The sequence below is a fragment of the Chroicocephalus ridibundus genome, chromosome 1, assembly GCF_963924245.1.
Source record: "Chroicocephalus ridibundus chromosome 1, bChrRid1.1, whole genome shotgun sequence".
Taxonomy (NCBI): domain Eukaryota; kingdom Metazoa; phylum Chordata; class Aves; order Charadriiformes; family Laridae; genus Chroicocephalus; species Chroicocephalus ridibundus.
In genome coordinates, this window is record NC_086284.1 from 32,290,050 (window position 1) to 32,434,228 (window position 144,179).

At 44.0% G+C, this 144,179-nt stretch overlaps 3 protein-coding genes across 6 annotated transcripts in view; 1 reads left to right on the top strand and 2 right to left on the bottom strand.

Moving 5' to 3' along the window:
- Positions 1-39, bottom strand: part of SERPINE3 (serpin family E member 3) — a 21,057-nt gene extending 21,018 nt beyond the window's left edge. The window contains exon 1 of the mRNA XM_063341812.1: positions 1-39. This exon is cut by the window's left edge and continues 223 nt beyond it. Coding sequence (XP_063197882.1) covers positions 1-39 — 39 coding nt within the window.
- A 24,800-nt stretch (positions 40-24,839) lies between these two features.
- On the bottom strand, positions 24,840-73,403 carry FAM124A (family with sequence similarity 124 member A). Of its 3 annotated transcripts, XM_063333773.1 has the most exons (5): positions 73,217-73,295; positions 60,795-60,826; positions 52,938-53,033; positions 41,926-42,665; positions 24,840-28,859 (listed from the first exon to the last, which is right to left on the bottom strand). In XM_063333773.1, the coding sequence occupies exons 3-5, from the start codon at positions 52,978-52,980 to the stop codon at positions 28,056-28,058; spliced, it is 1,587 nt and encodes a 528-aa protein (XP_063189843.1). In that variant the 5' UTR covers positions 52,981-53,033; positions 60,795-60,826; positions 73,217-73,295; the 3' UTR covers positions 24,840-28,055. The 3 variants fall into 3 exon arrangements, with proteins under 3 accessions (XP_063189843.1, XP_063189826.1, XP_063189833.1); XM_063333756.1 differs by lacking the exon at positions 52,938-53,033 and having other exon boundaries at positions 73,217-73,403; XM_063333763.1 differs by lacking the exons at positions 52,938-53,033; positions 60,795-60,826 and having other exon boundaries at positions 73,217-73,403.
- Positions 73,404-75,135: 1,732 nt separating this feature from the next.
- On the top strand, positions 75,136-108,509 carry C1H13orf42 (chromosome 1 C13orf42 homolog). Of its 2 annotated transcripts, XM_063341937.1 has the most exons (3): positions 101,104-101,517; positions 104,820-104,967; positions 105,792-108,509. In XM_063341937.1, the coding sequence occupies exons 1-3, from the start codon at positions 101,104-101,106 to the stop codon at positions 106,031-106,033; spliced, it is 804 nt and encodes a 267-aa protein (XP_063198007.1). In that variant the 3' UTR covers positions 106,034-108,509. The 2 variants fall into 2 exon arrangements, 1 of the variants encoding a protein (XP_063198007.1); XR_010072065.1 differs by lacking the exons at positions 101,104-101,517; positions 105,792-108,509 and adding an exon at positions 75,136-75,217 and having other exon boundaries at positions 104,820-104,943.
- Positions 108,510-144,179: the final 35,670 nt, after the last annotated feature.

Sequence of the window (144,179 nt, forward strand, 5' to 3'; positions counted from 1 at the left end):
AGCAGACAGGATAAATGTAGAGAAGAAAATGGGCAACATGAAGGTGAACCAAGAACACTCTCCACCAACTAATCATACCTGCAATTAATAATACAGATATATTTAGAAAAGCAATAGGCTGAGCTGACAGAGGCATTTTTTCTTTCCATCAGTGTTAAGATATGACTTACAATAGTAATGATCACCGTTAAAATACTTGTCCGGGTCTACCCAGTAGGTATTGTCATAAAGAAAAAAAATAAAAAATAAATAAATGTAGGGACTCGCTGGTGACTCTATTGACTAACAAGAACTGAGTTTTCCAGAATGCTGTACCCATATAGGATGGTTGGCCATTACAGTGCGTGGAGACACAGAGTTGGTTAAAAAGTTAGCTACCTGCACGCGTGATGGGACACCTTAGTGCAGTCTCTATCCTGCTGAGCACCCACAGCTCCTTTCTGTCCCCAGGAGAAAGGGGGTCACATCCAGCACTCCCAGAAGGAAGGCCACCCCTCGTGAGGTGCGGGTAGCTAACTGGAGGCTCCCGGCTGGGCTTTAGATCCAAGTTTGCAAAAGGCTGGCTTCAAATTTCCCCTCCAAGATATTCCTTCTATGAAGTTTATCCCAGTGAAAAAAGGTTGTATTTGCAAAAATCTCCAGTGCTTGCAGCATAAAATCACTGCATCAGATTTTTATGGGAAATCAAGCATTGGTCAATGTTATATTAAGAAATACTTAGATTCATATTTAAAGGAATAATGCTCAAATGACAGAATATCTTTCTTTATAAAATTTCGCCTTTTGAACGTTGTATACAAGTATACTTTAAAAAATACTGCACCTTCTTTCACTTCAGGATTTCCTACAAATCTTTCTCCATGCCCTTTGCTCTAGAGAGCACCTCTAATGCCTCGTATTTACTCACAGTTAGCTCTGTTAAATTGTCTTGCCTTTCTGTGTCCTTCTGGCTGTCTGAATGGAAGCTGTCTATGGAGGTCTTGTCTCCTTCTTTAATAGGTGGTGGAGTAAAGACTAAGTCATGAGACTGCATTTAAAGGGATAGTCAGTGATCAGAGTCTCTGTCGGCGATGTCTGTACCACTCTGTCCAAATTCCTGTAGGCTACAAGCTCTATGGAGAGCCAGGCAAAGCGGCATGCCACTGACCAGCAAATCCAAGGCAAGGAACAAAAAGGTACACATGGAGATACAGTCAGCAACTTCCTTGCAAGCCCTGCTCGAGCCTCATGAGACTTGTGACCTGCTGGTACCGAGCAAGGCATCTCCTATCTCTCTTCCCACCCCCCTCCTCCTTTTATATGAATTCCATTGATTCCTCTGCCACAAAGGGGAAGAGAAAGGGCTCTCTGTGTACCAGGCACACAGCTAATTTTTTTCCCCCCACTTTGAAACATTATTCAGAAATCCCATGCAATTATAATGCCTTTATTTGCCATATTTTTTTTTTTTTAATGCCATCCCAAATAGCAAGATTTTCATTCACTCTTTAGTTTCCAGAAGGAAAGAAAAAACAATGTGGTGCACTTGAAGGAGATTGAATGAGGAAAGGGTCACTTTGAATGAACCAGAAGCAGAAGACCTGTGGTTGTGATCGCTTTAAAAGCAGTTTCAGCTGTTCATGGCTTTCTTCATGTGACAGGATCAAATCCTGCCCGTCATATTCACAGGTTCAGCCTCACAGATTCACAACGGCACCTAAGGCAAGCAAGGTTTTGGCTTAAAAATGAGTGTAAAGCTGCAGATTTTTGATCTTCATAGAGTTTGACATTATGTGTACAACTAGTTACCTCACAGCATACATTCCTGTTGCAAGTGGGAAAGAAAGCATGGGGAAAAAGGTCATTACAATCAAGCAGTAGTGTTTAGGTGCTACCGTTTCTTCCTTAGCAGGGAAGGAGTGGCCACGCAATTGAATTAGGTCCCAAACGAGAATGAAGCAATCGGCCTCCCTTCATCTGCCCGTGTGCTGTTCCTCTCTTTCTGCTGTTTTGTGAAGATGGCAGGATAGACACTGATACTGGGGTCTGCCTCAGGGTTTAGACCGTATTCCTGCTAGGACAAATGAAGGGCAAGACCTTGGCCAGTCCTAGTCTAGTACAACAGGCAGGGATTTCAATGGCAGTATCCTCACGCTGAAAATTACATGTGGGCTTAAGAGTTTTGCTGAATGAGGACCTCTCTGCTGAAGTTATCATTCATAGTGCCCCCTGGACTGGGCATGCATTCAGAGAGAATGAAATGGATGCCACCAAGTGATTTATTGAAGGGCTCAGAGCTGTCGATAGGTAAATTAACTCTGGTCACTGGTGAGGACTGTACAGCTGGATTTGATGTCATGTTCCCAGAGGCTCCAGACCTGATAAGACATTTCCTCAGTGCCCTGCTTGATACTCTCCTGTGGATTTATTAAGATTTGGAAAAAAGATAGGGAGCCCCTGAAGGTTTTAGGTATTACTGTCAAAAACTGACATTCAATTCTCACCTGGAAAAAATGTTGCTATTCAGATTTGGGGTAAGTGTTTATGGAAGATGTAATTGAAAATTAGACCTGGTATAAATGTGACATAGGAAAGCATAGTTTCTGTGGGAAAGGGGAAAAAGACATTCTGTGTCATCTCTCATCACAGACAGGACTTAGAAATCGGAGTGTTAATTTCAAACCCTCCCTCCCTGCGTCTGATTTAGGAAAGTAAAGCTGTGGAGGAATCTTTTAGCTGCAAAAACAGTGTTTGCAGACAAGGAGAGAGGGCTTAAGAAAACTAAAAATGAATCAATGTTGTTCCAGGCGGCCATGGGGAATAAGAAATGTGCTTTGCATATAATAAATAAGAAGGAAAATCCATTAGTGAACGATTAGAAAGTTAAAAGGCAGTAGAGTAAGAAAGAAGGAAGAGTCAGTGAAACTGCTGTCGTTAAAAACAGGTGATAAAATACTAAGAGAATGGTATGAACATTTATCATAACCAAGGCCAAACCAAAAATTCTTGTACCCCTTCAGTTTAGCAGCCTAAGTTGTAAGTTTCTCTTCCCCAAACCGGGATCCAAAGCCAAGAACAGGGTGTCTGAGAGAAGCTGGTGTCATATGGGGGTGCGTCTGAAAACTGAGCTTGTTCCGGGGAGCCAGGAGCTGACGTGTCCAAGTGAGGGTAGTTTGGGACATAACCCAGCAGCTGCAAATCAAATAGCCCAATTACAGAAACTGCAGGTCAAAAAGAGAGGGGTGGGTCCTGGATATGCAGAAGTGTTAGGATTGGGCTGCTGTGGAGAAAGGGAGTTTCCGGCTCTTTTTTAGGATTTTTTTTTGGAGTCTTTAAAGTTGCCTGTGTCCTATTTTAGGCATCACATCCTTCTTTGAGTCTTAATCTGGATATACATCACAAGGTCCTGAGAAAAGTACTGATAAATTTGCTGGCAACCACTTTATTTTTAAGACGCTGGAAACACATTTTAAAAGGAATGCAACTGATTCATTGGTCCCCAAGATAACTCTTCAAAGACAGAAAGGGGCAGAGGCAGAAGCCGTATTTTGAGAAATGCTTCTTGACATCTAGGTAACTTAGGCTGCCTGTGAGGGAAGTGAGAAAAGGCACAGACCAGGAGAAAATACAATCTGGAGAAAATACAGCACAGCAGTGTGTGGGTAGGAGGCTGGAGCATGTGGTGTGTGCCTCTGTGGAGCTCCTCTGGGCTCCTACAGGAACAGCTCTGAGGACTTCAGAGGGAGCCCAACCTCTGTCCCCTCACTGAGCAGAGAAAACCAGCACTCTTTGAGAAGGAAAACATTAAAGGGCTTCCTAATGGGCAAGCAAACCATCAAACAGGGAGCAAAACTGGTGGAAAGCTCTGGAGAGACGCGGTAGGCTGTGGTTCGTTTCACCAATGGATTAGATCCTGCCTGCATTGGTGGTGTTACTCTATGGGCTCTCAATGTCCTCCTGCGTGACTATCATGGTGGGCAAAGGGGCAGACTGCTGAAACATGTCCCGCCGCTCAGCACTGACAGACACCATCATAGGTGGCTTTGCAATGTCTCATGTGAAAAATACGCAGGAATAGAAAGGAGAAATGAAGGAAGGAGAAATGAAGGAAAGAGAAATGTCCAGAGACGGCTGTTCTCCAGAACTTCATCTTCAAGGTCTTCATGGACCAGATTCTGCTTTCAAGTACAGCAGTGTGAATGTAAACCACCGACATTAACTTGAGTCCTGGAGCAAATGGGGAGCTGCTGGGGGAGTATGGGCTGGGAGGTTCCTCCAGGGAGACAGGGTGCTCCCGGACTGTGGAAAACAGTCTCAGGGTCGAGCCTCCATGGCGGTGGCATTGGGAAGGAAGATGAGGAACTTGTTCAGCCCTGGAAGCAGCTAGAGGTCACAGGACTGAAATGAGAAACTGGAGGGAAAAGCGCAGCCTGCAAAGGCACTGTGGGGCAGAGGGAGATTTCTTTGGAAGCCTTTTTTTCCCCAAAATGTTTCTACCAGGGAACTGGAGATTTATTCTCTGATTTATTAATCTGTGTTCTGATAAAACGGAGCCCTGGTTTGGTGTGGCTGCTGAGAGGAAGAGGGGAGCAGTTCTGCTTCTGGGCTGTGGCTAGTTTGGCCTCCTGCTGCACAGACTTCAAAGAGCAATCTGGGGCAGAATTTGGCCCAGGGAAAGGCTGGAGGAGAAAAAGGTGAGAGGACTGGGCGAGAAGCAGGTTTTCCTCTTCAGAACCCTCTTGTTTGCTTTCCTGTGTAAGGTCAGTCTCCAGCAATCTTCCTTTCGCTCTAGTGCAACCCTATTATCAGCAGGGTTGCTGTACATTTACCTCTTCATAAATGAGAACAGAATTTAACCTTCTATCTGCATCTGGTCTTTTTGTGTGCTTGCTCTCTTTAACATATATAACCCTGGGGAAATTAAATTGAATCCAAACCAGCTTCCTTCCTGCTTACATCTCTCCTCCAGGAGAGAGCCCACACTGCAAGATACCAACAGATTTGCTAAGTCAGGAAGGTGGTTCTGCTGAAAAATATGCATCATCATTTTGTACAGAGCTGATTCTGCGGGGAGGCGGTTGGCTGCGGAGCTGCGAAACACCCAGCTGGGCAAGTTCAAGTTAATTTGCTTACTGCTACCCACATGCCACATAAAACCCACCACTGCCTCTGCCTCCTGCTGGGGCGTGAGGACAAAATCTGGCTCTTCAAAGGATGACCACTGCAGAGGATCGCCTTCAAAGAAGAAGTCCAGTGATGAAGTGAATCATTTCTCTAGGGCTTTATTAAAAGAAAAACCAGCCAGCTGACCCTGTGATAGCGTCTCAGACCAAACTCCATGTGCTGGTGTGGCAACAAACTCCTCCACAGGGCTTGGCCTCACTGAACAGATGGCTTGGTGCCAGTGCCTGGACAGCCGGGACCTGCTGGGGAGGACACACAGCGCAGAGTCCTGCAAAAGAGCCCCATCTGACAGGAACCCCCAGACTGCTTCCCTCACACCTCCCTGCCCAGCTCCAGCTGGAAAGAAGCACTGATAGCAGTGATAAAGGCTTTTTGGCAGCTCTCACAGCTGTAGGTAGCCTCCCTGCCCATGGCTGCAGGCTAAGTAGCAGAGGGACAGTGGCACAGGCTGGCTGTGATCAAACTGTGCAGCACTTGGCTCTCAGTCTCCTTCAGCCCCCGTGGCTCTAAAACACGAATATAACATTTTTGTGAGTTCATTTTCCTGTATCTCTAATACTGCAAGTGGAATAACGGAGCAGTGATTTTACAGCATCGCATTGGGAACCAGTGTTTCCTGCCCTGGGAGGTGCCCAAGGGCACATGAGCACCTTTGGGGATGCAAGGGCTGATGGGCTGGTGTTGGAGGACTGTGTGGGATTCAGGCTTCTGCCAGGGGTGGGGTTGGGATGAGTCCTGGAACAAATGAACCCTGAACTGTACCCAGGGGCAGTTTTGGAGACAGGTAGTGGGAACAACCCAACACTTATCCGGGCAGTAAATTAACAAGCCGTGTGAACTATCAGTGCTGGAGTCAACTCCTTTTTCAAGCTGCAGGGTGGGTATCGCTAATGTGTTGTGCGACGTCTTCTGCAGTGGGCAGAATGGTGCCACTCTCTGGTGGAACGCAAAGCAAAGCAAACAGAGTTCCTCTTTCACTGAAGGAGGTTAACGTCATAACACTGATGAAGCGACACGTGTTTCCACACGCAGACGTGTAGATTGAGTAAGAGCCCAAATCAGGCCAGTTTTCTAACTGACAGTGACCGTTCTCATTACATGGTTTTCAATAGACAGACTTCAAAAGGGCTGAGAAACCACAAGGACGAGATCACTTCTTTTTTCAGGTTGATGAAACATTTGAATTTTTAAGAGAAGGAAAAAAACTGGTTGAGGAGAGAGTAAAGATTTTGTACTTCCTTATTGTAATCCAGGTAGTTCTCCTATGCATGTCTCATAGGAAAAGGTGGCTTAAGAAACTCCGGGAGAAACGATGCATGAGCTCCAAAGACATAATCTCAGCTGTGTATATATTTCCTGCAGCGTTATATGAAGATCTTAGCAGTAAAGCCTCTTCCCTGTGGGCTCTGAATGTATGATAAGACCCTTCCTGAGTGCATAGATGACCTGTGACGGCTGCTGTCACAGATCAGCTACTTTGCTGCCTGCGGTAGCTCTGGGGTGCTGCATCAGCACGTCCAGAGTTGACTTGCTGGTCTGTGAAATGCCACCTCTGCCCCCAAAAGTCACCCTTTTGGTATCTGCAGATTTAAAATGCTTCTGGGAGAGAGTCAGTACCCTGCATGGGGCCTGGTGGAAACTCACCAGTGAGCCAAAAGCAGGAGTGAGGAGCAGCACTGTGGCAGCACATTTTCCTCCCAGATGACTACATGAACTGACAATTTAAATACATTTACTGTTGGCAGGGAATATAAAGTATGCTAAAAGCTGATTTTAATTCAGATACCCCCCAAATGCTTATCTAACTGACTATCACAGTCTCCTACAGTGCCAAATAAATGATGCCAAGTAAATGACATGGGAAGAGCTCCTCATACGAGAACGTTCCAACTGCAATTTCTGCTACTGATCTGGCTGAAATGACAGGGAACCAAACAGAAGATGAAAGCATGAAGATGTTTATGAAGTTGCAGAGCTGACTTCCCATAAGAAGTCTGGTTTTCAGAAAGAGGGATTTTGTTGAGTAGGCGAGAGAGGTGAAATCAAATGGGAACTTACAGAGTGAATAATGTGGAAGAATATTATTTACAGGGCAGCTCTGCATAGACCAATTCATCAGCTGAAGCTTTACCTCTCCTGCGGCCTGAACCGACCAGGTGGATCCCCGTTGAAAGACACATTGCCAAACTGGCTTAGTACTGAGCCACAGCTTTTATATCCTGCCTGTCATCCCACAGACACCCTCCCTTCAGCCTGGGCATCAGGTCAGAAAACCAACTGAACCCAAATGAGCAACATTTGACCGACCCCTGGAGCTGCTGGACCCACGCAGCAGGTACAGCACATCTGCAACGTGTCCCATTGCAGCTTTCGTGTGTGCCTCCCTGCGCTTGCTGCAGTTTCTCAGCGAGCTGTTTTCCTACCCGCTCCCCCCAGCTCGTGATGTACCCCTGAGCCGGGCAGAGAAGCCAGGTTGTACATATTTGTACGTGTTGCACATATTTTCTCATGCATCCACTGTGGTGCAGCAAAGTTCACTCAAGTTAGCCAAACCCTCCCACCCAGCCAGCCCCAAGCTTCCTCCCTGGAGGAGTTTCCTCCCTGGCATTCAATGCTTCTTCACCAGGGTGCCCCACACGTTGATAGTTGTGGGACAGTTCAGATGTGGTTCACAGATGTCCCTGAATGTCAGGAATTTCTCTGGACAATCTTGGCGGCCTCTTTCCTAAGCAGATTTCTGTGTTTGTGCCATCCCAACACTGGCACAGCAGCACCAAAGAGCAGAAGTGCAGGTGGGCGTCCCAGCTCTGGAGGGTCTGATCCAGGTCCCTCACCAGCCTTGTTCCACCAGAGCTCATGGCAGAACCTTGGCAGGTTTTGGTGGCAGCAGCAAGGATCCTCGCGCTACCAGCTGGCACTGCATGGAAAAATGGTCCTGCTCCACCGTGACAGGTTGAGGAGAAAGGGTGGGTGGTATGCGTCCTTCTCCCTCTGCTAGCAGGGCGAAACAAAACCTTTATTCTTTAGGAGCTGATCTGCTCTTGCAGCTTACCCCCCACTTCAGGTTATAATCCCTTTCGGTGACATCACAGGTACCGCTGCGGCCGCCAAGGTGATGTCACAATGAGAAGCTTATTACTGTAAATGGGGAATAAGTCACAAGAACGGATGACCTCAAAAGGAGCTAATATCCCGTTATTATATAAATGTCCCTAATACTTATATAAATGTGCCAGTAACAAACATTAAGAAAGTAAAAAAGGCCCGATGGCCTATCAGCGTATGTGAAGATGTGTGTAAAGCTGACATTTTCTCACAGACCTGTAGATCCTTTATTAGTCTGCCTTGCCTCTAAAAATCTTTCTACTATTATCTCTGTTTATATAGTTGCTCAGCATTTTAATCAACCTCAGGATTCTTCCTCATTTAAAAATACTATTACGTTTAAAATTAAGGGAAAAACACAGAAGTTCTCCATATCCAATAACCACTTACATGCTTAGGGATAGCTAAGCATCTCAACAAAACATAGTCTACAATTTAGTGTCAGGAATGTGTTAAATAATTTGAACACATAAAAGCAAGGAAATGTGTCTTTTCTGCGAAGACCCCTGGGCTCCATGGGGAGTACCATAGACTGGGTGTAAATATGAAGCTATCTAATTATTAGCTATTGCGTTTTTATGATAAATAGAAACTAATAAAACAGAAAACTGGGTACAATTGTATCCCAGAAAAAGCTTTATTGCAGCTATAAAAATTATACTTCCTATGTTGAACTGAATTCTTAGAAGTTGGAAATAATGTTTAGAATCTCTAAGGCCTTTTTTTTTGGTAGATGTCTTGTCTCCATTGCGCTGCTGGTTTATTATTTTCCATAGCCAAATATTTGTTACAGTTTTTCCTGGAAATGTTTTTAATGGATTTTCTTGCTTCGATAGGATAAGATGCATGTTTAAATGCCTCCAGGGGTAAATAATTTCACATCGACACTTTCAAGCACAAAGTCTGGATCTTCAGTAGGTTTTTACATTATGCAAGTAGACGTTTAAGGTACTTAATACTTTCTAACCTCTAGTGCCCTTTCTACACAGAGACGGGCAGTCAGCAGGGATTAATCTGATCCTAATTAACCACAAACTCTTCTGATATTTGGTCACTGCACAGTAGCGTGCTGCCAGGTACACAGAGGTAAACTGAGCTGGATTATCTGCTGGTGCATGTGCTTCGCAGAGGGAGGTCTAGTGCTGCGCGTCGTGGGTGAGTTACAGGCAGATACAGCTTTAGACACCAAGTGGGGAGACTGCCGCACGAAGCTGGAGTTGTAACGGAGGGGGAAAGCACATATCAGAAGGCCTTTTCCTAATGGCTTTCTATCAAGGGTTCCTTTTTCATAGATAGTATTTGTCAGTGCCACGCTGCAACAGGGCGGAAAGTGAAAAGCATGAAAATACAGAGAGATCAGTTTCTTCTCTTTCAGCAGCAAAGGAACATGGCTTTGTGGGTACAAGTTCTCCCTCCTTTTCTTTCCTGTGTACAAGCACCATGTCTGATGGAGCCCCAGGAAGGTGGGAGTGAGCGTGTACGTCTTTACTTGCACGATGCCCACTCTGGCACTCCCCTTACCGAGCAGCCGAGCTCTGCCCTCCTCACGCGACATGGAAAGCAGAGCACTGAAGGCCTTCCCCATCCTCATGGTAGCCCATAAAGCAAAACCAACATGCAGCAAAGTGAGCAAGGCATGTACGAGAAGACTCTTATGCTGGTGGTGGGGAGAAGCAGCTGTGAGAATCTTGCACCGCTGCGACGCTGAGGGCAGCAAGAGTGTCCCGGAGGAGAGGGATGTGTCTGCTCATGGTGCATGGGGAGGAGGTGCAATGGAGTGGGAAGCGCAGAGACCACAGCAAAGCTCTCAGGCTGCCATCGTCCATGTGTCCTGGTGCAAACCAAAAGCTCAAAACAGCCTCCCTGAGACCAGACTTCTCCTCTGCCCTCCCTCGCGATGTGGGATCAGTCACAGCCCACGGTGTCCTGCATCAGGAAAGGCAAAGCCTTTTGCTTACTATCTCTGTAGAGGACCTGCTATGTCAAGTATTCCTATCATCCTGTCCGTGTGACTGCTGTGAGCAACAGCTGAGGAGACCTGAAGGGACAGCCATGCACAGGGAGGAAGAATCCTGCTAGAGAAAATGCAAGGTTAGTCTACAGCGGTGAGGATAAGAGCAGGGGGAAGAGATCTAAAGGAGGATCAATAAATACATTCACCGTGGCATTGGGATCTGGGAATTGAAGTTAGTCAAAGTCAGCACAGAAGAGAGCATTAAGGGGATGATTTACAGCAGGGTGGATGGATTGCACCTGCTGCTGGTGTCCAGTTTGATGTGGCCTGGCTAATTTGGCTCAGAAATGGACCACTTTGTGTGAACGTGTTCCTCCCAGTTATACACCTTTGGTTTCCTGTTCACAGTCTTCTACAAAAATGCATGCATGTATAGCAGAACCTTTTTTCTTTTTCCAGCAAGGAAACTGCCCTAGCACACATCCTTCACAGGCCTGAGCAGGTCTCTACCAACTGAGACCTGGACCTGGCATTTGGTTCCTGACCAAGGAGATGCAGCAGCTGAGGCCAGACTGTCCTTTCTCACCTGATGGAGTATCTGAGGCTACCATCGGTCTCCTGGAAGGAAGTCTCCCGTCTCTCTTCGCTGTGTTTGAGAGAGTGCTAGCTGCTAAGAATAAGCCAGGGGCTTTACTCACTAGGAGGCAAAGCAGATTTCTTTAGTCTTCAGGGAATTGCTCAGGAAATCATCCACCAGATTCCCTGGCCAGCAGCTGGCCCTGTGCCAGCCATTTCCCCTCCCCTGTGATGGCCCAGCACTGTCTGCGAGCCATTCCCCAGCCCCTTTCCTCCCCATCCCCGTCACAACCTGGGGTCTTGGGCAGTTCCCTCAGGCTCTGTCATCCAGGGCTTACCCATGGCAGCTGTGTTTCTCCCCTCCCAGGTATGTAAGGGGGTGCAAGGATAAAGGTGCAATGCAGGGTGAGAGCTGAAGCTACTTCATGGATTCCAATCCCACAGGAAAAAGCAGTAATTTGCAGTTGCACCCTCCTACCCACTGGTGTCGGGAGGTGATGGTGCTCAGCTCTGCCAGGGCTGGTCCACCATCTGCTAAGGCAACAGACAAAACTGGGTACATGAGGTGGTAGGAGAAGATTGCTGCGTCACCAAAAGAAGACCTACCCAGCGTTAATGCTGGATGTTAACAGCCCCGGCTCTTGATCATTGTAGCAGTGGCATGGCCAGACCAGCACTTGAATAGGGAGACGAGATGTTAAAGTTTTTCTCAGAAGGACACCACGGGGCTTGCTGCCTGCAGGCTCTTTACAGACCCTCAGCCCTGCTGGGCCGTTGCCTTTGTCATGTTGCCTCATTTGTGATGGTCGCCCAGGACTTCTGCATGAGATCAAGGCAGGCTGATAGGCCCTTACGGCCCAGGGAAACAATTTTAAAATTGAAATATTTTTTTCTATGTTGCTGCAAACATTACTACAGATGGAAAAAGGGAGGAAGCAGCAGAACAAGGGTCAGGGGAGAAGAATCTCCCAGACATGGAATCCTGAAAAGCAACTTGCTGATCCTGAAGTGGCTAATGTTAGGCCAATTCACCAAGGAAACACATGGACTTTCTTCAGCTCTCATAGTGACCAGGGCACCTCCAATCTTCTGAACACCACGGGATTCACTGCTTGGGGTTTATCTTTGTTCAGACTGCTCCAAACAGGAGAGCCAAAAGCCAGCTCAGGCCACAGAACTGGCTGAGCACGTACTCGCATGAACAAGTGCTAGCTTCCAGCGTGGTTTGTTTACTTTCTCTGCTCGTTCTTCTTTTTTTTCCCCTTAGCTCTGAAGCAATTCCTCTCTGAGCCATAGCCATTCTAGGAGATCAAGAGAGTTAAAATAATCCCCAGTGTGGCAGTAATTTTGGGAAGCTGCCCTCTCCCATATCAGTGTGCGGCCTGCTTCATATCCAGCCATGAGCTTTTTCCAACACAGCTGGAGTCTGGCAGGAGAAGAGAGCTGGCTCCAAGCTGAGCTTTCAGGGCTCTAATGCAGGCCCAGCTCTTACAGAAAACATGCACTGCCTTCTCCTCCTTTAAACTGAAGTCTGCTGGAATAGGCATCTAACAAAATAGTACTCTTTTGTTTAGGTTCCTCTGTAACAAGCAGCACTACATTAGACCTGCGTTTGGTAACACAATGTTATTCTCAATTTTTCTTTGGGAAGACCATGTGGTTGAGGATCTTGTGTGAAGCTGTGCAGAAGGCATGTGCCATTCACTACAGGATGGCTGCTGGTGTTTCACCTGGAGTTGTTCTCTCTGAACTTTTGGCCTGAGATACCTTTCAAGCTAGGACCCTCGGCAGTGCTATATTCCCAGCCCCTCAGGTTGTATGTTTGAAAACAGCAAATCTGTGTTCTGGAAGAAGACAAAATTAAACTGTTAAACTATCTTGTTTCATCAGAAATATCACTAGTAAAAGAAAAGGAAAAGTGTTAAAAAGCTAATTGCTCTTTCTGAAGGTCACTTCTTCAAGGACACAATGATGCGCTGATTCTCTTTGAGAGGTGGCATAGCACATATGCTCACTGCATGACTGTTGTAATTAAATGTAAAACACTTATTTCTCAATGGATTTTTTTCCATTTAATGTGTCTCTATTGCTGCTTTGTCTCATAACAACTCTATTAATTAAGAAAAAGTGTCAAAGGACCAGCTGATGAATGAATGAATCATGAAATTAAGAAATGGTTGTTTTTCACTGTTTTGTTTCTTTTAGAGATGGAAGAGCTACATTGGTTTGTAAGTGCTTTTGTCAAATATGGGGATGTTTAATATTGCAGTTCCTCAGAAAACAAGACTCTTCTTTTACTTCATCATTTCAAGAAGAGAAAACATATTCATAGTTTGTTTAGGGGAAAAAAAGAAACAGCTAGCAGTTGTCACAGTGTCAAAATGAATTATTTCGGATTGATCCATTTGCCTTGATCTTTACGACCCTCAAGAATTCCAAATACTTATCAGTCAATCATTTAAATTCCTCAGCTAAACCCCGTACCTCATTAAATAAAGAAATAAGGAGGGTCTTGATATGCTTTTCTTTAGGCCTGTCACTCCACAGTCTGAAAATACAGATGATGGCATCTTAAAGTATTCTCGGGAGTTTCCTTTTTAAATAGAAAAAGAGCCTTATTTTTCTCCATACAGTTTGTCACCTTCTCATCTCTCTTGCTGGTCTTTCAGTGGTGGAAGGAGACCATGGGACATTAAATTTACTGGTGACTGTGCTAATGTCACCAAGCAACAAAAGACTGTTGGGTGTTGTGATGGCCTAATGAAAGGCAAGGGGAGAGAGAATGGGTGTACTTAGAAGACACATATGGAAAAACTTAAGATACGTGTGAACATTTTTGTGTGTGTACTGACTTCTTAAAGACATTGGGGTCTAATGGGAATATTGCAGAATGGGAAGAGCAACTCAAAATATCAAACTATAGGAGCTTATGTTCCGGATTCTGTGCTTTCTTCATTCTGGGTGCAAAGCAAAATAGAAGTAGGCAATTCTGTAGCAGGCACCCTGCTGAGATACAAACCACACTGGAGAAAAGCAGAAAACGCCTTTGAGCACTACAGGTGAGAGGAAATGGCTTGAGGGACAAAAAAAGATATTTACCCAGAACCCTTGTTACTGGTGCTTAGCATGGAACAACCTGTCTGTCCCGCCCATGTCGCAGCTGCTCTCTCAGTGCTGACCATGACTCACATGGGCTCCTCAAAACTGACCCTGTGCAATGGCAGAACAAGGCTGGGATCCCTCTCACCTCCCTTCAGCTGCTTCCAAGTTAGGTTTCTTGTGATACCTCCGTGATGGGACATCATAGCTGGGCTACGAGGGACACACATGCACATCCTCCCCTGTCTGATCCGCTGTGCAGTCGTAAAGCCTGGATCTCCCAGGAGCTCCTCCTTCCCTGCCTCCCACCACCTTCCCCGGGCAGCTGAGGCAAGCTGTCTGAAACTTTCCATTTTTTGTAAGACCGGTGAAGTCTGTAGGGAAGCAGGATACCTCTTAATGGACGTAGCCAAGAGAAGCTGCCGGGCACACAAGCCTTTTTCAGACTGCTGTGGCTGCCATAAGGAACCAACCATGTAAGAATTTTTCAACTGTTTCTTAGACATCTGCATCCTGGAGCTGCCACATGAGTGTCTGGTTATATGCCACATCACAGAGGGGCGTTTTGCTTTCTCTGTGGCTCAGGGAATATCTGCTACTGATGGAGAAGGAGCAGCCACTGCCGTTCAGGTAAGAAGCCATTGTCAACTTGAAGGGGGAAGAAATGATAGTTACTAAGTTTCACACACCTTTGCTGAGCTAAACAAACGCACATTTTACAGGGTTTCCAAAATCATACAACTGCTCTCTTGAGAGATCAGCTAGGATCTTTCAGTTGATTCTGGGATCCCTTATATTGCTCATCTTTGCATTTCTTTGGGTTGAGACCCCAGTGCTTTGGTGAGCTGCAATAACGTCCTTTACAGTATGCATGGGTAATGTCATTCTCCTCTTTCCAAACCACAGTAACTTCACAGCTGAAGTTCTGCAGCTGTATCAGATTCAAACTATGCCAATAGATGCATCTCAGGTACATTGTCCATTTCATTCCATCCTACATCTCTATTGATTCATGACAGCCAGCCTTTGCCCTGATCTGTGGTTTCTTGTGATAGATCATTTCTCCTCTGAGTATCCAGCCTACTTTTGTTCCTGCTTCTTTAGGATGGCACAGCTGGTTTGTTTTCCACTTTCAGTTTTTCACCTTTCATCCACTTTTCCCTTTCTCTCATGGTGTGACGAGCATTACAAACCAGTATCTGGACCTGGACTGCTGCCAAAGGGGAAGCTGAACTCAGAGGCAAATCAGAGCCTTTTATAAATCACACCCAAATAGATTTTTGCTGCAATTTGTGTCTCACAGTATTGTGCACTGCAATAACTTGAAGGTGAAAGGTGTCAAACACTCAGGTTGTAAAGAGGCTCAGAGCGCCAGCACTTAAACTTAGTCCCTCAGACAGAGTCCAGACTTCTCAAGCTTCTCTCCTAGCAGGTAAGACCTCACACAGCGTGGTGGCCCTCATCCAGCTCTCATGAGTTGCCCCTGTCAATAGCCCCCATTTCCCCAAGACAGTAGAGCAGCACTTAAATCCTTTCCCGGTGCATGAGCAACTTCATATCATGCGCCATCATCTGTCAGGCTCTCAAGCTCTGGGATAAGAAGTGTCCCCTTGGTGAACATCAGGGGAGAAGCCTAGCATGGTCACATTAGTTACTGAGCTCAGCTGAAGAAGCTGATGCCCATCAGCAGGACCTGTGCCCTTGTACCTGTTGTTTTTGCCCTGTGTAAAATCCAGAGTGCATGTGGCATCTTCAGTGAAGCTTCCCAGGAAAACAGTAATTATTTTAATGGAAAAGTTGTTGCTCAGTCTCTGAGATGGCAGTGCCCCAAAGAGTCGAGTTCTAAGAATCAGCAATAAAAAATAGGACTGTTATTACTGTCCATCACCTTTGGGAGAATTCTCTTACGTAATTTAATTTCATTTAATTTAGTTTATATACTTTTTTTCCTATATAGCATTCCCCATAGTACCCATAATCTTAACTCCTGTACCACAGATTGCAGTCCCCTGTTTGTACTTCTCATCCATCCATATCTCAAGTCATCTTTTTTTTTGTGCCAGTCTTTACATGATTGCATATCATTTTCACAAGATTTCACACTTCTGAAAGTCCATATGGTTGTCAAATTCTTTTCTGATGCCACTTGTTTATGGCGTCAAAATAATCAACATGGATTCACACATCCTTTCCCCCCCTTGCCTTTCCCTCCCCCAGTCTCTTTTGTACACAACTCCAATAAGATTAATTCACTTCTGCTCCAAATGATGCTGCCAAACTTAACACATCAGCAGAGAAGGCCTGGGGCAAAAATCTGTTCCATCTTGCTATGCTCTTCATTCATGTCAGGCTGCAAGCTAGCTGTCATTCCAGTGAGCAGCTAGGTTTTCTTTGGACCTTCTACTGAAAATCACAGCATCAGAAAAGGTTCTGGTGACCTGGTAAATCTAACAGACGGTGAGCCTCCACGTGCAGAGAAGAGCAGGGCACACCTGCAGCAGATTCCCAGTGATGCTGAAAGCAGAGTTTTGTACCCTGCAGTGTGCTAGAGATAAGGAGAGGACCAAGTCCCATTGATTTAGTAAGGAAACGCTAAGGAGAGGAGTGGGCAGGAGGAAAGGAGCCTGGGTCCTGTCCAGCTTCATTCTGGACACAGAGCTGCAGGTGCAGCCCCAGATTTGGGTCCTGTCTGAAGAGATGAGTCAGGGGATGTGTCGGGGAGCTGGGGGAGCAGGAGCACCTCCAGGCTTGTGTTGGCCAAGGAGGGGCTAGTGTGATTTTTATGGGCCTGTGGTTTTGTGAAGGAGAGGGATGGGCTGGATGGGAAGAGAAAGAAAAGGGAAGGTTAAGGGAAGGAAGGTGAAGACCAGGGATGAGGAGCGTCTGTGGGGACAGGCAGCATGAATCCAAGGGAACTCATCTGCAAAGGAAGGGCTTGAAACAGTGAACCAGCCCGTCAGCTCAGAGCAAAGGTTGTCCTGGAAACCTGGAAAATACTCTGTGCACTCAGGCCGTGTTGGCAACCTCACAGCTTCAGCGTCCTTAGCCATGGGGGCTGATGGTTCCCCTCCACCATCCCCATATCTCACCTGTTGCCTTGAAGAGGGTCTTGTACGGCCCCACATGCCTAGAGCCCGTGAACCATCTGGGGCTAGAAAAAGGGAGGAATGTCACAGCTGTGTCCTATCTTTCTGCCCCTCTCCGGCCCTTCGGCTTGTCCCAGAACTCCCCTGACCTCCCCATCTTCTACCCAGGTGGGTGGCAGCAGCAACAACAGCAGTCATTGCTCCTATTGCTGCCACAGGCAGCTCCAGAACTCCTTTCTTCAAAACTTCTGCACAGTCTACACACGTGGCAGGGTGGGAATTGGCATCCTCATCCCTCCTGTGGGAAAACCACAGATTGATCAGCTCTTGAAAGAAAGCAAAGCAGCAAAGTGCTGGGGAGAGAAACTTAAGGGCAGAGGCTGCATTTCTGTGGCTTTATGTGACACAACAAGGGAGCGCTGGCAACTAGTCAAAATCCATGAGCAGAGCCACAGAGTAATTAATTAAAACTTTTCTTTCTTGTGACCAAAAAATCCCCAAACAGAGTAGCAAAAGGTGGGACTCATTGCCACGTCATGGCAAACCATGTGAAAAAATCACCTGCCCCTAATCAAGTCCAATTAAAAAAAATAAATAAAATCCATGCATAAGCACATGTGAACTGCAAATAGATAGCTGCTAATTCACCAAAGTAGGAGGAATAAATAAAATTGGTATTATGTGTTGCATTCTTAAACTATATCTTCTGGGAAGCCCTGTCACCAAGTTCATTACACCTAAGGAGCAGGAGCGGTCTGGTGGCACTGCTAACCTCACAAGCAGCATTGTCTTGGCAGGAGTTGGGTCATACTTAGCAGATTATCTCCGTACCAGGAGGGCTAAAATTTTCATCAAAGTAAATAGCAGAATTTGTGACAGCCAGGCAGCTTACTGCATTGTGCTCGAGGGCTTGTTCGCAGCAGATGCTCGGCTCCATCCCAAGTACAACCTTGAGCGGTTGCCCCATGGGATGTGGCTGCTTCCTTGCCCTTGGCTCCGGTGCAGCGAAACAACACAAAATGGCCTTTTGGGTCATCAAGGTGTTGGGTTATTCTGCTCCCCAGTTTTGTGATTAAAAGTAGGGGGGATGATAAAGCACAGAGGCAGGGTGGCAGCCAGGCAATGGCACTGTCAGAAGCTAATGCTGACATACAGGGTGCAGGGGGTGCAAGGGCAGGCAGGTCTTGTTTGCAGAGACGGCTGGAGCAAGGCTTGCTTTCATAGAATTGTAGAATCATAGAATCATTTAGGTTGGAAAAGACCCTTGGGATCCTCGAGTCCAACCATCAACTCCACTCTACGAAGTTCTCCCTTACACCATATCCCCTAACACCACATCTAAACGAGTCTTAAACACATTCAGGGATGGTGACTCCACCACCTCCCTGGGCAGCCTATTCCAGTGTCTGACCACTCTTTCTGTGAAGAATTGTTTCCTAATGTCCAGCCTAAACCTACCCTGCTGCAGCTTGAATCCATTCCCTCTTGTTCTATCCCTAATTACCTGTGAGAAGAGACCAGCACCAACCTCTCTACAATGTCCTTTCAAGTAGTTGTAGAGAGTGATGAGGTCTCCCCTCTTCCTCTTTCCGTCATGCTCTGAAGTGAATGACACCTCGTTCACCCTGTGCTTTTTGGGGACGCACGCTGCAAAGTGACCGGCAGACCCTGGGGACGGGGCCACGTCTCGGGCCGTGCCGGGCACCGCTGTGGGGTGTGGAGGGGACCATGCCAGGGTGCCCTGCAGCGTGCTCTGCGGGTGTCACCCGCCTGGGCTGGCAGCTCCTTGCGCTGACACTCGTGTGCATGAAAACCACGAGATGGCACTAGCAACTTTTGCAGGCCGGTGGCTTCCCAGCAAGGTACACGCAGAAAAACCCAACATACTGCATTGCTGTGATGCCTCACACAATACAGGTACTCCGCAGTCATGGAGATGCGAACAGGGTATTTCTCTTAACGACTGGTCAGCTTTGGCTAAATCCTTTCCCATTTCCACTTCATTATGTACTAATGGTCGGCAGTTTTTATTTACGATGGGCAGACTGCATTAATGGCCTCCACCTACCAAGCTATTTCACATTTTATGCCTCATATTCAGGAGAAGTGTGATTAAAAAGGACAATTGACTCTAAAGTGAACCACACTTAATGAAAAGGCTGAGCCAAAGCAGAGACAGGGTGTGCCTGTTCAGTTGTGAAGCTCTCGAAGACTCCAGATGCCCTATCTGCGTCCACATTGAAGAAACACTATCTGTAAATTGCTAAATAAAAGTGAGCCGAATACTGATCTCCAGCTCCAAGGCCAGCCCAGCACTGTTTGACTCGTGTCCACACCCTTCAGAGCTGTCCCACTGGTCACAGGCATACCACAGAGCAGCTGGCTGGCTTCCCTCCTGGACTGCTGCCGGATCCTTACGGCTCTAGGGCACAATTATCCCATTTGGCAGGGGAGGCTGTCATCTGAAAGTGAGGACTCCATTGCAGCCCATATGAGAAATGTTTTTACAGCATGACTCCAAGGGGCTGTGTTTCATGCCTGGTGGGATGACCAAAGGCATGTGGGAGCAAAGAAGGATGCAGTCTGATGGGACAGTGTTGGAGATGGAAGGGTCCAGGATTGATGTAGCCTATTCCATAGTGGGAACAATCCTTAGGGTGAAGGGTACCAGGTAATGCCCTGGAGAAAGCTGCTTGAGGAGGTTTGAAACAGAGTCAACATGCAACCAAACAATCCAGTGTCTGAACCTTCTCCTTATCCCTCTTCCATTTACTATTGTAGACATTTTCCATCACATGATTTAGAAGGCCTTGCAGGGCTTTCCACATCAAGCAGTTGGATTCCTCCCCCACATACACGTGTGCAGGATGTTTCCTCCCAGTTATCTCACAACCCGCTCATTCCTGGGCTCAGGGCAAGAGGATCCTTCCCAGGTACTGACGTAACACTGCCCAGCACTCTGCATTGACTTCTCCTGGAACAGGAAGCGCTCGGTGAAACTATCTGGGTGAAGGCTGCAAATAAACGTGACTATCTTCTCACGCAGAGTATCAATTCAATGCCATTCATCACCACGAACTGTTGTGGAAACCTGAGGAATGAAAAGAGATTCAACAGAAAATTTGACAAATTGACGGAGGATAAATCCATTGGTAGCACAATGCAGCAGTTGGTCACACAGTGATCTGAACACAGCTTTTGGCTCAGGAAGTCTGGATTCTGTGTAAATTTAGCAATTTGCACTCTGCTGAGTCCTGGAAGCTGGGAAAGGATGCCACAGGGAGGATCGCTCTGTACTCAGATGAGAGAGAATTCATTATCTGAACAGAAATAATTTCGAGTTAGTTTGGGGAAGAGTCAACATGATTTTATAAAGGGAAATCACATCTCATAAATCTATTAGAGACTTCAGAAGGCATCAACAAATAAGTGTAGAGCTAAGAACAGTTTTCCAAAGTCCTTCATCAAAGCCTCTTAAAGAAGTCATGCTGTGATGGTTTAAGAGGTAAGGTTATGTGAATAAAGGAATGATTAAAAGGCAGGAAACAGAAGGTAGAAATAAATAGCCAGTTCTGACAGTGGAAGGAGGTTGGCAGTGGAGTCATGCAGGGATTTGTACTCAAGCTTGTATTGTTCAGCATGACTTAAACCTGGAAAAAGGGAAGTTCCATGAGATGGGAGTTTGTTGTGGTTATTAAGCATCCAAGATAGTAAAGATGACGGACAACTGAGGAAGCTGCAGAAGAGTTTCACAATACACAGCAACTGGGCAATAAAAAGGCAGATGAAATTCAGTGTAGCTAATTCTAAAATTAATTACATCCAAAAAAAAAAAATACCTGATTTTACATACATGATAGTAGGCTCTGAACTGACTTTTACTGCTTGGGAATTGGACCTTGGAGCTATAGAAAGATCTTTGAAAAGGGCAGCTCAGTGCTCAGCCACAGTCAAAGCAGCAAGTCACATTACTAAGAAAGGAACAGAGAATAAAATGGAAAACCCTTCAAGCCATTCTGTAAGCCCACAGTGCATCTGCAGCTGTGTGGGTTATGGACCCCCTAGCTCAAAAAGCACATAGCGAATAGCAAAAAAATGTAGGGGGGTAGCAAGGATGAACGAAAGCATGGAACAGTTTTCCTACGAAGAATAACTAGATTAGGACTTCTCAGTTTAAAAAGAGAAAACAGAACAGAAGGACGTTTTATAAAAATCTATAAAATCACGAGTGGTCTGAAAATAGTGAACAAGAAATGTTTATTGACTGTCTCTCCCTAGAACAAACCTAGGGGGTATCAAATGGAGTTGGCAGGTGGCAGGTTTGGGAGATAACCCTTCCTGTACAACATGCAGTAGTTCCACACGTAGCAGTGCAACTCCCTGCCACAGGATGCTGCAGATGATAAATGGCCTCAGAAAGCAACTGGACAAATTCAAGAGAGGAAAACCGTTTACAAAAGTGTCATCTATGGCACCTCAGACCTTCCTGAGCCACACAATCATTTGTATAGCCTTTCGATATATTCTTATAAAGCAGCTCAGGTGTCCAAGCTAGGCCACTGCAGTGCTTGCTACCTAGGCATGAAACTGCAGGCCTCAAATAGCTTCTGTACAGGACCACAAGTGCTCTTCTCCTTGATGATGCCAGCCACTGTGTTCCAATGTGTTCCAATATTCTGGTTTCTTCAATAATTAATGCATCCATGGTTTTACTCTGCTTCCAAAGCACTTTGTGAGATGGGACTGTCTTACCAAGACCAGGGTAGTTCCATTCTGCTGCTCAGGCTGATGAACCTAAAAATCACTCCTGAAAGACCTCAGTGCTCTCAGGATGTGAAACTAGATGATTAGAAATGTAATGGGACAGTTGTGTAACGAGAGCTGCTGTGGCTGTCTACATGTTCTTTAGGAAAGGATGGCAGATGGTGGTGGCGTTTGAGTTCTGGGCAACTGAGTGGCATGAATGCATGCACATTTGCGAGGGAACAGAGGATGAGACAATCAAGAGCTCACAGGTCAGGAGCGGCCAACAAAAGGGATATTGTTGTGGGCATCTCCTACAACTCAATCAAGAAATGGAGAAAGATAAAGCCTTCTCTGAGCAACTGGAAACTGGTTCAGAACAGACTAGAACAGGTCCCATTTTCTGTAACTGGAAAAATCTGCTGACTGGAAAAACTTTCATCTTCAGTCACAACATCTTCACTTGCAAGGTCTGCTGTCAGGCCTACCAGGTATCTCTGTCTAGCAGCAAAGGTTGGAGGATAAAGGTACTTACTAGTCACACTAGAGGAAGACTGAGTCAGTGTTGCAATAAGCTGGACATACACAGGCCCATGGGGCTGGATTGGCTACATCTGACAGCGCTGAAAGAACTCGCCAATGTCATTGTGAGACTGCTTTCTATCAGTTTTGAAAGGTTGTGGTAATTGGTGATGTCCCAGATGTCTGGAAGAAAGAAAACATCATAAACCACTTCAAGAAGGGCAAAAAGGACCATCTGGGGAACTACAGGCTGATCAGTCTAACCAGACCCCTGGAAGATTATCAAGAAAGCCTCCTCAAAGCCATTTCCAGGCACAAGGTGGACAAGAAGTTGATTTAGAACAGCCAGCATGTATTTACCAACAGTAAATTGTGCCTAACTAACCCATTTGCCATCTTTGATGAGATGACTCTCTTGGTGGGTGGAGAAAGAACAGTGGATGTCATTTTGCTTGACTTCAGCAAGGCTTTCGGTATAGTCTCCCACAGTATCCTTGCAGCTAAATCAAGGAAACATGGACTCGATGGGTGGACTACCATGTGGGTGAATAACTGACTGGACTATCAGGCTCGAAGGGTACTGGACAACAATTTAAAGTCTAACTGGCAGCCAGCTGCAAGTGGCATTCTTCTGAGGTCAACACTGAGGCCTGTGCTATTCAATGCTTTTGTCTACACCTTCCACAAAGGTATGAAATGCACCCTCAGCAAGTTTGCAGATGACTCCCAATGAGGGGAGTGACTGATACACTGAAGAGCAGGCCTGCTGTTCACAGAGACCTTCACTAGCTGGAGGAGGGTGCCAACGAGAACATCACAAACTTCAACAAAGACAAATGCCAGCCCTGCACCTCATGTGGACTAACCCTGTACCACAGCACAGGTTGAGCACCTACTGGCTAGGGAGAAGCTCTGTAGAAAAGGATCTTGGGGTCACAGTGAAGAGCAAGTTGAACGTGAGTAAACAGTGCACCCTTGCAGTGATAAGGTCAGCAGCATACTGGGTGGTATAAGCAAGGGTGTTGTCATCAGGTTGATGGAAATAATTCTTCCCGCCTACTCAGCACCCTTCAAACCACATCCAGGGTGCTGGGACAGTTTTGGGCTCCTCAGCACAAGAGAGATATTGACAAACTGGAAGGAGTTCAGAGGGGCTGAAGCCATTGAGGTGGTCAGGGAACTAGAGTATATAGAATCATAGAATCATTTAGGTTGGAAAAGACCCTTGGGATCATCGAGTCCAACCAGCAGCCCCACTCTACAAAGTTCTCCCTTACACCATATCCCCTAACACCACATCTAAACGAGTCTTAAACATATTCAGGGATGGTGACTCCACCACCTCCCTGGGCAGCCTATTCCAGTGTCTGACCACTCTTTCTGTGAAGAATTTTTCCCTAATGTTCAGCCTAAACCTAACCCTGCTGCAGCTTGAACCAATTCCCTCTTGTTCTATCCCTAATTAGCTGTGAGAAGAGACCAGCACCAACCTCTCTACAGTGTCCTTTCAAGTAGTTGTAGATAGCGACGAGGTCTCCCCTCAGCCTCCTCTTCCTCAAACTAAACAGTCCCAGCTCTTTCAATCGCTCCTCATAAGATTTATTCTCCAGGCCCTTCACCAGCTTCGTTGCCCTCCTCGGCACTCGCTCCAGCACCTTTGCATGATGTGCAAAGAAAGGCTGCAGGAGCAACAGCAGTCTTCCACCGCCTAAAGGGGGATTATAGAGAAGACAGAACCAGTTCCTCAGAGGTACACAGCAAAACGAGAGGGAAAGATCACAAGTTCAAACACGGGAAATTCTGACTGCAGATTAGGAAGTAATTCTTCACCATGACAGTGGTTACGCACTGGCACAGGTTGCCCACAGTCACTGTGAAAATGCCACCTTTGGATATTTTCAAACCTGATCGGACAAGGTCCTGAACAACCTGATTTAACTTCAAAGCTTTGAGGTTTGTGCAGCTTTGTGCCTGCTTTCAGCAAATGCTTCGGACTAGACGACCTCCAGAGGCCTCTTCCAACTCCTGATGTTTCTACAATTCTATAACTGCCATACAAATACATCTAAAACCCACAATGTTAAACCATAAAACCATAATTACTAAACAAAGCCAAATCTACATTACTTTGCATATACAACTTAACGCTGACATGCACACTCATCCCATGAGGGGAATAAAGAAATGTGTAATAAATAACACCACACACTGATGGAAATAAGAGGGACCCACTATTATGAAGACCAACATACATGAAGCAAACCAAGATGGGATTTAAACATGCAGGACTACCAGTATGTGTCATAGCTCCTATTTTATCATTCAGCTTTACTGGGGCAAATGATTTACAATAACAATGTTTTGTGAAAAACAAAAGATCTGGTCTGCAGAGGCAAAGCTGAGTCCAACATAAAAATATTTTTGCTCTGTTTGTTTTGTAATTATCCCACCGACACACACTGCCAAGAGCTGGAGAGCTTGTGTCACTGCATTCATTTTGAAGCCTAGTTAAAATAGTCAGTGAGTCGAGTCTACAGTGCTTCACAAACGAACACACAGAACATTAAGCACAACTGACTTTTCATCTCTATTTTATTTCACAGAAGCAACGCCTTCTGGGTTGAGAAGGAGAGATTTCGGGGTAAATCCACAGTTCTCAAATGACATTGTTCATAATTTAACCAAAACAATACAATACGTAAGTAAATGCCACGAAACTTGTGCATATTCAACTGTCTGAAGAGATTAGCCCCTTCTTAAATAACGGGAAGAGAATTAATGAAGCCTACCTTCAGTGAAACACTCTTCAAAATCTGGCTTGCTTTATTATAGACAAAAAGTTTCCTGTACACAATCATCTCTGTTTTTCCTGACAGTGGGACACTCAGTTATTCCAAAATTTGGTTACAAGCACCATGAATGTAAACAATTAAAACTTTAATTTCTAGTTAAGTATCAGTAAACAGAACAGAAAGAAACACTTGGAGACAGAAGCAGTGGAGACAGCATAAATACAGAGTCCATGGAAGCTCATTTGACTTTCTTCCCGTTAGGATTAACGTGGTAAAATCCGGAGCTGAGATTTTTTGCGGAGCTGACGGTTAATGCCACACGTGAAGCCTCACGACTGACACTTGAGCTATCCTGTGCTTGTTTGTAGACTTCCAGTACCAGTGCTTCCTGCTGCATCCGGAGACGGCCCCCAGATGTGCTGAGCTCCTTCTTGCAGAGGCGGAAAGATGTTTCAAAGCCTCCTCTTCCTTAAAAGCCCCAAACAGCTTTTGGGGTCAGGAGTCGGGATGTTGGCACGATTCCAGGATCAGACAGACACATCAGCTCAAACCAGTTTTTGATTTCATGTTCAGATCAAACGTTACCTACATTATTAAAATATTGTGAAAAGGCCTTCTTTTTTTTTCCCCCAAATAATGAATACTAAAATTTTTAACAGATTTGAATCAAATTTATCCTGTTGGTTGTCATATCTGGAAGTGGCTAGTGTTGATAAAATGTCTCTCACATAAATATACAATGCTATTTCATCACTTGTTTTTGTACTACCATGAATATAACAGAAAATAAGGAATCATAAATTTAAACCTGTGGAGCCTGACTGTCCTAGGCATTGCTGCTCATCCGGTGAATTGAAAGCTGATGGAAAAAACTGCTGGTCTGACCTCACAGTGTTTTACAAGTATTTTGACAGGGTACAAACAATAACATGGAGCACAGCTTTGGATAAATCGGATCCGCTGTGTTCAGAGGGGGTTCGATCTAAAGGCCACGGAAGTCAGAGGAAAGACTGCGTGGACTCTGAAGGAGTATAGAGCAGGTAAACACATGCACACCATGACAAATCCTTCATCGGTGCTATTTCTGGCCCCAGACATTTCCTAAGAGTACAGTTTACCCAAAACTGCAGTAAGCCTAAACTGTTTGGAGGGCAGGAGGAGGCTGATAATCTCCTGTGCTCTTAGAGCTTGAATAGATTTTCCTATTTATACATTGTGTTTAGCACAAAAGACAAGGTCTACTTCTGGTACATGCTATGATAGCATCTCACAAAGAGGAGACATCAACTTCAGCCTGATGCCTCTTTCCCTGTGTGCAGAAAATGACAGCAAAATGAAAAAGCCTTGAGGAGCAGCATCCTGGCTCTTGACTGTCCCTCTGGCCTCTTCTGGATTGGGGGTGCAGCTTTAATGGAATCCCCCCTCCTCCCCTCTAAACCTGGACTCAATTTCCCCCAGGCTTTCTTCCAGAGTTGTTTCTATAAACTATGCGCTAATGGGCCAGGGGAGCTGCTCCGCTTTTTGTAAATATTATTTAGAATATCAGTGTGCTTTTTTTTGGCTTTGTTTTCAAAGCAGCAATTCTTCTGAGTTAAACTACCTGGTAATATAGCACACATTTTTCTCCACAAACGTGTTTTTATTCCATCTACCACAATACCATCATGGTAGGTCTTCAGCATCTGTACCTGTATATAGGTTACATACAGCATTATACATACACCTTTCAACACGGTCATTTTCTCACTGGTTAGACCAGAGCTGCCATCAGTGCCACTTCTCTGCCAAAAATGTAACTTTTCAGAACACGCATGATGCAATCTGTATTTACAACTTAAATCCTGGTGAAGGTACTTAGCTGTCATATTAATAGCTTTTTACCTACTTTTTTTTTTTTAAATACAAAATTAATTGGAGCAAATCAGGTTATCAAGAATGTGTATTTTAAAAACATCACTTGAAAAGCCAGTAAAATTTGACTTGTTCTCCCTTTGGAGAGAGGTATTTGAGAAGAAATGCATTTTACTCAGAAAGAAGTATGTTTGCACTGGAAATATGAAGAATAAGTTTCTGCGCTAATTATTTTTAACAGTAAAATAACAACCTCTTAAAAAATTGGGAGCCGCCATATATTTGGGACTAGCGATGTGGCAATATATAAAAACGCTGGGTTATCTTACTTGTTTTGTACTCCAAAAAACATAAGCTCTGTATTGCCTGAGTTAGAAGTAGCAAACATGGTTTACTTGGGTTTACCACTGTCTACATGAGCGGGTCAGACAACAGCCCAGATGACGACCTTCCAACTGGAAAGGATGGGCTTTTTGAGGGGATGGGTTGAAAATGTTCTGTAAGGTTTCCCTTTTGGCACTTTCTGCATCCTGGACTGTCAAACTGACAGATACAATGGAGCTTCCTCTCCCCTGGGGAAGGAGTGAAGCTTCTTCCCACCTCAGCACTGCCAACTCTCAGAAGTTAGAAGGAACTGTGTGTCCTCACAGGAGGTGTCTTGCCTGACTCTACTGAAGATGTGTTACTGGGACCTGCTGTGCTTTAGAGCTGCTTTTGGAACTTGTGAAAGGGAAAGACGACCCCTTTCTCCTCCTATCTTTCCTGAGTTAAGGGAATTTCTCAGAAAAATTAAAAGCAGTTTGGTGTCGGAAATTAGTCTTCAGTTTGTGCCAAAGAAAATTGGATTATTATGTGCTGCTTCTGGTATTTCCTTCATCACCAGTCCAAGGGTCAGTCATAGAAACCATCCACCTTGCACTGCCTTGGACAAGCCTCTGATCATCCCCTCCAGCACAAATGTACAGAGTGCAAGCTCAGACTGCTTTACTGCACATAGTTTGGGGACGCCCATCTCTGAGGGATCCGAATGCTTTCTTCAAATATTCAGTATACTCTGTTGCATTACCTCCTCAGTGAGGAACCTTCTGCAAGCTCAAGGTGAGCCCACTGCTGTCATTCACAAGAAGAACATGTTTGCCCTGGAAGGTGTAAGATAGAGAAACCTCAGATGTAGAATTCTTCTTCATTAGCTGATGAAGCTGGGCAAACACTACCACAATCATCCAGAGAACAAGGAGCTGCTCTCGAGGACTGTTTGTGATGCTTGGAGAGAGATGCTGACATGAATGAGCTGGAAGACCACTCAGAGAGAGAAGGCAGCGAACCGTCAGCTGACTCAAAGGTATTGAACATGGCTGATACAGGCCTTCCGCTGGTGGCTGCCTGTTTAGTCTTACCAACAATTTGCTTCTTTTGGGGAAGAGAGGCTTCCAAGTCATTGCAAAATCCGTTAAGGGTAGAGTATGCAGAGACTACAGATAGGTCTGAGAAGGACAGCTTCATCCCTGTGTCTACATCAGTCTCCTGGGCACCCTCCAAGTCGTCAACGTTAAGCCTGGGGCTGCATCTCCACGTTTTCAACCTGGTTGCAGGTGACCCAATATTTAAAAACTGAAATGGTTCACTGAAATGAAAAGTCTCTGAGGCTGAGGAGGAGTTCACTGTGGGCAAACAGAACAGAGACTTGCTTCGTTGAAATGACCATGAAATGCTGGAGGCACTGCTAGATCTGCGCACGAAGTCTCCTCGTTCACTGTGTCTCAAGTCCTGCTGGGAGAAACCAAGATGATGACCAAGGCCATTTGCGTGATGTACTTTGTTTTGCCCCATTTCTTTTGGTTGTTCAGGGACAGATTGGTGGCTCTGAGGAAGAACGGCTGGCAGAGTGGTGAAGCGGGAATCTGTTGACACAGATGGATATGGTTGTTTGTTCTGCTTTGCAGACTTCCTACACCAACCACGTGCTTGCTGCAGCCGGGAGAGGGAGAAAAGAAGATCACATTAATACAGAATTGGCAGTCTTACAACCCTAAGTCTCCGTTGCTGAGTTGTTACTGCAAATAATTACGAAGCAGACTTCATTCAGTATGCTTGCAGCAAATGTTTCACTTGAATAACAAAGAGAAAGCATCCTGCCAAAATCCCAAATATTTACATAAGGAGCCTTGAAGACAACAAGAATAAATGGCAGAGGAGCCCTGCCTTGCGGGCTGAATTACACTAGCTTGAAATTCTCACTTACTATTGACTTGTTCAGATTCATTCATATTCTGCCTTCCAACACTACTGCCTTAGTGGACAGCTAAAGAACAAAAATGAAGAAATGGGAGATGTATGTTGCCATCATTATTATTTCTCATTTCTTCCTTGCTGTGGTGCAGATGTTTTTATTTTTTCACCTGAAACATCAAAAAGCCTTTAGCAAGCAACCTCAATGGGAATTTACTACTTTTTTCAACTCTTTCACATTTTCACATCTGTTTAGTTGAACAGTGCACCCTAGAACCCACTTGCTCTTTTATCTAGCTCCTAATGACTTTGGGGACAGCTTTGGACACCTAACTTGCTTGTAGACGCCTAGACTGAAGATGTAACCTGATGGTTATGATCTGAGTCTGAACCCGATTCTCATCCCTAGGGCAGGATTCATTTATCTATCTGCCAGATACTTGAGCATTTGCACAGGGACAGCAGCTGTGATAAATGGGGTGCCAATGCCCTTCTCAAGAAGCTGCTGGAGGCCAGATGGCCTTCCTACGGGATTAGACACTGATGTCTGGGTAACTGAACCGAGCCCCTAGTGTCTGAGCAATCACAAGGTTTTTTATCATCCCACTTATCTCAGTAAGGCTTTTAGAAGTTCACATTTTAAAAAGTTTCATTTAAATTCTTCTTACTGAAGTTTCTCACATAATACAAAGTGCTAGACTTCTGTCCCAAAAGGGACAGTGGGACAAAGCGCCAGATCATACCCTTGAGTATAAACATTAATCTCAGCTATGGGACTTGTCAGTTGGAAACAACAGAGGAGAAATTACTAGGTATCTTTGTCACTATGTGCTGTTAAAATGACAAGGCTGTGACAAACATGATTCTGGGCAGTCTCAAGTGAAGTAAAAAGGTATTAATATGCTGTGTACAACCCTGCTATGGCCTCATCCAGAACGCTGTACATGACTCAAATCCTGCCTATGTGAAAAAGAATAAATTCAAACTGAAAAAGATGTAGCCACGAGGAAAAAAACAAAACCCAAAACCAAAATAAAACAAAACAAAGATGAACTATCCATTAAAAAAACCTGAATCGCAAACTAATAGAAGATTTCTAATCACAACAGAAGATGTAGGTTGGTTATTTTACCAAAGAGATTATATGACATGATAGAAAGGGATGAGATCTGGCAACCAAGGAGGTCCTTTGTATCCGCTGTCTCTAAAAGAACTCCATACATTGCTGCTTCTAACATCTTGCTAGTGCACATCACATTGTCTTAGTGACCCAGATCTGTCATAACCGTCTCCTGGTTTTTATTGCGGTGATTTTAAAGGCAAAAAAGGTTTTTCACATCTGCAAAAAATGTTTTGCTCATTTGTGATCGTCTGGCTGGAGGTGATTTATAGGACAGCCAAACCATAGGAGTTCATTTAGGCGTTGTAGATGAATATCTATAAATACACCAATACATACGTAATGAGGTATGTTAATTCATAACCTATTTCTTTATAACATAATAAGCTGTTTTCCTTAATGCCATAAATAATTAAATGAATTAATGGGTAAATTAACCACAGTAGTGTAGCAGTTTCATTAACTGATAAGAAACTGAGTACAAGTCAAATGAAATAAGCCAAATTGTCAACAAAACATTAACCAGAAATCACTTTAGACCTCTACAAGAAACATCATTTCATTTATGCAATAGGTGAGCTAATTTGTTTAAAAAATTGTTCAGCAAGATAAAAGACTTGTGTCGATGAAGAAAATACCAGCTGTTTCTTAACTGAAGACATTTCTGGATAACCCAGCAAAACCAATACGACATGCCGAAAGTACACAACCAAGTCACTGCACTCTTTTGATGAGTTTTTTTCAAGAAAACATGCCTCACTATATTGCTGGTCGCACTAACCAAAGGTACCATTTTCTTCTGCTCAGTAGCTCTGGTATCAGATACACTCCATGGACTCAACCAACATCCTCGCTAAATCAAGAGAATCACCTCCAGGGCACTTTGCTGACCTCTCAGAGAGAAGATGGTGGATTGCCTGACCATGGCTAGTTTTTATGCTATATTCTTGTGCTTACGTAGACTTAGTTGACAATTTGGCAGATCAAGCATACAAAGAAACCAAGGATCCAAGCAAGTGGAGTCATCTTGTTTGTGAAAATGTAAGGAGGCCCTTGGGACCACAAGCACTGGTACCAACTTGGACAAAACTGTACCTGAAAACACAAGGCTTTTGGGGACAGATCTGACACTTGCACTGGGGAGAGTCCTGTGAGCAGTACGAAAGCTTTGCCTTTACCTTGCACAGACCATACTGTCTATAGGCATATAAGACAGAGCCTACAGACATCACACGTAGGATTTAGTTGTCTAGCTACTACAGCCAACCAAGTCTGGAGGGCAATTCAGTTTTCCCTAAAGACAAATTCCTGTGTCTGGTTAGGTGAATTGCTGTCTAGGTCCTTGGTCTGTACTGTACTTCGGCTTGTACCCATTTTGGTCACAACAACCCCAAGCAACGCTACAGGCTTGGGGAAGAGTGGCTGGAAAGCTGCCCAGCAGAAAAGGACCTGGGGGTGCTGGTGGCCGGCCAGCTTAACATGAGCCAGCAGTGTGCCCAGGTGGCCAGGAAGGTCAACAGCATTCTGACTTGTATCAGGAATAGCGTGGCCAGCAGGAGCAGGGAAGTGATGGTGCCTCTGTACTCGGCACTGGGGAGGCCTCACCTTGAGTCCTGTGTTCAGTTCTGGGCCCCTCTGTACAAGAGGGACATTGAAGTGCTGGAGCGTGTCCAGAGGAGAGCTACCAGGCTGGTGAGGGGTCTGGAGACCAGGTCATATGAGGAGAGGCTGAGGGAGCTGGGCATGTTTAGCTTGGAGAAGAGGAGGCTGAGGGGAGACCTCATTGCCCTCTACAACTACCTGAAAGGAGGTTGGAGAGAGGTGGGTGTTGGCCTCTTCTCCCAGGTGAATAATGACAGGACCAGAGGAAATGGTCTGAAGCTGCGGCAGGGGAGGTTTAGATTAGATATTAGGAGAAATTGCTTTACTGAAAGAGTGGTCAGGCACTGGAACAGCCTGCCCAGGGCGGTGGTTGAGTCACCATCGCTAGAGGTGTTTAAGAAACGTCTAGATGTGGCACTTCAGGGCATGCTCTAGTGGCAGAGATTGTAGGTTGTTTGGTTAAACACGAGGATCTCAAAGGCCCTTTCCAACCATGAAGATTCTATGATTCTATGACTACAGCGAGAACAGAGAGCATAGTTCACGCAAAAATACCTGCAGTTAGACACCAGTTGTAGGTGACTGCAATCTGGAGCCAAACCAAATCCTGCAGAGGAACCTCTCATGTCTTCATTTTGTTTTGGTGTATAGAAGAGATATTTTGCACACTAGCAAAAGTCTCGTGTATTCAGATGATGGTAATAATTTGTTATTCTTATTTAGTGACATAACTTTTGGTATGTGTTCTAAAGAAAAAGTAATTTAATTTGGCCTCTCGGGTCACCATTAGTGAAAGATAGTGGGTCTGATTCAGTTACCTAATTGTAGATACCTGCTGCATCCTGCCTGGCCTGATGTACATGCACGGGCCACTTCATATCAGGGACTTCAGTGCCTAAGAATGCTCCTGGGCACATTTAATTTATTAATACAGGTAAAGTCTTAGGCATTTTGGAAATAAAGCACAGAGACGAAAACAACTGGTTTGAGCTTTTTCTAATATTTACAAGCACTCCAGGTTGTGTCAGTTTTGGATTGTAGATATGCAGCACAATGACTCCAGGTGCAACCAAATCACCAGTGCTCAAAAGGATGCTCATCTGAGGCATCGCCTACGAGGGTGCGGAGCAGAGGGCAACACCAGGATAAATGGATGAGATGAGATGAAACACCCCTGCTAGAAACCCTGGGGGCTCTCATGTAGGAACTTTCTAATCAATATGCAGATAAAAAGTAGAGACTCAAAGGAAAGGGGAAATGCGTTACTAAGTGGGAGTACTTGTGAAGGGCAATATCTGCTCCATGAAGCCAAGTAGCTTTAAGTACCTGGCCTAACTGCAACATACTCGCACTAACAAGAAAATCTACTTTAGGTAATATATTAGTTTTAGGGTTCTGTCATTTTTAACTTGTTTCCTACCTATTTTAATGCTCCTATGGACAGATCAGAGCATTTTGCTTTATACAAGGTATTTGCTGTTATTCCTGCTACTGGGTCACAGCTCCTGGTCAAGCTTTGTTGGTCTGGCAGGAGGTAATGGTGGATCAGAGAGAAGGGGACAAATGGCTGCCTGCAGGGCAGGCCAAGAGACATCATTAACACAGCTTATTTCTCAATAGCTCTTTTTATAGGAAGACTTGTTCACCTTGATCCTTTTTTGTTTAGATGCGTTATGATTTAGAAAACCTATTTCCACTGCTGCTCTTCACGACATGGGCAGAGAGGGGAAATAATGGGGGAAGATTTTTTTAATACTTCTGTCTTAAAGCAACACAACTGAAAACTTTCCTGACTGTGAGCATACCAGATTGCACAACTGTACTACAGGTAGAGTGTCAGAAGCTCCATCTCATGAAATAGTAGTGAATACAGATTACAGGCTAATCCTATATTGTAGAGAACTGGATTATGTGGACTAATAAGACTTCTCTATATCTACATTCTGTAGCTTGTCAGAGATCACAGAGGGGATTCGATGATTTAGTCAGGATTAAAACTCAGGCAAAACTAGCTCCTAGTCCTGTGCCAAGGCCATTGACTCTGCTCCCTCGTACCACCCTGGCATGGCCAGGGAGAGCTGCACACAGCCTGAGCATTCATTGCATCACTCCTCTTCGTTTTAACACCACATAGAATCATAGAATGTGTTGGGTTGGAAGGGCCCTTTAAAGGTCATCTAGTCCAACCCCCCTGCAGTAAGCAGGGACATCTTCAACTAGATCAGGTTGCTCAGAGCCTCTTCAAAGCCTGGCCTTGAATGTCTCCAGGGATGGGGCCTCCACCACTTCTCTGGGCAACCTGTTCCAGTGTCTCACCACCCTCATTTTTTCTTCCTAATGTCTAATCTAAACCTACCCTGCTCCAGTTTAAAACCATTGCCCCTCACCCCATCGCTACATGCCCTTGCAAACAGCCCCTCTCTAGTGCCTGACAGTCCCACAAAGTTCAAACTGGATCTCCACGTATGACCACTCTCAGGAGAAACCACGACAGGCGAGCGGGAGATGCTGATCTTCCACTGCCCTCTCAGCCATGGGATGCTGAAAACAGCAAGACCTATTTTTGTGCCTTGAGGACGCTGCGATGCACATGCAGCTACTCTTCACAGCAGAACAGCCTTCTCCCTCCTCCCCAGTTCTTCCCTTGGCTTTGGAAGCTGTTGGATCTGCTTTAATTTTTCTGAATTCTTTTCTTTTTTAAGTCCTGATCTTCAGCCTTCTCACAGCTTGCTTTTTGCGCTGCCTGATAGGTGGCTGCAGCCCAGCAGAGCCCTGCCTGGTACAGCCATGCTGCCTGCGCCAGGCAGAGATGCTGGAGAGGGGGTTGGTCATCTGAGAAGACAAAGACTCAAAACAAACCGACACGTTGATTTTGACTGAAATTCCAAATACAGGGAGAGAAAGCTGTCAGACCTCACCATAAAGACACGACAAAACCGGCCATTGACTAAACAGATTAGCTCTCTAGCAGAACAGATTTTTTCATCTGGTGCTAATCTGCTGCTCATTTATAATCTCTGCACAAATCTTTGTGAAGCCTGGAAGGATTTAGAGCCTTTGTGTATTACAATGGGCTGCAGAAGAATTTCATGACGAATATCCGGGAACACCATAAACAACTTGGGGCGAACATCGCAGAAATGCACTTTCGACTTCACTTGGGCTGCCTATATCTCACAAAAAAAAAGTCAACGAATGCTCCTGCAGTCTATTTTAAGTTATCTGCTTTTCACGAAAGCAGATAGTGATCTCATTATGCATTATCTGTATTAAGCACTGCCAGCAGGGCGCCGCTGAGGTCAGAACCCAGCCAAACAGCCAGCACGGCAATGCCATCACCATCTTGGACCCAGATTTCGCCTGCCTTGCTCAAGAGGAGTGCGATGGTGTTTGTTTAATTGTATTAAAACCAGTGGGATTGATCCAGAAATACTAATAAAAAAGAATCAACTGAAGGGAAAAAATAGCACAGATTAGTCCCCAGTATCACCATCGTAAGTGGTGATTAAATTTAAAGAATTAAATTACTTAAATTATTAATTAAATAAAAACCAGAAATTAAATTTAAAATTGAGCTGAATATGTTTGGAAAGTGGCATGTACTGTGTTTGTAAAACTAGAACAGGTGGGTGTCTTGTGACATTAAATATATTCACTCTCAAGAGTTTTTGCTGATGTACATAGTCATCGGAGATCTTACTGTGCCACAAAAGATAACAGACAAGACAAAGTACCTCGGGATGAAGAAAAACAACTGAAAAATCATCTCCTGTTTGAGTTAGTGACTGATTCAGCTGTGTCCCCACCAAAACCATTCATTAGCACCAAGAAGAATCAAACACCTAAGGCACTAAAAGGAAAGGAAAAATGGAATGGAAGATTTTTAAAAACAGGAGGCTGGTGTTAGACTTAGATTCATTAAATCAGCTTAAGGCACCTCCCTTGACTGAGTCAATTTTTAATCCAAAAATCTCTCCTTTTCACCACTTTCAACAGAAAGTAAAAGCAATTTTTGCAAAGGTGCCCTTTATACATCCTCAGTTGTCCTTGATGCTCTTCTTGCCTTTCTTCCTCTTTGTGTTCAGGTCTGCTCTATCTGCACTATTAATTTAAGCGAGCTTGAAGCCCTTTTCTCACCTTCATTTTCATTCTTGCAGACCAAACTGCAAAAGCGCCCTTTCTTTGCCTGTTTTTCTCTTTCTTTTTTCCCTTCTCCGCTTCCTTGCTCCCCCTTCTCTCCTTTACTTGTACTTCACCGCAGTGACTCAAGACTGCACCTTCTTTCCTTTATTTCCCAGTGCTTGTAGTTGGTGATGCTTTTGAGTAACAGGGACAAGATGATTTAAGTGAATTTAAGACTACAAGGGCACATCATATCACCCAGTCTGACCTTGTGTTCATCATTTTACAAATCATTGAGCTATTTCTTTACTGAGCCTGCTGACACTTTAGGCAGCTGAAAGCATTTCAGTTTTCGGGAGACTAAATTGCCTTATGCTTTAGGCAGGGGCATAAGACAGAGATGCCAAAAAGCCCAAGGCCCCTAAAATGGCAGCAGACTGACTAATGCTCCTAGGCTATTTGCATGCTTTATAAGATCATATGAATGCTGGATGACCATCAAGACACCCAAATTGGAAACTAAGGGAAGGAGGAGGAACGCTGCTTGGTGTTAGAGAGACAAAAGGCAGATTCAGGTGAGGTCTGGCAGGGTTTGGTGGGTCAGCAGAAGCAAGTGCAACCATGACCACACTGACCTGTGTCCTAAACCTCTCAGCAGAAATGGAAGTGGACCCTGAGCCTCCAAGATTTGCCTCTCCCAGGCCAAGATAAGCTTGAGAGGCAAACCATTCCTTGTGCTGCAGAGGAGAGCAAAATGTTTCCCTTAGTCTCAGTTGGGGCTGGGAGAGGAAAAGGAAAAGCTTTGTCCTAATCTCAGATCTTGTAATCAGCAGCTCAGTAATACCCACCCCTGCTGCCTATATATCTAAGACAGGGTATTTTCCTCATTTCCTGAGTCATTTCACTGAGCTTCACTGAGCCTGTCTCCAGGACTCCGTAAGAAGGCACTGTCTCTGCTCCCTCCTCTCAGCCTAAAACACATTGGGTCAGTTGTGCATCATGGAAAAAATTCTCTCTGATATCTGCATTCAGCTGTCTTAAGTGTGAGGTTTGACTACAACCACACTTTTCAAGCAGAAACATACATGTTTTAAATAAGCCGAGGGAAATAAAGGCACTTTTGTTCTTCTCGTGGTCCCAGACAAAAGGGGATGAAGACACAAGTTCATGAGTCTGACAGACACCTGTATATGCTACGCTGAATAAGCAAAGAGGTTTTAAGCTATAAGCTTTTGATTCTATTCTTTTCTGCATAATATATTTGCCGATGTCTGTGTAGGCAAGTAATCTTCATGCTGCTTCCCATCTTCAGGCATTTCGCACTGCAAAGGCCTAGCACAGAATGCAGCTGGCAGACACCTGCACCCCCAGATTGACTTCTGGCAACTCCAAGGACCTATTCAACAGTAACATACCGCTCTTGTAGATAAATGACTACAGCTGACATTGTGAAACCATTAGGGGATGACTGATTATTGCTTGACCATAGATCTGGAGTCCTCATTTTGTACACCAAGCGATGGAGATATCTCCAAGGTAGCAGAGACTTCAGCTCGCAGGTAGCACAGCAGCAGCTTAATGAGACTTAACGGTTGGGTCCAGAGGCAATCTTTTCTCAGAACCAAAGCTTCAGGTAATAAACCATGTTTCCTAAATGTGATTATACCGCTTCTGAACACAAGATTACAGTTGCCCGGTATCGGTAAGAAGAACATTGGCTGATTACCTCAGCAAATAGTCTCAAAAATCTAACTAAAAGCTCTAATTAGTTAACATTTGCACTGTTATTTCAGAGATGCTCTATAAAACAACATTAGGCAGAAAATAGCCACCCCATAAACAGTATAGGGTCATTAGCACAATAATTGCCATAAAAGCCTTACAATGCCAGATTTCACTACCTTGTTTCAGGCAGGACTAGCAAAGACTCATCACAAACTACACATTTCTGGGGATTTTTATTTATCTTGGCTTTCTGGCAATGTTGTCTGCTTCTTTCTTGGTGCTGGAAGTGGTGGAGAGGGAGAGATTTTGTCAAGAAATTGGTTATTACAGGGTGAATCAGGTGCCTGAACAGAGGTTTTTTTTCCATTTTGGCATCTCCTAGGGTCTGACATCCCAGGAGGGCTACCCTGCTGTAAGTCCCGAGTCTAATCTGCCAGGAGACCTCCTCAGGGTGTTTTAGGTACCCTTTGGCATGTAAAATGCCAGTAGATCTTACGCTTAAGTCCTGAGTCACTACCTAGCTGAGATACTCATTTGCTGTCATCCACCTTCTGCCATGTCTGCATGTCACCCCTCATGCAGAGTAGCAGGAAATTCTCCCAAAATGCCGTTTTCATGTACCTTTCTACCCTATCCAAAGACATTCTTGTAATTTAAAGAAGCCACCTGTGTACTTTCTTCTCTTTGCTCACTACCCCTGCTTCCCAAACACGCGTGGCCAAGCCAGCCCATCAGTTCTTAACCTTACCTGCTTCCCACGTTGCACTGCCAGCCGCGCAAGTTCATTAGCACTTCGGCTCTCTCTGTGCGGATTATGCCCAGAGGCAGCCAGGAATTTGTGTAAGACCTATAAAACTGGCAGGATATTCAGTACACCAGTATACGGTATATTCTCAGCCACATTATTTACATATTCTTCCCAGAGCTCTTGCTTCTGGGCTTAGCCCTGGCGAAGCGCTGTGGGCATCTTCCCACAGGACGCAAACATGCTCTGAAGCCTTGCTCCTGCTAAAGCCAGCTGAAGCTTACCCTTTGCCTCAGCTGGTATATAGCTGCACCCTTGGAGCTAACTTGCCAATGTGCAAAAGCTACTGTGACAAAATAATTTTGAAGGGTTTCTTTGCAAACGAAGGAATACTTTCTGTGGTATTAAACAGACTTATCCTGCCCATGAACAACTTTATTTTCTCTTGCACTGACTTTATCTAAGCCCCTTGGTAATTGCATTTGCAAAATGGGTTAAGAACATGGATCAATCTGGCTGGCGAGCATCCAAGTCCGTGTAAGCACACCAAGAAAAACACAGACGTCACATCTTGTTAGTCTAATCACGGAGGTATATTCAAACTTCAAACAGTAAGCACTGCCTGTAATTTAACATGGATATTAACCTACAGTTTTGGGTATAATCAGTAATTCTAATGTGTAAAAAGGTGCAGTATCCATACGAAGTAAATAAAAATACTCTGATGAGTACCAACTGTTGTGCAGGCAGAAAAACACTGGGAGGTGATTGTTTGGCTTCATATAACTGGGAAGAAGTGAAAGTTATTACCAATGCTGTGGCATTGATAATATTGTTAATAGCAGCACTCCATGAGAAGTCAAAAGGTAGTCCTGTTACCTTACAAGGTAGATACTGTAATTGTTTCGAATTCAGAATGAGTTAAAAGAATATAAGGAGTCCACGGATCATCAAATCTAGTGTTTCCTAAAACCCCTGCTCCATCATATAATCCCTTTTCCTTAACTGACCATCCTGTCTTGAAATAGGGTATTAACCTGTTTGCACCTGCTGGCTGGCTGTTATGTAGTTGACCATCAATATGTATAACTGCCAACTTAAATCTATTTATCGACAGTTTTCTGTTCCTGTGCAAGAAGAGTAATTTAGTGAAACAGCCTTTTCCCATTCCTGACGTTTACCTTCTGGTATATTTTCTGAGCACAGTCAGAGCTCCCTTCCGACTTACTTTGGGTAGGCTCAGATGACCCTACTCTTCCAGTTTCCATTTGTAAGACAGTCTCTCCATTCCTCTGCATGGGGTGAGAGCCCTTCCCCATACCCATACCTCTCCGAAGTCACCTTTCTGGAGCCCAGGGCTGAAGACAGGTGAAGCCTGGGGGACCTTATGCAATGGCACAAGCACTTCCCACACTCCTTAGGGGATACTAACTCTGGTACGCACCAGAAACTGCACTTTTCTTTTCATGGCTGTGTTGCACTGGTGGTTTATAGTCATCTGAGTACAAACAGGACATTTTCCCATTGATTTAGTTGTAGCTATAGTTACAGCTATAGTATATAGTTATAGAGCTCCACTTCTGATTGTACAGACTTGTTTAAAACTTACATACCAGGACCCAGCCTTCGTGACTTTACAATAGCCTAAGTTAGATCCGAAGTCTCTATTTCCCCCCCATTTTGCACATATTAAACTTCTTTTGTGTCACCACACTTCCAGTGTGATAACTTCCATTTCTGTAACTTCATTCCCGTTTGCCATTTTGCCCTCCTGTTCAGCATCATTCTCCTCACTGAAAACAGAAATGAAAATTAATTGCGCTCAGAGGCCACGCTTAGCAGGCTTTTGCTCTTCTCTTTTGGTGCATATGGCTAAAATCTTACTCTGATTTTCTTTGCAGGGTTTACCTCAACTTGCCCTTCGGTAGAAGTCTTGCTTTACCTCTGTACTGCCTGGCACTGTTATTTCTGAAAATTTGCTGAAATCGAAAGCCTTATTTAGAAGCCCTATTATTGTAGTGGTGGTTTTTTTTCTACTCTTCCCTATAATTTCCTTGAAACCAGTGCGAGATCCGATAAACTGAAGTTATAACACATAGCAGAAACCTCCTGAAAAAGAACAAGGAAAAGGGAACGTGGGTGAGCGTGGTTGCTGTGTAAAAGTTTCGTGGCGGCTCTTGTAAGCTTAAGTTTACAAGTTATCTCAGGCTAACACAGATACGCCTACAATGCAAGCAGTAACCCTGACAATTGGTGACTACCTTGGCAGATGGGCAGGGAAGCTGAATTGCCTCCTGAGCCCTACATGTATGCTGTTCAGCTCTGGCATGGGCTGTCTCTGTGGGCAGCATCTGCAAAGTGGCGTCAAAAGGTTCCACCACCAGCTGGACGTGACTCACCAGAGCACAGATGCCCCGTGTACCTCGATTTCCAGTCCCAGGAGCTACAAACCCGGAGGCACTGTGCTGCAGGGGCTGCACATACCTCTCTGCACGCTGGGAGGTGCGTACAGTGGAAGGATGGCACCCACAACGCCCCTTCCACAGAAACAAGGCTGGGGAATTTCACAAGCTTCATGAATGCAACTCACTCTAAAAAAAAATACCCTTCTTCGAAATCTGAACAAGAGTCTTCCAAAGGTGAGGGTCTGTGCTCCTTGATCGGAATGCTAAGCAGCAATAAATACCTCTGCAGCGCAGGAACGCGCATTAACCTGGCTCTGGATTGCCACAGATACCCCCTCTGCAGGGCAGGCAGCTATTAAAAGCTTGCTGCTTTTTATCCCCTTTATCTCCCTCGGATGCGGTGTAGTGAAGCAGAGCACGCTGGTACCTTGCCCAGATATAGTGCCTACAGATGTCCTAACAAATAAACTCTCTCTCAGGACTTGGTTACGAGCACTTGAGATTTGTTCACAAAGAGAGTCTGTGGGAGTGTCTCTCTCAGGCTGCTCTTCAGGGCGCCTTTCTTTTCCTTCACCACCTCTCTCCCCATCCTGATAGTCACTGCGCAAAAGAGAGATGCAGTTTGTCACTCTGTAATGCCAGAAAATAATAAGCACCATCAGGAATTCTGCTTGTCTTCCATAAAAATCTCATAACTGAGAGCTATTTTATAAACCCCTGTCAGTTCTCTGCCCGTATTTCTTACAAAACTACACCCATCAGCCATGGGCTCATAATTCCTTCTCTCCTCATTCTTTTAAACAGCTACCTCATCTCACATCACTCTTTGCATAAACTGGGGTTGACTGATATCTGGATAGTATCATCCGCTGCTTTCCTGATTATTGTTACACACGCAGCAAGGGGTTTCAAGTTCTTTCTTTAGCAGTACTGTCCTGGCTCCTTCTCCTAGGATAGAGAAAAAAAAAAAAAACCAAAACAAAACAAAAGAAAAAGAAATCCTCCTTTTCTGGCTGCCATTGCAGGTTAAGCTTTCCTGCACAAACCCAATAAATGTGCTTCTGTTTCCCCGTGTACTGAATTTACCTGCAAAAGGATCCTGTTGCCATCGTGGTCTTCTGTCTGCCACCTGCCTTCACTGATGGGGCTGCAAGGGTTGGGCAAGAGAGGCACGAGCTGCCCCACATCTTTTACTCTGAACTCCAGCACCGCCGACTCCGTCGGCATTGGCACCTGGCCCTTCGGAAGTTTTTTTAAAGAAAACTGAATGTCTATTTCCATGTTAGAATAGACAGGAAAAACACAAAAGTCCGCTTTTTTCTGACATACCGGTCTCTTTAGTATTAGCTCGTACAATTTCAAAATGTCGACAAAGTTTTCGCTCCTGCAGTATATAGTGAAGCGGATAATTTCTTTCCCGTAGTGCACCGGGCGAATGGCCCACAGGGGAGTCTCTGGAGCCAGAGTGTAAAAATCCTGGCTGCATGGCATGTAAGGGAGGAACTTCCCGTGCACTCGCTCTGTGTGGTGGTAATGCCAAGGCGGCCGCTGGAAGGTTTTGTGGAGCTGCAAGATCGGTTCTTCTCCATATTCCTCCTGCAGAAACAGAATGATGGCAAGGGCTGGCTGAAAAACACCAGCCTTCCCCGGCTTCCTGCGCTTCTTGGGCACTCGTCTTTCTGAGACTCGAAAGAGCTGGAGGTCTGGATGGATCCAGGCTAGAAGCTTATCGATGGCTTGCTGAAGAGTCTTGGATTCACCTGGGTCTGTGATAATATGTACACTAACAAGAAATGGGTCTTGTATGCCTTCCACAGAAAGTTCACCTGAGAGTATAAAAAGAAAAAAATATCCTTTAAGATTTGTAACCGAGTTGTCAACATTTAGGCGATCCTTAAAGGAGAAACAAGTCTACTCAGTCACACTGGGCTTTTTTTCACCTCTCTCGAGCTCACCTGCAGTAAACTAAAAATAAGTTACAGAGATATAGCAACGAATAAAAAAATAATCAGAAGAGGGAGAGGTTTCATCAAGCATACCATAAGAGCTGCTGTTTCTCCTGAGGTAGCAGCCAAAAGATACGTTACCCAATGTGCATTTCTGTGTTAGAAAAGAGCTGCCCCATGCAGCTAAAAGGTAGGAAAGACAGAAACGCTGACGTAGAGCGGGGGTGAAAGGGACACTAATGATGTGCAGAATGATCAGGGTGGACAGTGTTCATCCCACCTTGTTTTAATTCGTGCCAGTTGGCTCAGGGCATGGAAACCGCACCACTGAACTCCACTCTATCACCTCGACATTGGAGTTTTCCACCTGGTTAAGAGCGTTCTGTGTCCTGGAGGCAACTGTTTTAATAAGTTAGACAAAGTTTGTAGGGAGAGGTAATATCTTTTATTAGACCAACTGATACAGTTGGGAGAAAAAACAGACAAGCCTTCAGGCACATGAGTCCTTCTTCAGGAAAAGATATTACTTGTCCTTACAAATCCTGCACTGTTTATATCTTCAGACCATCAAGAAGACTATAATACCACTGCTTCAAGGTTTTTATAAGATTAGGGAAGACTGGTAAAATCAGGAAGCACAAAAAGTTACACTTGCTCAGGGGAAAAAAGAAACCTCTAGTTAGCCCTGGGAATGTTCACAGGGGCTCTCTCTGTAGTTGTCCCCGAAAGCTCTGTGATAGCTCAGAGGCAGAGCAATGGCTGGCTGGAGGGCAGGGGAGAAACTGTCACTTCTGTTCTGCTGGAGTCACTTGCCAATAAAGGTGCATGTGAATGGGGATCCGAGGCAGTTTAATAAATTATCCAGGTAATCTGGATATTTTTGGTGAGACGGTTCCCACCATGTGGTGTTCTGAAACCGAGACCCCGAGCCTGGGCACAAAGCCTAAATGTGTGAAGCCTTAGAAAGGCTTCCCAAGCTTTTCATTGCGCAGACCACATTTAATAGGGGGATTGTCTCGCAGGCTGTTTCCCCTCCTATTGGCAATCAGTACGAATCTCTACCTCCTCCCTCCTGGCATCAGAATAACATTCCTGTGATACTTCAGCAATTGCTTTAATGGAAAAACAGTATTATACAAGTAGTGTATTTTAGTTGCCTTTCAATGCCAAATAGCTGCGAGACTCAGAGAAAAGCTAGATGCAACTGCATAGCTTTCCGGAGATGACCAGTAAACATACCGTCAGCTTCAATTTAGAAGCTGCAGAAAGATACGGTATACAGAGCAAACAGCAAGCATGCATTTTGCCTAGGGGAGACACAGAAAAATCAAGTAAATCATCAAAAATACAATTACAGCAGAGTTCTCATATCTCTGCATGAAATGGGTGAGGTGGAGTGACTTTGTCAGATGGTTAATGGAAGAAAAAAATTGGAGCAAAAAAAAAATAAACCTGTGTCAGTATATGGCGAGAGGCTTTGCTGTGGCAGTTGTTACTGGTAGGTAATTCTCGGAGATATCCCCTGTGGATAGTCACAGTGTGGGAGAAAGACACAGGGGGTGTGGGGGGAGGTCCTCTCGTGGTCCTTTGCACAGGACAGCAGGGAAAACAAATTGCAGAGGACAGTGATCTAATAAAACCAGAAAGAAAGTAATCGCCATAGCTACGCAGTCATTCATTTTCTAAGACTGGAATAGAAGATGTTCAGCTCTTTTCTCCCTCCGTTTCCTTTGTTACACAAATGCTATCAAAGCCTGCAACAAGTGACAGGCTTGATGTTTATGCATATAAATGACCGCAGCTCTGAAAGAAGCCTGGGCACAACAAGGCGAAGCAAAGAGCCATCGTTCCTGCTGGCTTCTTGCTCTGCATTGAAAAAAAAAATAAAATAAAAAAATCCCTGAGCATGGCTTTTCTGCCCTCCTGTTGCTCAGCATGGTGCACCGACACTGAATGGCTGAAGGATTTTTCAAAAGTGGAGCCTTGCGGGAGCCAGCCCCAGCATTAGTATTCTGCAGCCATCGCTGCCCGTGCCCATCAGCGCCAGATGCTCGCAGAGCCCGCCTCAGAAGACCACCAAAGCACGGCACAAAGCCATCGTTAGGAGCTAGGAGCAGAGCAAATCACCTTTTTTTTTTTTTTTTTTTTTTTTTCCTTCCCAGCTAGAAGCAGCTACGTTGAAGGGGGGAAAGTGTAACAAATCAGTATAGAAAGAGCATCAGTATCTAATTTATGTTAGCAGGGATGCTTTTGCTGCAGCGCTTTTACACCTTTCATTATGTGGCTTCTGTGCTTATAAAACATCAGCCCTTTCTGTTCTGGGAGGTAAAAAGAGAAACATAAGAAAAGCAGAAATATGAGGCAAGGAGCTAAGAGAAACTTCCCCTCAACTGAGGATAAGCCCCAAATTGTTTCTATGTTACTAACAAGTCTTTTTGCTTCAACTGACAAGGAAGGGGGGAAACGACACCATTTCTCATGACACAGTTCAATTTGCCCTCGGCAAATTGTCACAGAAGCAAACGAAAGCTCTGCATATTTATTAGCCTTCCTGTGTTACTAGTTAATCCCACAGAAAATATCAAAATGCTGAGGCATCTATTTGAAAATAAGCTCCACAGTTCTCACAGCTATTACTTTTTCTTTTTTCTTTCCTAGGACAGAAGGGGATGAGTTCTCTTTGAGTTGGCAAAGCACTAACATTGCTAAGGGGTAATTACTACCAGGATTGAAAGAGTATTTTACAATTCTAAACTTTTTACTCCTCTGTTAGGTAGTATAAACCACCCATGAGAGGTTAAAGTAAACAGTCAGCCCAAATGCTGTGGGGCTGTTGCACTTGATGTCCTAAAGCTGGGAGCTGACGGTGGCCTGATATTTTATGCTTGAGCTTTGGATGGGTCCTTCTCTACGTATTATCTTTATTTTGTTGCCGAGAGGAGAAAAAAAGAATGTCCTGCAAAGCAGAACGGCACTCTTGCCCTGTGGTTCTTCCTCCCCTCCTCTTGCTGCCCAGAAACCGGGATCTTTTCATCAGAAAGACAATCTGACAGAAAGCAGTGGGTGCTGTCACATCTGCCTGGGCCAGCTGACTCATTTTTGGTATGACTTCACTGAAATCCAAGCTGCCTTGTTTTGGGGACTGCCAGGACAGGTATACCTCTCTGTCTAGCCCAGTTGCCTACGTCCCCTGACGAGTGCACGGAGAGAGGCTGCCGCCTCTGAAAAACCTGTGGAGGATGATCTTGCCTTCCTAATTTCTTTCCTGCCCCCTCACTCTGTAGGTGCCTGCAAGAGGACAACCCTCTTGGCATCCAGAGCTGCCCAGCCCTCCCCCAGCCAGAGGTGCCTAGCAGGTTGGCTATGACAACAGTGGCGATCCAATGACACAAAGACCCATGGGTGAAGCGGGAAGCAATGGGTTAAGTGCTCTGATGCCTTGGCGTGGAGGGTGGGGAGGCAGCCACCACCCCTGAGAGGTACCACAAAGACTCAGGTATCTGGTAACACCATCCTTGCTGCAGCTGGCCAGGAAGGCAGGGCTCCTGGCCCAACGCAGGCACAAGCGGGTGTAACTTCAGGTCAGCAACCCTAGCAGCTGGGAAGCAGCAGGGGTCACCTGGAGGTACAGGGAACTGGAGCTACAAGTCCTTCTCCCTGGGGTATGCATGCATTTTAAATTAAACCCCACAAGAGGTGAAATGTCCCTAGAAGAAATGAGCAGAGTTTTCTCCCATGCCACCTGAATAACCCTACATCAGAGAAGTCTCCCACCTGTGTTTGCTTTTTGACCTCAGGATTCATGCACACCTGGCTCCAGCAGAATGGTTACTGGGTTATCTGGACACGACCTGGCAGGATGGTCCTTCTTTTACACTGCGAGAGGCCCAGGTTCATTCCCCTTGGAGCTGCCCTTCATGAGGACCTGTCCCTTCTCGGGGCAGTGCTCCAACCACTTCTTTTATTTCAGGAGAAGTCCCCATGTTCAGCAGTCTTGATGATGTCTGATTTTCCAGGCTTCTCCAGTGGACAGGGCTGAAAACCCTTTACTGTGAGGGTGGTGAGGCACTGGAACAGGTTGCCCAGAGAAGCTGTGGATGCCGCATCCCTGGAAGTGTTCAAGGCCAGGCTGGATGGGGCTTTGAACAGCCTGGTCTAGTGGGAGGTGTCCCTGCCCATGGCAGGGGGGTTGGAACTAGATGATCTTTAAGGTCACTTCCAACCCAAACCATTCTGTGAAATCCACTGACTGCCTAAAACCAGCCCATAGCAGAGCTTAGGAAGGAGATAATTACTTGTCTCCCTGAAATGCCTCTCCTAACCCTCTGTTGATGAATCAAGATATGGACCTAAGGACCTCTCAGACCCACCAGGAGATATTTAATGAAGAGTTACCTATAGGGATAGGCAAACCTGGTAAGTATGTGAGCTAGGATGGAGTCTATGGCAAAGAGGGATATTAAGCAGACTGGATCCCAGCCCCAGTTTGTGCCTGGGAAAGTGCATTTCCAAATTGTGGCAGATATTTTCAATTTTCTAGCCACCTACAAGAAACTCAGAGGAAGTACTCAACCTACAAATACTGGACATAAATATTTTTCTTTTAGCTGACCCACAATATTGCATTGAGAATCAACATCACAGAATCACAGAATCTTCAGAGTTGGAAGGGACCTCTAGAGATCATCTAGTCCAACTCCCCTGCTGAAGCAGGATTGCCCAGAGCACATTACTCAGGACTGCATCCAAGCGGGTCTTGAAAATCTCCAGAGAAGGGGACTCCACAACCTCCCTGGGCAGCCTGTTCCTGTGCTTTGTCACCCTCACCGTAAAGAAGTTTTTTCTCATACTTGATCGGAACTTCCTATGTTCCAACTTGTGCTCATTGCCCCTCGTCCTGTCACTGGGAACCAATGAAAAGAGTCTGGCACCATCCTCCTTCAACCCACCCTTTAGATACTTGTATGCCATAATAAGGTCTCCCCTCAGCCTTCTCTTCTCCAGGCTAAAGAGTCCCAGCTCTTTCAGCCTTTCCTCATAAGGGAGATGCTCCAGTCCCTCAATCACCTTCGTTGCGCTTTGCTGGACTCGCTCCAGCAGTTCCCTGTCCCTCTTGAACTGGGGAGCCCAAAACTGGACACAGTACTCCAGTTGTGGCCTCACCAGTGCAGAGTAGAGGGGGGGAATGACCTCCTTTGACCTACTGGCCACAGTCTTCCCTATTCAGCCCAGGATTCCATTGGCCTTTTTGGCAACAAGGGCACATTGCTGGCTCATGGATAATGAAACATAAACACCGGAACACAAACTCCCATTTTCCCACTGCAGCATGCTGCTTTACGGGAACGCCTGAACCTCTCGGGCACTGCACAGATTCGTTTCCTTTATCGCTACATCAGGCAGTAAGATTTCACATTTTGTTCTGACCAAATTGCATGATGCCCTACAGGAGATGTAAATCAGGCAATGGGAGAGGGTCAGAGCAAAGACGCCAAGCTCTTGAACTGCAGCTCCCATCGAGCGGTACTTCATTTCATTATCAGGAAATAATTGCTATCAGGAGGTAATGAAATAATTCAAAACTGAACATTACAGATCAGCATATTTTGTTCATTGCTAATTAAATCAAAATATTTCAACTGTGGGAATGAAAAAAAAAATCACTGCATAAATAGTGTCAGAAAAAAACCCAACACACTATATTTCCTAATTGAAACTTCCTGGGATTTCTCTTGCACAGAAAATGTCAATATTTCCCTATTTCAAGCCCATTCCAAAACACAAGGAAATGTCAAAATGGTAGCACTTCTCTCTGAACAGGACCTTCACATTTTATCTGAGTTCAAGGCAAGACTGATTGTTTTACGTGTATTAATTAAAAGGCTCATGGGCAGACACAAAGACAGAGGCAATTTTCATAAACAAGGAGCATCGCTTTATGGGCAGCCGCAACAGAAGTGTTATACTGGACACCCCTGGCAGCAGAACCCACTGCTAGGTCGTGCTTTGATGAATTATGCAGCGTCAATAATCTTTTGAACAAGCAGGATGTGACAGATTCACCAGCTCCTCCATTCTCCTTCCCTGCTGCTTAATAGCATCTGACAAATGCAGGGCTGCAGGATAACGTGCTTCTCAGGGCGCCCTGCTTTGCGCACCACCTCAAACTCATGAAGGATGCTCAGAAGCAATAGGAAAGGCGATATTCTGCACAGCATAGCGACAAGCGGAGAAACCTCTGTCACGCTCCCATCAGAGCAGCATTTTCCTGCGGAGCTGCAGTTGAACGTTCCCTAATGGAGATAACGGTGCCAGGACGCTCGCTCCTCCAACCGTACTAAGGCAGTATAGACAATGCACAGCAGACCAGCGTACTGACAAGCATGGCAAAATGATCAATCTGCTCCTCCAGATGGGCACATGATACGGGCTCTCTGTGCTGTTATCCAGTCACTGTAGAACCAAAAAAGAAAAAAAAAAGTACTGATCAAAAAAAAAAAAAGATGGAAAATGAAGATCAATATCTTCCTGATGGAGATAAAAAGCTTTCTCTGGTACATTAATATGAACCGTCTTACGAGGTGTCATTGCCCTTCATGTACAGCATGCAGCCAACCCTGCAGGAATGAATCTTATCTAAAAGTGACGCTTAATGCCCACAGAGGCCCTGCATGATCAAGTAAAAGCAACGGCAGATCTCATCATGTGGTACCTTTGCTGTTGGTTGGTGCAGCAATTGCTGAAACTCCCCACTGTGTTAAAGCCCCCAGTGAATTCTCACCCCCCTTCACTAGCTACATTCCCCTGACCTGCCTAAGGGTAACCCTTCATGATCAACTTAAGCTGCTGTTGAAAGAGGCCATCTCCCATCCTTCACCTCTCCATGTACTCCTGCCCACTCCCTTAGGTTGGCCTGGGTACTTTTGTAGCGACACATCTTAAGTTGATCACACAACTTCACCCTGACACTCGCTCTCCTGTTTGCAGTCATATGGTCTATGGTGCCAAGATCACCACCTTGCCTTGCCTTCAGAACCATATGACCTTCATCTTCTTCATAGGAAACACAACTATTGCGGCCCAGAGCCATCCCATGGAAAGGGAGGTACCCAACAGATGGCTGTCCTGGGCTTCTTTTGTAGTCCATAGTGAGAGACAGAATCAAACCTCAGATAAGGCCCATCACTCTCCACTGTCCACAAGCGTAGTGGGAACCAAGGAACTCCACTTCCAACTTAGGTGCCTCAGCTATGCAACTAAAATTGGAGGGAAAGTTTGTGGGCCTATATGCTTATCTTGAAGATCATTCTTGTTCTAGTATCTTACCTTGTTCTACCACTTTGTCAACAGATGAGGTGTGCTTTTGTGACAAGCATTATGGAAGAAATGCTCTTGAACTATGTGATTGTCACATTTTCCGTTACATCCTCCAAAACCAACTTCCTTGACTCCTTTAGTCAGGCTGCTGACTGCTCATAGCAAGGCGAAGAGTCAGGGACTCCTTGGGTCACAGATATACTCTCAGCCCCTATTTCCCTCATCTCCTCATTCACACTACTGCAGCTTTCTCACTTATCCCCCAACCACCTGGCAGAGAAGACGCAGTTCACACTTGGTATAAAGGTATGTCTGTGTTGCCTGTGGGCTGACCGTCCAGCTGTAGGTTAGGAAAAGAGGTAACTTGAACTCACATGACAGCCTTTCTTCTCCATGGAGACAAAATTTTGTCCCACTGCCTTTCATCCAGTTCCAACGATATCTGTGAGAAGTCAGTGTCTCTGTGAAGAATGATGGCACATGTTGACATCATGTTTCCCTTCAAAAACAGGCTAAAAAGAAAGGGATGGGAGTGCCACATTGAGTTTCTGGCTGTGTAATCCCATGTCCCCGACACTACAGCCTTCTCCTTGCTGTGTCTGTGTGCTCTACGTAGGCTTTACCGAGCCTGTAGGCATGTCAAAGCAGAGGCTGTGCTTTACTCTATATTAAGCACCCAGCAAAGTGAGACTCTCAACTCTGAGAAGAAGGTCTATGGGATCTTCACACAGACAAACTGCAGGAACCCATAGTGGGTGTTTCCATACCATGGTTACAAGCAAGAAAACTTCCTGGCAGTTCCTCAGAACCCCTCTCCAAGATAAGGATTTTTCTGCCAATGCTGTGATCTTCTCCATGAGCTCTTTACTCTTGCTGCATGATGCTCATGAAACATGGTGTTCTCCTCCCCCAAAATATGCTGCTGACATCATCTGTTACATTGGCAACAGCAGTGTTAGAAATAATCAGAATTTCAATTTAAGAAAAAATAATCCAAATCATCTACTTATTCTCCGGAGATCACTGAAGTCTTGCTTCAATACTCTCCTCAACCACAGATTCAGCTACTAACTTGCTGAAAAGCAAGACCCCCAAAATGCTGGTGTACTCGCACACCTTCAGGGACATTCTCCTGGATGTCAGCTGTTGTCATTTCCCTTCTTCCCTTCCCTCCCACACAGTTCACCACAATTCAAGAGCTGTCTTGGAGTCTCGGTCTGCAGATGTGTCCATGCCATAAAACAGATTCACATGATTTGGCATCTTCAAACTGTGTTCACTGACTTGGATGTCTTCACTCAAAAGCCACAATCTACCTATTTGCCCATCTAGGAGCTCAAATGGCTTCATCACATAAAGATTAATTTTCACAGGAGACCCAATACCCATAAGAGAAACGGCAAGGAAACTTTTTCTTGATACCTTGAAAAGTATTCCTGATCTGTGGAAAACAGCTGGCAATGGTCATCCCGTGTCTTTCAGAAACACACAAGAAGAACCACTAATCAGAAACCCCTGCGTGGGGAACTGAAGCACAATGGTGAGCTGCTGCTCGCAGGGTTTGCCCCAGTGAGTTTGGTGATGCTACTGGCACAAATGAGCCTGGACCACCAGAGTAAGGCATGGGACTTTATGTACCAGCCTATATTGCTGCCAAGTTCTGTCCAGTGGAGAAACGCAGGGAAGGTGCAGGAATTATTAATGCTCAACTATTACATTAATTTGTTTTATTATTTTATACTGTATGTAGAATTAATAAAAAAAGAGTCACCTCGCTTTCTAGGTGGCTAGTGAAGGGAAGAGGGCCTGAAATTGAAACACAGAAAGAGCAGTATTCCAAATGGCTGTAGATTTCCACTTTAGAGGAGTTCAGCTTTGCAAAGATGCACGTCCTTCCCAATCATAAAATTTTCTTAAGGAAAGATACGGATCGTTGTACTTGGCGAGAACCCAGACACTGATCTTTAGTATTAATATCAGATTCTGTACAGAGTGCAACGTGTACTAATTCAATAAAACTCCCATCAGCAATCACCAGTAAATCAAAAGCTGTACAATGCATGTCAGCATTCAAACTGTGTCCAACACCATACTGTTCAAAGTCCTCTGGTTGCAAGCATTGTATTTTCTTAAAAACCAACTCCTATGTAAAGCTAAGATTCTCAAAAATATGTTTTTTATAAAGGGGCAGAAAGAACATTGCCTGAAAAAAAACCCGAAACACTGTACACTTGAGCAGCTGACAAATTTGGTCCAACAATGAGCTCCATACCTCACACAATGTACTCTAGTTAACTGAGAGTGTGATTTTATGATGGGCTTAAGACAATTTAAAACTTCAGTGCTGGCACTCTTCCCCCTACTCTTCCCAGCTAAGTGCTTCCAGTGCTTCCCATGTGTCAGGTCGAGGTGCAAGTTGAAACAGTCTCCGAACAGACTGAAAAGAAGCTCTCAGACAAGCAGTAATCAGGCTTATGCCTTCTGGTGGCATTCAGAGAACCGATCTGACTAAAAACGTTAATTTTCAGGCAGACCTCTTTTAATCAGTTTGTGCTTTTGCATAAACCTTCCTGGTATCACAAAGAGGTGGCAGGGAAGCCCAGCCAGAGAGAAGGTAGAAGCCACAACAAAGCATCTACACGCAACACACACCTAAAGAAATTACGGGATCAAACCCTGAGTCATGGTCAAGCATTGCCATGTTTGTGTCTCTGTAGACAATCAACAACATTAGCATCACAACAAAGGAACCATTTGGACTCGACAGCAGTGGAAAACTATTTTGAATCTCATAATCTTTTCAGCCGACAGCAGTGTGCGTTTCAAAAGACCTACCCTGTAACAGCTGATGGAAAAGGGAAGCAGTAATAGAAAGCATGCTTTGTCATCAGTGCTTCATCCTGATCCCATATGGTGGCAGCCCGGAGTCACCTGGCAAACATTTCATGAACCTTTTAGAAATTACAGATACAAGATTTCTTTCCGAAACTACTAATAAACAAATATGAGGAACCCACAAAAATGAGGCAGGCAGTGGACAACTACTGCTCTAGAATGTGGCACGCACCAATTACCAAATGTCCCAGTTGCCCACCGAGCTTGCGTAGATAGATTTTATTTATTTATTTTTAAAAGTTCAAATTAAAGAAAACACATCCCGATAATGTACTGTGGCCATAAACCGAGGAAACTAATTGTTGGCATTGTCAAAACAGCACGCATTTAGTAGAAACTGCCTTAATAGCTTCAGCCTTCACACGTCTTGTCATTAGACTCAGTGAGTCAGATGGCTTCTCCCGTTCTACCACAACTACTGCCACTGAGTCAGGAGTTGCCATGGGACAGATTTATTTTTTTAGCTTCCCGCTTTGGGCGTTAACAATTCAGACAGCCATCTCAGCAATTTCCAGATCATTGGCATCACTCTATCAGCTGAACTTGGAATGCCAAGATCTTTCCTGCAGCCCATTGCTCACGGTAAAAGACCCGCTAAATGGCTGCCTAGCTCCTTGTGGCTTTCTGGGACAGCAGCAGTAACACTTCCACCGAGGGAAACCCAACCCTCATCACCTAATAATCCAATCTAACTTCCTCTAAAATCTTTCCTGTGAATTTTTACTGGAATTGTGTGGCACTTGATAGCTCAATGTCTATCAAAGATTACCTGTGCTCCTGAATCATGCTTGAAAATGAGCCAGAGGATATATTTGCTTATGTGGTTTTGATTATGACTATGTGTGCTTAAAAGAGGAGCTAGAAAAACATTCAGATCGTCATTCATACACAAATTATTATTATTATTTTTAATAACTTATCCAGTTTATATCTGCTGGATCTACATGACAGGAAAAAAAACCAACTGACTGGATGTGGTCAGAAAACAATACACAAAACAACAAAAACAGAGTTTCAGTAGCCCCAGTCCAGTAACTATTTAGGGTACACTTATACCCTAAACGATATAGAAATCCCAAGTTAGCCCAAAGCCAGTAGGAAGTAATTTAACCACAGGACACACGGCTTGGTGTGGGCTAAATGATCCCAAAGAGTGAAACTCTGATTTCAACAAAGAGCAGAGCTACGAGGGTTACTGCAAGCTAAATACATTTAAACAGGAACTTCAGTCTTTACAAGGGGAAGGGTGAGCTTGTGGTTAATGCCACACACTTTGCATGCAAAAATCAAAACTAGATATGATTTCAAGCACAGTTACACATTCATTTGCGCATGTCCTTACACATGAGTGTGCCTCATTTCTTTTTTATCTTCTCTTTCGGTCCACTGGACATCTTTAGTCATGTCTTTAAGGGCACATTTCCTCTGTACTCCTTATGCTTCTAAATAACCACATGCAGTAAGACCAACCTCAAGATGCTATCTCTCCTACTACCGCATCCTAACCTCAACTTCTTGAAAGGTAAAAGCGCAAATAACAATGTTAACTCAATATCAACATCTCCAGCATGGTTTCCAGGCAACGGCGCTCAGCAGAAGTGGTAACTTTGTTCCGTTCCCAACATAGGCGAGGGTTCCCTGAAAATCAGGATGCATCATCTGTTGATGCTTGTGGATGAGACTGGGGTGGCGGTGGGGCTGGGAGTGGGGAGGGTGCTATGTGGTCAAATACCCCAGCAAAACAGGAGGTTGTTGATTAAAAATTACGCAACTGAGAGGGAAAATTAGGGACTGGAGAGCAACAGGGCCTGCCGATGTTGCTCTGGGCTGATGATTCAAACTGAAATACAGGAAATTCTGTTTAAACATAAGAAAAAACAATTTTACGGTGAGGGTGGTCACTCACCGGAAGAGGTTGCCCAGAGAGGCTGTGGGGATATTCAAAACACAATGGGATGCTGCCCTGAGCACCCCTCTCTCACCGCCCCTGCTTTCAGCAGAGGGCTTGGGCCAGACGATCTCCTTCCAACCTCAACTTTCTGTGGCTCAGTATTACACTTTTCTACCCTGTACACAAGCATTTGTTCCTTCACCGTGGTGGAATTTGATGACAAGCAGCTACATAAACACGTTTTGCGCAGCCAAAGCCTGCAGGTGGCATGTAGCAGTGGCATTTTCCTTCTTCACACAGACACAGTGGGAAAGAGCATTGCTCTTTACCTCTAGCAGCATAACAAAGGCCAGGCAGGATATGCAGAAGATGCTCACTGTATTTTCCCCAAGAGCTGACACTTCAGATTTCACTACTTTATAAAACACCTGAATTTGCAACATTGACAGGTGCTGCAGGCTAAGAGCCCAACATGATTTGGGTCCAATTTCCTCTTCCATTTTCCCCTCATACTTTAATTAGTCTTCCTTTTATAATAACACCTTCTGGAAATGCAGCATGATGCTGGCAAGCCCACTGTAAATTGTTGTTACAATTGTATTTAATACAGCTCATTGCCAGCCATTGTAAAAGCATCTCAGTTCTCTACGGAAATAAGAAACAATATACTACAGTATATCTTTGCATTGCAGTAAAATAATATAATTATATCCTTACACTTATTAAATTACATTGTTTGGTGGAATATACTTAGAAGATAACCAATCCAGCAGCACCTGGCTCAGAACTGGTTTGAATGAACCTAACTTAAAGTAGGCAACTATGTTATGAAATTTCAGCTTTGTGCCAGATTTTTAAAAGCCCAAATCAAACCCAGTCCCGCTTCCTGCTCCTGGTTATTCTTCATCACCTTTAACAGTTAAGTGAAGTCAGATTTTGAAACAATACACAAGTAATGGGAAGCCATTTCTCCATATGCTATTGTTACAAGGCACCTCTGCATCTCCTTAATTCTATAGATCCTTACGTTCCCGCAGCTCCCATTATCTCTGCAACCACGAAGGCTACGCCTTTTGGTTTTTGTCAAAAGATCCATCAGTGCCCATTTTAACGGATGTCTCTTGGTCTCTGGAATGTTCAGTAACAAAAATTCTTAAGAATTAGAAATCAGAGAACTACTGGAGACGCTGACTTTGGTCTCCTCCATAAAGGGCCTAGAACTCAGGCTGGATCTGACTCTCTCTTTTATTCAGGGATACTTTTTCCTCTTCTCATTTCCTTCCAACAACGCTTAAAATCTAATAACTCAAACAGAGAGGGATGAGGAAGATTCTTGCCAGGTAACATCAAGAAGCAGGTGCCATGGTGGGAGGGGAGGGTGGGGGGAAGAGAGAAAACCAGACAAAACAGAAAGAGCAAAAGAGAGAGGCGGCACATTGTTACATGCGCACGGTATGGAAGTGGTGTCAAAACTGTCATGTAACTGTGCCTTGGCCAGCTCTGAGCACGGATGGGACAGGTGGCCTGACACCGACCCCTCACAACCTACCTGATGGGCTACATCTGCACCTGAGCAGCTTTTGATGGGTCCTCAGAATGACAGCACGTACAAATAGGTCATTTCTGCTTCTAATGTTGGCACCGGGTGCGGCAACCCTTGCTACTTGTAGAGAAAATAAGAGCCAAAAATCAGCCCAGAGGAGCTGATGCAGATGACACTGGCAAAACATTGACCAAATCTCAAGACAAAGATCTGAATTTATACTAGCACAGGAACAGAATACCAAACAGAAAATAACTTAAAGATTAATTTTATTAAAAACGAAACGTGCTTGGTAACCCACATACTTGTAAATCTGCCAAAAGAAACTCTCTTCCGCTTAATTTTTAGAACCAGAAAGTGGGTGAAATTCCATGGGTTAGGAAGTATACACAACACGGAAATAAAATTTTAATATCCCAGTTCTCAGGTTTACCAGGGAAGAATACAAACAACCTAAAAACAGCCCAGAAGGACTCAATCATTCCCCAGCTGCTAAAGGAAAGGCAGAGGAGCCGGGGAAAGCAAATTACCAGCTTTCCAACTGCAAAGTGGATGAGCGACAAGCCCTTTACCTCATTGAGAAGCACGACATGAACCACCGCGTGCTACAGGGTTCGACTATCTCAAATGCCCTAAAATCTGCCACAAACTTGCATCTTATCCCATAGGGCCAGTTTTACATTTCATTTACCGACCTAGCTGGAGCAGTACAAACGTGTATCCAGGCAGCTCCCGACTGATTGCCTAGCTGAAAAATGTCAGGGGAAAAAAACCAAACGACTCCCACAATTATTTCTACGACAACCTCGTTAAATTGGCTCCAGAGCTGAGTAGGTACGGAATATTTCAAATGTTACAAATCACGAAAGCCTTGCTACAAAATGCCCACTTCTGGTTTGAGTCTTTCTGAAGAGCCATTATGATAAATGGAAAGATTATGCAGAGAAGAAAATAAGCATCCCCCACCAAAACTCCCCTTCCCTGGTCGAAAATCATCCCTGAAACACATAGCTCAAAGCAATTTGAAGACAATTAAAATGTTGATGTGCAGAGACTGTTGCTTATTGTGCTGACCAACACTAATTAATTATTTCTTTGTGATTCCAACTGTCTGTATCCATATGCCACCTATGGTCTTTATATTTTGGTATCACGTACTTTGAGTAAAGGTCTCTTCTGTGTGTGTAAAGTGTCTAGCACAATTCCCTCTCATATATGATTAGTGATCCCTAATGATAATTGAAAACCATAATTGAAAACGTAATTGAACATATGAACAAAAAGAAGCTTAATACATTTTCTAGATTAATGAAGAGCACACCAATGGGCAAAACATCCTAATAAGACAAAGCTCCCCTCCTGCTAAAGAACAAAGGGAAAAGTGGCTATACACACCAGAAGTCAGAGGGAAAAAATGTCAAAATTAATTTAGCACTTCTCTTCCTTGAAAGCACACTGCTGAACCATTCAAAGCTGTAATACCTCAAAAGCCAGCATCAAGCAGACAGCTTTGCGTGGCCTACATACTCCTCTCAAAACAAAAAGGCAAAGTGGCACACAGTCACCCTGACAACAGCCAGAGCCCGCATGGCAGATAACTGCTGCGTTTTCTTGCAGAAACAAACACGCTCTGCAAACTTTGGTGCTTTTTCCCAAAGTACTCACTGTACAGACCCACAAACGTTAGACGCATGCTGCTAGGACAAAGCATTTTTGGGTTACCCAAAGCTGGGACACAAGTGCAAAGAAGAAAAGAATTGAGATGCTGAGTAAGACCCAAGGTCCAAGCAACCCACCAGGCAGGGCTTGGAACTGCTGAAATAGTACGTCGCCCACGATAACTGCTGCCATATGCTTAGGGAAAAAAAAAAACCAAACTAGAAATAGTGCATGTACAGAATGATCCTTGCATTGCCATGTATCGGCCGATGAGATTTTACTTCCGACGTGGGGGGCTCTAGGGTTTCTGTACGCTTCTGCAGTGGTGCAAAGCCCTGCAGTTTGTTCAGCTGCTGTCATCGCAGCAAGTGATATAGGCCGCCGTTCTTAGTTCACCTGCTAAATCTTTCTTATCCTTCTCTTGGCGTGCCTGTGGAAAACTGCCGTCCAGTGGAGTTCATCCAGAAATTTAGAAGATCGTTCATTTATTAAACACTGAAACACGAGCCTCGATGGTACCACTGAATAAGACCCCTGTAAAACCAAATTAGCTTGTAATCCTTCTGGTTAGATAAACTCCACTTCAGTAGAACAGGAGCTTCAGATGAAGCAGCTGGAGGTAATGGAGATTCTTTTTTAATTTACAACGGCTTATTTTGTGTTATGTTAGGGCCTAATGGCATCATTGATTAGACTGCTTTCTGTACTATGAACAACAGCACTTGCTGAAGCTTTTCACCAAAGAAATTAAAATGGCCAAATAACCTTTTTTCCCCTAATATCTCTCCCCCAATAATCTTTTCTTCAAATGCATTATGCACCCCCTGACTGCCAGCCTCCGACATGAAAGCATTTCTATTTTACTGAAATCCTTTTATGTAGCTGTTTCTGTTACTCTTGCACTGTCTGACCAAACCGACCACACAAACCCCACAAAATGCGAAGTTAAACACTGCTACTCATGAAGCTCTAGCAACGTTAATTTGCCTTGGAAGCAGAAAAGAGAAAGGAGGAGACCGTCCCATCTCCTGAACTTTTGTGTCTTTGCTGTAATGATAATACCTCCTTGTACTGACAAATTACTGGTGTTGAAATACAACTGTAATCCCCACATATTCTGGACAGCCGCGGCCAGCAAGACACTGAGGTGACCGCAGTGAGCACGACATGCTGGAGCTGCCACATAACCAAAAATTACCCTTACAAACAGCTCATTTCATAAAAACAAAGACTGACAAATGTCATTTGTTACCTTTATTTGTAAGACCTGCAGCAGTCAGGCAAAGCTGTTAAGGGATCAACCCCAAATTTTTAGATGAGAAATACTTTACTTACACCTTGTCCTCTGAACTTATCTGCCCAATGAGCAAATAATCATGAGTCACCACCCAAAAAGTGGAGGAAGATGGCAGCACGCTCCCCAAGCCATCACCCAAAATTGTGAACTGAGGGGGTGACGGGGCACAAATCCGGTATAACCAGTCGAATCCAATATGCTTTTACTATCACAGAAAAGTTGATTGCCTGGATTTTGCCTCCCAATCATTTCAAGAATCACGCCTGACAGCGGGAAACCAGAATTCTATTGAAACAACTGAATTTAGGAAAAAGCTGCCCTGAATTCTCTTTTTCTCAGATACACACACACTGAGCAGATGGAGGAGAGACAGCGAGCTCCCTGCTAGTCACATCAGCTCAGGAGCCAGACATTACAAACCCTGTCTGATCCAGCTCTTGTGGAAATCAATAAAAGCCCTCCGCTGAAGACCACGGGAGGTGGAAAATAACCCTTCTCCACGCTTCAGCCAGAACGTGTGAATGAGAAAAAACTGACAGCTTTCTTCCCCTCTGATTTTCATGGCGCGTAAAGATCCAGATTATAAAACACAATTAGTCATCTGTGAATTTTTGCTCTGCTTGCTTGGCACAAATAAAGCTCCCGTCTAGGTGTGAATCAGGGAGACAGGCATCACCTTGCACTTTGACAAGGGGGAGATACTAGTAGCTGCGCGCGAATAAGCATTATTGCGTTTCAAAGTGCTGTGGATACACTACGTCCTACAACTAAGAAAATGGTTGGAGTGGACAGAAAGAGGACCGAAAAAGGGCTTCTTGTTCCTTAAAAAGAAAAAAAACGCCATTTCGCATTGATGAAAAACAAAGAAAAAACAATCCAGGCACCAGGATTCATCTTTTATCAGCTGGATAACCTGAAATTCAGCTGGCTATTGTAAACATCTAGAAAGACTGTGACACTTACTGGAGCCTCTATCTTTGAAATCAAAGAAATGTTTCACAGAATTTGCTCTCAAGTGCTTCCTTGGCACCAGCTTACAATAAGCATTCAATTATTCCTGCGTCCCCCAGCTTTAATGGCATTCATCACTGCAAACTCATTTGGCTGAGGACCCATTTGCGCTGGCCACATCATGTCTACAGATTTTGTTCTCATTTTGCCTTGCATTCTTGTGAGCTCCAATATTTATGACTTTACACATGGCTCATATTTTGCTCATAAACATCCAATCAGTTTAATTTTCTATACTGTTTCTAGACATAGATCCAAGAAGAGAAGAAACGGGGGCTTCACTGTGTCCAAGTTAACTCCATCATAACATTAGGATGATGTTAATAAATATTACCAATCAGAAAAAAGAAAACATGAGAATCCATTTAAAAAAAAAATTCTCAAAGTTATACTCACTGCTGGTAGAGGACATACGGCTGTACTCAGACCTGCAAGACAAAGATTTTAGTTAGACCATTTAGCTAGACTATTAAATCTAGAAGAGATAATGAAAAATGTACCACATCTATCTAACTCATATTGGATATTAAGATAGCTTAACACCCATTTAGCATTATTTTTGTGCTAAAATAATAACTGGAACAGGCTTTGAACATGGCCTCAGAAAAACTGGCATCTTGCATGAATTTTGAAAACACCTACATAAAGCAACTAGGGGTTTATCTAGAGCCTATTCATGCTACCTACCTTTAAGTGTAAAAATTAAAGCTCAAAAGGCTCTCTACAAGGAAAAAATAGGCTGCTTCAGACATAGGTTAGGAGCAAAAGACTACTAGATTTTGACTCTACTCCTCATCTTCCTCACCTTATGGCCTCTAAATGCTGCTTTGCAGGTTTTTTCTTTTTTTAAGAGAACTCTACTCAAAGAGCAGAATTTTTATTGTTCTTCGGTCACAACTAGCAGGGAAGACACAAAATGAGTAACAAAACATAAACATTTAGATGGCAAAGCTTTTTGCTTTAGGAAACCCTTTTCCTCTTTGAGACATCTCTCAGTAAAACCACAGGCCCTTTGGTTCTCCTTCAGTGCGTACTGGATGTCTCCTGGTTTCAGCTGGGATAGAGTTAATTTTCTTTCTAGTGGCTGCTACAGTTTCAAATTTGGTCTGAAAGGAATGTCAATAATGTCTATTGTTTTAGTTGTTGCTAGGTGATATTTATAGGATTCAAGGACTTTTTTCAGCTTCCCACAGAAGCTGAGAAGGAGCATAGACAGAACAACGGAATGGCCAAGGGAATATTCCATACCATAGACATCACACTCAGTATATAAATGGGGTTGGCTGCGGGGCAGGAAGCCACAATCACTGCTCAGGAAGGTACCGATTTCACCAATTTACCTGGTGGTGAGAATGACTTGTGTCATTATTATTATTATTGTTGTTATTATTGCTGTTTTTCTTTTCTGATATTGTTCTATCAAACTGTCTTTATCTCAGCCCATGAGGTGTTGGGGTTTCCCCCCCCTCCTTTTCTCCCTCTTCTCCCTGCCCTGCTGCACGGTCCTAGCTGCCGGCTGGGGTTAAACCATGACACTGGATTACCCGTGAGAAAGTCAGAGCAGTTAAGTATTTCCAGCAACAGTGCAATTAATTTTGCAGCTGCATATAACCCCAAACTCCTGAAAACCCCATTCTGGGCTGATTAAAACTCATAAACATGGCCCATTTATGTCCTGAAGATTCAGAAATACTAAGGTAAAACCACCATGCCATCACCAAATATTAAAAAAAAAAAAATAAAAAAATTTCCACTTCTGAGGCCCTACCTGTGACTTCTGAGTGTTTGGTTTTGGAGTTCACAGTCACACAGCCTCCACTCCCCACCTCGCTGGGTCCCCAAAACAGACCCCTCTCACCAGAGCTCTCTGCCACAATTAACATCTCGCCTGTACACCCTGCAGTGCCCCGAACATAACAGGCAAACTGTTCGGGGAGCCGTAACACAGTTCTTGGATCCTAACCTAAATGCTTGTTTTATATAAATAATTGCAACAAGTTTGCAATATTACTGTAAATTAAAAAAACATGTGAACTTTGACTCCTATGATATTTATCTGGAAATAGACACCATCTAAGCATATTCTCAGGATACCTTCATACTCTAGGGTCCCGAGCATCCAAGGGAATAAAGGACATCAACCCCACGTAACTACAGTGGCTGCTTTCAATTGTAATATGGACATATCTCTGCAGAAGAAACAATGCAATTACAATCATCACAATATTTCATAGCCCCTTGCTTAGCACTCAGTACTCATAGAATCATAGAATCTTCATGGTTGGAAAGGACCTTTGAGATCATCGAGTCCAACCAAACAATCTACAATCTCTGCCACTAGAGCATGCCCTGAAGTGCCACATCTAGACGTTTCTTAAACACCTCTAGGGATGGTGACTCAACCACCTCCCTGGGCAGGCTGTTCCAGTGCCTGACCACTCCTTCAGTAAAGTAATTCTTCCTAATATCTAATCTAAACCTCCCCTGCCGCAACTTCAGACCATTTCCTCTGGTCCTGTCATTATTCACTTGGGAGAAGAGGCCAACACCCACCTCTCTCCAACCTCCTTTCGGGTAGTTGTAGAGGGCAATGAGGTCTCCCCTCAGCCTCCTCTTCTCCAAGCTAAACATGCCCAGCTCCCTCAGCCTCTCCTCATATGACCTGGTCTCCAGACCCCTCACCAGCCTGGTAGCTCTCCTCTGGACACGCTCCAGCACTTCAATGTCCCTCTTGTACAGAGGGGCCCAGAACTGAACACAGGACTCGAGGTGAGGCCTCCCCAGTGCCGAGTACAGAGGCACCATCACTTCCCTGCTCCTGCTGGCCACGCTATTCCTGATACAAGCCAGAATGCCGTTGGCCTTCTTGGCCACCTGGGCACACTGCTGGCTCATGTTAAGCTGGCCGGCCATCACCACCACCCCAGGTCCTTTTCTGCTGGGCAGCTTTCCAGCCACTCTTCCCCAAGCCTGTAGCGTTGCTTGGGGTTGTTGTGACTGAAATGCAGGACCCGGCACTTGGCCTTATTAAACCTCATACAGTTGGCCTTGGCCCATCGATCCAGCCTGTCCAGGTCCCTCTGTAGAGCCTTCCTACCCTCAAGCAGATCAACACTCCCTCCTAGTTTGGTGTCGTCTGCAAATTTACTGAGGGTGCACTCAATCCCCTCATCCAGATCATCGATAAAGATATTAAACAAAACTGGCCCCAAAACTGAGCTCTGAGGGACACCACTGGTGACCGGACGCCAAGAGGATTTCACCCCATTAATCACAACTCTCTGGGCACGACCATCCAGCCAGTTTTTAACCCAGCGAAGACTACACTTGTCTATGCCATGATTCGCCACCTTCTCCAGGAGAATGCTGTGGGGGACGGTGTCAAAGGCCTTACCAAAGTCCAGATAGACAAGGCCCACAGCCTTCCCCGCATCCAGAAGGCGGGTCACATGTTCATAGAAAGAGATCAGGTTGGTTAAGCAAGAGATCAGGTTGGTTAAGCATGATCTACTCTGCAGATCAGATGCTAAAACTACTGGTTTAGGTGACAAAGACCACGAGGAACTACCCCCAACTCCTCTTGCCAATCCTGCTGGACCGGCAAAAGGTGACACAATCTGAATTTTTTGCAATACTCGAGAAAAATAATCCACCAATACCATCGAGTACCATGAGGTTATCGTAGCTTTTGAAGAAGGTCTGTGTAATGCTGGGCCAAGAGTTGCTGATGGGGGCTTGCAGCAGTCTCTCACTCTCCCTCCTTTACCCCAGCCACTTTTGTAATGCCAGGGAGCAAGTAAACATCTTTGTCACACATGGCAGAGATCACAATTAGGTCACTGGCAGCCCCTCTCGGCCACCCGATATATACCTGCCAAATAGTACCTCCTCCGTGAATAAAATGCTGTCCCTCAACCAACCTCCCCCAGGACCCTTGTGTAGCTGGGAAAGGCAGAGGCAGTAACGACATGAGCAGAGGAGACCTCCTTCTGCCTTCTGCTGGGCCATGTACCTACCACCAGTCTGGCCCCGGGCAGGGACCAAGGGGAAGCCATCCCAGGGGCTGGCTGAGTAGTGCTGTGCGGACCACAAAACGTGCACGGTATTTTCAGCAGCAAGTCACATTGGTTATCATTTTTTTGGCACCACGTATACTTGGAAGGGTGTGAAAACTGCCTACCTGCCACTCTTCACAAGCCCAGAGGCAAGCAATATACATCCAGCTGCCTCCAAGCATCCCAAGCAAGGCTTCATTTAGTCTGCACTTCTGTTTGAAAACAGCCTGGGGCTGTCCTTCAATGTATCTGTGTTCAGCAGTTGGCGGCTAATTCAATATGAATCTGCACTGCTTGTATTTCAGAGAGGGGTGAGACAACATTTTGCCTTTTGCTTACTGCAAGTAGAAGCAGCTTGCTATGACTTCACACTGTTATTTTATTATCCCAAAGTGCTGCAGGCACATTATGGGACACGGAGAATTAATGAGTCCTGAACCGAGGAAGTGGCAGGCTACGTACGGGCAGGACATGAAAAATGAGACAAGAGGAAAAATAAAAAGATGGGGAGTGAGAAAGGAGGAGACAACGGTGTGCTTGGAGACTAATTGCACAGACACATTTTAATAGGCTTTAGGACTGTATTGGGGTTTTTTTTGTAATTCTAATATGGTTCAAGCTAATATTTAATTCATGTTTGTTGCATAACTGACATACACAGAATTAAAAAACAAAAGGATAATTAAGCTCAAAGGCTTATGTCAGCCTCAGATGCTGAAACGAAGACTGTACCCTCCCTAAGCCCCCTCTACAGTCAATAAAAAGAGAGGTCTGAAGCGTGTCTCTCCCTTGCTGTTGTTTAGAGATGAAGCCTACAGAAACCACATTCCTAATGGCTATGTGTCTAAAACCAAATGGGACGAATATGAGTCTCTCTGTGTGCTCTCAGGGCCAACCTGAATCACCTTTTGTCTTCCCTCTGGCTCCCTCCTTTCTCAGAATTTCTTTGTCCTGAATCTAGTCCTTAAGAACAAAAATAGCAGCGTTAGTAAAGTCCTTAATATTTTCAAAACATTAGCACAAACCATTCAGATTCATGGCATGCGCTGGCAAGTGGCTTACAAAACACATTTTTTTTCCCTTATAGTCAGCTATTTAGGATAGTAAATTCTGAAGTTTCTGTAAGTCTTTTAAGCTTTTTAGACTACTAAACACAACGAACATTCCCTTTGACAAGATAACACATTAGAAAAATTAAGCACTAATATAAACATCTCCTGGGTCATGTAGATTCTCTCAACATCAAGCAACTTTGTTCCTTCCCATTCTTTCCATCAAACATCCCGAGTACAGCTTTTATCCGTTCCCTTGGAAGAGGATTTTCCCATTAGGGTAACTCAAGAGTAAAGCACTCGTGGGCTTTAATGGTGACAGACTGGGGCCATACTGGGGCTCAGAGGTTCCAGGCCAATTACATGGTCTTGCAGCAAGCTATTTCCTCCGATAGATATTACATTATAGATAAAAGGAAAGAGACATTCAGGACAGAAACCGAACAAATGGAGGACTGTTCCCTTTATAGGCACATAATGAGGAAAAAAATGATCAAAAAGGGTATTGAAGCAGTGGGAGGTACTGAAAAGGAGGGCTCATCGCTCAGTCAAAAGACACATCAGTCTGCAAAGAATTTGTGCTTAACTGTCAGCCCACCAGCAAAGAGGAGCTGTGAACATGTCAAGAGACATTAAAATAGGAATGTAGAAGCTTGAGATAAATGTGGGACCTCGATTCCCATCAGCGCCGTTCAAGGAACAGGACAGTATGTTATCAGAGAGCGTAAGACCATCATGAGCACAAACGATCCTGAGCAATCCTCCAAGATCAGCGTGCACTACTCATTGCTGATTAGTAATAGAGAGCCCCAAAACACCCAAGAAAGGGAAACAGCTCACTGAATACCAGTAAGGAGCTGCCAGCACAACTTGCGACCCAACCTGCTTCTTTGTGTAAGATGCAGGACTATGTTACACCTCTGAATCACACAAGCAACGTCGCTACACCGGTGTGGCACCGTGCTTGGGTTACTCTGGCATGCTGATCAGCCACGGCACAGCATCACGTTAACGTAGCTTCGGCAGTGACATCTACACTAATAAACAACTGCGCTCAAGAGAACCGCCTGGGCCTGAGGCCAACTGCCATGAAACAGTCTGCACCTGTACCATTAAAATATCCTGCCTTCCAAAACAGACTGGCAAGCGGTTTGCCAGGAACAGTCCCTGGGCCATGGTAACGTGGTAAAACAAGTCCCTGGCCCACGCTAAAGCACAACCAATAATCACATGGCAGAGAGCTAGATGGCCCAGTCCAAACCGATGCCATCAACCATGTTAAGTATTCAGCAACACGGACAACTCAGAGACACCCCCACATGCTGCTTAATGCACTGGCATGGCCGTAACTGGGGTTTCCAAGCCAGGCAGCACCTCCACAAGGCAGTCTGCTGTGTAAAAAAACCACATCTCTCAAGTTATTCTACCACAGTACTACACCACGATATACCCAAGGTCTCCACCGCCAGGACCCCTTAATCCCCTCAAAAAATGAAATCGTGGAAAGTCTACTAGCTCTTCTGCTGTCTGCATCCTTGGCTTGCTCAGGCCTGATGGAATGGCACCTGCTGGATTCACATTTCCCCTGCCTTTTCAACCGAGCGTTGTTTCAGATTTCACTGTTTCATATTAAGAGCTGTATTTAACAGCTTCTTTGCCTTTTCTCCCCCAGAAAGCGCTCCGTGGGGAACACAGGAGGATTTTATAGCAGTTAAAGCCCAATGTGTGAGTCAGAAGATTTAGCTTTGTAGCTCTGTCTTGGGTTTCTTCTCACCAAATTCCTGTGGGTCAGATTACAATCTGCTTCACTCATATCGGTCCAACGCAAATCCATTACCTTCACTGTACTTCTGTAATCAAGACAACTGCAATAACTCAGAGCATGTTGCCTTAAAACTCCTTGCTCTGGATTTCTAGTCAAGAGATGAAGTCAGATGATGGATTCCCATCCCTCAGCTGTATCTAGTACACTCAGGAGCTTATTACCAACAACGCTGCTTGAGGCCCCACATGAGAGACATCATCATCATCATCATTGTATAAGGATGAAGGGTTGTTTGTAATCTTTCAAAATGCATCTGACGGGGCAAGGACCACACTGTCCCTGTGCACCCCACTCACCGCTCATTCACACGGCACTCCCCGGAGGGACGCATCAGGTGGCACCTACCTGCCCATCCAAAGCCAGCAGGTGTGTCACCCTCCCAGGGTCCTGTCACTTTTAACTAACAAAAGCAGCAGCCTAACTTACACCAAACACCTAACCTTCACACAGCTACAGTTAGCTGGAGGCAAACCTCTCTGCCCGCTGGGACGTAACCATCACGGGTGTCAGCACAGACCTCCTGGCCACCAGAATGTGCTTTAGAGTCTGTTTCAACTGGCCCAGCCCCAGTGCCACGCGCTAGCAGGTCTGCCCGCCCTGACTTTCAACCAAACAGCTTCATTCCACCAATTAAATCTGGTCAGAAATAGTGCCTCAGCCCCAATTTGTGACAAATAGCTCCACTTCATATTATTTGAATGTAAAACCAGAGACAAGCTGTCTACCTTGCCACATCTGGAATGATGGATATATAGGAAGCAAAAGTCTCAGAGGAAAAAAAAAAAAAAAAAAAGAATGCCCAAGGTAAAAACAGGCCTTAAAATAGGTTTCAGCAGCAGTGATTTCTATTCCTAAGAGTTTCTCATAGATGGATGAAATGTGTGACAAGACTGACGTGTCATGTTAGGACTACCATACAGATGACAAAGTCGTAAATGCTGAATGCCCTAAAGCTAGAAACATGTGACATGAAAACAACCTCTCACCATTCAACTATTCATTTAATAATTTAAGCAACCCATTCTGACTGAGGACACACATGAATTACAATTTTCTTAGTACTTTTTCCTTTAAGTGTTGTCTCCTATTAGCAATTGTATTTTCTGTTTTAGAGTCTCACACATTTTACAGAACTGCAACAAACAAATATTTTTTTTTATCTGCTTAACAGATAAGTTAACAGAGGCCAGGGTCACACATGCAGCTATGGAGATCCACACGGAAAACCAACAAACAAGTAAAGCACCGTCAAAAAATTAACATAATCTCTGCAAAATTAATTTGAAGGATAGAACCACAGGAGAAAATTAAAAGGAGGGATCAAACCTTACCAAACAGTAATGGATTTTGCTAAACAAATGTTAAAAATAGCTGCTGCATGGTACGATGCCCTAAGCTTCAAGCATCTTTTGTTCATCTGTTTTACCATAGGTTTCTCTATGTATCATTGAACTGTTCCTTGGCAGTTGTCTGATACCAAAGAGACAGTATAATTTTTCTTCTTCCTAAATTTCGTCAAATACTCAGCAATTAACTACTAATGAATTCAGTTTGCATCATAAATATTTAGGTTTTTAACTTATTAAACAGAGAAAAAAAATCCCAGCCTCATACTTCAGTGAAGTTTCCCCATTTTCTCTAAGAAAATAAATAAATTTTTGAAATACAAGTGGAAAAGCTGCAACTTCAAATAAGTTAAAAGTTATAACATCTCAAAACTTTAGCTGATTTCTAAGTGAGAAAGGAGAAAACTAAGCGCTTAGGGAAATTTTAATACTATTAGTAAGCAAGCTAATGATTAAAGTGTGAACCCTTTAAGACATGGGCTTTCACAGCTGTCTAAGGGAACAAGTGAAGTTCTGCTGGGGATTGTCACATATGTCGAAATCTTCATTAATGCCAGCTACTTCACTGAAGTGTTATGCTCGGTTAAGGCATATACACTCAATAAATAGGAGGGAGCATTCCGACAGCAGTGGTTCTTGAACACAGCTAACAGGACCAAATAAAAGCTTAGGAATCAAAAAAACTTAAGACTTTTAGGTCTCAGAAACTACCCGTTTTCCACATTCACTATGCGTCACTCGGGATACCAGTCCTGAATACAACGACTTCAGCTGATGCTTTGCCCGTTACATCAGCGGTAGCAAGAATCCGTCTCATTGCTTCAAAACTACATGCCTAACAACTTCCAAAATTGTTTTAGTTTGTCACCTTGGGAGTTTCAGCCCCCCAAAACTTTGCTCTGGTCTTCAGAGTAAGGATAGTGAAATAACAGCATTTGCGTGGCTTGTAAAACCAAGATAATTTGAAAATGAACATTTCTACAACTCATTTTAGGTAGCTTAGTATTAATTTTTCTAGCTTTTTTGTTTTTCTTTACAGTTTATGTACAGTGCTTTAAACTTACATATTTCTCCTCCCTTCAATTTCTTCCACTTGCTTTTCCTTCTGCTTTCTAATCAAAGACCAATGCAAGACCATTTTTTACTTCCTAATGCAAGGTTTTATAGTACAAATCCAGTACTGAAATTATTACCAGAGAAAGCTCTCTGTCTCGCGTACTTCTGGGGTAAAAGATTTCAGTAGCTGAAGAAATAAGGTTTTTATACTAAAAAGCCCCAAAACAAATTTCCCAAGAAGACACAATTTGTGCAGGCAAAATCTCTAAGGCCAAGGATGGTCAAACTCTTTCAAATCCCATCAATATAAACTATTTGGCTTATATATTCTACTCCCTTTACTTAGGTACCTGACAACACCAGCTCAACCCATTCTTATTGGATTCAGGAACTCAAAATACACTTTTTTTTGTTCAGCGGCTTCTTTGCCAACCCCATTTACCGAGGCAAATGCAGGAAGAGGAAGGTATTTTCCAACGGATTAGGAAAATGAAGGCTTCAAGCTGTAATCGATCTTGCCTGCACAGAGTTCGACCTGCTCTTGTAGCTGGAAGCCACAGCAAAACCTTAAGAAACATATGCCCTGTAGGGCACTTGATGTATTTGTTTGGTTAGCTGCTATAAGCTCTCTATAGGGGCTCAAACATCATTACACGCGATCATCGAGATGACAAGGGCTTGCAGCGCCTGGATTTACTACAGTCACTACCTGCTATTGTTCCCTGACTGACAGAAAGGGACCGCTTGATGCAAAACTGTTATTGAATTACTCTGACAGTTGTCTCTCCTTGTACTTTCAGAAGATGACAGCTGAACGTCATACTAGTTAATGAATTTTTTTATTTTTTTTTTTAAGCCATTGAGTAACTGGAGAAAACCGAATAGAGCTCAATTTAGCAATAGCTATGATGGGACTGAGACAAAGCAAAAAGCAGATCTTCTGGGAAGCGGGAAAAGCAAGTGCTGCGAACAGTTGGTTTGGTGAGAAAGCTGAAACATAAACATTGTGAGAGAGACATACGCAACGTGTTTATGAGACTAAAATAGCTGCTAAACAGAACTAAAAATAATAACTGAAATGCAGAGACCCGTTGCTTTTCAAAACAAACTTCAGTGCAAAGCACTGCAGTTATTAATTGCCACAGGTCATTGTTCAAATTCCTCGGACAGACCTACAGTGTCGAGCCTGGGACAGGGATGCTTCATAAAATCATCAGCTTTAGCACCTCTTTAGCAGCGGACACAAGCAGCTGTCACGCTGGTCACCGAGGTCTAAAAGCTAATGTCACCAGCTGTGTCACATCCTTCTGAGTGTGCCTCCCAAGGAAACCCAGGTTTTCCTATTCCAGATAAACACAGCAAATGAAGAGTGACTTGACCAATCAAGGATTTTTTGAGCTTTGGACCAGACATGAATTCACTGGCTACTTTGTCTTCCTTTTACCCACATTCCCCAAAAATGAACCCTGTTATCCCACTATCTGGAAAGAGGCCTGGATTTTTCCTTTAAGTTCGTGTCACATAAAACATTTTAAAACTTTCCCCATTAGGTGTGACCACAATACTACAACTATTTAAGGTTAGGGAAAAAATCCTTAACTTCCCAGACCACAGAAGAGATTAAAAAATTTGATTTTAATTAGTAGTTGGATGTATGGAAAAGATCGCTGCATTCCATTTCCACTGTTTTTTTGTTAAATTTGTAATATCGCTACTTCAGTTTCGGTGCTGTGCACCTGACGCCACTTTGCAAAAAAGAATGGTCTTTACAGTTTTGTTATCCTCTCGGTCTCATACATCAGTGTGGTGCCCTGATGGAACAGTAGGTGCTATTACTCACCAGCATCAGTCTGAGATTAGGGTACCTGCTTTTTCCCTGAAGCTCAGCATGTGCTTTTAAGGTAGGAAGAAGAGAAAGAGTCAAAGAACGAACAGGAACGCTGTCTGACCTGTGCCCATGCAACAGTCAGACTAGAGACCAAAGGAAATACACCAGAGAAGGTGCCGGGAGAAATACAGTTGGGAAAGCAAGAAGGGAGCAGAACGAAGACCTAGGAGAGAACAGTGTTAAAATGAGCGGGCAACCTCTTTTTGTCTGGAGCTAGAGAAGGAGCAAAGGCTCACTAACAAGATGACACGGCAGCAGCATGTAGGACAGGCTGGAAAGCACTTCCGTCCCACTCCCACAGAGACGGGCTGAAGGTGGGAGCTGAACTGGGGATCCCACGGATCACTCTTGCAGCTCCATGATCTTAGCAGAAGTCATCCAACTAACAAATATAGCACACCTCTGGCAGCAGGGTCACGAAGTCGGAAAAAAAAAAAAGTCATTCTCCTTGACTCTTACATGTCACTTACAGGTTGGACAACCACCACCAGAGTTTGCAGCATTTCATAGGTCGGTACAATGAGCCTCATGACAACAGCCACTCAATTTCAGGGTACTTACAAATTTAACCTGCTTTTGTGGCTCTCTCATGGCGCTTCTAAGGAGTCAGCTCTGTCTGCCTGATGTTGTCCAGGTGTCACTGCCACAAGGACAGCATTAGGTATCTGGGCATGCTTCCAGACGATCCTCAACACAAGTTATGCTGGGATACAGTGATGGTGCAGCACCAAGCCCTGACCAATAGTGTCTACGGCCCCTAAAACACGGTGCTGGGCCCCACTGCTGAGGCAGCACAACGGCCTTGGAGCTCAAACTTAAAGCCCACAGCCACGGTCTCTTAGTGTCTTCCTCCTCACGTGTAGAAAGGGGATGATCATAGAAGCATAGAATCGCCTAGGTTGGGAGGGACCTTTCAGATCATTGAGCCCAACCATCAACCTAACACTGCCAAAAAACATCACTAAACCATATCCCTAAGCACCACGACTACCTGTCTTTTAAATACCTGCAGGGATGGTGATTCCACCACTTCCCTGGGCAGCCTGTGCCAATGCTCGATAACCCTTTTGGTGTAGAAATTTTTCCTAATATCCAATCTAAACCTCCCCTGGCACAACTTGAGGCTGTTTCCTCTTGTCCTATCGCTTGTTCCTTGGGAGAAGAGACCGACCCCCACCTCGCTACAACCTCCTTTCAGGTAGTTGTAGAGAGCGATAAGGTCTCCCCTCAGCTTCCTTTTGGAGGAGCTTTCCCCTACTCAACCCAAGGAGAGGGTCAATTCCCCGCTGCTTTCCAAGCACGGTGACGCCCCTGGGAAGGCGCGCTCCCCATCTCCAAGGGGATCACACAGAACGCCCTCCCCCACCCACCCCCCCCAACCTCCGTCCGTCGGAGGGGAGCTCAGCCCAGGGGACACGCAGCCCACCCGCGGTCCCAGCCCCGCCACTGCCGGGACGCGGCCGCCGGCAACAAGTGCAGCCGCCGGGCGGGCGCTCCGGCCCGGGAGGGAGCTCCCCGCCGCTTCGCCGCCACGGCCCGGCCCGGCCCGGGGAGGAGGCGGAAGGTAAGAGACACCCCCCCACCCCCGCCACTCACCCGCCCGTCTCGGCTCCCGAGTCCACGCAGTCGTCCTCGCCGCCGGCATGCTTCTCCATGGCGGCGGCGGCGGCGGCGGGGCTCCGCGCCCGCCCTCCCGCGGGGGAGCGGCGGCTGCCGCGACCTGCCTCTGCCTTTGCCGCCGCCGCTCCGCCGTCTGCGGGAGGCTGCGGCCGCCGCCGCCCGGCCCGCCCCGGCCCGCCTGCCCGGGGCTCGGAGCCGCTCCTCCGGCCCGGCCCCCCCGCCCCGCCGAGCCCCCCCCTTCCCTTCTGCCGCCGCGGGGGAGCCCGGTCGGAAGGGAAAGGGAAGCGCCTGCCTCGCCCGGTCCCCTCGAAATAGCTCCGTCCGGCAGAGAAAAACCTTTCATCCACGCTTGTCGACAGGCCGCCGTGTTTAGATGCTCGTATTTTAGAAACTACTTCGGCACCTTCATGAGATCATTTTTGTTTTTCCAGGTGGAAGGAGGGCTGGGAGGTACGGCGCCCCATATCCAGGGAAAGTTAAGAGATGATGGATGGACGTCCTCCGCTACCCATCTGGTTTTGGAGGATCTGCTCTCACAGCCCCTTATTTGAAGTCTTGCTCTGTGCGGAGCTTTCTTCAGTCTCACTTTAGTGCTGCCTGGCACTTGCTCATTGCATCAAATATAATCCTTTTGAAATTACACCCAGAAGCGGGCAGCGGATGGTTTTCCAACCCCATGAGAATTTCTGTAATGATGACCAAAAAACCCAATGGGGTGCAAAAAGGAGCATTTTGAATGCTGCCTGTGAAGAAAACGCTGATGTAGGAAAGCCTACTGGCAGTGGGACAGTCATATTCAATAACGTGAGAGTGCAGTGAAAAGTTGTGGATAAGCTCCTGTATCCTGTATCCTGTATTATTTTCTGCTTATTATTATTTTTGCCTTATAAAAAAAAAAGAAGAAAAACAGTGAAAATCTCAATATCTGAGACATAAGATGGACAAGAATGTAAAAATATACTGCACAAGACAATCTTACATTGACATAAGGAGTGTTAAACTGGTTTTGTTTTCTACCAGTACTTTTTTGGCTATGTCTGTATTGCATGGCATTGATGTGCTTCATTTCAAGACACATTCGTGCTTGTGAGCGGTACATTAAGCAGTATATAGGCATACAGAAGTAACGTCTAAGATCGTTTAACATAGGCTCGTGCTGGGTGTAGTTCATGCCACTGTTGTCTCTGATAGTGTATGGCCCTGCTTCCCTAAAATAATCTGGATGCGGGAAGGACGCTTGTAAAATCAAAGGAAAGGAGAACACCTTGGGAAGAGCTGTCAAAGTGTTGTTAGCATATTGGAGGAACAACGAGCAGGCACCAAACCCAGAAATGTTCATTATAGAAAATGTTATATATAGAAACCGGCGAATTCCCACTGCTCTGCTGTGGAGAGACGCTGGGCTCCTGTGCAGTCCTGTGGCCTCTTGGCATTCACAGGAGGTCAGTCCACCGTGTGTCTCCAGTGATCTTTAGAAGAAACTTTCAGTCTCTATTATTCATCAAGAATTCAACAAAAATCATTGTAGAGGAAAGCTGGTGTTTAATCTGTTTTGAGTATCTGACTAGGTTTGCACGCATGTCATTCTGAAAGCAGTATAAATGATACTTCGGTTTACATGGAGGATTGCACATAAACATTCCCATAAATATAAGGCTTTAGGTATGGAATAAGCCCCTTTAACTACAATCCCTCTTCCGTCTTTCCCCCAGCAAGTTGTTAAAAGCTAGGTTGGACAAACTGCTGTAAAAAGTGCTCATACAGAACACTCCTGTACAGGCATCTGCATAGTCGTCGTTCAGAATATACAGAAACAAACTCTTCTGTCCTTTGTGACTGGTAAATTGCCATCTAAACCAATTTACTCACAAAATTAAATGCATGTGATTTCTTTTAGGACTGGGACCAAAATGCTGTGCCTGGCTAGAGAAGTAAGTGTGGTTCTCAGCTGGCTTATATCTGAATCATCCTATTCAGGTAAGAGGCATTAACGTGTTCTCACACATAATGTGATGTTTAAGAGGTTCTTCCAAGGCTCGAGAGAGACATCAGTTCAGTATATCTTGGTTCTCAGCTTGGGCATCTGTTTTGGGAACAGGTAAATATTTATTCTCCGTCAACTGCAATGGCAGTGGAGGACGCTGAGCCCCCCAAAGGAGGTATCGGTAGTCCCTGTTACCAGGACTGGCCAGACCTTGCCGTCACTCTGATTCTTGGTCTACACACATGCGTTTATTTAGTTAGTGCAACTGTGCTTAAAAGCAGGTCACTTCCATTTGCTTTAAAGTGTGATTTCAAAGTGGAATAAATTGACTCTCGCCACTGTTGAACTGATTTAAGATGTAACCAAACCTCCTTAAATATTTAGAAATAGGTTTAGTTAAATTGATACATTTTTGTACGTAAAATTTTAGGTGGTCAGCTAATAGATCTTTTCCATCTCTGACTTTTATTGTTCTAGTTAGCTGTGTTTAAGCGCTGGCATATGAGAGGATCTGGAATAGATTTTATGCTGCATTTAAGATTAATTTATTCCATCTGTCCCAGGGAGGGAAAAAAGAAACATTCGAAGGAAATATATAATTAAGATAGTAAGTAAAGCTACCACAAACTCTAGGCTCTCTTATTTATATATTTGCCTCATTTAACTCTGTTTTATTCTGCTCTTTCACATAATTATGGTGAAAAGGAGACTTCTCTGCATTAAATTCCAAGAATTTCAGAGATTTTAATGAATGAGGTGTTAAGTCTTGGCCTTTATTTAGATTTTCTCTGTTACCTGAGATTCACATTAGCTCCTCTGTGGGGTTTGCTGAAGAGAGAAGGTAAGTTTTAATTACTTTCTTATACTTATGAGGCTGTGATACTGGTTTACAGATAAGGCTATAGTGAAAATATTCCTAGGATAAATTTCCCCAAATTTCAAGCCTTTAACTAAATAGCATTTAATAGCAGTGGTCACAAAGACTGTCAGACACAAAAGTATCAGGAGACATCTTCAAAGAAGTCAAACAAGTAAGCCGCTCTGTTGTCAAAACCAAACTAACGCTAGGACATGAAACTAATGCTAGTTCTGCGGGGAGTTCTCTCACTTCTAGTTGTCTAGGGCCAGATCTAAAATAGGACTTAAGAAGAGGATGTAAAGTGAATTTTTATGACTGTTTTCAAACCTGTTAGCCTGATAAGTCCTACACGGCAGCTAATTAGGAGGTGTCTACCTTCCAAAGGAAGCTTTAGATGTGCCTGGTGCTGTACGTCCAGATTGTGTACAAGGTCAACCTTCTCAGCTCCTATCAGCAAGGTTAAGCACCCACCTCACTGCAGCCTCCAGCCGCTATAACCTCTGTCCTCGCAGAAGGAAATGCGGGCAGCAGGACCTCCTCCTCGTCCCTCACACAATGGTCTTAGTACCTGAGAACACGGGGCAGGAGGGTGATAGCTGCAGCCTCCAGCTGAAGAAAGGCGGAGTGGAAAGCTGAAAGCTGAACCGCATTGGATCATACATGTGCTAAAACAGAAGAGGAAAGAGAAGCATCGATCTCCCCGATGAATACACTCCTGGGTTCAAATTTCAATCTCTCTTCTGCTCCCTGAGTTCTGCCTGCTGGGCTATCATCTTTCCGGCACCAGCTGCGAGGAGGGGGTATGAGCAGAAGAGTGTGAGTCTGGCTCTCCAGCCCGAAGAGGAGTAAGCGAAAAGAAGTAGCTGTTTTGATCATTGCCCCCATGTGAACGTCCTACCGATTCTGGTATCACTTACGGGATATTTCTAGCCTCTCCCCTGTATTTCTTTCTATACAGTGGCAGAGCTTCACTGTAGGGTAGGGAGAGAGGAGGGAAATGTGTCCCTTTTCATGCAGCCGAAATTCTGGTGGTGGTAAGGTTGTGGTGCTGGGAAAAAAAAAAGTACTCAGTTCAGTTCTTTTCATGCAGCGTTTTGGATCTCTCCCTTTTTCTGCGCAATTCCAAAAGAAAAGGGGACAGATGCCACTGCAATTCCTTTTGGCATTATACTGTAAGTGAAAGAGTCCTTCCAGTTTTTGAGGCAGAACATGAACTCAGCTTAGCAGAGGTTCAGGACTGCAGATGAAGAACAGACAAAGACATTAAAGGATGGGATTTTTTATTCTCGACTAAAACTTTGCAAAATGGACTATAATCATGCTGTCTCCATCCTCTGCTACCTGAGTCTGGAGGCAGAATCTCACCCCTAATAAGGGGTTCTGGATTCCATTCCTGGCACTTCCCGTCCCACTCTAGGTGTTGCAGTGATGAACTTCTCGGTTTACAGGATCTGGCATTTATAGAAAAGGTTCTCTCTTTTAGTGGTCCCGGAGGAAATTAGCACTCTGCAGGTCAAGACTTTGTTAACATTCACTACTGGACTTAAGACGCTGGGTTGTGGATTAAAAAAAATTGGAGACAATTGCAGTTTTGGAAGGAGGAGGGGAGTTACGGCTTGGCATGTGGTTCACTCTTCATGCTAGGTCAGCCCTAAAAGGCTGACTTTCAGACTGGTTAATGTTGCCAAAATATTTGTGGCAGTTTCTCACATAGACTGTTGGGTTGTTGGGGTTTTTTACGGGTTATGATGAGGTCAGCTTCATTTGTGGTAGGTCTCAAGCCAGACACCCAACCTCCTAAAATTCTACAATTTTGAGGTAAAATACAACTATGCAATAAAAAGCTGTTTCTTCAAAGCACTGAGGCGAGGGTTTTCAGTGGAGTTTCAAGGAATTTGGTTCCCAGGTCCCACTCTTTTAAGTTTCATTTGAAAACCCGAGCATGCACAGTCCTACCAAAGTTCATGGTGCAGTGCAGCAAATATGTATTTTATAAGCAGATTGCTCTTTTTTACTTGAATTCTAGTATATTAAATTTTTTATTGAAAACTTCTAGCACTCAGTAACAACTGCTATAAAAACTTGAGTATTTGGAGTCCCTTTCTGTATCATCCTGAAGCCCTCAACTCAATGGGAGTACAAGGGGGAGCAGAGCTGCACACGATCTCTGTGCCACCATCTGGTTGGAGGCTTGACTAAGATGAGTGATGGAAAGCTCTTCTCAGGGGACGTGAAGTCAAGGTAACTCTGAAGGAATTCCTGTTGCCTTCACATTGCAAATGATCCCATTCACCCAGATCTTTTCAGCGGATGTGATCAATGAGTTTGCTGCATGTAGGTGCCAGGATCAGCCCCCAGGCTTGGACTTTAGGACAATGGCTCTGTGCCAGTCAATAAGGAATCAATCCCCAGGCTCTGTGAGTGGACTGATCGGTACTTACATCCCAATTAAAGCACAAGAGGTGAGCCTTTGCTCCAAATCTTGACCTGGCCCTCACTGGTGTGAGGGAACCTAGAAGAGCTTAGCAGCAGTTTAGACAGACCTAAATGTGGAAAGCCTGGTGTACGAGGGCTACATGCCGCAGTTATGTGAAGGGATGTGGAGGTCATGCAGGTGAATTCTCCTTTTTCTGGTCAACAGCTGCTGGTGTTACACTGCACCTCTCCTTTGGTGCCCTGCAAGAGCGAGTGCACCAGCACAATCCAAACAACGCCATCTGGGACTCCATTGGGACTGGAGAGGTGCTTTCAAGGTCTCGGTGCCTGGATGGAGATCTGCAAATTTGCGTATATTTCCAGATACTTTTAGCCCACTTGGCTAGAGGCTACTCTGATCTGTGCTGGCTGATGGACGCAGAACGTAGTTGTCTTTTGTGGACTTGTTGAGTTGGGGAGGCAATGCTTGAGCCAGAGTGCGTGCTAGGTGATGCTGAAGTGTTTGCTTGGTTTCTCCCTTGATGGAAGTGTTAAGAGTGTATTGGCACAGATCCATTAAGCACAGTGGAAATGTTTCGATTGTCACTTTAGGAGTGCTAGCAAGTGTCTTGTGGTGCCCCCTGTGTAAAAAGTTTAACAGGAAAGCAAGTAACAGACTTGGTGTCACTTTTATGAGGTCAGTGAGACGGTTCTGGCTTCTGGTACGCATCCCGAGCCCTTCGCATACACTCAGTGAATGATCATCATACTCACAAAAGCACTCCTATGACGGTAACCATGGCAACTCCTATTAAATTAAGTTTTTCATGAAATAGTGTGCTTTACAAGGAAGAGGAAACATTTATTTTCAAGGAACAATCCTGTACCCACTGGTGTTCAAAGAGGAACTCCTATGGCAGCAGCAGTAAACATTATAGCAGCTTTAATGTGTAGACTCTTCAGAAGGGGAAAAGGGCCTTCATTTTTTTTCCTTTGCAGCTGGTCGTGACAGTAAAACATTTTACTCTGGAAAGCAGCTACCTTTAAAACACTGTTGGATCTCAAAGGGAGATTTTATTTCTTAATTGTTCTACCACATTTTTTAAAATCCAGTTTTGAATTACCTGTGATATAAATTTTTAATCATAAGATTGACAGTCAGATGGTCCTATTAGGTTTAAATGTTTTTACTAAAAATCTTCATCCAGTAGTTGTGAGTTTTAGCAACGGATTTATCAAGCAAACAGCAGGAATGCCTGTTTTATGCATAATCTAACCCATGGTAAACATAGTGAAGTAGATCATAGAAATAAAACTTAAATATTTTTTGCTAGAAGAAATTTGATTCTGTTTCCACTTCTGATACCTGTAAACAAGAGCAGATTTACCGGTGTAGAAGGAGATGTTAATGTCCCATTTACTCTGGCTGGTGTAGAAACTCCTACGTAGAGTAGGTTTATGCAGCCTTCCTTTCCCCTCCCTCGTTAGACTGAGGCTATATCTACTCCTTTTACTGATATGATGAGAGAAGAAAAGTTAAAATATCCCTTCTCTCATGTCAGGAGCAACCCTGTATACATGATGTCTCTGCCTGTGCTGAGAATGCTGGGAGGCAATGATTGCCAGTGAATTGTGAATCAAGAGTGTTTTGCTTCAGAGGCGTCACTGCTGATGATCAGCACGGGGAGAGGCGGATGCGAGACAGAAATTGTACTTGATATAAACGTGTGCTTCTGTTAAAAAATTGGCAAGGAATGAAAGCAGAGTCTGGTACAGGAACCATAGAAAGAACATCACCGGGACTTAAAAGGTGGAGAAACACTCTGCCCTGACGTATGGGCCAGGCGGTTCTTTAATGTCCTCTCACAGCAGGCAAATTGCTGAAAGAATGTAAACCATCCCAGTTTTCTGGTTGATCCATTTGTACCAGGGTGGCCTCTTCTGAGAGCTTATGGATCAAATTAAAGGTCTCAACTAAACCTGCGAACTGCATCATCCAATGACCTGCAGAAGCAGGGTGTCTCATACTTTTGCTAGCAGCAGAGCTCCTCAGCGGCTAATACTCAGCTAACACAAGGCCGCAAATTCTGCCCTTCTCTCCTGTCCCTGACCATGCATGTCCACCTCCTCATCTCCGCACTACCTGGAGAATTTGAAGGAGCTGATCTGCCTGAAAACCAGCCCAGAGCAAGAAAGAAGCAGTCTGTCTTCAGCCAAATTAGTTTCCTGGAAAGATTCACCTTCTGCTTGCACAAATTCCAGCATCAAGAAAACACAGAGGGACAAAACAGCATGGCTGGCAGTACCTGGATCCTCCAGGGCAGACGACAGGACCACAGCAGCCCAGATTCAATTTAACTTCAGCTGCTGTTCTCAAACTGCACTGAAAAAGCTGCAAAGCTGTAACTGGGCTATATAAAAGTATGAAGGGCAGAAACTTGGCCCAAAAATCCATTAGCCAGAAAGGATTATTAGGAAAAAGATTTGGATGCTATTTCTGTGGTCTGCAAGTTTTAACTGAAAATTACATAACTTCTTTTGGCTTGTGTAAATCAACTTTAAGAAAACAGCTTTGAAGTTTAAGAAGCTCAGACATGTAATAGCTGGCTCTGGCATTTTGTGAGAAGTTCATAAAATGGCTCGAGACCATTAGTATTTGTTGTTGTGAACTCGTTCTGTAGCTTGGGAGCCATCTGCTTATCTCCGGAGTTTATTGCCATCCATCTACCTTAGCGTTCTGGATGGCTGCCCATCACTGGAGCGTGTGAGTGCCTTCCCTTCGAACAGCAGTGCCTCCTGGAATCCCTGGCTGCTCTGCAGTCTTCTTTTGTTAGAGACTATAAGAATGGTTGTCCTAGCTCATGTCCAAGATCCATCTAGCCCAGTATCTGTCTCATTTAGTGGCCAAAGGCAGATGTTTAAGAAAAGCATAAGGACAAGGCAGCTTCCCTGATTTATCTCAAGATGCAGCTTTGATATTTAAAAGGGCCAGGGATCATAGGAGCGTACAAAGCGGATCAGAGCAAAGGTACGCTTAGCCCACCTCTGTCTGGCTGTGGTAACAGTTTGACTACGAGAACATGCGTCTGATTTTGCGAACGCCACACATTCTAGTAGCATCCCATAGCTAGTGATGGGGAAAAAAGTCTTAATGAAACAGGGAAGCTGTCTTGGCAGCAGTTACACTCTAATTTAATTCCCCCTGGAAAGCGGCACCGTGTAGGTGACAGAGCATCTACTGGTTGTTGTCCTCAGCTCTGCTATGCCTCAGTCAGAGTTTTGTGATGTAAGAAAAGCTTCTTGATGAATCTGCCAAAACCCCCACACTAGTGGCTGGCAGCACTACGGCCTGGAGCTGGCCTCTCGTGGTTTATAGGTTATCATCCTGCGCACAGCTGGGTGGTTATATCCTCTCTGAGTATGTTGGTTGGATTTGATGGGCATGGATTTGGTTTGCATGCCATGCAAAGCCAATAGAGGGGAAAAGGATTGTCTGGAAGAATAAAGGTAACAGTATCGATTATCATGGAAGACATGTCAAGAGATAATGTCCATCTATCAAAGTTGCTAATTGCACCTCTTAGCTCCAAGCTATTTGATGCACAAATCAAAGCCCAGCTGCTCGCAAGTGCAAAGAAACCCAGCTGGATTTAAACATTCTGCCCTTCAGGAAGAAGAAGGTCCTGTTCATGACAATGAGCTTGAAATATATCTTCTCTCTGTCATGCTACAGCATTTGGCCTGGCCAAGCACAGCCCTACCTGGTCCCACTGGGCCTCTGCCTTGTTTCCCTTGGGCCACAGCTGGAATAATGGCATCAATCTGGCTTCTCTGTTGTGACAGAAGGGAGGAGGGGGGTCTAAACCCTCATTTCCCTCCTCCCCATTAATTTTACTCCTTCCCATAAAGTTCCACGTGGCCGATGTGCTGGCTGCACAGGGGCTGTGTGACTCAGGGCGGGAGGGGTGCGCTGCAGGAGGAAGCCCCATACCCCAGGAGAAAGCAGGAGCAAGCAAGCTGTCTTTAAACTTTAAAAACCCAACAGCTCTCAAAGATGAAAGGAAAAGGCCTAACTGCTATTGTACCCGCTGTTATACCTACTGTAAGAGATCTCTTGGGAAAACAGTCACTGCCATAGTATAGCAGGTAAAATCTTTATAGGATAAACCTAGAAATAATTATGCAAATAAAAGCATTTACTCTAGTGGCCGGGATCAGGTTTTGCAATGCAGATGGAAATGAAATGGAAACATTTCCTTCGAAACCTACTCTTTTTCTCTGTTGATTGCTGGATTTCCCCCCAGATTTGGGCCCATGCAGCTCACTGGCAAATAGATCCTTTCGAAGAGCCCAGATGGGCAATAAAAGGACCACTTGAGAAGAAGGTTTCCAAGAGCTATTCTCAAGGCACCTAACATGCAGCAGCTAAAAGAAAGACGATAACATGTGCAAGACACTCTTAATCCAAATCCCAGTAATGGAGTTACACGATAGGCTGCAGCCTCTTGCCTCTTAATAAAGGATCAAGTGGTATTACAGCCAGTCAGCTATGCATCATAAAGTGCTCATCACAGCACGCTAGCGTGTAAAAAAATGCCACTCCACAGAGAATGGGGAAAAAATTCATCATCTCTCCTTTAACTAGCTATTCAAGGAAGCTGATCAGCATGTTCTTGCCTGTGAGTGAGGAATGTTGTTTATGCTCAAAGAAATGGTGTGTGACTTTCATGAAACTGTTTAGATACGGATTCTGGGCAAAACAGAAATGCGTGAAACCAATGAAACAGTTACGTTCATTGTCTGAAAATGCACTGTTAATCTTAACTCTAAGGCAACACGATTCATTATTTTTATCTGTTCAGCTAATGGCACTACTATGTAAAAATGTTACATTTCATTTTGGATGTGTACATCCTTTATACCCTTAAAATTGTGTGTGCATGTCGGCATTTTTGGGACTATTTACTATGGCCTATTACTTTATAGTATAATATGGATCTACACAGTCTTTTTGGAATATGCACTGTGGGCAGTATTCTGTATTTGCAGGACTGATCTCATAAATAGTTCCTTTTTAGCTATTTTCCACAATAATGCTATAGCTATAACAGCCACAAAAACTCTTAAGAAAAACTTAAGAGAAAAAAAAAAGTCTAAAAACTTGTAAAAATTTTATTCCAAGGCTGTCAAAGCAAGAAGCAAAATACATGATTTTAAGCACTTGCCTTTCCTCAAAGAATGTGAAAAGAAGTTTTACAGGTTACTACTTCTTGCCCAGAAGTTGCTCCCATAACTGCTCTCCAGAAGTTCTGTGCATGGAGTAATGATTCAGATGCCAAGTTTATTCACCTGGGATTTATCAAATAAAAAAGTCATCCTACATTTAGACAATCACTTTCAAGCCTATCCATTTAAAGTTAGGTATCTACGTCTGTGTTTAGATTCCTACATAAAACTGACAAGGTTTTTAGAGCTTACTGTCCATGGAAAATGCAGATACACACTCTTCAAAATCTACCTCTCTGTTATTGCTCTGAATATGAGCCATTAGTTCAAATGTTGGTTGCAGAGGGTAAGGAAGCTCTCAAACACGTAAGAAAGGGATGGAGTGATTAATAGAAAAGCAGAGGATCCTCTTATCCCATCCAAGGTTACACCATCCCTTTATTTTGTTCCGATTTTCGTATAAATTGCCATCTTCCATCCTTTCTTTTTGGCTCATGTACCTAAGGGGATTATTTTTTTTTTTACAAGTATCTTTTTTTAAACTGCCATGGCTGGACCTCCTTTAGCTCATCTTCAGGGTCCCTACCCTATTTCTTTGTCTTGCTCAAAAGTCCACTTTTTTCCTGCTGCTGTCAGGAAACCACAGTGAAAATGCCTCTTACTATTGAGATCCAGGATCTGCCTATTGTCCTTAGACAGTCAGCTAAGTTTGGAGAATATTTAGGATAAGGCAGTGCAGGAATACAGGAAGATCTGTACTACTATAAACAATGGCTATGTCATCTTCTCCTTCCACTCTCACTCTACACAAGTCTGCACTGAACATATGAGAGAAACAGATTTTTTGCCCTGAGAACTCAGTAGTGCTAACTTCTAGGTAAAAAAAGCCAGAGGCATTAGTCACCGGCCCCGAGTACAGGCGCAGGATAGAGGAAAAGTCTCCACTTGGGGAAAAGTTTAAAGGAAATTATTTGCCTGAAAGAAGATTTGAAAAAGAATAATGGAGATTGGCTATGCGTGAAAGCAGGGAGCAGTTTGTTGAGTGAAGACCTGTGTGCAGCTCCATTTTGTCTTCCAGGGGAACGGTGAGCATACCAAACAGGTATCGGACAGAATGAATTTTCCTTAATATTAGGCACTCTTCTGAGCACTGTTCCGTGAGGAGCTTTGCTGACCTAGTCATCTGCCTGCCTTAGTCCATGGAAAAAGACGGGCATCCTCAGGGTGATTCACATTGCATGGTGTCTCTCTTCATTGTTAAAGGAGAAGCCTACACGTGGGTGGTAGGGAAACTGTGTCCAGGCTTATGATAGTATTCTCCTCTATAGACAGATGCCTCCAAATTCCTCATTCTTGAAGGAGCTTTGTGATACTAACCAATAAACTGCAGATAATGTAACTGTCTCAGTGTACTGCCTATTTCTGCTAGACAAACATTTCTTGTGGGATAAGATCATTTATCTGGGGTAGAAAAGTTTCTTTTAGTAACTATTATAGTTACTGTGGTTGCTGTATCGTGAGATCACCCACATGAAGAAAATGTTTATTGGATTGTTTGAGTGATTGCTTCCTTTCTTGCATTTTTGGCAAAGCTTTTGGGCACTGGAAGAAGTAAATGGACCAAAAAAGTCTTATTCACCTCCCCACCCACATTGTCAGCCATGATTATATCAGCCATGATATAATAACATATGTTTAAACATTCTGTAAGTAAGGAAGAATTTTAATGGGTGATAATGGTGGAAGCTTATGGTATAGCTTGTGACTAACTTTGCAATGGCTGTGGAAAGGGTTTTAGGTGGCTCAGGGAACTGAGTGTGGGCTCTGGATCATTTCACCAGCCAACAAAAAATAGCAGTGGTTTATAGTCCAATAGCTGTATGGTGATGTATGTGCTGCAGGTTTCTCTTCTCGTGGGAGTGACGGAAGACCGCAGCCATATCTAGCCAGCTTGTAGGGGAGGCAAATGGTTGGACACATAGAGAAGCCAGCCTTCCCACAGAGCAGGTGTCTGGTTAAAGCTTGGTCTTGCTGGGCTATTGAGAAGATGTGGGGGTTTGTTGAGGTATATGCCTAGATACGGTTTACACCTTACTGTGTGCTATGAAGATGTGAAGTGCTGTAAGAGTTTTGTCTTTGTTGTTTTGCATATGTTAGTAAATATAAAAGGCTATGAATCCTGCTGCTAATCTGATCTCTTTATTTGCCAAGTGCAAGCTGAACTTTCAACAGCATCCTCAGTAGCATAATATTTATTTAGTCTGGAACAGAGAGACTTTGCTATTTGCTTTTCTCACTATTTGTACAGATCTGGTTATAAGAGGAAACCTTTCCGTGATATTCATCACACTGTTTTTTGAACTAATTTTAGGGCTGCTCCTCAATTACAGCTTGGCTTTCTCTTCTTTTTCCATGCAGTTAAGAAATGTGCGAGGACCAGCCCTCACCCCTTTGCATTGCAGGTTAGCAAAAAACCCTTGCACAGAAGGGAGCTGCCCTGATTTTGAGTGCGCTGCCTAGGGGACAGGGGTTGGGGTGTCACTACAGCTGTTGCAGTAAGGTCCTTGTCATGAACTGCCTGTCTGCTGCCCTCCACAGCACTGGGGACATTGTGCTGGAGGACTGTGGCTGTGCTCCAGGAGATCTCCCTCGCTCCCACGTAGGAAAGGTTCTTGCAGAAGATTCATGAGCAAGTGGTCCAGCTGCTGAAGCTGCTGAAGTTTAGACACCCAGGCTGGGAAACTTATCTCTCTGGACTCCTTTCAAAGCCAATGAAGAGAAATAGGTCACTTCCAGAGGAATTTGTTTTCTTCAAAGTACTAGGCAGCACACTTTTCACATGTAGACAAACACCTACTTAAATGCCTAATTTCACTTATTTCGTCAATACCCCATGTATGTACCTGCAAGGGGATTTTGTGCCCTTGTCTGACCTCTCCCCATCCATCTCTGTGGAAGTGAGATGTCAGAAGGGATGTCCGTACCCGGGAATGGCGCGCAATACTGAGATTCCCCAGATGGGGATGCTCCCAAGCCGTGCAGACTTGACAGTTCATGTCCCAAACCACCCTGACTGAATTCACAGAATGGTGCATGTGGGACAAGGGCTGTGAAACTAGGTGCAGTGCCATGTGAACACAGACTGCTTTGGGACCTGAGCGGTGTCGTAGACAGGTACCTTCCTTACACCTCCACAGCGCTTCTGGTTTGTATTAAGGGGTCCTCTCCAGGCATCGCTAGCACCTTTAAAGCTCTGGTTGACTTTTTATCATGCTTATGCAGCATAGCACATCCCTAACAGACTGGATAATCTGGCACTCAGGGCCAGGGAGAAATCAGAGTCTGACCCTTGCATGGGTGGTTGCATGATGATCATTCATCTGACTAATGAGAATGTTCCATCTAATCTGCTCTGCGTTTTCTAGTCCCTCCTAGTCACCTCCTTTTCCACATTAGACAAGAACAGGATTGTGACTGAGAGTTTCTTGTTTGGTTGGTTGGTTTTGGTTTTTTTCTGCGTAGAAAATAAAAATCTAGAACCAGTCTATAAATAAGAAAAATCTGACTGCCCTAATGAAAGTAGGCTTCATGTCTCTACAAACTAGGCTCTTTTTCAATAATACTTAGTAATAGTTTCCATATGGTCCACAGGTAAGTCCACATGACAGAGGGTATTGTTCAAGGCGGAAATTGCCTGTATCTACACCTCTGCAGAAGAGAAACAGTTGTGGGAGGAGTGTATAGATGTGACATCAAACTTGGCATCTTTGGTCTTGATCACAAACTTGAAGTGAGTAAGGTAAGCCATTATGTAGCCAGAACAATGGGCAAGGAGGACAGTGTGCCACTCATTCCAGTATTGACTTTGTACAGTTGACCTAAAACACAACTTGGAAGCAGGCTGATAGGAACTAGGAAAGAAACGCCACAAAAATGAAGGCAAGGAGCAGGAAGAAAATGGGCAGAAAAATCCTATACTTGGGAAGCTGCTGCAAGAAGCTTAACAAGTTAGGGGCTTTTCTAGGGCTGTTCAAGTAATGTGAGATGAATTCTCGCTTGCAGAGAGACCTCGTTCTGATCTCTCCTTATGTTCCCATGCTACTGCCTACATGAGGAGCACAGCAGTTCACATCTTTCACTAGACCAAGTTGTTGGAGGTTTTTTTTTTTTTGTGAAAAGTTCTCTGTCCCTGCCCAGGAAAAACTACTGAAATTTCTAGGAAGTGGGAGTACTTTGTAGGACAGCTGCCTACGGGCGTCAGAATGCGAGGAGAGCCTGACAGTTTTTATTTCTAGAAAGATCCTTCTAGCCACTATTGTCAGTGCTGTTATCTTCTCTTTGACAGCAAGGGCAAATATGACCGTGGCTCTGACTCGTGGGCAGAAAGCAGTCTGCCTGCATCTCCACACTTCACTGGCTTCACGCCATTAACCTAATTGTGTCAGACATCAGAACCGGTGCAGCCTTTGACTTATATCTCTGACTAGTAAAACTACATTAAACTCCATAAAATTGAGCAATCCAAAAAAGTTTTCTGTGGAGACCTTTATTAGTAATTAGATTAAGGAACAGATTGTGAATCTACTGAATTCGGTGAATGTGTAGGCAGCAGCTGGCTCATTAAAGGAAGAAAAGTTTTAAGCAGTTTGGCCCATAAAATGAACATTCACATGATTGTGTTATAACTATAGATTAAAATAAAACTCAAATCAAATATTAATTAAAATTTTAGCCATCAGACTGGGATTCTCACCTCTTCCTATAAAGCAGGGTCCACTCTGTGTATGTGCTTTTTCTCCTTGCAAAACCCGAGGCACCTGCAAATCACAGAAATCTGAAAATTATTAACATTAGAAAAAGGTGCTATTTATAGAAGCTTACCACATATTTATTATTTACAGTTTTTCTTTCAATAGACACAAGCTCTACCACAGAAGGCAGTGATGAAACACAATGACATCGTCCTTCATTTCAGGCCGATATCAATGAGACTTTTGCTTCTTTTCTCCAAATGGCTTTCACATTAAATGGCACTTCTTAAAGGGACACTGGCCACCTGAAATGTATTTGGTTTCAGAAACAAATTCAAAGTATTTTCAGATAGTACAGCCATTCCTGATTCCTGCTACCTGGTGCTTTTGTTGTTTTGGTTTTTTTGCATTCAACTGTACCTTCTTCCCTTTTTCATTACTACATAGGAGATGCATACAAGCTGAATATTGTTAGTTCAGGTTGTCATCCTGTAATGTTAAAGTTGAGGTGAGCTTAACCAGAAACTCCAGCTGGTGCAGGACCATGCTGTAGCCCATGTTGTATGCTCCACCAGGACTGAAGAGGAATGTGTACACAAAAAAACCATGCCCAAGCCCAAGATTTTCTGTTCCTTTCAATTACAATAATCTCCAGTGTTACTTGTGGTAACACCAAACAAACAATTTTCCAGGAAAAGTAGATTTTTTACAGCATCTTTTTGAAGTTCAGACGCACTACATTTAGACTTTTAAGTAGTTTGTCCCACTGAGATAATATGTATATGGTGTGGACTAGCTCATACACATAAGGCATAACCCTTTTTGTAAACAGCAATAGAATTGCATGCTACGATGCAATTGCTTCACAGGGATGGTACATCTTCCCCTTCCCACCCCAATCCACAACAAAACACACCCAATGAAACCAAGCAGGACTATGAAACAGATTGCTTCAAATGAACAGAAGGGACTAATGACATCCAGAGCAATGACAGCACAATCCTAACCCCAAGCAGAGCCTGAGAGAAAAGAGCTGCCTTTGAAACCCATCACAGGCTTGGGTTTGCTATCTGTGTTCCAAGAAAAGCATTTGCAATGGCAAATAGCAGTGTGAAATTCAATGATGAAAACAAACCTATAGATTTTTTTTCCTAACCTGTACTGATCTGTGATAGTGTATGCCAAATTCTTGACCACCCTGAATGTGTATAAGTCCATTGAATTAGTTTATCTATACCAGCTCAGGGCCTAGACTTTAAGATCTATGCTTATCCCAGTAGATGAAACAGGTCCACGGCGCCATGGATTCATGACTAGCCTGCAATTGTCCACACTGGCTACATGCTTTTCAGCCGTTTTAGCTTGTATCATCTAGCCCCCCATAAAACACTGCCCATCACAATTTGGGCAACAGCATGGACTAAAGATCTTTCTCTCTGGTATTAAAGACAAACCCAGATATTCTGTGGGAAAAAGAGAACTTATTTAGGTAGACATAATCCATGCTATGTCTGTTGCCCTCAGAGCCAGAGGAATGACTTTTCACTATCTGTCGTACCTGTGCAGATGTAGCCTCACGTGCCACTTGTCACGTACACCATCTAATCTACACTGTCCTGCAGTTTAGTATCACTACAGAAATAACAGTTGCAGTGCGAGCGTGAGAGCGTGAGAACAACCGCAGGGATGAACAGCAAGATTACATCAGATTTTTGCACTATTACTCAAAAAGTAGTTGAAGAGCAAGCAACAAGGAACTGCACCCAAAAGGCAAAAGCCCCTGGAGCTTGCTATTGGCTTATAAAAGTCGCATGAGCATCAGAAATTCTCTTCAGGAATAGCCTTCTGAGTTTCTAAGCAAATTTTTATAAACTGTGTTTCCTGTTTGCTTTGTCTAAGTATTGAAATGAATTTGCTGTCTGCTGAAACAGTAGAGTTCTCAGCATCTGACTTGGCGCTCGGGAGCAGAAATATCTCCCATTGATCTCACTGGTGTTGGCTAACAGCCAACATGAGTTTTCTTCAAAAGCAAATTCTGAGCTCATAATCATGAGTATTCATCAGTTCGTATCCCATTACTAAGAGCTACCAACCCAGTCAGAGAATGATCCCTTGAGAGCCATATGTCCTAAACACCTTGAATGCTGAACATAAAAATTCACAGGATACCGCTCGGAAATAAGATGTAAAAAATATTCATTCACAGGAAGTATTTGGTGAGTAATTTCTTATAGTAACAACTGAAAACTCATGTGGTGCTTGCAACCAGAAATGCTGTAGGAAACTCAGACTATGTAGCCACTCTTTGTGCTACTGAGGTCCTGGGACCTCAGTACTGTGCTGGGGAGCTTGGTGCTGCTGAAGGGAATAGCCTTCAACAGGCTTTGCAAGCCCAACGATATACCACCAGTGACTACCCCCTGTGCTGAGACTGGTGGGAGGCAGCAAATCCCACTGTTTTCCCCTTTCTTACCCATGGCCGATGCAATCTAGCTCCGTATCATTAGTAAAGATTTACATAGCCCTAATAGTCTCTGCATTTTTATCTGAGGGTGCCACCACACCTGGGAGGGTTAATACGGTTTTATACCTTCCATGTACGAATCAGCTACAGAAATGCCAAAGCCCAGCGAATTGTTACCTAAATATCTGACTCAGTGCAGATAAACAGCTCGCCAAGAAGCTCGGCTGTGCAATTGGATGGTCAGGAATCTAACGGAGTAACTCTGGAGGTCAAGGCTTCCATCTAGTGGTAAAACTTAAAGGTGCAAAAGGAACAGATCACGGGAATGGGGATGGCTGAGGTCCTTGCGAGCATCCTTCTTGTTCCAAACTGTATCTGACTGAGGAGAAGAGCAAGAAAATGAAAGGAGGAAAAAATACAAAAAGCCGACAGGTAAACCACAACATCTCCGAGGTATGGGAGGAGCAATGTAGTACAGGCGAGGAGGGAATAGAGTTCACTGGGGTGGGTGTTGTCCTTTACCTAAAGCCAGGCGTGACATTCTGCAGACATACTGGCAGTAGTTGGGTGTGCTGCGTGAGCTGTGAGCCCAACCCAGGGCCTCAGGCATGGCAGAAAGCGTAGCCTGGTCTCTGCACCGTAATCTGTATTTTCACATTTCATTATTTTCAGAAAAAAAAAAAAAGTGACTGCTATGGAGCATGAGGAGAATGACATTTTCCAGGTTGTGATCATCCTGTCAAGAGGTCTGGATAATCTTTTTTCTCTCACATGGTTTAGAACTGTAATCTGGCTCATTGTCACTTCTGCAAGGTTATGTTGAAGAGGTGGAGCAAACAGAGCCCTTCTTGGAAACTGTAATGACATTACAGTCTCTGCAACAACAGTGAACTCTGTAAAGAACGAGGTCTGTGACCTTGTGGAAGTTGCTTTTGCAAGATTAGCCTACCTCTTTTCCCCCCTACCCCACCCCCCAAAAAAACCAAAACAAACCCCAAACCAAACACCCAGCTACCGCAGATCAATTCTTGATATCCACAGGCACAAATCCAGACACACTGTGAAGGAATCTAAGTACATATTTCATAAGTACATCAATAGCCATAACCTTATTCACTATGCAAAAAATGAAGAATGGTGACACTTGAGTGATAAAAGATAGTGTTCTGCATACTGTCGAAGTCAATAAGGTGAACTGAAGTGAATTAAATTGAAATATCAACTCAGTTTGTGCTGCCTCATGTTTTCAGACAATTGGATTTCTCTTGGTGCAGGAAGAATTATGGTTGATAGATAGCAGCTCATTTCCACTGTAGCAAATTCTTACGGATGTTCCTGTTGTATCTGCTTAGCTCCAGAGGATGTGTGGAAGATCCTCCATGGAGTCCTTGCTGACTGTGTTTTGACTCAGAAATGCAGTGACCTTTGCTTGCGGCCAGCTGTGGCCACAATTTGATCTGTTATTTTGGCTTGTGCACTTCTGTAACTACCACAGTTTCCTGGAGACACATTTTCTTAATAACGGCTTTAAAAAAAAGTCACAAGAGGAATGCTGGCTACCTCAATCCTTTCCATTCTGACGGTCCCTTTCAGTTTGTGCTGATGCCCAGATTACAGGCCTGTAAGACTCAGCTATTTCAGTTCACCAGAGTTCCCATAAATATTTCCTTCCGTTTCAGTTAACCTAGCTTCGCTTCCTGACCTGGAGGTCTCAGACAAAAATGTATTTAGCACCTCTGTATTTTGTCCACCTTGGGTCAAAGGTACATGTTCTGCCCGAATTCAAGGTGCAGACGTAAATCCCCATGTTCCTTTGAGCCCAGCCTAACCTGACTTGCAAACTTTGTGAATTTAATGAGTACTTTAGCCTGGAAAGTGTCATTTGGCTTTGCAGATTACTGCAAACATCTTGCTAAGCTGCAAACCCAGTTCAGCATACATGCCCACCTGCACCTATGTCTCCTTGTGTTTTTTCTGACCTGACTGAAGTCTTACCCAGGTACCTTTCCCGGGATTTTTCAGGTTGCTCTAAGAACATTGAGTAACATTTAGTTATTTTTGTCTTACTTCCTTTACTGTTGTTAGTGAGCCATCTCCAAGTTTCTTAAAACTTCTAAACCCACTGCAAGCAGTGTCTGTTCCAGGGACACCTTGTGTCCACCTTTGCAAGTTGCCAAAGGGCTTCATGCGGCCTTTTTGAATCCAGATATTCCAGCAGCAGCTACACTGTGCCCTACAGGCTGATGGCAGATCTCTTTACAACTTCTGTGCAGCCACTGCGTTAGAACGATATTTTTTTTCCTTCTATTTAGATCCCACATAGGTCAGCTATTATGGAGGGTGACGTTAATTAGTTGAAAATTCCCGTGAGGATGTAAATGAACTCTCTTTGCCTCTGCAAATAGCCACAGCTCTAAGGAATGGAGGATTTGTCAGTTCACAGTGGTATAGGGGAAATGCTTTTTGAAGTTTGGCTTGAAAGCGGTAGGCGAGGCTGGATAGCCACTTTTTCCTCTCCTTCCCCCATCCTTTAGATGTGCCTTATTGAAAACAGACTAGCAGGACTTCTTTACAAGGGTAGTGGGCGGGTAGGTGGGAAGTGAGTAGAGGCAGAAGATCAAACTAGCCTAGGAGAAAGAATTAATGTTTATCAGCAGCAGTGTTTTCTGTTAAAACTGGTGAATGAGCAAGGACAATGTGGAATCTGAATTCCCTCGCTTCTTTACTGACCACTCAGGCAACAAAAACCACTCCTGCCAATCCTGGTTAATAATCATCCTGCGTATTTTGGTTGCTCCCCTTCAGAGACCTACTTGTTATCAGTAAAAACCGTTTCCATTCCAACAGCGCATGGAGTGATAACAGCGGTTGTTGGAGCAGACAGCTGGCAGCGTGCCCTCCTAGTAGGGATGGTATTGTAGGGCTCAGTCCTTGCAGGGTGTCGTTGCAGGTGCAGCTGGTGTTTGCTGAAGGGGTCCTGACTGGCTCCTTGTATTCCTTTGCATGACCAGAGTTCCTTCAACTGGAAACTGCTTTTGCAGGTGCTGAAGGAGATATGATCAAGAAATAGGTAGGAAAGAGAATAATTCCTTTTTATTAGTTATGTCGTGGCAGCAGGGTCAGGGTCAGGGCAGGACCATTGTGTGTTAGGCTGTATACAGATATCTTTTTCCCCAGACACATTGTGGTCTGAGCAGAACAATAGTTACTATGCTCAAAAACACTATGGGGAAGTGCTCAAGATGTGTTTCTTCTGTTTCTTTCCATCCTCCCTAGTGCTCATATCTCATTTGTACTGAGTCTCTCCTTCTCAGATATCCCAGCCAAACTGCTCCTTCTTTGCTGCTCCGGTTTAACTAGTCTTTGCCTGTTTCACTGGGTTAGTAGAACCCAGATAGAGATAGAAATGGGAGGTAGGGATCCAAGGGTGCTGCTGAAAACGTCTCTAGGTATTGTGAGTGGGCCTTGCCTGGATATGACTGATATAGTCTGACAACTCTGTGACTTACCAAAAGATCCGGACTGTCCCCTCTCATAAATCCTCCTATGGGCTTCCTTTGTGGGAAGGATAAATAATGTATTAGAATTTAATTGGAATGAGAAACAGATGATCCGATTAAAGACTAAGACAGACAAGTCATTTAAATGTTTGTCTTACATAAACTAATTTGAAGAACTGCTGCTTGCAACATCCATTCCTCATTGAGCTATCATGACAGAATCTTAGCTATTTATCACATTTTCCTGGCAAAGACTTTATCAATGGGTGATGGATGTGACAGGCAACAAGCTAGACATCACGATAATTCTTCAGCCATCTTTGGAACAAAAGACTCAAGAGGCAAGACAATAACTAATTCAACAAAGACTAACAAAGCTTTGAAAGATCCTAACAATGTTTCTACTAAAAGGACATGAATTCTTCCAATGAAACAAGCAAGGCCAACTGGTTGTCCCTTGACCCTGTGTGACAGAAGACAAGACAAAGTTCCCTTGTCAAGCTTGTCACAGAGATGGAGTTTTTAATGACAGCAGGGTTATGTGAGGAAACAAAGGGAAAGAGGAGGCTAGATGCAGCAGGGGACAAGTGTGGTAACCTCTCACCCTCTGAAAATGCTGCCAGGCAACAGTTCTGGCTCTAAAGCAGGGGGCGTTTCACTAGAGTGCATTTTATTGCTTTGTCATAGGATGCACACAAAACTTTTCCCAACAGTGATGTCAGGGTAACAAATAAAAAAAATAAAAATTGTCTGATATCACATTTGCGTAATCGTTTCCTAAGCATTTCTCTGTGCATGAATGGCATTTCTTTATCTTCTCATGCCTGATAGGAATGTAGTCACTGCTTTGGTTGGTTGTAATCAGTGCTTATGCTGCAACAAAACCTACTCAATGAATGCAAATTTTGCATTTGGTAAAAATTTATGGAGAATATGCAGGGTCTAAGTCAAATGGAGATACTTAGATTCACATTTAGATTAGATGGAAAGATGATGCTCCACATTTACAAAAAATTCTATTCATCCTCTGACAGGAGCCTTGATTTCCTGACTCAGCTGCTTTTGCACGTCGGTGTTGCCTGGGTGACAGCACGACTCAAGCATGCACCCTTAAAAAAAAAGATCACTGTTAAATCTGACATGGGCAACACATCTTGATTTCACTGCATTTACATCTAAATCAGTTCAAATGAAAATCTTTATCTTCATTCTTGGGAAACTGATTTCTCCCGTTTCATGCCTCAGAGAAGCAATCGTAGCTATTTCAAATGCATAGTATTAGAATTGCTCTCCTTTCCCATATTTTGAGAACTTCCTGAAAGAGGAAGAATATCAAGCAGTTGCTCATAGCAGTTGTGGGGATGCAGAACTCCTCCAGGCTGTTGCCTTCATAGGCTGAAAGAGAAGAAACAACCATTCCTGAGGATTATTCTTTGATTGATAACAAGGTCCATTCTTCTACCATCTTTTAGTCAATAAAAGGTAGGTGTCCTGTGGTATTTCATCTCTAATAGTGGGTATTTCTTGCCACTCACCAAAAGCACTGACATTCAGCACCTGATCTATGATTTGGGAATGCCCCACCATCTAATCTCTTCAAGTATGTATGGCCTTTGAAATGGTGTCATGATAACAGTGTCATGATAACAGCGTCGTGATAAGTATCATGAGCTGACAGTATGCACTTGCAGCCCAGAAGCTCAACTGTATCCTGGGCTGCATCAAAGTAAGCCTGGCCAGCAGGTTGAGGGAGGTGATTCTGCCCCTCTACTCCACTCTGATGAGACCCCACCTGGAGTACTGCGTCCAGCTCTGGAGCCCTCAGCACCGGAAAGACATGGACCTGTTGGAGTAGGTCCAGAGGAGAGCCACAAAAATGATAGGAGGGCTGGAGCACCTCTCCTGTGAGGAAGGGTTGAGAGAGTTGGGGTTGTTCATCCTGGAGAAGAGAAGGCTTCAGGGAAACCTTATTACAGCCTTTCAGTACTAAAAGCAAGCCTACAGGAAAGGTGGGGACAAACTTTTTGTCAGGGTCTGTTGTGATAGGACAAGGGGTAATGGTTTTAAACTGAAAGAGGTAAGATTTAGACTAGATATAAGGAAGAAATTGATTACAATGAGGGTGGCAAAATACTGGAATAGGTTTCCCAGGAAGGTAGTACATGCACCACTCCTGGAAACATTCAAGGTCAGGTTGGATGGGTCTCTGAGCAACCTGATCTAGTTGAAGGTGCATCGCAGGGTAGGTTGGACTAGATGACCTTTGAAGGTCCCTTCCAACCTGAACTGTTCTAAGATTCTATGATAATCACCATAAACAGGTATCAAACCTTGGGTTGTTATTTTTCTTTAGTGTTGAGCTGTGGCTTCAGCATTCCTGCATTTTTTTGAATTTCTGTTAAATCTGCAGGAGATTGTGTATTTGTGTGTGTGTCTTTGCAGAACTTCAAGTGACTATATGAAAAGGTAAATAGTAAGAGACTAGGGACCAAAGTATAGATACAGTAGAAACCTGTTGAGGTGAATGGTTTGCTCTGTTTTCCTTTGTTTTGTACTGTTTCAATTATTTCTCTCCAAACAATATACTCTTTTATGTAGCTATATAGACATAGCAGTGTTCAACAGAGATTGACAACTGCACTTTAGTTTCTGAATTATCTGAAATAATAGAAGGCTCAATGACTTTACTATCCACTTGCATAATTTATGTGTGGATTTTTTTCTTTAAAAGCAGAGAATTATATATGTATATATATATGTATTATATATATAAAAAAATGAAATATATTATCCTGAAGAGATAAAACAGCGTGATAACTTTATGATACAGCTTGGTACAACTTTATCATAAAGAAAGAATACCTTGTCATCTACAGTCTGTCAAAGGTTTTCTTCCTTGGCATCAGAGCCTTACTTTGTTTCAAGGATTTGACATTTCTTTCTATCAGTGTATCACTCGGGTGAAATATAACGATCAAGTAGAGAGATTTGTATGCATGATATCATGTTATTCCGGAGATAACAATCCATTTTGACAAATAAGTTAATTTGAAAAAATTAAAAGATGTGTGATTTTCTATTAATTGTATTTATCTAGGAATTTGATTTTATGGGGTTTTGTTCAACTGTATACTTAATATAGTTAAAGAGAACACATACCTTGGATTTTCTAACTTGGTTTTCCTACCCAGTCATGATGGCTCAGGAATTAGCAGAAGGCCAGGGCTAGATAACAAAATCAGTTTTGGGAGTGATTGAGTGGTTGTCTATGGAGCTTAGATCACTCTGCTAACTACAGAGGAAACAGAAACATTGAAAGCAGTAATAGTAATAGAAAAAAACAAAAGTTGCTTAAAATAAAAAATACTGAGTAAGCGATGTCAGATTCAAGAAGCCAAATGAACAAACAAGGTGTGAGCATTGCCTTGTCAAAGTTAGTAATCTTAGATGCCGTTAAATATTTAGTGTGGTCTATTTGATTAGTGTGGTCTATTTGATCTGCTTCTCACAAGCTCCTTCTTTGGGAGGTCTTTATTTATGATTTAAGAGCCGCCCGTGAATTTGGTACTTTGAATTAACAAACTAAATATTCTTCTTCAACCATATTTGCCATTTGATGAGTGTCTTTGTGCAGAAGGAAATCATTCTTGAATAAGACCCTGGTTTTTAATTACCAGCCATCTTAGGAAACGGTAGCATATTCAGTCCCCGGCAGTAACACTGGGGAAAAGACCTGTGGTCTGTGGTGGCTGAATTATAATTGCCCTGCTATTTACTTAAATGGGGACACTTACAGGTACAAGGGGACCAGAGTTAGCCCATAAATAAATACCGCACTATTCAGGAAACATGGTTCAATGCAAATGCCTTATAGGAAAATATCTTGAAAAGACATAGGGCATTCCTCTTCTCACAAAACACACTAGAGACATATGTGACCTTTAAATATATCCATTATTTTGTCCTTTCTAAATCCATGAAGCTGTTTAAATTACAGTGGATACTCTGAAGCAAACAAATTATTAGTAATTTTTACAATAGGAGAGGAAGACCGTGTATTCCCACTGCCCATAACCAATGCATAGAATAAAATATTTTTGTCTGATGTAATTGTAAATGACCCTTTATTACACCAAATGAAATCCTGGTATGTAATGCAGCTACTTTATTGTCTCACGTCTTTATTAATCCTTCCTTATTTGAACACCACCATGAACAATGGGAATCACATATATGTTGGCACAGAATGACTGTGGCCCAGCAAGCTTTATTAAAAATTAGGAAATAACATGCTTGAAATTGAGAACCCTCTTAGGAGCTTGAAGGCTTTTTTAAAATTGGTGAGATGTCAGCATATGTTTTAAGTACTTAATTGAAGCAGGTTAAGAAAATCTATGGCCCATATGAAATGTTTTTCAAATCACAGTGTATATCATCAGATTTACTCTTAACGGGTATATCTTTTTCTGTGGTTTCATGAACAGAATCTTGGGGTTTGGTGTTTTCTTTTTGTGTGGGTTTTTTTGTTTGTTTGTTTTGCCTTTTTTTTTCTTTACCCTGTAGCTCTTTGTAAGTCCAGATGAGCTTAGAAATCAAGCTGGTATTGAAAGGTAACGTCTGATCATATAAGCAGTTGGTCAGTGAAGTTCCTGTTGACCTTACTGACTCAAGTCTTTGTCAATAATTCCTTGAGCTCCCACTGATTTTCTTGAATCACATGTTTTGTGACTATGAGGTCACTTAGAGTGCCTCTCTGAGGCTCACTGGTTTTATATCATGTCTATAACCAAAGACCAGTATCCCATGTAGCAAATCTAAGTAATTTTTAATAGGATTACTCAGGAACAATCTCACTTTCATAACTTACTTAGTGATTAGAATGACTATGACAGATATTTACCTCACTCATTCAGGACAATAAATTAAAATCCCCTTGTAGCCTTTTGCTTTGAAAATCAAATCAATCTGTAGATGGAATTATTATTATTCTATGCTTGTATTGTTAAGCAGAAACTTTCTCCATCTGAGACATGTAATTATGAGGAAAGATCTCATCTTTTTTTCATAGTTCTAATTGTTTATGCTAGCATAGCTGTGAGATTGAATAGGACTTTGGAGATAATCAATAATGGAATACCTCTATACAGGTACTAGATCTCAAGCAGCTGTTTCAGAACGATCTCTAGGCTGCTCTCAGCTGCAGTGGGAATCATGTCTATGACAGTATTAGAAAGCTGAAAAAGTGGCAAAAAAATGTAGTTTGTCACAATTTTTATTTATAAGGACTTTTCAACTTTAGCTATAAGTAAAAGGAACAAAATGCATGTTTTAAGATGGTTGTAGTATATGTTTAGTATCCAGTAAATCAGAGTTACTGAGGGAATGGATGCGAATTTATATTAGAACCTATCTTTCTTGTGGAGATCCTACAGCTCTTAGGATGCTTAAACCTTCAACTGGCACTTCCAGTGTCAAGAGCATAAATTTGCTCAGTGGAGCCTGCAGGGTGATATCCATGGGCTTTCAAAAGAATTATCTTAAGGACTCAATGCTTGAGCAGGGTGAATTGTGAAAACTCTTTTGAATATGGTAAATCTGGACATTCCTACTTGCTTTTAAAAAGTTGTTGACTGTCTTAGTGGTGAGAACTGACCAAATTCACTATCTACTTATCAATAAAGTATGTATCATGTTGTCACACAGTCACAAATACTAAAAATGCTCAAATATGCTAATAATAGTCAATGTTCTCAGTAGCTCTCAGCTAAAAAACAGTCTTCAAAACCACTGTATTAAATGTTCTTGCATTAATCTATAAGAACTACTGTGGAAAGATACAAATGCATTGGTTTCTGTCTGCTATGTTTTGCCAGATGAGTACTTTGGAAGAATGTTTTATTTTACAGCATCCCTTACACAGGGCATCTTTGTACTGAGTGTAACAGAGCCTGACATCTGAATCCGCTTTGTTCCTAGTAGTGCCGTGGTATCGGGTAGCTGTAGCCATCTCCTGGTTACCGTCGGGTGAAACCCAGAGCGACTTCTTTCAGCAGCTGAACTCCACCCGACAGAAACTATTCTCCCCGCTCAGACTTTTGTCCCTGTCGAGGCTGATCTCAACCAGCTCTTCCCCAAAAAAAGCATCCGGCAGAGGCCTGCGGGGCTGCCGGCCCTCGCCCCCGGGAAGCGGGTGGATGCCGGCTGGAGAGCGGGAGAGGTTCAGCACCACGGTCAGCTCCCGGGCGGCGGCGGCGGGGCCCGCGGGGGCGGCACGGCGGGGACAGAGCGGCGCGGGGGAGGAAGCGCGGGAGAGGGAACTTCTGCCTCCATGCTGATGTTTTTTGGGGGGAGCGGCAGTCAAGTAAAAGGTCAAAGCATGGTACTGGACGTCCTGTGCTCTATTTTAAACCGAGGAAAGGAGAAAGCTATTTCCCTGACACAAATGGAGTAGAAAACACGCTTCTGCGATACCATCATGTTCTTCACAATGTGTTAGGCTGAAAGCAATTTTTTGCAGCAATAGGGGCTTTTTTACTGCTCATTACAGTAAGTGGCAAAATTTTCCAACTGTCGAGGGCAAGAGTAACAGCTGTCGATTACCAGATCTAGGGTTAAATTAAGGACCTGAAAGAGAAAAGGTATAAAGGGGAGGAAGTGACACACTATGTTCAAAAAGATCCATTCTATATTTCACCCTAACTCCCACCGAAGAAATGTGACAGATGACATCCCTTACTGTGATGGCGCAGGTTCTGCAGTGAGATTGATCCGCAGCACTTCTATGTACGTCCTTGGAGGTGAGCAGGAAAAAGTTAGTGAACCACTAAAAAAATGCAAAAGTACAACCAGCATCGACTCTTGTTTCCAGCCAAAAGAGGAGGACAGAGACTGGATGTACTCTAAGACTCAGGACTGCTTGAAGTACTTACAGGATCTGTTAGCCTTGAGGAAAAAATATCTTGACAACATCAATAACTTGAAATCGATGCATATGGCTGCAGATTCCCCAATGTCCACAAAATCATCCAAAACTGGAAAGAAGTCATTTCTTCCACTTCCTTCCAAAGAGTCTTCTAAGGTAATTCCTAAGAGCTTTTGCCATGTGCTTGGTCTTAAGCCATGAAGCAATTAACTGTATGACCTATGTTGTTTTTCTGCTTTATTGGTCTCAGCTGGTTGTCTTTTTACTGTTAGATCATTTGAAATGCTGCTACATACCTTAAGATTCTTTCTGAGTGGTGTGAAATTAACTGTGAATGACTGCTCATGGAAAGAAATGTATATATCTATGTTTGTGTGGGGGGAGAGAAAATAGGAGAAGGAAAGAGGTATAAGAGTATGGGAAGTATCTAAAAACATGTTATGAAAGAGAGCGCTGTTCTCAGTACTCTGACAGGCTACTTAAGGGCCTCAGAATTCTCCACTATGGTTAATTATAGCTGTTAATGACTGACAAGCACAGTAATCTCCAGATTTACTGGCAGCCTTTTTATAGGCATAAAATTACTTACACAAAATAACTGTAAATTCATTGAAACAAATAGCATTTTTTCTGACTGGTCAGATAGCTTGTCAGTGCTACATTTAGCAAGCTCTACTGATAGGATGTAGAGCATGAGGAATTCTTAAGTGTTCCTTTCTCTGTTAATTAATAAGTTGGCAGGTCATTTTGAGGCAGTAAAATTCCTCACCCTTTACTGTAATAATACCACAAAAATAAAATTGAAATATCATCTTTGGTGCAGACTATTTCTATGTATCCTAGAGAGAAAAGCATTGCAAAGCTTCCTCCTGGTTGCAGTTTATAGATTGCATGTCACTAGAAGTTCAGTCATTAATATGACTTTAGGCTTGATTCAGAAAGGATAAAGGAAAGGATTGCAGCAGGTGGGGGGATCCGTTTAGGTAACTTGACCACGAACATGAATTTGACAGCAGACTCACAGATTACCCAGTGCAGTCTTTAAACTGGATACTAATGGGCATGGTGGGAAGAAGGGATGTATGGCTGACTTACTGATTAGGCCAGGTAGACTTTACCAAAAAAGTTATTGCCACATTTGGATATCCTGTCACAGCAGAATGTCAATGGCTGAAGCTGAGCTCTGTTGCAGGCATTGCTTAACCAAAGGACAAGGCTCACGTGTTTAGGACTAGATACCACATTTTCTAATTTTACATTTTGACGCAATACCCATTCAGTCAGTGGGAATTTTTCATTTGCTTTTATTGGGCTTTATGTTGTCTTTTTAAGGCTTTGAATGGTGACTCTCAGAAGCTAGGAGTAATAGTAGGAAACAATACTCAGCTCAGTGGGCTGGAGAAGATAGATTTTATAAAGACATTACTATTTAAGGCCAGGGAAACATCCAAAGGGAATAACTTAGGTATAGGAGAGTGGCCTGGTGGTGCCAGGTGCCAGGAGATGAATCTCAACACTATAGGTACAGTCTGTGAACTGACTTTGTGCACCGTCACACCAGGATTGGCTTGAGGCAGGGGAGATTTACAGCAGAGCAGTACACGACTAACCATTATCAGGTTGGAAAAAATGAATGCAAAAGGGTACTAAGACCATGGACCAGGATGGTGGGAGATAGATTCTGCACAACTAGGCTTCGTGTAGGGTTGTGAATTTCTGAGATTTGCCGCTGAAAATACTGGTTAAGAAAAATGCCAAAAGCTCAACTTAGGTTTGGCAAACAAGTCAGTCTCCCACAGGCTGAGGCTAAGAGTGCTGCCATCTGACTGTGGCCAGCTAGGTCTTATGTATGAACAGCCCTGGTACTGGCTGGCATGCTATCTCCACAAGCCGTTGTCCCCTCAGGAGCAGGCAGGAATGTCAGCAGGATATGCCACCCGTATGAGTCATTCTTGCCGACACAAATGGCAGGGTCACAGCCACACAGCCCTGGCTTTGCAAAAATTAAGGAGAGGACAAGAAGACTTCTAGAATAGCCAGAATACTCTGCTTCCTAACTACAAATTTTATGTTCACAGATTGCAAGGTTCGTCTTATCACCAGGCTTGAATGGTTTTGTCCCTAACTACCCATTTGTGTTAAATTATCTGTCAGTGGAAATTCACTTCTTTCTCCTACCTGCTGCATGATTAATGGGAAGGTACTTTGTCCAGGCAACCCTGTCCCCGTGGGAGGTTTAATCCAAAGATCCCTAGGACCTGGACTACATGTTGATTGTGGATTCAAAATTTGCCAGTTGGGTCTAGTGAGAGAAAAGAGAGGCGTGTCAGATGCTGGAAGTACACAGGCATTTCTTTAAAACGCCTTTTAACCAATAAGGGCTTAGTCATGATAGCAGTCATTATTTTCAGTAGATGTGTGGTAGCAGCTATCCTTTAGCACACTTCGGAGGACGTCAGTCAACCCATAATGTCAGGAGGGGGATAAGCTAGCTCATCTCTCTGCCTCCACAGAACAGGGAGCAAGCGGGTCCTTCAGAGATGTGGTACAGCATGTATCCTTTGCTTGCACGTTTGAAACCCAAGGTAGCAATTTTCTGACTTGGTATTGCTGCCTGGCAATACACCTAGCTTGGACTGGCAGGGAGAATATATGGCCCTTTATTAGGTAGAGCCTGGCAGGAAGTATTCATCCCACATGGACCTACAGAGTTGCTCACCGAGGCTTTATGACTGCTTCAGCATTTATAGACAGGCATTTGCTTTTTTATCAAGACAGGCTCCTAATTTTAAACCCTGTGGCTTTCCTGTGGGAATTATCACAGTGTTGAATGACTCATATTTTAGCACACACAGTCCTTTTCCATTTCAAAAAGACTTCGGCAATTTAGATTTGGATTCGTTTCACCTAACCTAGGCATTTTAATAAGATGCTTAAATTAGTAACCGAGTTACCCCACAATTCCTCTTCAGCTAAGAGAAAGAGCTGCCTGCAGAGGGGAATTCAGCCTACCTAGGGTCTGACTCATCTTCTGAAGGTACTGGAGCCCTGCATTAATTACAGAAGGAACCCCTCATGACTACATTTCTAATGTGCATCTCATTAGGTGCCTACTGCTAGGTAGAACAAATTTGAGTACAAAGCCCAGCTGTCACTTAGCCACCTAATTAAATGGCCTGATACAGGGATTCTGAGGGATTTTATAATACCTGGCTAGCAGTGCCCAAGCGGAAGATGTTTGGTGTTGAGCATGTAACAAGATGGATGTTTGTTAGACTGCTGTCCTGCTTTCTTTGACGACTGCAAACTGTGGAGTCGTCTGGACCTGTGTCCTTTTCTGACAGCTTGAATTATGGAATCAAATACAATTTTTGCAGCTTCCTTACACAGTTTGTTCATTAAGAAGTCATTGTGCCCACCCCCTCGCTAACTCCTTTTTCCCCCTATCTGATCAACAGGCATCCATGGAGAGAAAAGGCCCACAGTCCAGTTCAGACGTAAGAGAAGCAATAGCTTACTTCGACTCAATTATTGCGGACCTGGATTCAGAGAGGTGGCGGAGAGTTCCTGATGTGGATCTGCCAAATGTGGATGTTGATTTTGATGGTGCAGTATAAACCAGCCAAAATATGATTATTTTTGGTGTGCAGAGGATAGAGGGAGGAGTGGCATTGTAAGAATGTGTTTGTTTATTTAATGGACACAGTTTTCCTCCAAGTTTTCCTTCCCAAATCTAGGACCATTACATGCAATATGTGAAACTACAGTAATACATTGCTTGTTCCCCATTGAAAGGATGCAACTATTTTATGCGTGGCCATTACATGAGCAAATGTAGCGTGTGTTGTGCTGGAATAGTGGTTGCCTTCTGCTCAGAGCTGAATTTTACCCTTTCATCCCTACCACGAACTGTATTTGGAGAACTGTAAAAAATATAAAGATATTTTTTTCTTCATCTGTTTTTCATTTTTCTCATTGAGAAACAGCTGGATGTTTTCTCTCCAACCAGAAAAAAAGAAGTCATTTAGAGATTAGGCTAAATAATGGTATGTTTCCACCAGAATGGATGGGATTGCCCAACTAAATGAAGATGTGCCCATCTGAGCTCATCATTTATCCTGTATAATCGGTGGAGAGAAATAGACATTTCTCTTCTTTGGTTTAGGCTAAGGTGGATACCTGAAACAGGTGAAATTAGCTGTGCCTTAAAAGTGTGTATAAAGGGACTAGCTCTGACATATGTATTTACACTGCAGGCATTGAAATACTAGATAAGATAAATCCCATCCCAGGCAACATCCTGCAGAGAAACCACATTGGTTTCTCAGCATTACCTCCAGGAAGGACCCAGCAGGAACCCTGTTCTCTCACTGTGCGTGTAAAAATATCATTGGCAAACTGTTAACACCAGATTATCTTCTGTCTTTCAGTTGCTACCAGCACAAGTGAACACAGTTTGCATTCAAACTGGATCCTTCGTGCTCCCCGGAGATACTCACAAGACACTGCCCAATCAGCAAAGGCTGCAAACCAGTCTCAAAGAAACAGCCAGCGGAGAACCACTGGCTCTAGGAAGAGGTTGGAAAGACATCCCATGTACTTGCCCAAAGCTGTGGAAGGGGCATATAGCACTTTAAAATTTAAGCCCAAAACACGTAAGAAAGAATATTGAAGGAATATTCCCTCTTCAGCTGAAGACAGGATGTATGAAATAAGGAATGTAAGACTTGCTTTTTTTTTTACCTCTGACCCATCTGTCACACTCTGGAAATGACATGTGCAGTCACTGAAGGTTCTTTGTGTCGGACATATTTTGAGCCATGGCTATTCCAATGTTGGACTCTTAACTCATCGAGTTCATTGTGCCTAACAATACTGCTTTGTCATTCAGCTTGGGGGGGAACTCCAACTTGACAAGCCTTTCTTCTAGTGCTGTTATTGAAAGCAATGATTCAGATATTGCCTGGTGCAGTAATTTTTCTTCTGACTCCAGCACTACAAAGTAATTCGGGCTGTTCAGCTAATACGGTGGAGCTCTTTGCACCAGTGCTTCAACTTGGGAGCAGTGAAACAGAATTTTCTCCTTTTTTTGGTTGTGAAAATTTGTGTGTGCCATCACTGTCACTGTGATCTGAGAGTAAACAGCAGCACTGAGGTACAAGCAGGCTGCGGTACAAGCACATAAAGCCGCAATGAAGGAATCAGCATTAGAAACCTCTGTTTTGAGGAATTGCTCCAGTGTGTTTTGAAAAAACAAACTTATCTTGTACTCTGCTTGCTAATGGGAATGGTTCTGTTCTGGGATACAACATCAAGGGACTCACTGAATGCAAAAACGTATCCAATTTTTTTTATATGGTTATACCGCCTGCTAGTTTTCATCTATTTTAACACCCAGTTGCCGAATCTAGACATCCCAGTGTACATTAGGAAAGCTTAATGTATTGGAGTAGAACGCGTCATGAATGAATTGGAGCAAAGGTTGTTCTCAAGGGCAGAAGGCAATTAGCAGACAAATCCACTGCATCAGCATTAGATTATACCTAGTATTTGGAATTCTGCTACTTCATTGTTAAAGACTACATATTACAAAGAACAGAGCCTAGAAGCGCTCTTAGAGGTGATATGCTTTCCAGGTGATACTTGGAATGGCTAAGACCCATACTCTGACTGTTTCCCACTTGCACAGCAACGTAAAAGTGCATAGAAAGTGACAAGAAGCTAGCACCCTGTGGAAATACTAGCCTATGGCCCTTCAGATAGGGCAATATAATTTTGTGTCACAGCCATCAGTCTGAGTCACATCTCCCAGCTCATGCTGTGTCTTAAGAATTTGCGAAGATGTTTGGGATCAAGCCTTTGCTTTCTCTGATTGTTTTCATCTGGTGTTCCATCAGTGGTTCACCGTGATAGGTGGATCACGGAAGCACCGGTATAACCAGCTGGTGATTCACTGGTGGTTTCTCGTTTCTGTGTTCAGTAGTTTTTGTGTCCACAGGCTTGGATAAATTTCCTAAGGCACTGGCCATCAGTATAACCCGTCTGATATATCATAACCTCCATGAGCCTTGTGCCCACGACACAGAACATTTGACGGGCGGCAATTCTTGCTGATTTGTGTTCCTAGTCTTTGGGACTGAGTTATTCAACCACCATTTATGTCACGAGGTGGAAGTACCTCTCTCAGATCTCACTGATCCAGGACACTCTGTCATGAGATAGGAGAGTGCCAAAACCCCCATATGTTCCTCCATTCAGAGCTGGCATCTCCTGTTTGATTAAAACATTTTGTTTCTTTTTCTAGTGGTGTTCCTGAAGGGGAGGGAAGAATTGTTTCTGTAGCACTTTAATTCTGGAGGTGCTTTGCCACTCTTCGTCTCGGCTGTATCCTCTTGAAAATGACCAGTTTAACTGACATCATTGGTACATCTTCCTGAAGAGTTTAAATTAAGGTCTAGGTTTTGCTTCCCTGCTGTTGGTGCTTCTCACAATTAATCTGTATTCTGTATACAGACAGTGTTGCTGCCTTTGTACCTCCGCAGTCCTGTCCTGACTGGCCTGAACTGAACATCCTATCTTTAAAACTGCTCTGCCTTTGACTTATCATCATTTAAGGCCAAAACCTGCACATTTTTGGCAACTGTGTCACCTTGAAACCCCTCTCCAAGCAGAATCTCACACTGAAGTTGCCGAGGAACATTTTTCCTGATTGTGTGGTCACCTTTTTACTACTAGAACCTGCAACATGGATGGATGCTGGCAGAAAACCTCACCGTCTTTTTCAGTTACTATACCAGAATTAGGCTTGTGCATAATTAAAATACTGATGAAAGAAGAAGAAAAGAATTCCAACGGTGTTCTACCCTGGGCTGTGCTTCACGTTCATAGTGCCAAGGTTTTACTTATTGGAGTAATTGAGCTTTTTGCTGTTGTTTTGAGCATGCACCGTGATGTGCAGAACCAGACTGCTTCAGCATGTTTGACCTTCCCTGTGACTTCTTGTCTGTCCTTGTAAAATGGAGATACCTCTGGTCATCTGCTGTGACAGAGGGTAAGGGTCCCCCTGCTGTCCAGCACACAAACTCCAATGTGAAATATGTGCTTGCTTTTATGAGTAAGAGACAGAGGTTGGAAAAAAAGCTTTGTAATTTTGATATGGGTTCTGTGATTTATTTTTTCCCCCTGTTCTTAAAGTTCATTTCAAGCCTGTTATCATCTTAGGAAATTTTAATTAAGCAAGTGAAATAAAGCAGTTTTTCTCTGAGAACATTTTCTATCTCCTATCCCATAAATGCAGGCATCTTCCTTCTCCTAGCATATTAGCCCTTGTGAGCTCCTCACTGGACACGGCTCAGGTCCAACAGAGCTGTGGCGAGTGGCCCAGCATCTTAGGGCGCTCTCTGGGGAGATGGGAGCTGAGGGTTCAAGCTCAAAAGCTGGGTGTTGTGCTACCTGTGCTAGAACAGGGCAGTTGAGCAGAAAGGGAGCAGGAGACAGGAAAGGGAAGCATTTCCACCCCCTCTGTTAGCTGCCTCCTCAGAGAAGGGTTTAGTATGGATGGCAGCACACACTATATTGCCCCGAGACAGAAGCGTGCCCCTGCCTAACACCGACTCACTCTAGGCAGCTTTCCTTGCAGTTTCCAGAAGCGGTTGGTTGCCCTACAAAGGTGCTCCTTGGCTGCTCTGAATTATTCCCCCAAGGCCTTTGGAGGCAGAGCTCTCTGCACTGACGCTAAAGGGACTCTATCTGCCTTGGGTAGGCCCTCTAAATGACCTTGCTGCACCATGCAGTTATTTTCAGGCATTGCAATGTTGAAATTATGCACCTACAATAGGTGCTCTGACAATGCAAATCGTACAGAAGAATTATTCATGACGAGCAGAGCTCTGTATGACCTAGATCCCTTGCAGAGATTATTAGTGAGCTCTCCCAGTCGTGCCCCCAGGCCCTGATAATGAAGTGCGTCAACTAGGAGATCTATCAATCAAGGCTGCTGTGTGCGAGCGTTCCCCACAGCACTGATCCCCAAAAACTCTTTTCCAGAGTGCACTGGATTAATAGGGAGGACTTTCAGGAGAGCACCTCTTATTTTGTTGTTTCGACTCTGGCTCAGCTGACGTACTGGGGCATTTCAAGTTCCTTTAGCGAGTGTCATTGCTGAGCACTAGCTCTGATGGGGCTCTGGCTATTAATTTCTGTGCTGTCACATCCACAGCTGTCCATGAGAAACTAAAGACACTATACAAGAATCCAGTAACCAAAGAGAGATGAAGTCCGTTGAAGAAATCATGTCCCGGGGGACTCAAAATCATTTTGTCCTTTTACGTTGAGCACCTCGGTGTAATCATGATGCACAAAAGTGAGCTGAAATTGTAAGCATCTTTGGCAGAAACAGAAGAAATATAGGCAGCTAATGGAAAGTTGGCAGCTGGACAAGGTGTTCACTCTGGTTTGAATCTTCCAGTGCCATAAAGTTAGAATGAAGGCAGCAGGTGTCAGCACCGCATTAAGTAATGCAGGAAGTCCCCCAAGGTAATGCATAGCAAAGATATATAGTTACCTGCTGCTTTGGATTGAATGGGGTGTATGAAAAATATTCAATTAGCACCAGTGGTTGTCTTCAAAATTTTCACAGGGGTAGGGACAGTTTGTAGCTCTGCTTGGGCAAATTCAGGAGAGCATCTGTTGTGCTTTTGTGGCAGAGCAGGTCCACAAGGAAACGAAGGCAGCGTGAAGCTGGCCAGTCACAGCAGGCTGTGTTTAGGGGACTTTTGCCACCTTTTGGCCCTATAGCTCTGGGTTATGCCCATGATGAAGTGGAACCAAGTTGCATCAAGTTAGTGGAATGACTCTTGACTTATTTTGAGTTTAATGGCTAGAAAATCGTGTTGTTCTGAAAGAATTTGAGGTCGAATCAGAACGTATGAACCCAGCTGCTTTAGAACGGCCTGAGAAGGCAGAGGGTAAAGTCTGTTACTTGATTAGCAGTAATTTAGTGCATGGTAAAAAGTATTCTACTAACAGGCTTGTCATATTAAAAAATCAGCCATCTTTTTAAAGGCAAGACCAGGCATCATCACCTCAATGGCTCATGCTGATTATGATACCCTGACCCCTTTCAGAAGATGAGGTGACCTACTAGAGAAAATATGAAAAAAAAACCTTGTGGAATGAAAAGTGATGTGTTCCATCCTTTTATTAAAGTGAGGCTGAGAAGGGAGCAAGACCTCACCAAGAAGCCTACGGCCACTGCTAGTGAGGCGCTGCAAGTGCCACCAAAGTGAAATGTGTGAGTGAGCAGAAAACTTTCACGAGTAAGTGATGGGGACTGTCACATAGAGCAACGGCTCTTGAAGGAGATTTCTAGAAAGGTAGCTAAAACTGTCCCTTGGCCACACGGTGGCAGTTCATTCCTAGCTATTCTGCAGCCCTCCTATTTCTCTGATGAGCAAAAGAGAACTGAGGATAAAAGGGAAAGGGAAGTGTTTTGTCCTGCTTCATCAACAGACGGTCGGTCTGTGTGTGTATCTTTTATCCACTTCTAGGCTCCTTAATTCACAAGCATTTTTTTGAAAGTTTCCAATTAACATTAGTTATTTAAATGAGTTTATTCTTCCAGGGAGATTATTTCCTTAGGAAATAAATAACCGTGACATCATAGGAGACACTGAAACCTCGGTAAATCGTGTCTGAGACGCTGACCACTTGCCTCTAACTGTGTCTGGAAACAAATGGACAAAGTATTGTCATCGCCAGAAACAATACACTCTTAGGCACAGAAAATACGAAGATGTATTAAAAATAATAAGCAGAGGATCTGAAGATTCAGAAGTTCAATCTTGAGATAGGCCTGAGCTAAGAGTTTCTGACCTGATTCTGAAGTTCCTTCCAAGGCCCAGGAGAATCAATATATGAGATTTCCAGCTTCTTGGGGCCTGTAATGCTGTTATTCCAGAATTTGCTAATCTAACCAGCTCGGTTAGTCAAAAAATAACCTACTCCTGCATCAGCTGCTCCTGTGTCTTCCAGGGGTATGTTTATATTTAGTGCATGCACACTAAACTTCTTGGGTTTTTTTTTCCTTTGTTTTATGCCAAAATACTCATTTACAGAAAAAAAAAAAAGGAATATGTCTTTGCACTGGTTATGACTACACATCAGCAACAGGCGCTTGCATTAATTCAGATGATTGTATGGTCCCAAAGTGTTCAGATTCACGAAGTTCTCTGCATTAATAAGGCCCAGGTATAACATCAGCGCTGGGACTGCTCAAATGCAGGCTCTTAGTCTGGGCTTGTTTGTGGTTTGATACATGACACTGTGTCCTTGTTAACTGACCAATGCAGTACTGTTGTCTTCAGAGACTTACATGGGGAACAGCAAAGGGAGAGGGGGGTTGATCAACAATAAAATACTCCGTGCTGTTCCTAAGTTAGAGCTAGCTTTAGTATCACTTCACTGTAGAGAACTGATTCATCACATTCTTACCCTTCAATAGCTTCACTTTTCAGTTTCCAATATGCAGAATTAATTTTTGCCCCCCTCATCTCAACCCTATAGGTCTTTGCTGTGCCAGGAAAGTGAGCAGTTCAGTGGAAGGGCTCCAGTGTGAGCAGAGCTGACCCATAATTACAGCTGAATAAACTGAAGCGAGCATACTCAGGGCCAGATTTGCAGTCGCCCTTAGTGGGATTTTCAAAAGGCACGTAACTAGCATCAGTGGGAGTTAGGTGAGTCTGACAATTGCACTGGTGCCTGACTGCTTTTGGAAAAGATGGTCTGGAGCCAAGCTTGAGCAGACACAGCTCCATTTCTAAGAATTAAATTAGACTCACAAGAAGGCCAGAATCAGCCCATTCTGGCTGCTTCTGAGCCCACCAATGTTAAGTCCTTGAGTGGTGTAATTCTGAAAGAAAGGGTTGTCCCACACCTCTGTCAGGTTTCTGCAGCCCTTGCTGCTGTCTTCCTGCAGGGCTGCTGGTGGTTACTGATGCTCCCATGTGACTCGGGCCCTGAGGATTTGTTGATAATGTTCCTGGAAGTGCAATTACTCACAAAACCAGAATTTCTATGCATGCTGTGTGAATACGAGAAATGCTGCTGCTGTCATATTCACACAAGTATGTCCCAAGGCTCGTGCAAAAGTGCCCCTCTGCCAGGGGATACTTGCACATGACAACATGACATTTTCCGCAGACAAGCTCTTACGGCAACATCCCACCACACTTACCGTTCCTCAGGAGAAGATTTCAGACTTGTTCTACTCTGAAGTGAGATATGAAAGATCAGAGTCTGATCTGCTTCACTATGGCGGATCTGGAGCTCGTCTGTCGAATTCAAGGGGCTGAAGGGGAACAGAAGGTGGGAAGAAATGAAATAACCTAGGCGTGAACCCAGGACGAAAAGATTCAGTGCAAGTATTGTCTTTTTAAATACAGTATTTTGTTTTTCTACTTCTTGTATGTTATGATGGCAGGACTTGCCAGGTGCAGTTGGTATGCAACTTGTGGAGAGTATGTGGGCAGCTGAGAGGCTGGTCAGGCAATGGACTGCACTTGGCTGGCTAGACATACCCTGGGACACCTACAGATGGACGGCATCTGAGCTGGCTTAACAGCAGCACTCAAAGAAGTCAGCAGTCTACTCCCAGAATCTGTAGATTTCAAAACTGAGGCTACTCTACCAGAAATATCCCCCCCCACCTCCCCACCCTCACCCCCCATCTCCTGTGCAACTTCACGTTTTCTCCTTGAAACACTCCGATTCAGACTCAGGCTGACAAAATTACTTTTCTCTTTCTTTTCTTCAGAGCAGTGTGCCCCGCTCTCCTGGGAAAGGATATATAGAAAAGCAAACGCTGGGGCTTACATTTGGGTCTCAGTCCTGTGTACCATGGCTTCTAGACATTCAAAACTGATGTATTATAAAAAAAGAAACGAAGAAGAAAAGAAACTCACAGTTGGTGTGCCAGAACAGCAACAAGCAGGAGCAACTTGGTTGCTGCAAAGACACAAGAGCACCTGCCTTGCAGAAGCTGTAAGCAGACAGCCAAACATGGTAAGCTTCTTTCAGTATCACTGTTTAAAATGAAAATATGCGGCGAGAGAACACTTTAAAAAAAAATTCAATAGCAAGCTTTATAAGTCAGATTTAAACGCCAATTGCTGCATGGTTTTCCCAAACAAAACAGTTGCCTTTCACTCAAGGATATGAGTGAATGGATATGAGATCCATTAATTTCCCTTCTTTATTCTGTCAATAGTTTAGCCGTATTAGTTCTAAAAGGATTCAGATTACCCAGAGATGATTTTCTTGTTACTGTCTTTAATTACACTCTGGCTTCAAAATTTACTATGTTTTCTTTATCGAAACTTGAATTACTGATGTGAAGAATTCAGGACCAGGGGTCAAAATGAGCAGGGCTATTAAAAAACCAAATATACACAAAATAAGGGCATTGTTGTTTTCTTTAGAGGCTTGCTATTACATCTTAACTAGCATTTTGAGAGCTCTATTTTTCCCCTTTTATTCCATGAGGTATAATATGTTAATGTTTTTCCTCCCTTTAGTACATATTTATCAATTCCTGTCTGAAATCTCTTACTATAGAGAATTTTGGTAGAGAGACCTGCGAAAAAACTGGAGTAAGTATTTTATTCTCTAGAAGAGGAGTACTGGTTGTGGTTGGGGACTTTTGCAATGGGGCCGAAGGGGGTTAAAATCTGATTACGTGGTGAGGAGGATTATCAATAGAATTGAGGCCCCCATAGCTCTGCGCCTCACCGTTATAATTAATGCTGAGCAGCCTGTGCCAAAATTCCGTGCTGAGTCATATCCCTGTAGAAGTTGTGTGGCTTGTGCTCAGTGCAAATCAGGAAACAACTCAGAAAAGGCAAAGGCATCCCACATCAGCAGTGGCAGATGCATTTGCCTGTGAGATTAATAATGCCTTTACCTATTGCCAGGTTCATCTTTCCCCTCTGGGATTTCATTTGTTGCGTATCATAAACCAGACTCCTTCCTTTGGACCCGCTCCTTTGCAACCTGCATTAGAAAGCGCTGAATGGCTGACAGAGGCCCTCTTGGCTCGCTGGTGACCCACCACCCCTCTCTTGGCTGGAGGAGAACAGCGAGCCAAGGCCATACCAAATCCCAACGACCCTTTCAAAGGAGGTGGCCATTGACTGGAAGGGTTTCCTGACCCAGTGAAGGGGCCTCTGTGCAAATAACCCCGCGCTGGCACGTGGGCTGGGAAAATCTCCATCGGGGGAAACTCATGCAACTTGCCTCTCCGTGGCCCTGTTTCATTAAGAGGAAGGATGATTTTGTTAACAGACCACAGAAAGTACATTTACAGCTCAAAAAAACCTCATAAATTTCACAGCATGCTATTAACCAAGCCCATTACTTTTTGGGCATGGTCTTGTTCAGCAGAAATTTTAAATAACAGGCGCATGGCAATGGACGACTTAGAAATGCCAATACTTATGGAAAAATGTGTAGTGAGCTCTCTCACTAGTAATTTTTGAAACAACGGTTTCAGCGGCTGCTGGGTGGCTTGCATGGCACACAGCTCTGTTCCTCAGGAAAGAATTTCCATCCCAATCTGCATTGCTTGCCTTAATTATTAATATGAAGACTAAACACAGACAGATGGCAAAATAAACTCTGTTAGGTTGGTGTGAATCTGAAGTTCCTTCCACCAACATAACTGGGAGCAGATCTTGAGCCAAAACATATAGAAAGCTCTTGATGTGAGTCTGAGATGTCACAGTTCGCACAAAAAAGATCCGAGAGTCAAGTTCTTGGCCTCTGGGGCCCGTATATCAACCCAGAGTGGATGGTGACATTTGTAGAGGTTTTCTGGCTCTCTTCAGCATGCACACACATGCTTAGGTTGGGCCTCACACTCATTTTTGTCTGGATCTGGCAGCTTGCTTTCTATGCTGAGCCGATAGTAGTTTTGTCTTTCAGATGTTTACGTGTGTTGTGCCTGCAAGCACGCCAGAAACACTCAGGCTGTTCTGCCTGGGCTCTGATTTTCTGCTCTCAGCCTCTGAAATGGGTTTGCACACAGTGTGTCGTATTCCTCCTTTTCCCCCCAGTATAACTGCATTTCTTCGGTAGTACCTTATTGCATTAATGTCAGGAGAACAGGAAGAAAAATTTAATGATAGATGTAGCCACAATACAAGAGGATACAGGGAAAGGGGACTGACTGATTTAAGCATTTGCTATTAGATATAAAGAAATGCGCACATGTGAACTCTTCTGGACAGGGTGCATAGGCTCATATTCAATCTGTATAACTCTAGCTGGGATGATTCTTACCAGCTGAAGTCTTATGCATCTAGTATAAGCCATGCCTTGGCTCCCTGCGCGGTCACCAGAGGCTGACAGCTGTTCATCCAGGCTATTCCTCTCGGGGGTAGGATAGGTAGGATGAATCACCTTCTGAAAATACCTTTCTCTCACAGCCTGTAAAAGGCCTCCAGGTAATTAGCCCCTGACTACATGCATGACTTTTAGCAATTCAAAGGCAGGTGAAATGAATCACGAATCTTTTCTTTGCAACATGTATGACATCTTAGAGCAATGTGCCATTCAGCCTGCCTGCTACCCAGAGCTGCTCGAATCCAGTGCTCTTGATTGTAGGTGGAAAGGAGTCATATACTTAAGCACACTGTGGGTAGCCTGAATATACCTCTGTCCCTTCCTCTGCAGTTTTTTATGCTGCTTTGATGATGCTTACAGGGCCATCAGAAAAGAATTGCAAATTAGATCAACCTCAGTAGCTGCACCGGGAAGATATTTGAATTTACTACTGTCTGCTTTATGCCGTTAGCATCTCAGATCTAGAAAGCAATCATGACAGGACCTGTCTCTATCAGGAATTTCACTAGGTAGGTAAGAGTGACATTTAATGTAGGGAAGGGCACTAAGAGATGAGCATTCAATCTTGAATGTTCCTTGTGTAGAGGGAAATATTGCCTATCATAATAGAGAGGGAAATATTGCCTATCGTAATGGAGTAAGTCAAGGTTTTCCAAAACTTGTAGTGATTTTAGGTGTTCAGCTTAAAATAGAATCATAAAATCATAGAGTGGTTTAGGCTAGAAGAGACCTTAAAGATCATCTAGTTCCATCTGCCCATGGGCAGGGACACGTCCCACTAGACCAGGCTGCTCAAAGCCCCATCCAGCCTGGCCTTGAACACTTCCAGGGACGGGGCATTGACAACCTCTCTGTGCAACCTGTTCTACTGTCTCACCACCCTCATAGTGAAACATCTCTTCCTGAACATACCAAAATATACCAAATACTTCGTGGACACATCCTTTGAAGTATTTCAAACTAGGTATCCAAAAACTACTTTTGAAGCCTTGGTGGTAGCCACTCCTCTAAACTGATGCCATCTTTCTTTCTTTCTTTCTCAGTCTTTCCCTGCTCCCACTGGGCCGGAGATTCTTTCTTATGCAGGTTTTTGTAGCGTCTGACACACGAGGACCAGGGTCTTGTCTGTGACCTCTGGAAGTTGCCCAAGTACAGAAGATGCAGAGGGAAGCAGGCTACACACACACTCTGAGGAACAATTGTTTGTGGCCTTCTGGCTAATTTTCTTATCTAGAGCATCTGTGGATGTTCTTTTTCAACAGGAGAGGAGAGCTCTGCACTGACTTGAAAATGCTTAGGATAAACAAACATAAGAGATAAGACCCTCTAAAGAGATAAGGCTAAAGAACTACATTTTGTTTTCTCACATGGCTTTTTTTCCCACTTGTGTTTCTGTTTGAGGAATCATACCTCCTGGAGAGAGCACAGAAGAACCCCTGCACGCCCCTGTATTCCCCTCAGCCCACCACTCCAAAGACCTCCCTTGACAGGGGTTGATTCAATTTCTTTATTCTTCTGTGGAAATTGCTTTTATAAAATCAAAAAGTTTAGAGGCTGCTGTGCCCTGCTTTCTGGTTCTCCTGCGTTCAGCCCTATTCTCTGATTCGAGAAGCCTATGGCACGCTAAATAAAGACAGTTTGTTACTTCTCTATAGCTTAGAGAGCACTGGCATCTTTCCCAGTGCCTCCTGGCAGACCTTGCTGTCATACCAAGATGTCGGCTTGTGGCAGATCTGCCCGTAACCTCTCTCTGAGGGCAAGAGGGAATCATTTCCCATCCCAGGGTAATCCCCGTGACTATTTGTCCTGCAGTGTGTAAGTGGAAGTGTTTAAGCCGGGTTGGATGGGGCTCTGAGTAACCTGATCAAGTTGAACATGTCCCTGCTCATTGAAGGGGGTTTGGACTAGATGAAGGTCCCTTCCAATCCAAACTGTTCTATGATTCTATGGTTCTGTGATCTTCGTAGGTGTTTAAGACCTATCCACTCGCAAAGAGGCAGCATTGGTTGTTCGTTTGAAGATCGGGATCTATTTTCTGTACAGGCGTGCGTATTTCTGTGAACATCCCAGAAGTACACTGTCACAGAAATGCCCACTGTTGTGGGCAGTGGGAATCATAATAGAAATTAATGGTTGCTACTCTTAGTCTTATAGCTTTAACTTGGTCACATCCAAATAGCTGTGGTTATGCAGCTGGTGCCTGTATGCAATGACAGATACTCTATAAATACCACAGACAGCAAATAATTGAGATAGCATTTAAAGTGTCAGGTGAACATCGTATTTTGGGGTTTATAATTTTATAGTGGGTGTGGAGGCACAACTTGCTTTCCCAGCTTTTAGTAATATAATTATAAAATTGCCTGGTGTTTCCATTTCAGAAAGACACCCGTTTTCTTGCACTTTCCACCCCCCACCAGCACATGCACACGGAACCTTCACAGTTTGAATCATTTCTACTCTGTATGAAATTCTGAGCCAGATGTTGAATGCAATTCTTCTGGTGTAAATCTGGAATTGGTATGCCTTGACTAAAATTCTTTGAGATTTACAAAGTTGCAGGAACATAAATCATTATTAAATCTGGTTGTAATTGTCCCTTATATGGCATATTTTATATAAAATAGTCCTGTTGATGAGCTAGGTAACAGCAGAAATGCAGGTTGAGCCGGAGGGAGAAAAGATGCTTCATCAATAAATTTAAAAAATGTAAGGATATCATATAGAATAATTTACTTAAGCCATTAGGCCACAATATGAAGCTGTGACTGCTTTTAAATCAGGTAACCTAGAGTCTGGTGCCAAAATTCTTCAGTAGTGAAGTGACAATGGAAATTTTTCATCAAGAAGTGGAGTGTAAAGGGGGAGAGAAGCATGTAGTATTGTTTGTGCTGCACGAGTTTAACAGCCCAAAGAGGAAAAAAAGGATGGACACAAATCCAGAAAATGGAGCCTTTCATAAAGATAATGAGGTGCATTCAATGATTTACGGAAATGAGGAAAATTGCTTACAATTTTCTCTGCCAGTTTGGAGGTTTTTTTCATCTACCAGAAATATTTTAGAGATAACACACGTTACAGTCGTGAAGCTTAAAGAGGGATGGAGATGGATGAGTTGGATTGTCCTTTATCTTGCCATTCACGCAGGGCAATTGTCTGTGGGCTAAATCACGCCAAGTGGCTGTATTTTATACAGGTGTAAATGACTGAAGGGTACTTCTCAAGTGTGATTCAGCTGTCATATTTTAGATGTCTATTTTCAGATGAGATGAATTGCACTGCAGAAATGCCCGTTTCTTCTTATTGCCTATAAAGGGAGCCTGGGGTGACCAACTCAGATAATGGGAAAACATAACAAAAATGTGTAAGAGAGCATTTGAGAAAGAGTGTATGAGCATGTAATGAAAGGACGCATCATCACTCTTTCACAGACTGAAGCAAAATGAATATTGCATGCACCACTACCATCTCATGTTTAGTAAGTGCTTATCTTTCAGCCTTCATGTTATCTGAGTGTATCATGTTAAAACAGTCTACCAAGATGATTCATGTCATACACAGGAACATGAGCACACTCACATATGTTCTTCTCTATGCTATTCCCTAGACAGCACAAGATGAAGCTTCTCAGGAGACAAAGAACTGTTCAACGCTGACGTGAAATTGAGAAAAGAAATCCTATTGGGATATCGTGCAAAGTGTGTGAAATTAAGGCAAGGTGGGAGAACATCCTCTTTACCTCCTGTAGAAGGACCAGAATGAGCTATGGGTCTCAGCAGCACAGACACTTTCCCACGAGGGAGGCAGCCTGCTGAATATAAATATTGTAGGCAGTGAGTCACTGAAGATGATGTCATTGATTTATGCAAGGATTGCAGAGTTTGGATTTGGTGGGAGAGGTTTTCTTGTCTAAATGCAGCCAGACCATGATATGCAGTGAGTTTATTTTCTTCTGATTTTAGTAGAGCTGTTGCTTAACTTTCATCTGTATGGTGGAGTGCGTTGGGTTATCTGCTCAGGAAAAATATGTATTCTGGGTCTCCTTTTGTTTCTTTCAATTATTTTGTGTACCTTTTGTCCTGAAAGGAGGTTGGTTTTTCAGCAGTTATATAATTGCTGCGGTTGCTTATACAACCAGAGGAGGAGGAGGCAAGAATTGTTTTCAGCTAGCTTTCCAGAGAAGTGTCTGGAGAGAAAAAAATGCAACACATCTTTGATAGATGGCGTCAGATGGGACACTGATGTTTGGAAGGACGATGAAGAGGAGGAAACAGTTCATTCTCTGTCAGAATGATAACTCCTCAGATTTTAGATGTGAACTATTGATGTCTGCCTACTACCACCACTGGTATTTGTACACACACACACACATATATGTATACTGGCTAAAACAGGATCTCAGTTTTAAGGATCGTGGTTCTAGAACATGACAGAATTCATACGCAGTATGTATTCATATACATTCCCAGATGTGCCGCAGTTCAGCGGGTTTTTTTGGGACTGTCTTTGGCTTCTTTTTGAACTCTTCCCCTGGCAATTAGAAAATAACTGCACTTTGGTCAGCCACAGAATTTCAATAGGCTGAAGCAGCCAAGTTACTGCCATTTCTACCAAGCCACATGAACTCCTACTATTGCTTTTCTGGGTTCATGAGAATATTTGTAATGAAGAAAGCGTCATCTCGCAAGTCACTGAGGTAGCCTCCAGCACTATACAAAGGAGTTTTGTACAGCAATAAAAAACATGTTTGCATTATTATGTGCAGGATCTTTTTCTGGCTGCGTTTTCACAAAACTTGTTTTCTGGACTTACTACAGTCTCCGTAAAACCGTATTGTGGGCAGAAGTTTGGCATTGGAGAGCAGCTTCAACATGATAACTAAGGTTTCCTGATGTTTTGCTTTTGTATTTACTTTGGGAAATTAAAATAAATTTGATCATTGCTAAGTTACATGTGACAATACCTGGGTTCAGGCAGGCAGATTTCATCTTCCTTGTGCTGCTTCATGGCTCTCCCTTGGCACACCAGTATGAACTTGTTGCTTTCACTTTGTTAAGGTTGCATTCACCAAGAACAGGACAACGTATGTGCACATTGTCACAAGAACTGAAAAAAATCACTTCCAGCCTTCTTCATAGAAATATTTGAAACCACTGCATTAGCTTATGTTTCTTTCCTTACCAGAATAAAATAGCTAGCCACATTTTCAATTCATTCTTTTGGTGAAAGGTGTAACAAAAGCATTTCTGCAGGCAAGGTAAAATGAAGGTTCACTGAAATAGTTCAGATTTCCTAGAAAATCTGAAAACAAAACTGTTTTCTATTTTCCCATAGAAATCACCTCATGGAAAAGTTTGACAAGTTTCTACAAATCAATTTTGTTAAGATATTTTGTTTCGTGGAAAATAAAAATAATTCTTTATTAATTGACTGGTGCTCTGGGACCAGTTTATTATAGATAAATAAGGCTTCTGAGGGTACAAAGTGCAGAAAGGCATCCAACACCTTCAGTAAGATTTTTTTATATCAGCACCACTTACACCTCTCAAAATCCTCTCCTTGTGCTTAGTGTCTCTATTGGTTAAGACCTGTAAGGTCTAAACCTTAAGACCTCTACAGGTTAAGACCTGTAACTTATTTTTGGTCCTGTTTATCCAGAGAAGCTTTGGGCTGAAGACAGAAGATTCTGCTGTGCATTTCCTTCCCATGCCGTGTTTGACAAAGCAGTAAGGCAGCGTACTCGGTTTGAACATGGAACTCAACCTTTATTTCAGAGAAATAAGCCTATGGGCTGGCTCTTTACCTGGCACAAATTGCCCCAGCCTACTCTGAAATTGATGCAGATAGATAGACTGACTTTTTTTTTTTGCAGATTTTTTCTTACCTAATGTTGGAAAGCAAGGAACACCACATTGTTGACTTGATGCCTGTTTTAATATACCTGGGAAATGAAAACCAGCTCACTCAGTATCCCCAGAGTGAGATGTGCTTCAGGACTGGGAGGCTGGAGCTCTGTGATCTTCATCATTAGTGTTTAACAAGGGCAGATGCTGAGACTGAAGCAGAAGCCTGGCATCTGTGGAGTCACAAATCTGTCTGAAAGTAGAACAGAAGTTTGGTCAACTGAGGACCCATCCTATAGTCAGTGGGGAGAAGGAGATCTCCAGAATACCCTCTTCAGAGGTTCAGAGTTTGGAGCACATGTCAGGCTCTTACAGTACCTGTCTTATCCCTTGACTACAAAGGAACTTAGAGTGATGGTGTCCTTACATTAAGTGTGATGATGCCCCTACATTAAGTGCCTTAATCTGGCATCAACAGTGCTTATATAAACATTGCCCACCTGAGACCTTTCCCCAAGACAATAGTAGCAGCAGGGCCTTCTCCCAAGGTGGGAATGAGAAACAGCGTTGCATATCATACAGTGTGTCTTTCAAAAAATGTTTTCTTTTCCTTTTGCACCAGGATATCAGTCTTCCCTTGTCTCCCCCATCCACACACAACTGCAGACATACATTGTGGCATTATCTTACATTTCTTTTGGAAGAGGGCTTTTTTAATCTTTATTCATATTTTTCCTTCCTTCCTTCAGCTGTAGATCAAACAAGCAGATATGAATATTCAGAAGTTCATATTAGGAATATGGAACCCAGTGACCTGATTAGATAAATATTTTGGCATCATCCATATACCATTTACCTTCCCCGTTTTCAGCAGGAGAAAATGCATCATCAACTTTTGTTCTCAAAGCAAAAGGAGAAAATTCATTTAAATCATGGAGAAACCAGTCCATGATGAAGCTCAGAGTTATCTTTTTACTTCTTTCTTTGTGGAATGAAAGCAGGGAGAGGAGAAGATAAACAAATAAACCAACCAAAAACTAACAAACAAAAAGTGAGCAACTTAAGCTTTTGTGAATATATGCTTTATAGATAAAGAAATGTGATACAGAGTATCAGCTCTTCTGGAGATTTTTTTCTTGTTGGTGCCCTCCATTCCCAAGCACCCAAGATCCTAAATATCATGTTCTAGTATGATCAGATTCTCTTTGCATTGTCATAGCTGCTCACAGTGAGAGCTTTAGTGCTGACTTCAGTGGGAGCGAAGATGGCTTACCAATGACACATTCATTAATGCATCATTACAAAGATGTTAGCTCCATCCTTGTTCATAACAGTTTCTTTTGACACACCTTGTCCATCTCTCCATGAAGATAACAGTTGTTTATTAAAATGTCTGGAAAACCTTCCAAGTGTCTTTGCTTCTGCTCCATGAAACAAGTCCTGCATTTCTTGTGTCATAGTGTGGGGACTGGAGATGATGGGTTGCAGTAAGGGCAGGATATGTTTCCTAGCAAGCCTTTAGGGTGTACAGAGCTCTTCCTAGATGGCTAGTGGTGGTCTCCTCCTACTCCGTGGCCAGATGCAATAGCCAAATTCATAAGCGAGCTGATTGTCTGCATCTAGGGCATGGAAACAAGGAGAGAACATAATGTGGCTGATGAATGAGATATACCTCTCTTTCTGGGGGATTGTGATAAGAAGAAGCCATGGTTGTATCTCAGCCTGTGCCGGAGGCTTTACTCAGTTGTTTACACTAGCCTATTATTGCAGCCTTCCTTCCCAAGTGTATCCGTCTGTTGGGACAAGTACTACTAGACGTGTCTAAAAAATATTAAGCGTTGCAAGATTGTGCTGTTTCTATCACAGACTGTGGACTGGGAAAGTGTAAAGGAGAAAAATGTGTGCGTTGGTAGTGTCATTGGCCCACGCTTTTGTTTAAAGGATGGATGATCTGGTTGGAGTCCATGAAATACATGATGTACTTGTTCTCCACCAAGCTTTGCAGCGTGGCATAACTAGAGGAGCTGAAGGTGCAACTCCCTGACATTGCACCCCATGATGTGACAAGGAACCTTATCCTGATGAACCAGTGGCACCTGGCAGAGACAGAGCTTTCAAACTAGCTGGAGCGGTAAAGGGAAGAGCTCAGGATATTTTCCAAGAATTCAGAGGCAGAAAAGACAGATAACTTGATGTATGCCATGCTGCCGAAACACATCAGCTTAAGGAATCAGCTTAAAGAAGGGGAAAAGGTGGATGCAGATACTGCAGGTTCCTTTCTTTTCCTCTGCTTATGGATTTTCTAGTATATTTGGTCTTAAACTTTGCAGCTCCCACTGTTACAGAGCAGTCCCAAGTATCAGAGCAGTCCCAGAGCAGTCCCAAGGTATCCTTTTCCTCTACATGATGAATTACAACACCCAGAGCATACAAGCATCATCAGGGACCCTTACATGATGATGGGGAACAGATGGCTGCACATGAAGAACAGGCCTTGCCTGGGATCTCCAGCTATGAGTCGCATCATAAAATCATGCCTGAGTACCACTGATACAAAGCTTTTCAAAAGCAAACCCTGTTACCAAGAAGTAGAAGTAGTTCGCAGCAGGAAAGGAGGGCATTTGTGGCATGTGCACTGTTTTGGTTTCCATCTGGAATATGCCAACTCAGCAAAGTCCCACCCAACACTTGCTGAGCAAAAGCTTTTTAACTACTCCAGTCGGAGGTGTCTTTCCTCAGTAAACATACTATGCTGACTACTTTGCATGTGTTTGTTTGTATTAGAACTCTGAGCTTCAGAACTTGACCGCACAAAATGGTGACCGTGAATTTGGCGTTACTTCTACAAATTTATGCCTTTATTTGTTCACTTGAAAATAGGGGTTCAGAGAGATTCTGTGATTACAGCTGAACTGGGAGGCACAAGGGTGCTCCTAAATTCCTGGGTGCAGATCTATATCCAATTCCACAACACGTCATCTCCCTCAGCTCCTCACCCCGCCCCAGCTCACTGCTTTCCATAGGCAGGAAAAATCACTGAGTGGGAAAGGAGCTGAGGTATCTTCTTAGCAGGTCCCCAAGTTGTCAGTCCATGACACCACAGCACACCACAACACAGCATATAAATTTCCTTTGGTTCCATCCTGCTGTTTAGCATGAGCTCTGCTCTGTGGCTCTGGGCACTTGCACTCCAGAAAAATCCTGTCTGAAGAAATGACTTTGAAAACAGATGCAAATTAGAAAGGGCTCAAATTCTGCCCAACTTGGTTGAGGATATTAGCTTACTCAGGCTTGGAAGTCAAAAGCAGCTTGGACATGAGGTGTCCACACCACGAGTCACTGTAATTCAGCTCCCAAACAGAGAAAGATGTGAATCTTTCCTGTCCTTACAGGGAGCTTTTCTTCAGCCATTAAAACAATGAATAGGATTTTGGCAAGTTACAGAAATCTGTTGTCAAAGTCTTTTACTGACTTAGTCAAATAAGAATAGAAACCTTTATGAAGAAATATACATCTAAGAGCTGACTTCTTCCTCCGGAGAATTTGATTCCTGCACAGTACTCTTCAGTGATGTTGTGACATTCACAAATGTCTGCTCTGCCTGTGAGCCCATCCAAACGGTGAACATACTGAATTCAATGTGTTCTAAGTTTGATTCATAAGGAAATGTCCACAGAGTTTATGAAGTAAGTGTTTCTATTATTGTTTTCTTTGGTGTTTGACTTTTTTTTGGTGGGGTTTATTTGTTTGGTTGGTTGGTTCATTGTTTTGTTTTGTTTTTATGATGAGCTTTCTTCTGTCTAGCCAAACAGAACCTGTGGTGACCACAGAGAGTGAAACTGGCTGAAAATTTGGGGTGGACAGAGTTCCTTCAGAACTTCAACCATCAGTTCTTGTAAAGTGACACACTCTCACTCTTTTCAATGCTTTGTGATAAGAATTTAGAGGTGTTTTCAATTTGCCTTTCACTCATCTATGTGAAAAAACCCAAACTAAAAATTTGTCACTGGGCAATCTTTGAAATTATAAAAAATTATTTGCTTATCCACGATAAGGGTCACTATTCGTCCTTTCAATGGGTGAACATCCATGCCTTCAATGGAAATGGAAGCACTTAGCACCTCATAAAACTGGGCCATTTCACATCTATGGGAGCTTTTCCATTGACTTCAGTGAGTTGCAGGGATTGGGCATTTTCTGACTGTAGAATTTCCTCCTGTCAGGCTGAAACAATAGGAGATGAATACCTGGTGGTTGGAGGCGTCACAGTCCCCATCACTAGCCATGCACTAAGAATAGCCAATCTTTGATGTGAGATTTGCCCTCCAAGGGATCATAAACCCCATGACTGAGGAACTCATTCAGGTAGGGATGAATGAATTCTTGCTTTGAATTAGATGTTATCTATCAGTAGATATTTAAGCAAGACCTCAAGTTCCAGTGAAGGTCAACCTACTTGCACTTCAGGTTAATATTCGTGTTAAATTATATGCTGAATTCAGGCTGTGGGACTTTAATTTTGAAGCAGGAAGAACATTGCAGTCCGTGCATTTAACAATAGCCAAGTAGTCCATTCACTGACAATTCAGAGAAGATTATTCAGAAACAAACTCTATCTCTATTTGTGTTTGTATTTAGGGATAAACAGAAAGTAACTTGTGCACAGACACACAAAAAAATGATTTATTTTGCACTTGCTTCTTGCTTGTGAGAGGTGCTTATACAAGGGCATGTAATAAATTGTTTGTTCAAATTATGGAATTTTACAGCTCTTTATTGGCTAGCTGTAAAAGCGTTACATTAATTGTATATACACACAGCGCTGAATTTAGGGTGCTGGGTTGTGAGAACAGTCCGGTGGAGAGGTGTCCAAAGTGATGTTTGCCATGGGTACAATGGAGCTGTAATCCCTTCTTTTTTTCTGCCAATCGCCATCACCAGTGTGGCAGTCATAAGACAGGAAAGTAGCTAAACTGGTACACACCATCACTTTCTTCTCTTTACAAACAATGCACTCCCTTGTCATCAGCCCAAGGCACAGGTTCCTGCGGAGGAGTAAGTTGTTATTTAGTCCCTAGAAAGGGGAGGTGGGGAACAGCTTGTTCAAGGTTGTGCATGCCGTGCTTGTTCAAGAAGGATGGCTAAATATTCTAGGTAATGACAATGAGAAGCTGATATGATACATCAGATTTCCTTTTTGATTCGTACCAACTGATGGGAGTTGGGATCCACTCTGGACCAGTGCTGGCTGGGGCTGTTGAGAAAATTCCAAAGTACTGCTTGTTTGGAGACGCTGTCAACACAGCTTCACAGACGGAGAGTCACAGTCTTCACAGGAGCATCCACCTCAGCTCAGTAGCTTTTAGGTAGGGAACAAGAAGTACCAAATGGAACAAGCCAAGCTGAGTATTTTCTTTCCCACCATTTCTGGCTAGAGCATTCATACAAGGAACGTTTGGTATTATCTTCAACAGTCTGCTTTGGAGGTTTCACTTAGGGGTTGTTCCTAGGATCAGTCAGTTCAACATGTGAGTCAGTGGAAAAAGGTAGGTGCGTCAGGAGGACAATCCAGCATGTCTAAGAGAGACATCAAGGGAAGCTGTAAGCAGAGGTGTGAACAGTGCCACCCACAGACACACATCATGTGAACAGAATTATTTTTGCATTACTTAATATTTCCATCCACCACCTAAAATCCAGGTGCTTAAATGGAGGAGCAAGATTGTCCTAACCCTCACCTTGTAAAAATCCTAGCAAATGCTTTACTCGCACAAGAGTCAATTGTTGGCAGACAGATCCAGACCTCTCGGCAGTAGCGTGCTTCCCTGCCTGGACAGATTTCCATGGACTCAAGGCCTCTCAGAGCAACGGGGTGCACTGAGTGAAGTAATAACTTGGAAAGGGTATAACATCCACTGCCTTCTGTGTTTGGACTTTTTTGCTGGCAGGCTCTCCTTCTTTTTCGATTCAGGCTTTTTACCTGGCGAAAGTTGAGCTGCAGAGGTTCTACAGAGTCCTTGAGCATCTCAGTCTTGTTCTCTCTAGGGCAGCTCGGAATGAGCTCTGCAAGATCGGTGCATTACAGCAGTGCTAAATGTGGGACAAATAAGCTGGAACCAGGCTTTCTGTGGACACGCAATAAACTGAGAGCACAGAATAGAGGGGAGAAGAAAGCAAAAGGGGATGCAGAGGAGTTGCTTAGGCATATAAACATGATTTTTTTTGAGGGTACCTATAGATTTTGTGGATTAATGAAAATTTAGACTTGGTATTTACAGTTACCTGTACCTGCAGAATTAAAAGGAATCTGTTTCCTGGTAGTCCTGATTCTGGTTTCCTATTTTATACTCAGGTTCTCCAGCAGGGACGTGTTGGCTCTGATTTATGATTCGCACATTTTTATTGGTCATGGTCTTTCAGAGTAATTCACAGCTAAAGCAATTTTTGGGGCATCCAAAAGAGCAATGCTTAAAAATAAAATTTCCATGACCTGCAGTGATTTAGTACTTGGCGCAAGTCCTAACCAACCCCAAACTCAGCAATAAATAACTTACAAGAACAGTTTTCTTACTGTGGCATTTCTTCCTCCCCTAGTGAACAAATAAAGACTCCTACTCTGCATTCCACACTCAGGCAAAAGTTCTGATGGTGTTAACGGGACTTTTGCCCCAGTGGTCTAAAAGCTGCTCTGCAGTTGTCACTCATAGTGGTGACATGGTGCATTGAAGCTAGTCTGCTCTTGCCCCTGTGTACAACTGAGGTTCTCAGCTGGCTATCTTACCTCCTAGTCACTTTGGGCATCACTTTGTATCATGCAACCCAGAATGATTCAGGTTTTATTTGCAGGAAAAACAATGCCCAGTTTGTGAGATCAAGACATTCACATGTTGTTACATAAAGCAGGAAAAAATGCTCTTGTAATGCACTTTAAGAGTTGAGCACCACGGAGTCTTTTTGACTTGCATTGTGCGTTACCAACACATGCTCCCACGAGAACAGACAGAAATACTCATTAAATAGAGTCACGAAATGCCACTTGCTGTGCTCTACAGATAACACCTTCACATATTTCACACCATCAATAACTACTGTAAAGTGCAATAACAAACAGCAAAATAAGTGTGCAAATGAAGTCTTAAATACCTAGAGCAGATCCCTTTCTGAGAAGTCTTGCAAAGCTCTTTTCTGCTTAAAAAAATTGCTAGCAACAAATAATTTTTATTAGCACTGCAGAGCTAATGGAGCTGTAGGAGAGAACTCTGGATTCCTTTCTGATTCATGCCTCGCAGTGGAATTGTTAAGTTCCAGTTGTAGGATTTTTTATTTCTGGTGATGATGCATGAGCCAGAAAAGAGCAGAGGCCGAATGGTTGCAGAGCTGGCACTCATGAAAAAGATTTCCTGGTAAAAACTGAGCAAATCAGATCAGACGCCACAAGTGCGGACCCTCACACTCTTTTTTTTTTTACAGGCTCATTTTTCCTGTTCTCTTGTTTTGTTTTGTGTGTGAAATTTGCACGCTTATATGAAATTTGCCACTACAGAAGGCTCCCCTGAGCCCCAGTCCTGCCACAAGACATTCTTGGGCGCCCATGTACAGGGCGGGAGGCAGGAGAGCTCCATGTGGTTTAGCTGTCTACCCATGTGCTGTACATTATGAACTAGGTTTTGGGGGGTTTTCTGTTTGAATTCATTTGTACGGCTATTTAATATCTAGAGAACCCACCCTCCATCCAGCTTTTTAAAAATTGTCTCCTTTCTTAAAATAAATGAGCTTTTGATATCTTTTCCAGTCCAGGTAGATCCTTATCAAAAGTAGCAAACTGTGGTATATTGACTGCTTGGATGATTGGGGCTGACACCATTAGGTGCTTTTGTATAATGCTACGTAAAAGGACATAGTACACCGGGAGCTGTTTACACCCAGAACCAACTACGGCACAAGTGAGCCCACTTAGAACAATAACCTATTGCTTAGGGTAATGTTGTTCTGGCCACCAAAATGTACCCAGCGATGCTGCACTGTCATTTCAGTTTTTAGTTTCCTTTTGAGACTTCTCGGTCACGTTGTTGCTATACGCCTTTGTCCTGACTTCCACATCTTGTCCTGTGCAGAGCTCTGCCAAATCAAAACTTCAAAATAGATGAAGGAAGAGAAACCAAAGAGGAAGTGAAAAGGGAAAAGGGCCACATCCTTTTTGAGGAAGAATCTGCATGCAACTGAGGGTAAAATCAAAGACTCACTGCAGCCAGGCTGAGCAGAAAAGCACGTGCAGGGGCCTTGCTGGCCCAGTACAAAGCAGATAAAACAACATTGCTCTGAATTCTGGGAAAAGGTAGTGAGCTCAATTTATTTTGAAGTGCCAAGTAATTTAGCCATTCTTCATTTAAATCCCAAAGAAAATCCTTCAAGAAATTCAATTTACATCACACTGCCCAGTTACACCTTCTTTTCCCCTTCCCTGTTGGCTGTCAGTGAGCACACTGGATGACATGAAAATGAGATAGTAGGAAGTCTGTTGAAAGTAGGTAGGTAGAGAGGAAAATTTAAGCCGTAGACACAGAATTAGACCTATGCCTCCCCATGCTTGGGAAACCATACACGTAAAACAGGGAAACACTGTCCTGGCTCACAAGAGATAGCAACCAAGTACTTGGAACGGGAGAACACAACACAAGACCTATCTAAATAGGATATCAAATGACATAAGGGCTAAAGTTTTCTTTGTCTCAGCTATTTTAATGTTTTTGGAGAGTGTCAGTAGAAAGGGGAAAGGAAAGCGAACAAGCACCTGGAGGCAGCAGTAGGGGAACATGTCTTGAAATGGTCTGGGTAGACCAGGAGACAGACACGCGGAAGGACGAGGGAGCAGGGGGGAAACATTCCAAAGGGTCAGAGCACAAATAGAAGCTCTCTCTGGGGTATCAAAAAGGGAAGTTTGAGGGGTGGCTTATGTTTAGAAAGGTGACTCAAATGGCTGTTTTTGAGCCCTGTTTATGAACAAAATACCCGTCTACATGGAACATGGGCTGCCCCCTTCCTTCACATGCAGCAGCCCATGCTTGCACAGAAAGGTGTGTCTCCTTGGGCCATGGCCGCAGCGCAGAAAGCCAACCGCATCCTGGGCTGCATCAAAAAAGCATGGCCAGCAGGTCAAGGGAGGTGATTCTGCCCCTCTACTCCGCTCTCGTGAGACCCCACCTGGAGTACTGCATCCAGCTCTGGGGCCCTCAGCACAGGAAAGACATGGACCTGTTGGAGTGAGTGCAGAAGAGGGCCACAAAAACGATCAGAAGAATGGAGCACCTCTACCATGAAGACAGGCTGAGAGAGTTGTGGTTGTTCTTCCTGGAGAAGATGAACCTTATAGCGGCCTTCCAGTACCTGAAGGGGGCTTACAGTGGAGAGGGACTCTTTATCAGGGAGTGTGGTGATAGGATGAGGGGTAATGGTTTCAAACTGGAAGAGGGTAGATTTAGGTTAGATATTAGGAAGAAATTCTTTACTGTGAGGGTGGTGAGACACTGGAACAGGTCGCCCAGGGAAGTTATGGATGACCCATCCCTGGAAGTGTTCAAGGCCAGGTTGGATGGGACTTTGAGCAGCCTGGTCTAGAGGAAGGTGTCCCTGCCCATAGCAGGAGAGTTGCAACTAGACGATCATTAAGGCCCCTTTCCAACTCTAACCACTCGATGATTCTATGATTCTATGTACCACCCTACCTTCTGCGAGCAGGAGCCAGACACAATCTGTTACTAACACAGCTCTGCCCCCGAGAGGAGGGGATTTCACTGCAACATGCGCTTACCTGCTTCTCTGTGAAATGCCCATGGATGGGGTGTTTGCTCCTACCCTGCAGTAAACAAAGAAAACAAATGTCAGCAACATACCATGAAGTGGCCCATGAACCTCAGTCCAGACGCAAACGCTTTGCCTGTTTGTTGGCTCATATATCACTCCACGCAGGGATGGGACCTCACCACAGAGAAGGAGTGAAATACTGACAGAGCGGGAGCATCCGAGGCAGAAAGCGAGTCAGCAGGATCCCGCTTCCCATCTAGCAAGACGAAAAAAGCTATTGTTTCTGGCAAAGACAACGTTTCGAACCTCAGGAGTGTGAAAACGGCAACAGATTTATGAATTCCTCCTCGACGCATGTAGCCGCCAGCCTTTAGCCAGCACACCCTAGGAGTGCAGAGCCTGCATGTGCTGGGGATGGTGTTGGGATCAAGGAGCACAGCTAAGCTCATTTCCCGCTTTTGTGCCCAAATTACATATGGGAGTAACAACATGAAGGCGGAGGAACATGGCCAGATCAAAGCACGTCTAGCTCAGCATCCTAGCGGGGGCCAGTAGAAAATCCTTAGGGAAGATCCTTAAGAATGGGAAATGCAGAGACTGAGGCTCTGCTTGGCATCCTCTCTTGGCTTCCAACAACCAGCAACTTAAAGGCTCTCTAGGCCCGGGGTTGTGTCCAGACCACCAAGTTTAACAGCCAACACAGACTTACGCTGTCTGAATTTGTCTAATCCCTTTTTTGGACCCATTACTCCATAGTTCTGTGATAGCTGCACAAACAAAAGCAGCTTGGCAACTACACACACCCTTGTGTGGATGTGAGGATTCAAGCAAGCCCGTACTCATTAAAGGAAAATAAAATGTAAGAAAGCCTGGCCCTTAAAAGCCTTCCTTCCCTCCCACTCCTCTTTTGAGTCCTTGGTTTCCAGGCTCCTCGGGGAACAGGTATTGTTACCTCTGTTTTCTTCCTCCTCTAACTCCTTCCGGAGGCAGATGCTGTAGGAAGCCTGGGCAGCGAGGTGGTCACTGCTGTGGAGTACACTGATGACGAGGAGCTGCTCACCACAAGCGGCATTGCTGGCGGTGAGCATGTCAAAGGCTCATTTTGAAATGGTCCTGACAATGCATTTCACAGAAGGGGAGGTGGACTGAGGATCATCCAGACGGGGCTAGTAAAGCCAGGTCATACCTCATCTGGTTCCTATGGCAAATAGCACCCTGAGGGACAGATTTATTTTTTTTTTCCACAGCATTTGTGCTTCACTCTTTCTGATTGCCCCGGGAGCAAGGCAACAAGGACCCTTTAAAATCTATTCCTTTGGCTTTGCCACTGGAGTCCCCACCTTCCCTAATGACATACCTCTGCTTGTTGCTGGTGGAAGCTGTGGCTTTGTTTGCTGACCTGGGTTTACACCTGATCCCTGGTTGTTCTTAGGGCAAAGGCTCGTGATGGCCAGTGCCAGTGGAAAGTTATGCTCCAGCCTGGTGGACCTGCACAGCAGCAATAGGATTTGGCAGCAGGGATTTGTGTTAGTGCTAAACCCAACCATAGGTAAAGGGCATCACCACTAGGTTCCCACCACAGCAAACCACGCTAAAATCCAAATTTCAAATTCCACACTACGTGGGTCCCTTTAAGACAAGTTGAAGCAGTTTTATAACCTGGTTTGGCCTTATTCACTCCGAACACTGTTGCCATGTACTAATCTGGTCTGGTCACAGCAGAGTTCACACTTTTATGGATTGATGATGAGTTACTTTGAGGGTCGTTTACTTTGTGTAGAACAAGCCATCACCTCCCAAGCTGTTTTGGCAACCAGTCCTGCTGATGCCAAATCACCTGCCTCTCCAAGAGCCATTTGCCCTGCAGCAGCCTCACTTCAAAATCACAAATCACCTTCATCAGTCAGTTTTCCAGAGTGTTTTGGGGGAGTTTGGAATCTCCTAGGGACATCGTAAAATTGCTATTGGCTTCATGGGGAAATGAAGGTAGATGATTCAGTACAGCTCCAAGGAGGAAAAGTGGATATAAGAGTGCAGACACCCTGTGCTTCTACAATGTCGCTCCCTCAGCCCATCATCCTCACCTCTGGTCTGTTGGGTAACAGTCGCAAAGCAGAAGAGGATTGTTCCCACGGCTTTGCGCTCCACTCCTTTGGTTTGACATGTTTCTTCAAGCCATATCATGTGCGTTTGCTGTGCCCTGTTATGCTCCACCCCGCCTGCCTTCCTCTGTCTCCCATAAGCAAGTTTCTAGCCACTTTTGCTGTGAGGTTTTTGGTTTTGCTGCTTTTTCTACATGACCTGTAGAACTTGAGGTATGGCAGATGACAAAAGGAGTCAGAAGAAAAGCAGCAGCTCTGTCAGACAGAGATGGATGAAACGCACCAGCCCTGCCCAGGAGAACAAGCGAATCCCACGGGACAGCACAGGCATCTAAGAAAGGGGCTTCTCAACTTCGCCAGAGGTTTCTCCTGGGGTGGCTAACAAGCTAGATCTGTTCACACTGAGGACTGCTTGGAGATTTTCCTGGCACTTTTTTTTAACACCTCTTTTTGTTCTCACTTGTTATCTGCCAGCAGCTGAAGCCAGTTGGCTTAATGGAGAGTGTACAAAAGGGAACAGTGAAGAGTGGCTTTCCAATCAGACAAGGATGCAGCGCTTTAGCAATGGCAACGGACATCCTAGGCTTAGTGTTTTGTCGTAATACATGGAAAATAAGGAACAATAAATTGCAGAAAGTCTGATATTGAGCACTTTAATGAAAAAAGATGATGAGTTTTCAGTCCAGACTTTGAGAATGCCAATATTGTGTAATAAAAAAGGTAAACAGAAGTGTTTGGTGCTTTTGCTATCGAGTCCCAAAATGAAAAAAAGATGAAGTTTTATTACTTACTTTTAAAAAATCAAATACAGTCTAGAGCCTTTCTCTTTGGCTGCTAATATAAAGATGATGATGAGATATAATGTCATGACACAGGGACTGCCCTTTAAAACAGGAAAGAGCCCCCAAACTTTGGTTTGCTAATATGACATTCGCTGAGAGACTATTTTAATAAAAAATACACAGGATGAGGGCAGGTATCTACAAGCCGGATCTGGAGCCATAATTCAAATCCTCTGTGCTATACAGAAGATTCAGAGGGAACATTGACCAAGGACTTTGGCTCCCCATGCTTGATTTCATTCACAAGTGAAGCGCAGCACAAAGTTAAGCACTGGGAGCCAGAGATCCGGTAGTAGGAGGCCCATGTAATACTTTGGCTAAGAAACCGAGATTGTGTTGTCCTCTAAGGTCTGGAACAGCCAGTACGTAAGAGTTATTACTTACAGCTATAGGAGATATTTTCAACATGGGGTCTCTGTGACCTATGGAGACCAGGAATGCCTCTTGTTAGTGGACTTAAACTCACTAAACAGCAAGGTGTCCTTCCCTTAGAAAAGCTTTCAAGGGTCTGCAAACAGGGAAGAAAAATGATGGAAATCATAAATTTACAGAATTGAGTAAAACTGTGATTTCTGGCCTTCACACCTGCTTGATTCTCATGGTGATGGGCTCTGTCCCTCCTTGATGTCTGCATAGAACCACCTGAATATTTTGCCTGTGATTTCTTCCTTTTCTGCTGCAGGCATTTCCCAAAGTTAGACCCCATAAACAGATCACAGTTGTGGTTACTCCTTGACACAATTTAGCCCCTTCACTATAGGAGCACCAGATGCCTCATCGAGCCGTGTAAGCATCATTTGATATTGCTCAAGGGGAAGCAGACACAGAAAGACAAAACGACTTGGCAAAGGTCAGGATGTGAGCAAGAGAAAGCTGGGGCTCTCATCCTCCACAATCCCTTCTTTTCTGTTAGGTCATCCATAGAAAAGGTCCCACAAGCACTCCCGGGCCTGTCCCCGGGAGACATAAGAGCACAAAAGTGTTCGTGGCTCCCCCAGAGCTGGCAAACATTAACTCATGTTGTCCTTTCTCCATGAGTGGACTTCTACACTCCCTGACTGGAAACCAAGTGAAGGCAGTGCTGAGCTGTGGTTATTATTATGGCCTGTTTTAGCTGGCTGCGTTAACTGCATTCACACAACTTCCAGAGTTGTGTGGCCCAGCAATGGTGTGCTGAGCCAGGTGGCCCCAGCCCACAACAGGTCACATAGATGTACCCTCATAGATGTCATGGCCTGCGCCAGGCTGGACATTCAGCAGCAAGACCTTTACCTGGCCCAGGTGAAGGATACAGAGAATAGGGGACAGAGGGAAATTCCTGATGCCATCTCATCCCTTTATGCTTCTGGGAGATGCAGAGATGAGCTAAGAGAGGAAAAGGGCAACAGCAGGGGGGCTTATGGGCTCTTATGGGGCTGGAGAAATAAGAGACCTGTCAATAGCATTATAGTGGGTCACAGCAATTCCCACGTCATGGACCAGCTCAATGGGCCAGGGGAGGAAGGGGTTTGGAAGGAGGCTTTCTGAGATGCCCCAGCTGGCCCAGCACAAACAGTTTGTTCATTTGTTTGGATTCTTCAGGGCTACTCAGTGTTATCACATCTCACAGGCTCCCTCTGGAAAGGAACAGCAAATGGGACCAGGTGTGGTCGGATGGCCACAGCCATATGGTGAATAAGCAGCCAGCGACAGGAAGGAAGCAATGGACTCTGAGCTTTAGAGAGACGTTCAGCTCTAGTAGCCCAGAGCTTCTAGCTCTTTGTTAGGTTTTATGCCTGGCTGTGCCATTTCACATGTGTGTTAAATGAAGCGGAAGCATTTGTGTCTTCTGGCATCTGGTGTTGAGACTATAGTACCTTTGAAGGATATTCCAAGGAAGTTCTTCAAGCTATTCCGTGATCTATGAAAAAAGAGCCTGGCCTCCTATCCTTGGAGGAATGTTGTCTGTGTCCAAACGACACAAGGGGAGAAGATGAGGATTTCATATTCACCAAATCATTCACTTCTTCCTAAAGGGAAGAACTTTCAACCCCAGGGTTGAAGAGGGACATTGATTTTGAAGCTTAGGGGTATTTTACCTTCTTGGCTACCCCATTTCTATTTCCTGCTCACTGCCACTATGTGCCACTATGTTACTGGTGCCACTATGAACAGAGAATTAGTGATTAAATGCTTGTATTATTTCTGCTAATTATAAGAGTGGGCAGCTAAGCCGCATTTCCTTGCAATGTTAAATCACCTGCGATCGTGATCATGAAACCTCTCCCATAGGACATCCAAGCACCTTCTCCAGTGATCAAAGACAGCACATCAGATGGTCAGGCGACAGGGCAAAGGCTGAAGCCTTAGAATGCAGGAGGACTCCTTTGAGAGTCCTCCAACTCTCTGTTGGACCCACCAACAGGACACCTCTCCGCTGTTTTGTGGCGATCGGGTGATGAGTGAGCTGCTCACAGATGAGGCCAGCTAATTGTCCTTTGAAAGAGAGGTCAGCGAGTACTATAGAGTGGAACTGCAGATGTATGACTGCAGAATGACAAAGCCCCGGGGGGGGAAGCCAGATGTGGGATTTCCCTGCTCAGTAAATGAGATACTGTATGTGTGCACCCAGCAAATGTACTCTTGACCTTTCTGTGATGGTCTTAATCAAGCCAGGCACTGCATGGAGGTGAGGGCTACAAACTTTCTGGGCAGAAAGGGGTTGCTTGTGTGCCTTGGGACGTTCTCTTCTCAGGAGACCAGAACGACCTCCTTCCAGCTATCTCCCTCCTCCATCTTATGGACCATGTCCGATCTTAAAAGGCCTGGTAATGAGTGTGCTTTGATTAAGGCCTCTGAGAATTATTGATTTTCCATTTGGGGAGGAGACTATGCATTGAACTGAAACAGAAAGAAAAAATTTCCCAATATTCAGCAGAATGAAACAATTAATTCTGGCTGACTGAAGTATTTAAGTGACCCCAAACAAATGCTTTCCTTCCATTGCCTTGGGGCTTTAAAAAGAGCCAAGAGGCAAAGACAGACAGTCAGATGGAGAGGCTAGGTGTTCCAGCCAAACCCATTGAAAGAAATGCTGCCTTTCTCCTCTTCTTGCTTTGTGGCTGAGGGTCTCAAGCAATAGTCAGTGGGGGATCTTGCTTTGGATCTGTACAAACGGGCTTCAAACCCAATTCAGACTAATGGAGTTGCATCTTATGAGAGGGTGAGAGGATGGAGACGTGCTCTGGGTGTTGGTGTTGTACCAATTTCTAAAAGTGCTAACTGTGCGGGCAAGAGGAAGTAAATGTGTGATGGGGAGGACTTGAAGCTGGAGTTGAAGGAAACAAGCTCCAGCTGCAGGTCGTGAGCACCCATCTTCCTGCGCCTGACATTGAGAGTGACTGAAACGCACAAATTAGTCAGGACAGCTTTAATCAGGATGCTGGGGAGAGCATCCTGATGGTGGGGTGATTTAGTTGGGGACCCCCTGCAGAGAGCCGTGAATCAGGCAGCAGGCATGTTTGAACTCAGGTCAAAAGTATTTGAACAGATTGCCTGTGTACTAGGTAGTTAGAGGAAGCTCCAAAAACAATCTCTTTTTGCAAAAGGGGCCCAAGTCCCCCTGAGAAACCAGCCCCTCCAGATGGAAATCGTTTGTATCAGAAATGTCAGCACTGAGCATAAATAATGCTAGTGGCCACCCAATGTTGGCTTTTGGCAAATTAAAGGTGTGTCCAACCCCTCATCTCTGAACGCATTCCTTTTATCAGCATTGCCACAGGTACAAAATGAAGGACAAGCATAACATGGGAATTTACCGAGCCTTTGAATACACAGTATGATGGCGCATTCGTTACCTAGACTCACTGGCTGCTAACCGTGTCATTTACTTGGGTTGCTCGTTCTGCCAAGTCCACATAAGTCATCAGGAGAAATGCAAACACATTTCCAATTTTTTACATGAATTAGAGTCACGGCACAGGCTTTCTTATATTTTGCTTCTATGGAAAATACTTTTTTTTTTTTTTGTCATTTTGTACCCGGCAGTTTTCCTCCTACACATCGTGCAGACAAATAAACAGCCCCACAATCTAGCCAGGGAGGTTAGCAGGCTTGAAACTGTGCTGTGTCTAACCGAGCCAGTCTTTTACATATGTTATATATTCACCTTTTCTCTGGCATCTGCATTGCACTTGGGAAAACACTCGCACGCAAAGGGATGGGCTCTGGGGAATGGAGAAACATTATCTAGCACGGGAATACTCAATTAATTTTCAGCAAGCAGCTTTTATAATACATAACATACACTTAACATAATACACTTTGGTCTTGTGCCAGAGATTCTAAATGATTAGGCTGTATCAATTTACTCTTGAAACACTGATTAAAATCTCAAAACTTTCATAGCAAATGATGCATGAACCAGAATCTGAAACGTGATGATTGAAATATTGCAATGTCACGGATTCATCACACAGCCTTTCCAAATCCACTCTCGGTTTCAGCTGGCCCCTTAAATGTTCTACTCACACGTCCTAGTGATCAGCTTTTTTCTCCTGCTCCGTCACCCCCTCCCCAACCCTCTGCCTCTTGGAAAGATAATAGCCAGGCCTTAATTGAAGCAAACAGGTCATTAAAATAGTAATTTTGTAGACATTCGCAATGACAGACATTCATTCACTGCCAAAGACAAGCAAAGAACCAAGGACTGGATATTCCATGCACATTAATTCTACCATAGACCCAATCAAAGTTAAACATCCTCCTCCCTTCTTACTGTGAGAAATTTACATTGGGTACAGAATTTAAACAAAGAAAAACAAAAAATAACTGTTCAGCTCTTGCCCTGTGAATCGTGCCCTGGCCTCGAAGCAGGTTGTGACAAACGGTGTCACACCTTCTCCTATGAGAAAGAGGACTCTCATCTCCTGTTTTTTGGTGCACAGTCCCATCTCATCATTTGTTGCAGATAAGAGAGGTCAAATCACCCCGATTACTTTTACAACTTCTCTGTAAGATGACTCTCATCACAGTGTCACTAAAATGCACTTAATTCTCAGTGGAATCCAGAAACTCCAAGCCAAATTGCCTGCTGGATGAAGCAACTTGTCCAAAGAAGATGCCTGACCATCGTACAAGAGTTTTCTTGAAATGATACTTTAGCAGCAAGCCATTGCTATAAATCTAGTATTGGGTCTCAAAAGTCTGTAAAGATAAGTACACTTGGCCTTCTTCAAACTGCCAGTTACACGTCCCATACGTAGCTGTCAAACTGCAGTGTCTCCAGGGAGAAAGGATGTGCAAGTCAGATAGTCTGCTGGTGAAGATTTCCTGACCTGCTCCAGCAAAGGAGAGCAGTCATTGTCCTGAAGGCAGGCATACGAGCCTGGACTCATCCCATTTAACTTCAGAGTTGAGAGTCTTATTACGTAGGATTTTTTCCCATAATCTATAGAGAGAGGCACCACCAGACCCTTTGCTGGCACTTAAGCGAAGACACGTTTCTGTCTCTAGTGACTCTGGAGGAAACTCCACCTAACAAAGTGTTCAGTTAAATGTCTAAAATAAGGTGAGGCGATCTGGACCAGACAGTAGCCCAGTGTAGTTGCCTTCACATAAACTGCCTGTGTGCTCTGTTGCCAAGTCCACGGGCAGGTTGGGACCAAGATGCCTGGCCATGACTGGCATCACATTAGCATCTAAGGATGCTAGGAAACTAGGGCCTGAGGACGTGGCCTCTGCTCCAGACATTTTAGGGGCCATACAAGGGAGGGAGAAGTCAGAGGAAAAAGCACACCATCATTTCAAGGTGCAGCGTAGATGCCTGGCTAGAATCAGCGGCAGTCCCCGAGGGCTCCCCTCCTCCCAGCTGGCAGTGCTCGCCGCTATGCTTTCTGCATGCTTGAACCCACGTCCGTGAGCCCTCCTGGTCCATCACATGCCACCGTTCGGGGACAATTTCTGTGTTCTTTTCAGAGCTTTTACTCTGCTCCAGCTTAAGCTGTATGTATGCAAGAAGGAAAAAAAAAAAAACCAACCCCAACTGAATGAGATCATTTTTCTCTTCTCATCTCAGACATTCAGCCTGCTAGCCAGGGTTACTGGAATAAAGCAGGGAAGCTCTTTTTCCATAGCAAGCCATCTGGTTGACATAGACTCACACTGATGCTAATCTGTTGGTTTCTTTCTTTTTTTTTTTTTTCTTTTTTTTTTTTTTCCTGAGGAACACTTCATCTGCAGCTGTAAATTCAGACCTGCTCCCTCTGTGTGCGGAGCATTCATTTTGCACACATATTTATTACCGCATTATGCCCCATTGTAGGTGTCAGGAAATCATTGTTATCCTTGGTGTGTCTACGTTGTTCTAATGTCAGGGATGTACTTTCAAATGGAAATTAAGCAATTATGTTTCACATGGGGAAACCTGACAGACGCATAGATTTTTACACCACTGGCAATGTCGCTGTCACAAAAGCAGACATTGTTCTCGGCGGACTGTCAAAGAAATATAATGTATTTCAAGAGCGAAGCAGGGCGGGGGAGGGGAGCAAGGAGGGGGAATGCGGGGTAATTAACTGTGTGATTTGAGTTCATAGATCACGGAGCTGTTTAACTTCAAAATGCAATAACGACATGACAATGAGGCTACTTAACTCATCCTTGAAAATGAGGTTTTGAGTAGTCTTTTAAAACACAAATAAATGCTTTCCACCCTATCTTCACCTCCAGCCTGATTCAGCCGGGATGCTACTGTCTGTTTACTATTTGCGCTGTTTATTTAGGAATTGGTGTCAGTAGCCACCAGGACAAGTGCTGTAGGAACGAAGAGCCATGCTGCTTCCCAGTTTGTTAAACATCAGCCCTCCAGCCGAGCTGGCCGGGCAGTGTCCTTGGGGACACCAGGCTGGGGGATCCTTCGCCCGGCGAGAACCGTGTGCCGCAGGTTGGCTCCACACATGAAATAGGGACAGGGACCTTCTGCTTGGTCCCCGTGGCTCCATCGTTGTAATGCAGCACACAGCGCCCGTCTAGAGCCTCGTGCAGCACAACCCGCCTTCCCTCCGCCTCGCCTTCCCCCCGGTTATTTTCGGTTTGTTACAGGCTTTATTCAGCAGCCTTTTGTGTAACTCTCCTCTGCCCTTGGTCATTAGCTTCATACTTACTCCCCCGGGTGTAATAGACCAACAGCAGTCCAAAGCCGGCAGCCAGCGAGCGCAGGCGAAGGGCTGTACTTGTGCCCAGTTGAAATCAACAGGAATCTGGGGCCCAAGGAAGAGAATATCTTAAAAAAATGAAGTCTTTTAAAAATGTTTCAGTCAAATATTCACCAGTAAACACACATGTTTTACAGCAAGGGCTGTAAAGAGGTACAGCGGTGTACACCGAAAACTAAGCACCCAGTGAAATGGATTTCTAGACAGGATCAAAAAGCACTTAGCACCGTTCAGGGAGAATTTATTTGTTTAATGGATATTTTAGATGGGCAAATCCTGTAGTCTTCACTAAGGCAAAACTCTTACGATTGAGATTACAGAGGAACAACCGAAGATCAGGACTCCTGCAAGCCAAGCGCTGCATGAACGTGGATGAGAAAATGGGCCTTGCCTCAAGGAGCTCACGGTAAAAATACAAGGCATCACAAAACCACTGACAGGGGGGAAAAAGCAGAGATTTATATCCTTCCTCCCCTCCATGAGGCAAAAAAAGGTATATATCTCACCCCAGGTCTCAGTGGAGTTTTTAAGCAAGCCAAGAACTGAACCCAGACCACTCAGATTCCAGTCTGGGCTTTTAAGCTCCTCCTCTGGTCAGTCAGGTCACCTTCACAGCTGTCAGTTTGGGTCCAGCTGGGTGCAGGTGTCCAGGGTCTGCTGCTCCTAGAGATGCAGAGCAGAAGGACTTGTTGGCACCTGGACACATCTGCTGACCGTGAGGACACCCCATCCCATCCCCAAGGAGCCTCGCTGTGAAACTGTGCCTACTGCTACCCATAGATCTCAGGCTGGGAACCAGTGTTGATGTCATTGGCTTCAGGACATGAACCCTTCTGTTCCTGTTTTTTACAACTCCCTGCTTGCTGTTCCTACCTACTCGCCAACCCTAGTTGCAGGCTCTGGTTTTAATTCTTTTTCTGGTCCCCCAGAGAGGACATCACTTGTTCATTAAGACACGTCCCTCGTGACCCTTCCTCCTGTCTCATTTATTTCATTCTCAGCCCCTTGCAGAAGATAAACCACATGAAACCAGAAAGTGCTCCTTGAGGAGATTAAAGATCACTGGACAAACAAGTGCTGCTGTAACACTAGGAGATTAGCACCACATGGCTTCTTCAACAAGAGAGAAAACCCAATGGCCCACAGATCAGGTGGGTAAAATGAACAAACAAGTGCAAATGACGGAGGTCCCTGGAAGTTCAGAAGGGACATCAGTATCAGCATCAGCTGGGCTTCTTACAAGCAAGGCTGGGAAGGAGGGAGATGACCTTTTTTGGCCCTCTGCAAACACATATTTTACAACTTGGCAAAACGTGCAAAATCTTTCCTAGGAATATGTGCAGCTGGTAGTGTGCTAAAGGAGAAAAGTTAGTGACACTGTCAGGACAGTGGGCCACAAGCAAGCCATATGCATGGCAGCGCTGTCATGCCTTGGGGCAAAGAGAACAGCCCATCCCAGGAAGCAATGACTCTGAGAAAAAAGCATGCTGTGGTTCCAGTGTTCTTCTGATGGACCACCCACACCATGTGCAACATTCTGGTCAAAAGGGAGAATGTGATCCTTGGATAGCAAATTGCAAAATCCCAAGTAGAATCCAGGTTTTGAAAAATTCAGACTTGAACCAAGAGAACGGGAAAGTAAGTCTTATGATCAAAGACTCCAATATATTCAGCTTCCACCAAATAAGCTGAAGGGTGACAACTCATGGTACAGAGGATGGTTATGTTCTCCACACCGCAATGGAGGAAGAAATGCAGTGGCTAAAAGGTGAAGCCCAACGTACTTTGGATAAAAATAAAGTACATGCTTTCAATCAGGACAATACTTAAGCACAAACACCTTGCCAAGGTCTGGATGAGCAAATCAGGGTTGAGTGTTTCTTATTCACCTAAGAATGGTGGTCTGCTTTATATGGGAGTTCATCTAGGTCCTCTGTTGTCATAGGACAGTAGAATAATTTGGGTTGGGAGGGACCTCAGGAGGTCACTATACAACTTCCTGCTTAAAGCAGGGTCAGATATGAGATCAGGCCAGGCTGTTCAGGGCTTTATTCAGTCAGATCTTGAAACTTTCAGTAGTGGAGACATTACAACTTCTTTACTGTTACACTGCTGGGCTGTTCTCATGGGGAAAAAGCTTTTCCTTATTTGCAGTCAGAACGTCTCTTGTTCCCACTTTGATATGTTTTCTCTTCTATTGTACTGCTGTGGAGAGCTTGGGTCCATCTTCTCTGTGGCCTTCCTATAGGCTGCTGATGGGTCCCCTCAAGGACGTCTTTTCTCCGTACTGAAAAAGCTTATCTCTCCCACTCTTTCCCACAAGGAAAAATGCTCCATACGCCAACCGTCTCAGTGGCTTTCCCTGTGCTCCCTCCAGTTTATCAATGTCTTTCTTGTACCAGGAGCCCAAAAACAGATGCAGTATTGAGATGTGACATCATGTGTGCTGATCAGAGTGAGATGACCACTTTCCTAGACATACTGGCTCTGCTCCTGTCAATGCAGCCCAGGAGGCTGGTGCCCATCATTGCCGCCAGGTCATGCTGCTGGCTGCTGTGCAGCTCACTGTCCCCAGGCCCGCAGGTCCTTTCTGCAGAGCTGCTCCCTGGCCAGTCAACCTCTGGCCTGTGTCACTGCAGG

Excerpts from the sequence above, each read along its gene's own strand:
- FAM124A (XM_063333756.1), bottom strand. The coding sequence starts at position 73,275 with ATGGAGAAGCATGCCGGCGGCGAGGACGACTGCGTGGACTCGGGAGCC. Across the intron at positions 42,666-60,794 it reads CCGTATGTCCTCTACCAGCA|GTGAACTTTCTGTGGAAGGC; the intron begins GTGAGTATAACT and ends TTATACTCTCAG. Across the intron at positions 28,860-41,925 it reads GCAACAGGATCCTTTTGCAG|CAAGCACGTGGTTGGTGTAG; the intron begins GTAAATTCAGTA and ends TCCCGGCTGCAG.
- C1H13orf42 (XM_063341937.1), top strand. The coding sequence starts at position 101,104 with ATGTTCAAAAAGATCCATTCTATATTTCACCCTAACTCCCACCGAAGA. Across the intron at positions 101,518-104,819 it reads CTTCCAAAGAGTCTTCTAAG|GCATCCATGGAGAGAAAAGG; the intron begins GTAATTCCTAAG and ends TCTGATCAACAG. Across the intron at positions 104,968-105,791 it reads TGTGGATGTTGATTTTGATG|TTGCTACCAGCACAAGTGAA; the intron begins GTGCAGTATAAA and ends TCTGTCTTTCAG.